At 44.3% G+C, this 144,179-nt stretch overlaps 4 protein-coding genes across 16 annotated transcripts; 2 read left to right on the forward strand and 2 right to left on the reverse strand.

The window, feature by feature from the left end:
* Positions 1 to 891: 891 nt before the first annotated feature.
* LOC124015242 (junction plakoglobin-like) lies at positions 892 to 31,994 on the reverse strand. 4 transcript variants are annotated; one of them, XM_046330319.1, is made up of 16 exons: positions 31,845 to 31,994; positions 10,103 to 10,158; positions 9,493 to 9,663; positions 9,010 to 9,263; positions 6,985 to 7,223; positions 6,611 to 6,812; positions 6,093 to 6,237; positions 5,822 to 5,925; positions 5,288 to 5,626; positions 4,434 to 4,586; positions 4,181 to 4,300; positions 3,828 to 3,978; positions 2,594 to 2,715; positions 2,211 to 2,253; positions 1,668 to 1,793; positions 892 to 1,527 (listed from the first exon to the last, which is right to left on the reverse strand). In XM_046330319.1, exons 2-15 carry the CDS (start codon positions 10,113 to 10,115, stop codon positions 1,675 to 1,677), a joined length of 2,175 nt encoding a protein of 724 aa, XP_046186275.1. In that variant the 5' UTR covers positions 10,116 to 10,158; positions 31,845 to 31,994; the 3' UTR covers positions 892 to 1,527; positions 1,668 to 1,674. The 4 variants fall into 4 exon arrangements, with proteins under 4 accessions (XP_046186275.1, XP_046186273.1, XP_046186274.1 ...); XM_046330317.1 differs by having other exon boundaries at positions 1,668 to 1,805; XM_046330318.1 differs by having other exon boundaries at positions 892 to 1,793.
* A 6,341-nt stretch (positions 31,995 to 38,335) lies between these two features.
* On the forward strand, positions 38,336 to 84,607 carry LOC124015331 (trafficking kinesin-binding protein 1-like). Of its 8 annotated transcripts, none has more exons than XR_006835133.1 (18): positions 38,336 to 38,477; positions 40,549 to 40,708; positions 51,573 to 51,920; positions 52,283 to 52,474; positions 73,712 to 73,788; positions 74,027 to 74,143; positions 74,486 to 74,577; positions 74,715 to 74,823; positions 74,917 to 74,995; positions 75,216 to 75,346; positions 75,643 to 75,717; positions 75,971 to 76,182; positions 76,534 to 76,773; positions 79,465 to 79,829; positions 80,118 to 80,324; positions 80,776 to 80,881; positions 82,498 to 84,191; positions 84,238 to 84,607. XR_006835133.1 is itself a non-coding variant. In XM_046330513.1 (18 exons), the coding sequence occupies exons 3-17, from the start codon at positions 51,860 to 51,862 to the stop codon at positions 81,722 to 81,724; spliced, it is 2,103 nt and encodes a 700-aa protein (XP_046186469.1). In that variant the 5' UTR covers positions 38,336 to 38,477; positions 40,549 to 40,708; positions 51,573 to 51,859; the 3' UTR covers positions 81,725 to 81,743; positions 82,498 to 82,594. The 8 variants fall into 8 exon arrangements, 7 of the variants coding, with proteins under 7 accessions (XP_046186469.1, XP_046186468.1, XP_046186465.1 ...); XM_046330513.1 differs by lacking the exon at positions 84,238 to 84,607 and adding an exon at positions 81,685 to 81,743 and having other exon boundaries at positions 82,498 to 82,594; XM_046330512.1 differs by lacking the exon at positions 84,238 to 84,607 and adding an exon at positions 82,128 to 82,254 and having other exon boundaries at positions 82,498 to 82,594.
* A 138-nt stretch (positions 84,608 to 84,745) lies between these two features.
* On the reverse strand, positions 84,746 to 87,851 carry LOC124015333 (cholecystokinin-like). Of its 3 annotated transcripts, XM_046330516.1 has the most exons (3): positions 85,619 to 87,021; positions 85,248 to 85,523; positions 84,746 to 84,958 (listed from the first exon to the last, which is right to left on the reverse strand). In XM_046330516.1, exons 2-3 carry the CDS (start codon positions 85,519 to 85,521, stop codon positions 84,888 to 84,890), a joined length of 345 nt encoding a protein of 114 aa, XP_046186472.1. In that variant the 5' UTR covers positions 85,522 to 85,523; positions 85,619 to 87,021; the 3' UTR covers positions 84,746 to 84,887. The 3 variants fall into 3 exon arrangements, with proteins under 3 accessions (XP_046186472.1, XP_046186474.1, XP_046186473.1); XM_046330518.1 differs by having other exon boundaries at positions 84,746 to 84,975; positions 85,248 to 87,851; XM_046330517.1 differs by having other exon boundaries at positions 85,248 to 87,023.
* A 10,625-nt stretch (positions 87,852 to 98,476) lies between these two features.
* On the forward strand, positions 98,477 to 105,350 carry LOC124016121 (keratin, type I cytoskeletal 19-like). Its single transcript, XM_046331652.1, has 9 exons — positions 98,477 to 98,901; positions 99,640 to 99,768; positions 100,948 to 101,030; positions 101,260 to 101,416; positions 101,777 to 101,938; positions 102,202 to 102,327; positions 102,635 to 102,855; positions 103,539 to 103,627; positions 103,747 to 105,350. Exons 1-9 carry the CDS (start codon positions 98,593 to 98,595, stop codon positions 103,851 to 103,853), a joined length of 1,383 nt encoding a protein of 460 aa, XP_046187608.1. The 5' UTR covers positions 98,477 to 98,592; the 3' UTR covers positions 103,854 to 105,350.
* Positions 105,351 to 144,179: the final 38,829 nt, after the last annotated feature.

Genomic DNA, 144,179 nt, shown 5'->3' on the forward strand with positions numbered 1-144,179 from the left:
ACATTTTCTGACCCTCTTTACCCAGGGTTTGGAATGACAGCGTGTGCGTGTCAGGTAGAGCAGACTCCAATTTGAAACTCAGGCCAGAATTCCATCATTGCATGTAGTTGATTTTTGCATTGCGGTTTTAGAAGTAGATTTGCGTTGCAGAAATTATACAGAAATCAGTAGTCCCGTACTACATAGTTTTAGCTGAAGCTCTGGTAGGATGTTGACGGTTACCACCCCTTCTATATTTATCTGGAGAATTCCTTTGGTCGTCTTTGCGGTAACACAATTTCAGTGACCGTAACCAATTAAATAGCATTCATTTTTTTCTGCTCTGCTTCACCTACAGCAAATACAATATTTGGTTTTGTTCAATTTAGGAGTAAAGCATCCTGAGTGAGACAATTTTAATAATGTTTATCTGAAATACAATTCTAATGTGTGCCCAGACCACAGCCTTAAATGACACCTGTAATTTAAGAAATCATTTAGGGTACATGTTGCACATTAATGTAGGCTAATTGAGTATTATAAAATCACGTGCTATAGCCAGGTCTCTGGGCTTGTTGAACTTGATGCATGGGCTCCGGGTTTCTCAGCAGACCACTAGATGGAGCCAAACCATTTTATGCAGTGAAAATTCCTCAAAACAATGTGACCGTTTTAGGCTGAGAGACTACTGAAAATGTTCTCGCTAGATAGTGATGCAAGTAACTCCTACCGTCCCATGAAGAGTGGCGGTTCTGACTTCAGCAGAACTAGCTATGTATCATCATTGGATAAAGAGTACTTTCCCTAAATTTGGGTAGGAAAGATTTGCTGTACAGAGCAACAAAAAAACAGTATGGCATTGCCCCAGATATACAGTATTTCCCAGACAGTAAAATCAATAGCCAGCCTGCCTGTACTTTAATATATTCTTTATTTTCTTAAACAAAAATTGAAGTAAAAACATTTTCTGTAGAAAGACAAATTCCCTGTCAGTAGCGTTCCACCTAAGGTTCTTGATTTAGGGCCAGTAGACTCCCCCTATTGGGTTCCCTTTTACTGTGAGAGTCAATGTAAGTATATTACACCACCGAGTCAGTATTAACTCCTTACTAGCTCATGAATTAACTCATGCAGACTTTCGAGAAACACAGTTGGAAAAACGTTAACAGCAAATAGTGTTAAAAGAAACCGTTACACAGAAAGAAAGCACGTGAGCAGTACAATACACATTGTCCAGTCACCTCTGGCAGTGTTTTCAACTAGCTTTGAAAAAGCATTTTAAAAGGAAGCTACATGATTATCGTCACAAAATAAAATCTCTTTGGCATCGATTACCCACCGAAAAGCGCACAACAACCTTGAAGCGTCCTCGACTAAAAACCGGTGCATCATCAATATTATGCTTAGAAAACAGATGGCAAGCCCTGTTAGATTCGGAGTCCCACAAGTCAGTGATAATTGCATATACTACATCGAGGTGAGCGGAGACCGATTGACATCCTTCCACTTGAAGGTTCTGTGTGATTGCTTCTTCCTCCCTTCAGTGGTCTGTAGAGAGAACAGCATCTTTATTTTTAAAAAAGTGGTGTGACTTGTTTTTAGAATAATAGGTGCATGTAACTAAAGGCTGCTCGGTCTTTCGTGTATCTGCGCGCGTGTACATTTGTCTATTGGCTGTATGCACGGACCGTTGTCCTAATAGCGCTCAGCATATCCCGGTTGCCTCATGCCGCCGTTCTGGTACTCGACATCGGACATCCCCATCTCGCCTTCCATGGGCATGTCAGCAGGGTAGTCTACATAATGGGGGTAGCCTGCATCCAGCTCTGAAACACACACACACACACACACACACACACACACACACACACACACACACACACACACACACACACACACACACACACACACACACACACACACACACACACACACACACACACACACACTTAGATCAACACTTTGCAAAACATTAAGTTATCTGGAGATGATACCCTTATTTCAATCATAAAACAGGGGGGGGGCTCACTTTTAACATGGTTGAAGTTACATAGATCAATTGCTTTCTCTCTCCTTAATACAGTATAATCATGTCAGAAATTCAAATATAGCAAAGCAATACATTTAACTTTATAGTGACCATCTGGCACATGAACCCACAGAGCCACAGCCAGCGTTCTGTTCTGCCCCATGTCAGTATGAGCACCTTTCTGCCAGAGTGAGTTACTCACCGTCGGCTGCGTAGCCTGCCTCCATGGGGACAGCGTTGTGGGCCTGGGGAGGGGGTCACGAGAGGTGAAAGGTCAAAGTCAAGTCAGCGAGTTGCCCATATATGGACGACAGAAACCGTGTCAAACTGCCAACACTGTCACCTGTTTTCTTAACCTGCATTATCTACCTTTCTCTAAATACAAAATATTACACTGCCATTTTACAGAAACTAAAATACTTCACATGTAAGAATCGCCAAAAAATGTAATACATGCATTTTTATCAATGTTAAATTACCGCTCGAAGCATTTTCTTCAGTTAAACCTCAATTTGTTATTAGATCCTGCAGTGGCTCCCTCCTCGCCACAGAGGGCGCTAGAGGCCGAGCATAGCTCCCACTCACCATTTCCCAGGCGGCGGGGTCGTGCTTGAACAGGGAGTGCGTGAGCTCCACGGACACACGCTTCTTGTAGTCGGAGTTCTTGTCCTCGGAGATGCGGAAGAGAACGGCGGCTGCGTAGGTGGCTGGGAGGGAGGAGCAAGGTTATCACACGGACATATTGATTGGCTGACACAGTAAGTCAATCTCCTCCCAAGTTCTGAGAGGATGTATCAGGGGGAATCAAATGGCTGCAGTGTGCAATGCTACTTCTCAATCCTGATGTCATTCAACAATTGAGTTAAGAGATCAGATGTGACCCAGACTCAATAATGGGTCGATTAAATGCGAGAGAGAGATGAAAACCAGCAGAGAATTACACCCGTTGAGGCTCCACTGGTTTATGGAAATGTAGCCCATTACACAGTCAGACAAAAAAAAGCATTCTCTTCCAGGTAAAAACGACCTCTCAAATGGAGCCAAACAACGACCTCTGAATCTATCCGCAAGGCCCTCCAGAGGGTGGTGATGACGGCCCAGTGCATCACTGGTACCGCGCTCCTACCCATTTTAGGACATCTACTGGAAACGGTGCCCGAGGAAGGCATGCAGTGTCATCAAGGACGCCACACATCCCATCACGAGCTGTTCTCTCCCTTTCTGTCCAGCAGACGGTATTGGATCACGAGGTCTGATGCCAACAGGCTCAGAGACAGTTTCTAACTACAAGCCATCAGCACCTTGCTACCAGACTTATTATACTGCTACATTTATACACTTGCCCCCATCCCCAAAACTTGTAAATATTGGGACTATAGATTGCGCCTTCCTGTATTTTACTTACGCTAAAATGTTTATTCTACTGAACCATTTACTTTGTTTGTGTTCGTATTGTTGTTGCATTTAAAAAATAATAATAATTTTAACCTTTTTTTTTACTAGGCAAGTCAGTTAAGAAAAAAATTCTTATTTTCAATGACGGCCTAGGAACAGTGGGTTAACTGCCTGTTCAGGGGCAGAACGACAGATTTGTGCCTTGTCAGCTCGGGGATTCGAACTTGCAACCTTTCAGTTACTAGTCCAACGCTCTAACCACTAGGCTACCCTGTCGCATTGTCGAGAAGGAACCCGCAAGTAGGCATTTCGCTGGACGATGTATGCCATTCTTGTACCGTACAACTAATAAAATTTAAAAAATGTGAAACTAGTTTATTGCAAATCCTGATTCTTGATGTGCTTTTAAGAGAAGTGGTCTCACCGATGCCCTCGTTGTTGGAGTGCAGCAGCTCCATGAGCGGCGCGGAGGCTCCCTCTGCGTCGATCATCTCCGCAGACTGCTTGTCCAGGGCCAGCTCACACAGAGCCCCCGCTGACACGCGCTTCACGTTCTCCACTGGAGAGTACAGCAGCTAGGTAGGAGGAGGGAGACGATGGTTAACACACACACACACACACACACACACACACACACACACACACACACACACACACACACACACACACACACACACACACACACACACACACACACACTACAGGAGACATAAGCGGCAACGGAGATATTGCCGTCTTAAAAGCAAGAAACGTATGAGATTTTAAAAAAAATCTTACCTGTACAAAGAGTGGGATGGTCTGCATGCTGGCGATCTCTCCCCTGTTGATGGGGTCTCTGGCCATGATGTGCAGGGCCCCTGTGCATCCCTCCACGATCTCCTCCATCCTCACACCATCCTGAGAGAGTGCGAGAAAGCAAGAGTCAGTAACAAAAAGAGAGACTAGGGAGGTTAAGAATAACCGTTGGATACATTTATTTATATACATATTTATATATTTTTTAAGTCAATAGATCTGTTTCTCCATCTACCTGGTATGTCTGCTGTGCGGCGGAGCCGTGTTTCTGGGCGTCCTGGTGGGCTTTGAGCAGCAGATTGACCAGGCGTGGGATGGCCCCGGCGTCTCTCAGAGGGGTCTGGTTGTCTGGGCACAGTGCCAGGTTACGGATCAGACCAACCACAGCCTGAGGACAAGAGAGAGGCGGGGTTAGAGATGCCATTTTGATTAGTGAGCACAAAGATAGCAAAACATTTTTTGGTTAGAGACTGTTAGTTTTACAAATATCACCCATCTCATCATCGTTTACAGTTTCTCTTGCGATGCCATTTCTCTCCCTCTCCCCGTTCTCTATGTAGCTTCTTTCTCATCCCTCATTTTCCTTCTTCCATCACAACCTTGTCTTCCTCTTTCCATCTCTCCTTAAGCCTCCTACTTCTCACCTCATAGCGAATTAAGCAGCCGGTTACGTGAATGTTTAGCCCTCTCCCTGGGCAACCATCTGTCAACTATTCATCTCTCTATCCCACAACCCCTCACTCTTTCTCCCCCGCTCACCTTGGTGACAGGCCAGTAGCAGGGCTGGTTGTCCCTCTATACACCCCTCCATCCTGCCTCTCCTATCCTCTCACCTTGATGACAGGCCAGTAGTAGGGCTGGTTGTCCCTCTATACACCCCTCCATCCTGCCTCTCACCTTGATGACAGGCCAGTAGTAGGGCTGGTTGTCCCTCTATACACCCCTCCATCCTGCCTCTCACCTTGATGACAGGCCAGTAGTAGGGCTGGTTGTCCCTCTATACACCACTCCATCCTGCCTCTCACCTTGACGACAGGCCAGTAGTAGGGCTGGTTGTCCCTCTATACACCCCTCCATCCTGCCTCTCACCTTGATGACAGGCCAGTAGTAGGGCTGGTTGAGCAGCTTGACGATCGCGGGAATGCCATAATGCATGCGCACGGCATTCTGGGCCACCTCGGCGTCGGAGTGGCGCGACGTCAGGTGACGCAGGGCGCACACGGCCGGCTCCGCCACGTCCTCCTTCTCTCCCGCCCTCAGGACGGCGTGGATGAGCGCCTCGATGCCGTTGCCCTGGGTGACCATGGCCTTGTTGCGAGCGTTGTTGCAGGTGAGGTTGGAGAGGATGCCAGTGGAGCAGGTGAGCATGTTGACGTCGTCAGAGCTCAGGAGACCAACGAGAGTCTGAAGGAGACTGTCCAGACCCTCCTAGAGAGAGACAGAGAGTTTAGTTCATCTGTAGTATATTAGTGGTTCTTAAACACATGGCTGTTGCAATAAATAAGAACATTTAGAGTAAATGCAAGTGAGGTTAAAAGGTCAAAGGTTAGGACAAATGAGAGAAGCAGACAGCAGGGTGGAAACAGTCTATATGGCTCTAGGTTGGAAGGTAGGAGTTCTCACCTGTTTCGTGGCGGCGTCAGACAGGTTCCTCAGGGTCCACAGACAGTTCTGCATCAGACGCTGACTGGAGCCTGTCAGGTGCATCCCCAGAGCCTGCATCCCGCCTGACAGAGGGAAACAGAGAGAGGGATAGATAATCTCTTTTCTAACTCCTTTAACTGCAAAATATGTACATCCTTCATAATCTCATAGCATTACAACTGAGGGGGAAAAAAATACAATTTCTATTAATTAAAACCAGTGTCGCTCGTTGCAAATCTAATACACTTACCAGCATCCACGATGGCAGGTTTGTTGCTGGGGCAGACAGAGAGAACTTTGAGCACGCGGCTGGTGGTCCACAGGAGCTTCTCATAGCTGTAGTTCCTCATGATGTGGACCAGGCCCTCCGGACCACTGTTAGCCAGGATGATCAGCTGAGAGAGGGATGATGGGGAAAAATGGAGTTTAAACCATATGAATCAAGCAATAGCATTTCTATGAGCAGCAAAGTGTGGACATTCACTTTTAGTCCAGCTCGTGACATGTTTGGACGTGCGCAATTCCTCATTTTTCCAGTAGGGGTTTAGGCATTACAAGGTTAATGGGAACATCGTCAAAAGGGTCAAAACATGCACTTACCCATTAAACCACAGGCAAGACATCCCTACCCGGCCACACCTGTCTCATATCCACACATGCTCATAAGCATGCAGTCACAGAATTACTATGGCAGCCACACCCATGCCAACACAGGGCAATCATTCAAACACACTGTCATTCACCCCCCACCCCCACACACACACACACCTTGCTCTCCTGGTTGCCGTAGGACAGCAGCTGCAGGCAGTCGGTGGTGATGGCCAGGAACTTGGGGTTGCTCTTCTTCAGCAGAGGCACCATTCGCTGCAGTCCGTCGGCCAGGCGCACCGCCATCTTGGCTCCCTCCTGGTGCAGTAGCAGGTTGTGGAGGGTGGTGATGGCATAGAACAGCACAGACTCCATGGGAGAACTGACAGAGGGAGAGAGTTACCGTAAGGATTTCCAGAGATGAACATAGTAAGACTCATAATGAACTGTCAAATGCTTTGTCAATAGAAGGCCACAAAATAAGGGAGTTGCGAGAATGAGAGGAAGAGAGGATGAGAGGATGCACTCCCACACGCAGTCCCTCAGACTCCTACCTGAGCATGCGGACCAGGGCAGGGATGCCCCCGCACTTGAAGATGGAGAGCAGGCCCTCTCTCTGGTGGGACAGGTTGTGGAGGATGCTGGCTGTAGCCCGGGCTGTCTCCATGTCCCCGGTGTTCTGCATGGCCCGCACCACCGCCGCCACCATCTGGGGCGACGCCATCAGCGCCCGGCGAGACGCCTCCTTGCGGGTCAGCTGGTTGACGATCAGGGAGGCTTTGTTGACTACCACCTGGAAGAGCGTAGAGGGGGGTTTGGTTCGTTGGAATGAAGGGAAAAATGCAGAGATATTGACTATTGGAGAAGTACAGCAATGTGAATGAATGACAGCCAGGTTGACTACCACCTGTGATTACTAGTGGTAAATAACATGAACGAATGAGTGATTGAACGAATCAATGTCTAAATGACAAGAGTGGATTGATGGCTTGATGCCGAGGGCAGATAAAAGAAACATGCATGGTTGTGCTCTTTTCAGAATTGTAAATGCCTCAAATTCCAATTCAACTGAAGTAGTAAACATGGTTCAGAATTGCAATTCAAATGAATTCAAGGAAATTGAAATTAAAAGAATGCCTCTTCTATTCTATAAATGGTGTAGTCAAATGTACAGTTGAGGTCGGAAGTTTACATACACCTTAGCCAAATACATTTAAACTCCGTTGTTCACAATTCCTGACATTTAATCCTAGTAAAAATTCCCCGTCTTAGGTCAGTTAGGATCAACACTTTATTTTAAGAATGAAATGTCAGAATAATAGTAGAGAGAATGATTTATTTCCGCTTTTATTCTTTCATCCATTCCCAGTGGGTCAGAAGGTTTCGTACACTCAATTAGTATTTGGTAGCATTGCCTTTACATTGTTGATCTTGGGTCAAATGTTTTGGGTAGCCTTCCACAAGCTTCCTACAATAAGTTGGGTGAATTTTGGCCAATTTCTCCTGACAAAGCTGGTGTAACTGAGTCAGGTTTGTCAGCCTCCTTGCTCGCACACACTTTTTCAATTCTATTCACAGATTTTCTATAGGATTGAGGTCAGGGCTTTGTGTTGGCCACCGATACCTTGACTTTGTTGTCCTTAAGCCATTTTGCCAATACTTTGTAAGTATTCTTGGGGTCATTGTCCATTTGGAAGACCCATTTGTGACCAAGCTGTAACTTCCTGACAAATGTCTTGAGTTGTTGCTTCAATATAGCCACATACCTTTCCCGCCTCATGATGCCATCTATTTGTGAAGTGCACCAGTCCCTCCTGCAGCAAAGCACCCCCACAACAGGATGCTGCCACCCCCATGCTTCACGGTGTTCTTTGGCTTGCAAGCCTCCGCCCTTTTCCTCCAAACATAACGATGGTCATTATGGCCAAACAGTTCTATTTTTGTTTCATCAGACCAGAGGACACTTCTCCAAAAAGTACAATCTTTGTCCCCATGTGCAGTTGCGAACCATAGTCTGGCTTTTTATGGAGGTTTTGGAGCAGTGGCTTCTTCCTTGCTGAGCGGCCTTTTATGTCGATATAGGACTCATTTTTACTGTGGATATAGATTCTTTTGTACCCGTTTCCTCCAGCATCTTCACAAGGTCTTTTGTTGTTGTTCTGGGATTGATTTGCACTTTTTGCACCAAAGTACTTCATCTCTAGGAGACAGAATGTGTCTCCTTCCTGAGCGGTATGACGTCCACGTGGTCCCATGGTGTTTATACTTGCTCACTATTGTTTGTACATATGAAAGTTATACCTCCAGGCTTTTGGAAATTGCTCCCAAGGTCTACAAAAATATTTCTAAGGTCTTGGCTGATTTTTGGGGATTTTCCCATGATGTCAAGCAAAGAGGCACTGAGTTTGAAGGTAGGCCTTGAAATACATCCATTGGTCCACCTCCAATTGAGTCAAATTATGTCAATTAGCCTATTAGAAGCTTCTAAGCCATGACATCATTTTCTGGAATTTTCCAAGCTGTTTAAAAGGCACAGTCAAAGACGCAAAGACAGACGTATCAAACAACCCGTACTGTACCTGGTCCTCATCGTTGAGCAGCTTGGTGAGCTCGGGGATGGCGCGCGTGGCCAGCTCGGCGTCGTCCTGGTAGTTGATGAGGTGGACGATGGCCGTCTTGAGGAGCTGCGAGGGCTCGGCCAGCCGCTGGACGTTGGTCATCTGGGACGGGTCAGTCTGGGTGGACAGGATGGTCGTGCCCTCCATCACCGTCTCTGGGAACATGGCCGCTCGGACACGCTGGGCCCGGGTCAGGGCATACTGAGACTCCACTTCTACAGGGAGGGAGGAGAATGCTGTGGTTTGTATTTTTAGATGTTGGGTTTGAATGATAGTTTAGTATTAAGCAGTAATAAGGTGTGTGTGTGAATGTTTGTGTGTGTGTGTTTTAACTCCATGGTCCTAAGTGACACAGTGCATGTTTGCAGCAGGTTGTATTTTTGAATGTTTCTTTATGTCAATTTGAGCGCGTGTATTCAAAGCACTAAACTGAGCGCGTCTCACCAGCAGGGTTCTCTGAGACGACGGTGGTGGTGACGGTGCTGTACTGCTTGGTGCTGTACTCGGTCCCGTCGTCATCGGTCCTCACTGTGGTGGCTCCTGACTGGATCCCAGAGTCCCCGGCGTAGTAGGTCTGCTGCCACTCTTTCACCTTCACCCTCCCGTCATTGCCCACTACGGAGGGAAGGAGGGCAGAGAGGTTAGACTGGAAGTGCACTTTGAAGTTATATATTATCCATGTTCAACACACTTGTTAGTTCCCTCAGGGCGCGCCCACTACAGAGGGAAAGAGGGGAGATCTATGTGGTTATTATGGACTGCACTTAGAATAATAGCTGACACTTGTTAACGCACTAGGAGGGAGAGCAAGAGGGGTTACTAGAGACAACACTGCACTTGGAAGTTACCTATTATGCATCTAACATGCTTGTTAATTGCACTAAGGGGAAGACATTGTGTTCAGTTGAACAAAGGAGAGGAAGGAATATGAGGGAGAGGAGGAATTAAGAGAAGAGGAAGGTGATAGCCAAGAAGAGGAAGAAAACAAAGGAAGAAATCTAAAAAATAAAGGTTGTGAAAGGGGGAGAACAATATAGCCAGATTTTGAACCCACTCTGCATTTCCATGGTGGCCTCCTGGGCTCAAACCAACAACAATGGAGGAGAAGACCTGAAAGACAAAAAAAAAAGAGAACATTTAGAGAATTATTTTATCTTCCACATTTTGCCGCAAATTACAATCATACCACTCAATTATTTTACAGTTTGCCGTCTTTATTCTTCTAACCTGTCTTTAAAAAAAAAGAGGTAAATATTAATTAGGCCGTTAGTTAAAATACATCTTATTTCATACTCTTTTCCCCAGGTAAGAGTACAGATAGGTGAATGAATGCCCTCCCTCTGAACAGTGCCAGAAATGACAACACCGAATCAACAGCAAAGGCTGCTGGGATAGGAGCGGAGGGGGCAGAGAGACAGCTGCAGGACAGGAATGCCAACTGCTAAGCCCCCGCGGCCTTTAACCCCGGGCTGAGCCTCCGCCTATACATACGGCTGTGGGAGCTAGACACCTGCCTGCCTGCCGGCTGCCGACTGACAGTATCAGCTCCCAGAACCCGCTAGACGGGTTTCTCATGTGTGAGAAAGTAAGTCGTCATTCATACACACCCTATTCCTCCTAAGACAACACCTTCATGGTGAACACACACACAGTTCCTCCTCAAAACGCCACACCTCCTTCACCTGTAAATACAGGTCCAACGCTTTATGGCATTTATCACTGGCTGATTTAACCATTTCAAAACACTCCCACCTCAGTTCTTTTTCAATCCTTATCAAGTCATTTTTCCCGGCAGTATATCTCTCTCTCTCTCTCTCTCTCTCTCTCTCTCTCTCTCTCTCTTTCTCTCACCTTGGCGCCGAAGAGGCGGATGCAGATTAATGCAGCCCTCCGCACCACTCGGATTCAGAGGGGTTGGGTTAAATGCGGAAGACACAACTGACTAGGTATCCCCTGTTCCCCGTTCCCACCTGAAGTATCGTCATACGGATAAAGTGCATTCCTTCTGCCGTGTTGGTTTGGACCCGACCTACTCTTCCCCACTTCACTGATCCCTCAGTTGGCCCAACATGGCTTATCATTATGAAACCATTTAAATGCCGACTCATTCTGTTGCAGCCATGCTAGCTCTCCATTAACATTACATGGGGATATTAAAACCAATGCTATCGAACTGAATGTCTAGAATTAGACCAATAATTCTAAAAGTTTCTTACAATTAAATGCATTTTTTTTGGTACTTTTTCTGTTTGGAGCCATTTTCCCAACGAGCAAAGGCCAAGTGAGAGTGAGTGTGTGTGTGTGTCTCACATTGCACACATTCCTAATTCTGATGGTCTTCAGACTCAAAATAACCTCTGGTGCAGGAGAGAGCTGGTTGGAGGATGACCCACATCCACTCCTCAATATAAAACACTCAGTTTCACTGTGAACAAATCGTCACGACTTCTACACTCAACACATGATCAATGATGGCTCGCTCATTGCAGTTAAATGCGATGGGAGCGGCACGTGATGTTAGTGGCCACTCTACAATGTCACCCGTGTGTGGTTCAGATGTTTGCGGTGATGGGAGTTACTGTGACTGAAGGGATGGGATTCTTTGCTGGGCACAGCCATTACTGACATGCTGTGTGTGTGTAAACTGGATAGGATTGTGGGAGAGTCCGTGGGACGCATGCATGATACAAGAGTCAGGCTGTTTAGAGCCATTCTCCCAAAGAGCAAAAGCCAAGTGTGTGAGAGTGTGTCAACGTGTTTCTGTTTACGCGCATCTCATTTTTCATATGCATGAATGTAGCAGCTTGAGACGTCACACAATTCCACACGAATGCGCCATTCGTCCAAGATCAGCTAAGATGAACGATGCAGAAATCTTTTTTAAGTCGATGTTGCACTGCTATTCCTTACTCGTACGAGAGTGGGTATTCATTTGACGCTTTTAAACCATTAGATTTACCTGCCCATTTCTAGACTCAGGCCGAAAATACATACAATATGAAATACTTCCTATGGGAGGTATGACAGAGTCGCCTACAGATTCACTTGATATTGCCGTCACCGGAAAAGCCTGACAAAATGTGTTTGTTTCCAAATATATGCAGCTATGGAAATGAGGTGGAGGGTTGAACTGACTACCGTACGGCAGGATGACAGGAATGAAGGAAAGCGGATCTACTTCCCACCTTGTAGTAGCTAGGAGAGAATGTGGCGAGCCGTGACAGCATGTTGTCCCCCGGGCGTGTTTGCACATGATGGGCGGATGCACTAACATTCCTGGCTACCGCTGCCTGTCCTCGTATGCAACCCAGGCGTCTCCAGGTACTGCATTTGCATACATGTGATTATGACCTAATACAGTAAACAGTCAACATGTATCTATGAGCGTTACTATGCAAAAGCATATTCGTTTCATCTCATACAGGACTTTGTTTTAAACATCTAAATTGTCATCCCTCTGGAAATCACATTTAACTCATTGTTATTTTATGCCGCTCCGAAGTATTTGTTTTTTTGTACGTGCGAGAGAGTAGCACTACTGTACCAGCGTGCATAACAATCCTGGTCTGAAATGAGCCTGGAGCTGCTCTGTGGGTCTGTCAAGCCGTGAGCCTGTTACTGATGTGAGTGGTCGTAGCACACCCTCCTGTGTTAGCCCCGGGGCTCAGAATGGGGATGTGTGTGTGTGTGTGTTTAATGTTTCAACCTCTAGAACTGGAGAGTTGTCATGTGTTTCCCACAGAGACCAGGAGTGTAGTGGAGATGCCCTGTATAATTGTGTATTTCTCACTAATGACCTTCCTGCGTTCCCCCCCCCCCCCAGGGTTCAGAGAGAAAATACATTGGTGTGTGTGTTATTCTAGACCCTCCACCCAGAGAGCCCTCATGCATACTTATCTCACTAGCATTTGGAACAACAGACTGGTGAGTCACAGAAAAGTCACCACGTTGCCATGGGAGTGTCAGTGTGTGTGTAGTATGCACAGGTCTCACTCTAGGCCCTTAAGGAGGTACGTGTGCCCATCTGAGCTCCATTGAGAACAGTCGAGTCACAGCCCAGTCAGCAAGCTACCTGACCTATGGGGGTTCACAGTGAACGGGGCGTTGGCCAATAGGCATTTCTGTCTGAGCTTGCAGCTACACGTTACAGCTACAAGCTTACTCATCATGGACACAGAACATGTCTCCCACCTCTCCTACTCCCCATTTCTCTCTTGCTCTGTGTTAAGAGGTGTGGCACGCATTTCTCCTTTTCCCAAGCTTGGGAGTGTCTTGTCCTTTCAACTGTACCAATTACCATTAGATAATAATGAATTAGATGACATTGAAAAATAATGTCAAAATAGTAGGTATGCAGTCTATCCTGGTACCACACGCTTATATATATATATATTTTTTTTTTGTGTGTGAATCTGTGGCAGTGTTCTCCTGGGCAAGGCAGTGGGTTCAGACAATGAGTTCCGATTTAATTGTTGCGCTGTTGCGACACACCCCACATCGCCTTAGTAACAAAGACTTCAGTCACTCACACACACACTATACTGTTGACTATCTAGTCTATCAACTCTTCCTGGTTGTCCAATCAATCTTATTCTCACTTGTGTTTTTTTGTAACACTGCAAACAGCCTCGGCAGTTTTGACCCTGACTGTACCAGACTGTAGATGGCTATGGTGATAAAGTTATGATATGATAGCAGAGAAGAACAGATAGGAGAGAAAGAGAGAGAGCGAGGGAGGCATGTTGAGTGTGTTTCTACAGTCTTCCGGGTGCTGGTAAAACATCAACAGACCTAGAACTTGTGGCTCCTTCACCAAATCCCCCCCATTAGGAAATGAAAAGTACAGATTCCTTGAGCTGTGTTGACCACAAGTTAAAAGTGGTAGTAGTATTGCAATATGTCGTCTGCTGACAGAACGACACTGTGTATACCTGAACACTGTTGCATCGTGGGTAGTGACCAGGAACTGCTGTTGGATTGCATGGTGTGTACATCGGGGTGGACTTTGCTCCTCGGCCCTGCATTCTAAGTAGTGTGGTTAGGTTAATGATCGATGGACTCACTCCCTCACTTCCTACTGTACCTCGATCCATTATTATTCAGCGCTGTACTAGGAGCTATTCTTTCCTTTTCCAAACCCCTGCCCTGGCCACCCCCTAACCAACTGGCAGGTGTCTTCACTGACATTTTCAACATGTCCCTGATTGAGTCTGTAATTCCAACATGTTTCAAGCAGACCACCATAGTCCCTGTGCCCAAGAAGGCAACCTGCCTAAATGACTACAGACCCGTAGCACTTTATCACCATAGCCATCTAGCCATGAAGTGCTTTGAAAGGCTGGTAAAGGCTCACATCAACACAATTAACCCAGAAACCATAGTCCCACTCCAATTTGCATACCGCCCAAACAGATCCACAGATGATGCAATCTCTATTGCACTCCACATTGCCCTTTCCCACCTGGACAAAAGGAACACTTATGTGAGAATGCTATTCATTGACTACAGCTCAGCGTTCAACACCGTAGTGCCCTCAAAGCTCATCACTAAGCTAAGTATCCTGGGACTAAACAACTCCCTCTGCAACTGGATCCTGGACTTCCTAATGGGCCGCCCCCAGGTGGTGAGGGTAGGTAGCAACATCTGCCATGCTGATCCTCAACACTGGAGTCCCCCAGGGGTACGTGCTCAGTCCCCACCTGTACTCCCTGTTCACCTACGACTGCATGGCCAGGCATAACTCCAACACCATTACGTTTGCAGACGACACAACAGTGGTAGGCCTGATCACCGACAAGGACGGGACAGCCTATAGGGAGGAGGTCAGAGACCTGGCCGGGTGGTGTCAGAATAACAACCTATCCCTCAATGTAACCAAGACTAAGGAGATGATTATAGACTACAGGAAAAGGAGGACCGAGCATGCCCCCATTCTCATCGACGGCACTGTAGTGGAGCAGGTTGAGAGCTTCAAGATCCTTGGTGTCCACATCACCAAACTAGAATGGTCAAAACACACCAAGACCGTCATGACAGTCTAATAAGATTTGGTATGGAGATCCTCAAAAAAGGTTCTACAGCTGCAACATCGAGAGCATCCTGACTAGAGGTTGGCCGATTAATTATGGCCGATTTCAAGTTAACAATCGGTAATCTGCACTTTCGGACGTCAATTACATTGCATTCCATGAGGAAACTGTGTGGCAGGCTGACCACCTGTTATGCAAGTGCAGCAAGGAGCCAAGGTAAGTTACTAGCTAGCATTAAACTTTATCTTGTAAAAAAACTAATTAACCTTCACATAAATCACTAGTTAACTACACATGGTTGATGATATTACTAGGTTAACTAGCTTGTCCTGCGTTGCATGTAATCAATGCCGTGCCGATTAATTTATCATCGAATTACAGCCTACTACCCCCGTGATTTCACAAAAGCGCAAATGTTGCACGAATGTACCTAACCATAAACATCAATGCCTTTCTTAAAATCAATACACCGAAGTATATATTTTTAAACCTGCATATTTAGTTAAAATAAATTCATGTTAGCAGGCAATATTAACCAGGGAAAGTTGTCACTTCTCGTGTTCATTGCACGCACAGTCAGGGTATATGCAACAGTTTGGGCCGCCTGGCTCGTTGCGAGCTAATTTGCAAGAATTTTACATAATTATGACATAAAATTGAAGGTTGTGCAATGTAACAGAAGTATTTAGACTTAGGTTTGCCACCCGTTCGATAAAATATGGAACAGTTCCGTATTTCACTGAAAGAATAAGAGTTTTGTTTTCGAAATGATAGTTTCCAGATTTGACCATATTGATGACCAAAGGCTCGTACTTCTGTGTTTATTATATTATAATTAAGTCTATGATTTGACAGAGCAGGCTGACTGAGCAGTGGTAGGCGGCAGCAGGCTCGTATGTATTCATTCAAACTTTACTGTGTTTGCCAGCAGCTCTTAGCAATGCTTGCTTCACAGCGCTGTTTAATGACTTCAAACCTAACAACTCCTGAGATTAGGCTGGCAATACTAAAGAGCCTATTAGAACATCCAATAGTCAAAGGTATATGAAATTACAAATGGTGTAGAGAGAAATAGTCGATGCGTCATAATTCCTATAATAACTACAAATTAAGACTTCTTAACTGGGAATATTGAACCACCGGCTTTCATGTTTTCATGTTCTGAGCAAGGAACTATAACTTTAGCTTTTATACATGGCACATATTGCACTTTTACTTTCTTCTCCAACACTGTGTTTTTGCATTATTTAAACCTAATTGAGCATGTTTCATTATTTATTTGAGACTAAATAGATTTTATTTATGTATTATATTATGTTAAAATAAATGTTAATTGAGTATTGTTGTAATTGTCATTGTTAAATTATATATACATACACCCCCACACACGGCCAAATTTTAGACAATGACAAATATGAATTTTCAAAGTTTGCTGCTTCAGTGTCTTTTAGATATTTTTTTGTCAGATGTTACTATGGAATACTGAAGTATAATTACAAGCATTTCATAAGTGTCAAAGGCTTTTATTGACAATTACATGAAGTTGATGCAAAGAGTCAATATTTGCAGTGTTGACCCTTCTTTTTCCAAGACCTCTGCAATCCGCCCTGGCATGCTGTCAATTAACTTCCGGGCCACTGATGGCAGCCCATTCTTGCATAATCAATGCTTGTCAGAATGTCAGAATTTGTGGGTTTTTGTTTGTTCACCCGCCTCTTCAGGATTGACCACAAATTCTCAATGGGAATAAGGTCTGGGGAGTTTCCTGGCCATGGACCCAAAATATCAATTTTTGTTGTTGTTCCACGAACCACTTAGTTATCACTTTTGCCTTATTGCAAGGTGCTCCATCATGCTGGAAAAGGCATTGTTCGTCACCAAAACTGTTCCTGGATGGTTGGGAGAAGTTACTCTCGGAGGATGTGTTGGTACCATTCTTTATTCATGGCTGTGTTCTTAGGCAAAATTGTGAGTGAGCCCACTCCCTTGGCTTTTTTCTAGATGCCCCAAACAATCGGACAGGGGATTCAGAGAAAAATGACTTTACCCCAGTCCTCGGCAGTCCAATCCCTGTACCTTTTGTAGAATATCAGTCTGTCCCTGATGTTTTTCCTGGAGAGATGTGGCTTCTTTGCTGCCCTTCTTGACACCAGGCCATCCTCCAAAAGTCTTCACCTCACTATGCGTGCAGATGCACTCACACCTGCCTGCTGCCATTCCTGGGCAAGCTCTGTACTGGTGGTGCCCCGAACCCGCAGCTGAATCAACTTTAGGAGACGGTCCTGGCGCTTGCTGGACTTTCTTGGGTGCCCTGAAGTGTACTTCACAACAATTGAATCGCTCTCCTTGAAGTTCTTGATGATCCGATAAATGTTTGATTTAGGTGCAAACTTACTGGCAGCAATATCCTTGCCTGTGAAGCCCTTTTTGTGCAAAGCAATAATGATGGCACGTGTTTCCTTGCAGGTAACCATGTTTGACAGAGGAAGAACAATGATTCCAAGCACCACCCTCCTTTTGAAGCTTCCAGTCTCTTATTCAAACTCAATCAGCATGACAGAGTGATCTACTTGTCAACAAGCACACCTGTGTTAACGAGAGAATCACTGACATGTCAGCTGGTCCTTTTGTGGCAGGGCTGAAATGCAGTGGAAATGTTTTTTGGGATTCAGGTCATTTGCATGACAACGAGGGACTCTGCAATTAATTGCAATTCATCTGATCACTCTTCATAACATTATGGAGTATATGCAAATTGCCATCATACAAACTGAGGCAGCAGAAAATTAATATTTGTGTCATTCTCAACTTATGGCCACAACTGTAAATATTTTTTAAATGGTCCTCCAATAATCGGTATCGACATTGAAAAATCATAATCGGTCGACCTCTAATCCTGACTGGTTGCATCACAGCCTGGTACGGCAATAGCTCGGCCTCCGACCACAAGGCACTACAGAAGGTAGTGCGTACGGCCCCGTACATCACTGGGGCTACGCTGGCTGCCACCCAGGACTTCTACACCAGGCGGTGTCAGAGGAAAGGCCCTAAAAATGATCAAAGACCCCAGCCACCCCAGTCATAGGCTGTTCTCTCTACTACCGCATGGCCAAGTCTAGGACAAAAAGGCTTCTCAACAGTTTTTACCCCCAAGCCATAAGACTCCTGAACGGGTAATCAAATGGCTACCCGGGCTATTTGCATTGTGTGCCCCCCCGACCCCTCTTTTATGCTGCTGCTACTCTCTGTTTATCATATATGCAGTCACTATAACTATACATTCATGTATATATGTACATACTACCTCAATTGGCCCGACCAACCAGTGCTCCCGCACATTGGCTAACCTGGCTATCTGCATTGTATCCCGCCAACCGCCAACCCCTCTTTACACTACAGCTACTCTCTGTTCATCATATATGCATAGTCACTTTAACCATATCTACATGTACATACTACCTCAATCAGCCTGACTAACCGGTGTCTGTGTGTAGCCTCGCTACTGTTTTTCACTGTCTTTTTACTGTTGTTTTTATTTCTTTACCTACCTATTGTTCACTGAATACCTTTTTTGCACTATTGGTTAGAGCCTGTAAGTAAGCATTTCACTGTAAGGTCTGCACCTGCTGTATTCAGCTCACGTGACAAATAAACTTTTGATTTGAACCCCACTATTGTTCTTCCTGAGCTACTGGGATAGTTTGGAGGATTCTGATCTTGGGTCAGTTTTGCATTTCCCCCACTAATGGTTAAGGTTAGGATTGGGGGAGGGGAATCTAACTCTAGAGCATTCTGGACTGATGGTCTGGCCTTCCAGGAAGCACAACACAATGAGGGCAGGAATAGACGAGAGTAAAAGAGCGAGATGAATGCGGTTTGGCGCCAATCGCTCGAATCCTGGTGTGACATTCCACACTCGCCCCATACATTTAGCCTCGTTCGACACACACTTTCCCACTGCGAACATCAACCAAAATAGTCCTGAGCTGAAAACGCTGTTTCACCCTCTCGCTCTAACCATCTCATCCTGTACGGGCAAACAAACACCATCCCCTCCTCTCAGACAAACAGGTCTTAGCTATTGTCATACATCCAAAGCATCCCTTCCTGACTAAACGGGCTCACACAGACGTTGTGTCAGTGGATGCTTAACTAGGTTCCACAGACTGTGTGAATACTGCTCATCGTCTCCACTCCACAGGCATGTCAGACTGGGGAGTGTCCTCATAACCCTGGCAAGTTGTGGCACTGTGCAGTGTGTGTGTGTGTCTTTGGCTCCTATCTGGCAAAACACACCCATGCGCTGGAGAGTATAAACCTTAGCATTGCTACATTTAAATTGTTTATTTGATCATTATTTTAACAGGTAAGTTGACTGAGAACACATTCTCATTTACAGCTCTTTACAGCCCCATCCATTTATACACCGACTTGAATCAAACCCTATCCATTCATTTTTTTTTTAATGTTATTTTTTATTTCACCTTTATTTAACCAGGTAGGCAAGTTGAGAACAAGTTCTCATTTACAATTGCGACCTGGCCAAGATAAAGCAAAGCAGTTCGACACATACAACAACAGAGTTACACATGGAGTAAAACAAACATACAGTCAATAATAGAGTATAAACAAGTCTATATACGATGTGAGCAAATGAGGTGAGATAAGGGAGGTAAAGGCAAAAAAAGGCCATGGTGGCAAAGTAAATACAATATAGCAAGTAAAACACTGGAATGGTAGATTTGCAGTGGAAGAATGTGCAAAGTAGAAATAAAAATAAATGGGGTGCAAAGGAGCAAAATAAATAAATAAAATAAATACAACAGGGAAAGAGGTAGTTGTTTGGGCTAAATTATAGATGGGCTATGTACAGTTGCAGTAATATGTGAGCTGCTCTGACAGCTGGTGCTTAAAGCTAGTGAGGGAGATAAGTGTTTCCAGTTTCAGAGTTTTTGTAGTTCGTTCCAGTCATTGGCAGCAGAGAACTGGAAGGAGAGGCGGCCAAAGAAAGAATTGGTTTTGGGGGTGACCAGAGAGATATACCTGCTGGAGCTCATGCTACAGGTGGGTGAAGCTCGCTGGTCACCATAGCAGAGATAAGAGGGGACTTTACCTAGCAGGGTCTTGTAGATGACATGGAGCCAGTGGGTTTGGCGATGAGTATGAAGTGAGGGCCAGCCAACGAGAGCGTACAGGTCGCAATGGTGGGTAGTATATGGGGCTTTGGTGACAAAACGGATTGCACGGAGATAGACTGCATCCAATTTGTTGAGTAGGGTATTGGAGGCTATTTTGTAAATGACATCGCCGAAGTCAAGGATTGGTAGGATGGTCAGTTTTACAAGGGTATGTTTGGCAGCATGAGTGAAGGATGCTTTGTTGCGAAATAGGAAGCCAATTCTAGATTTAATTTTGGATTGGAGATGTTTGATGTGGGTCTGGAAGGAGAGTTTACAGTCTAACCAGACACCTAGGTATTTGTAGTTGTCAGAGCCGTCCAGAGTAGTGATGTTGGACAGACGGGCAGGTGCAGGCAGCGATCGGTTGAAGAGCATTCATTCAGTTTTACTTGTATTTAAGCGCAATTGGAGGCCAGGGAAGGAGAGTTGTATGGCATTGAAGCTTGCCTGGAGGGTTGTTAACACAGTGTCCAAAGAAGGGCCAGAAGTATACACTGACTTGAAATAAAAAATGGCTATTAGCTTAAGCCTTGACACACTAAAAGAGATCCAGCGGACCTGGTTTACCAAGATAAGGTTGACTAAACCAGGCTAGCCTAAGCTACACCCCAAAAGGAACGAAGAGGATAAATGACAGAGTGGAAGAACCCCAGATCTAAGGAGATTATTAAAAAAAGAAGATTCTTCAATCCGTTTCAAAAGCCTGATGGGGAAACAAAACAGTGGTGGAGGTGTGGCTAGAGGCATCATAGAACCTTCACAGTCTAAAACCATTGTGGGTCTCGAAAGCCATACATCTACATCTGAGAGCAGCGATACAGCGTGCAGAATTGATTTCTGGTCTCGTAGACAGAGGTTTGTTTTCTTGATCCTGGCCACATGTGCTGCCAAACCAGAGGTAGACTTGTTCCACAGACAGCCAGAAGAGACAGAGGGATCAAGAGACAAAAGACAGCTGTGACAGAGTGTGCGTGTGTGTGTGGGGAGGGGGGGGTATACAGATCAAGCAGATTTAACTCCCATTAACCACACATCTGTAAAGCTGCGTTCACTATCTGTGCCTCCCCCACCAATGCACACACATCAACACGTACACGCTGGGGGAACTGAGTTAGCGAGATTAAGAGACTTTCCGTCCAAACCTACTTCCTGTTTCCCGGGATAAATAACTGAGAAACTGGTAAATCATTTCTAAGAACAGCATGATGTGAAACAGAACTGTCCATTGATAGTGTCATGTCTAAATCGGTCTTCTCTACAGACTTCTCTGCATGATCAATCAACACTCAGGCCGGTGACAGACGGCGCATTTTATGGAGAGCAATTCACAATGCAGGTCTTCACTCTTGCGCAATACTCACCGGCCCTCCGCTGGCCTCTCCCCTTAACTCTTGTGGAGTCCCGGGAAAAGCTAGACTAGAACGTATTATATTTGTGGACGAAGAGGGATGCAAGCGTGCTCTTGTTTGCTGAATGTTAAATGCAATGGCAATAGACTACAGCAGTTATTTATTCAGACCCATAGCCATTCAATCTCGGCGAAGAGAAGCGAAATCCGTCTGCATCTTATTCTCGTATGTCATTACAATGAAGGCCAACGAAACATTTTATTTAACTGATGTGAGCAAGGAAGACATTAAGCCACGAGAGGTAATACCCATTACTCACGTCGTACAACATTAAGGGAAATATTATGAGGTAGGCTAATGAGTCAGCCTACTAATTATGCAAATGTAAAATAGGCCATAGGGGTGAGGATGGAGATTTAAAATACTCTTAAATGAGTTAGGGTTTCAGGTGATTTCAGAAAAGATGGATGGGGACTCTGCTGTCCTAGCTTCAGGAGGGTGGCTGGTTCTGCCATTGGGGTGCCAGGACAGAGACGAGCTTGGTCCTGCGGAGTCATAGCTGTTTGGAGTTGCTGAGAAATGCCGGGTTACCCAAGAGAAAAGTGATTTATTCTCGGGATGGAACATTTGTAAAAGACCCCCCCCCCCAAAACCTCCACATCCCTGCCAATTCTCTAAATAGATTTGCAGCTCCGCTGCTAAGAGGCCATGGTCAGTAAGTGCTCCCTAGACACAGTTCACACACAGCTGTGTGACCCCTGTGTGCGTCTGGTAGGTGGTTTTGGTCCAGCTAGCCTGCTGAGAGAAAGCTTAAACCCCGCCAGGACCCGCTCACCACCACCTCCCCCTCTTATTCACACTCTCCCACTCACCCGTCACTTTGTCCACTGTGGGACTACTGGAAGAAATAGGGGTTAATTGGCCAACTGTGGAGTATAAAAACCGACACGGGAGGATGTGCAGCGGTGTGGAGCGTGATGCTAATCGATCGACTGTGTGCGCTACAGGAAGTTGTGGTTATTCCACGGTCAGACCAGGCTATGACTCAGCAGCACCGGGGGTCTGGATTGTGGTTTCCCCAGTCAGAGGGATAGGCTCAACGACATTTGCTACACAGAGATAATTGTTTCCCGTGTAGATACAACCACATCAAAAACTAGGATGGGACAATATCTAGTTACAGTTATCAGTCAAACCTGAAGGTGCAGGAATCTGTGAATGTTCACTTAGAAGGTGAATGCTTCCCACTTGAGCGTGGGCGACACTCCATTTAAACTAACTTCAGTGGCCCTCAACCTAGATCAAGACAACCTCTCCCTCAACTTGAGCAGGACAAAGGAGATGATCATGGGTTAGAGAAAAAGGAGGGCCGAACACACCCCCATTCACATTGATCAAGTTCCATCGTGTCCACATCACCAACAAACTATCATGGTCCAAACACACTAAGACAGCCATGAAGAGGACACAACACCGTTTCCCTCTCAGGAGACTGAAAAGATTTGGCATGGGGTCCCCACATCCTCAAAACGTTACACAGCTGCACCATTGAGAGCATCCTGTCCGGTTGCATCAGTGCCTGGTATAGCAGCTGTTTGGCATCCGACCATAAAGTGCTACAGAGGGTAGTACGTATGGCCCAGTACATCACTGGAGCCAAGTTTCCTGCCATCCAGGACCCATATACAAGGCAGTGTCAGAGGAAGGCCCAAAAAATTGTCAAAGACTCCAGTCACCCATGTCATAGACTGTTCTCTCTGCTACAGCACGGCAAGCGGTACCAGAGCACCAAGTCTAGTTCCAAAAGGCTCCTTAACAGATTCTACCCCCAAGCCATTAGACAAGATAAGAACAATCAAACTATACTAAACCCAAAGTATTTGCATTGACACCACCCTCCCCCTTTTTGTTTTTACACTGCTGCTACTCGCTGATTATTATCTACAGTCACTTTACCCCTACCTACAGGAAGCGGCGCAGGTCCTAATCCAGGCACTTGTCATCTCCCGTCTGGATTACTGCAACTCGCTGTTGGCTGTGCTCCCTGCCTGTGCCATTAAACCCCTTCAACTCATCCAGAACGCCGCAGCCCGTCTGGTGTTCAACCTTCCCAAGTTCTCTCACGTCACCCCGCTCCTCCGTTCTCTCCACTGGCTTCCAGTTGAAGCTCGCATCCGCTACAAGACCATGGTGCTTGCCTACGGAGCTGTGAGGGGAACGGCACCTCAGTACATCCAGGCTCTGATCAGGCCCTACACCCAAACAAGGGCACTGCGTTCATCCACCTCTGGCCTGCTCGCCTCCCTACCACTGAGGAAGTATAGTTCCCGCTCAGCCCAGTCAAAACTGTTCGCTGCTCTGGCCCCCCCAATGGTGGAACAAACTCCCTCACGACGCCAGGACAGCGGAGTCAATCACCACCTTCCGGAGACACCTGAAACCCCACCTCTTTAAGGAATACCTAGGATAGGATAAGTATTCCCCCCCCTTTAAGATTTAGATGCACTATTGTAAAGTGACTGTTCCACTGGATGTCATAAGGTGAATGCACCAATTTGTAAGTCGCTCTGGATAAGAGCGTCTGCTAAATGACTTAAATGTAAATGTACCTACATGTACAAATTACCTCGACTAACCTGTACCTCCGCACATTACTTGGTACCGGTACCCCCTGTATACAGCCTCATTAGTTATTTTATCAAGTCAAAGCCTCATTGTTCTTTAGTGTATTTAGTAAATATTTTCTTAACCAATAGCACAGTTAAGAAAATGGAGTTAAGGGGCTTGTAAGGAAGAATTTCACGGTAAGGTCAACATCTGCCGTATTTAAAGCATATGACAAATAAAATTTGACTTGAGGTTAGTGCCCAGGTTGTGAGTTCGATCCCTGGCCGAGTGTGACCAAAGACTGCAAAAATGGGACCTGATGACTGTCTGATTTGCACTCAGCACTAAGGAGATAGATTAGCATCCTGTCCAGAGGGTTCACTCATCTACGATAACCGATAATTTCAATAAGCATTTTTCTACGTCTGGCCACGCTTTCCACCTGGCTACCCTTATCCCGGCCAACAGCTCTGCACCCCCTGCAGCAACTTGCCCAAAATCTGGATCCCTACAATCAGCTGGGCTAGACAATGGACCCGCTCTAAATTTAACCGCCAAAATTGTTGCAACCCCTATTACTAGCCTGCTCAACCTCTCGTTTCGTCTGAGATCCCCAAAGATTGGAAATCTGCCGCAGTCACCCCCCTCTTCAAAGGGGGAGACACTAGACCCAACCTGTTATAGACCTATATCCATCCTGCCCTGCCTTTCTAAAATCTTTGAAAGCCAAGTTAACAATCAGATCACCCACCATTTCAAATCCCACCGTACCTTCTCCACTATGCAATCTAGTTTCCGAGCTGGTCATGGGTGCACCTCAGCCACGCTCACGGTCCTAAACGATATCATAACCGCCATCGATAAAAGACAGTACTGTGCAGCCATCTTCATCGACATGGCCAAGGCTTGACTCTGTCAAATAACCGCATTCTTACCGGCAGACTCAATAGCCTTGGTTTCTCAAATGACTGCCTCACCTGGTTCACCAACTACTTGTCAGATAGAGTTCAGTTAGTCAAATCGGAGAGCCTGTTGTCCGGACCTCTGGCAGTCTCTATGGCAGTCTCAGGGTTAATTTCTCGGCCGACTCTTTTGTCTGTATATATCCATGATGTCGCTCTTGCTGCTGGTGAATCTCTGATCCACATCTACGCAGATGACACCATGCTGTATACATCTGGCCCTCCTTTGGACAAACCTCCAAACAAGCTTCAATGCCATACAACACTCCTTTAGTGGCCTCCAACTGCTTTTAAATGAAAGTAAAACTAAATGCTTGCTCTTCAACCGATTTCTGCCCACACCCGCCCGCCCGACTAGCATCACTACTCTGGACGGTTCTGACTTAGAATATGTGGACAACTACAAATACCTAGGTGTCTGGATAGACTGTAAACTCTCCTTCCAGACTCACATTAACCATCTCCAATCCAAAATTAAATCTAGAACCGGCTTCCTATTTCACAACAAAGCCTCCTTCACTCATGCTGCCAAACATACCCTCGTAAAACTGACTATCCTACCGATCCTTGACTTTGGCGATGTAATTTACCAAAAATCCTCCAACACTCTACTCAGCAAACTGGATGTAGTCTATCACAGTGCCATCTGTTCTGTCACCAAAGCCCCACATACTACCCACCACTGCAAACTGTATGCTCTCGTTGGCTGGCCCTCGCTACATATTCGTCACCAAACCACTGGATCCAGGTCATCTATAAGTCTTTGCACCGCCTTATCTCAGCTCACTGATCATCCCCAAAGCCAACACCCCCTTTGGTCGCCATTCCTTCCAGTTCCCTGCTGCCAATGCCTGGAACGAATTGCATTTCTTAAAAAAATAAAATAAAATATTAAAGGCACAGAAGCTGGAGACAAATGTCCCTCTCTAAGCATCAGCTGTCAGAGCAGCGTACCGATCATTGTACACAGCCAATCTGTAAATAGCGCTCTATTGTCTTTACCTCCCTAATCTTCTACATTTGCACATGTAACAGTATAATTTTAAACCGTCCCCTCGCCCATACCCGGGCGCGAACCAGGGACCTTCTGCACACATCAACAACAGTCACCCTCGAAGCGTCGTTACCCATCACTCCACAAAAGCCGCGGCCCTTGCAGAGCAAGGGGAACTACTACTTCAAGGTCTCAGAGCAAGTGACGTAACCGATTGAAACGCTATTTAGCGCACACCGCTAACTAAGCTAGCCGTTTCACATCCGTTACACACACACACACTGTACATAGATTTTTCTATTGTGTTATTGACTGAACGTTTGTTTGTAACTGTGTTGTTTTTGTCGCACTGCTTTGCTTTATCTTGGCCAGGCCGCAGTTGTAAATGAGAACTTGTTCTCAACTGGCCAACCTGGTTAATTAAATAAAAGGTGAAATACATTTTCAAAAATCAACTCATAGGCTCCTGTCCTACGAGCTGTTCCAGCTACTTTCTTACAGTCCATTTATCAGTCCACCGATAACAGCCAGTTGATGGAACTCCCCTCTCGGCTCCACTAGCATGCCAAACCCCCACTACAGTCAGGCACATTGAAAGGCTTAAGTACACAAAGCAGGGCCCTGCTGGCAGGATCGCATGTGAAACAGAGCGCAAGCACACATTCTCCAACTTGAAAAGAGGGGATGATATCAGATTCTATGAACATCCACGTCTAAGAGAACCCGCGTGTCAAAGACATTTTACGTCTGTTTATAATATGCTTTCAAGAGTCAAAGCATGAAGCCTCTCGGACTTTCAAATTGAGGATTAGGGCCTAGTCTTGAGTTTTAGAGTTTGGCTTACTGGACTTGACGAAATGATTCATTACCACCCTAGCTAAATACAGTGACAGCAGTAGAAAACAGTGGACAGTTCCAAGACGGTAACAGCATGGTTTTACATTACAGCAGCTACATGGTGTCATTAGCAGTGATTCATCGGGAGAAACGCAAAGCCTTAGCTAATGTTATTGTGTTAATTGACATAGCCTGGAAAACAGCCTGGAAAACAGCTAGCAGTCAACTGGCAAATAAAAAGAAACGATGACTTGCAAGTCATTCAACAAGTCAATGTAGGTTCTATTTGACCGTGTAACACAATAATGTCTAACCAGTAACTGATTAAATAACCATTAGATGTGTCGAAAGTGTATCACACCAGACCAGAGGGCATACAGTTGCCGCAGACTGGAACGAGCTAATTGGGTAATTCATGTTTACGCTCCTCGCACTAGGAATTATAGGAGGTCAGTGTTGTCTCTGAGGTGTGGAAGTGCAGAGTTGGATCAGATTACACAGAGAAGGGAAGCAGGGAAGGAAGAAAGTGTGTAGCGGTAGAACTAGGCCTTCGTGTCTGCGTGGCTTCTCTGATGTAACAACGACAGTGTGTTTCCCCCGTCTCCATTGTTATAGAGCCCTCAAACTCAACTCTGGACCCGAAGCCAGTTCCACCCCCCCCTCCATTGTTCCCCTCTAACCAAGGACCGATTTAGACCTGGGACACCAGGTGTGCGCAATTAATTATCAGGTAGAACGGAGAACCAGCAGGCTCCGGCTCTTGTAGGGAGTAACGGGAGGCTGTGTTGTCACTGCAAGGAAGGACGATGCTGCAGGAACTCTGATGTAACATGCTGGGCTGCTGTCCACAATTACTCTGTATGAAGGAAGAATGGACAAGGAGGCTTGTGTCACAATATCTAGGGTGAATGGGAGGACGGCAATGGGAGTGAATGGAAATAAGTATTTTTATAGTGAACTCAGTTTCTCAGTGCTTGAGGGGACTATACAAGAGTTTTGCACAGAGCAACTAGAATGGATGTTGTCTGTCATGGTCTGGACAGCGAGGTTCGCTTGGTCTAAAGCCGTCCTTTAGGGTTAGTGGGGAGGCTTCGCCTGCTGCAGCGTGGATACTGGATATATGCATGGCTGTACTGGTGAGCATTGAGGCGATACGACAGATGATGAATATTTCAGAAAGATCAGAGGCGCGAGGGGAGGCTAGGGAGAGCGGGGAGGATTCCATGAGGGGACGCGAAAGAATAACCCCCCCAGAAGAAGTTAGTCTGACTAAGCCTGTACCAGACATCTTTGGAGGGGAAGCTGGAGTATTTGCATTTACCTGCAGTGTTTAGGCTTCCACTTTAAAAAAAAAGTTCTTCGTGTAAACCGTGACCAACACAAAAGACGACAGGGGACTGAAGCACGGAGGGAAGAATTTACAAATAACCTTTTTCTTTCCTTCCTTGGTGTGGTGAGGTTATTGTGAGGCGTTGCTTCCATAAAGGCCACCTACACGCCACACGTCAATCCTCGCAACAGACACTTCATATCTGTGTGTGAATTATAGTCACTCCTCTAGAGGAGGCTGATGATTCTCTTCTCTGATACGGCGTCTCGACGGGGAAGAATTCCCAGAGTCGCTAGCGTTGCTTTTCCACCGCACCCGCACTTCCTCCCTTCTCCTCTCCCTGCTCATTGGAGTGCAATTAAACAGATGACTAGGAAGTGGGAGATGAGAGAGCAGGGTGAAGAGGGACACCACGGCAATGACGAGGAGTAATCATCCAAGTCGACTTACTGAGAAGCACTGCCGAGTGTAGGCTAAACGAACCTGCCCAACTGTAAAACCTGTGTTTAAGTCACCCATGGATTCAGGAATCTAGTCCACTCCAGTCCCTCCCTGCTTGTGAAACTGTGTCAGTAATGAAAAAAAAAAGATCAAAAGGTAATATATTCATAAAAGAAACAGACAGTAATGGATGCAGCTATTTCCAGCATGCCGTCAGCAGATGTGGCCTGGTGGTTTATGAAGAGCTGTCTGATAGGAGCAGACTTGAAAATAATACAGTTGGCAGAGTAGTACCAGACTTCCAGAGCACCGAGTGATGGGGAGAAACGGTTGTTAGGCCTCCCCGGAAAAAAAAAATGTATTGAGTGAATAACTCATATTCATGATGGTAATAAGAGCACAGCTGTGTTGGTCGCCCGGGCGATGCCAGCTTGGATGGAGTCTTTCATATCGTGCCACCTCTGCCACTCCATTGATGACTGGCTTCCAAGACGCTTTGGGCCCCTTTTGCGTGCTTCAATCATAGCATTCTCCAAGTTAGAGGCTCAGGCGTCAGACCTACCTGCTGTTTTGCAGGTAGGTCTTCATATCTTCTGTTCTGCCCTTGTGTAAATGTCCTTGACATTTGCAACAGCCGTCCAATACGGAAGTCGCCTTAGTCTGGGGATAACATATCAAAAGATAGTGATTTTTATCTTTGTTCTATGCCTATCTTTTGTTTAAATAGTGGCAAAGGGGAGGGTAGAAGTCAGAGTAAATCTGCTTTGGGTTGATAACAGCATTGTCTGAGAAGAGATCTTAAGCCCCTGTCCGGTTGATTGAACCCTTCGGAGATTAGACCGCTATCGCCCCACCTCCTCTTTAACCCCAGATAGAAGACGAGTCCACATCATGGCTGACCAGAAAAATAATCCCAATCTTCCACACCCACATGTAGCCTACACATGCACGCAAACACGCTCAACCTGGATACACACATTGGCACCGAGGCCTGGTCCCACGCGTGGTCCGATTAGGTTCTGCGGCATAACGGAGCTCTCTGTGGTGCTCAGGCGCCACCGGGGAGGGAGGGCATGGGGTGAGGAGAGAGACTGAAGTCAAGAAGAGGGAGGAGAATTAGGCAGGGAAGGGTCACATTTGAGAAGTGGCAAATGTGGGACCAAGTTAGAGACGCATGGAACAAGACAGCATGATGGGGGGAATAAGATAGGAAGGAAAAGAAAGACGAGGACAATATTGTTGGACAATATCAAGGAATTAAGCAAGGGGGAGGATTAGCGCCAGTATGACCCCAGCTGCAGCTGAAAATCTCAGCCTTCACCCCCCCTCCCCTCCCAGATTCAGGACGCTGTTGAATGCCAAAAAAACTTGGTTGTTTTGATGCCATTGTTCTTGGTTGTTTCTGGTCGTTGGAATGGCATGATCATGACTGGTGTGAGAGGAGGGAGCTCTCCATTTTGACAGACATCTGTCCAGCTCTAATGCCAGGCTGTGCCATGTCAAATATGACTTGGGACAATTTTAAAAGTTGGTCTTGGGAGTCTTTGAAAAGACTAAACCGCGTAAGATGAGCGAACGAGATAATGTTATTTCGGGTTGCATGTTGAAAGTGGATTTACTTGTGAAATAAAATGAGAGGATCTGTGCTCTGTTATCGCAGTGGCATAGAGTGGGGTAGTAAAGCTCCTGTAACTAATGGCATATGGTTCCCTTTGGTCAAGGATGAAGTATGAGGCAACAGAGGTTCACTGGTATGGATAATGTCTTCAGCCTGAACACCTGGTTTGTGTCCAATGGGCCTTGATCAAAAGTAGTAGTGCACTATATAGGGAATAGGGTGCCAATTGGGACAAAGACCTGGACATTACTGGCACTGGTTCCCTTCTGGATCTGAACTGCCCTAAAAGAGAATGTATTGTAGGTGTGAAGGTCCTGTAAGGACATTTTGGTATCAATGCCTCATTGTTGATCAGTATTATTCATCCTAACCGATGATGCATGTATGAACCATGCAGGCACTCATCATGTCATGCCCCACCCCCAACTCACTGGGTTGTCAAAGCCCCCAGCAGAACCCTTGAATAGAGATTATACTAGGAGCTCCCGAGTGGCACAGTGGTCTAAGTGCAAGAGGTGCCACTACAGTCCCTGGTTCAAATCCAAGCCGTATCACACCCGGCCGTGATTGGAAGTCCAATAGGGCGGCGCACAATTGGCCCAGTGTCATCCGGGTTTGGGCGTCATTGTAAATAAGAATGTGTTCTTAACCGACTTGCCTAGTTAAAAATAAAAAATAAATGAAATGCTGTATAGCCTTCTGTATGACAAGAGCTTTGGCCCCGACTAGGGGGGCAGTGGATTTGACAATGGATGAGGGGTAAGAAACTTTGATCATCTCTCACTCTGTGCTGTGTACTGTCACACCACGAATGACTTTCAGCTCTATTCTACTGAAGGATAAAGGAAACCGCACATTGCTCTTGTTAGTATCACTGATCTTGAATAAACTTTATTCTATTGGAATTTGCATGATGTTAAGTTGATCAATAATAGTTTGCCCCAAGAAAATGTTGGCACATCTATTTGGCAGGAACAGAGTTGGACAAAACCTTGTAGCGGCAAACTAAAAACATTTTCTCTTTAATCAGGCAGGAAGGAGTAAACAGTTTGTTGCATAACGTTTTGTAACAGAGGAAACGTTTTGCAACGGTATCTGTGTAATGAATACACCCACGATAACTAAATGTCCGACTTTAACGACGTTTGGGTGGCGACTAGACACTTGACAATAGGAAAGGAACATTACGCTATTCTGCCATCAAGTTCAGAGACAAATACAAAAATTGACGGGAGACAGAATGTCAGAGACAGGCTACATTGTATCCAGACCGGGAAGAACATTTATGGAACGCTGGAGAATCGTGTTTCCAGTTTAGAGACAAGCGCAACACAGGAATGGAGAAACTGTGACTATCCTATCTCACTCGACTCACTTGACACGAATTTACTCTCTCTCCGAAGACTGTCAATACACGGGAATGTGACAATAAATACAGATCTTTCTTACCTGTCAAAATACAATAAATTGTTTCGAATATTCCAAAGTCTACGCAGGTCCACAAACAGACTTTAACAACGATATACTTTGTCCTCTCTGCCTCACCTCAACTGCGGTAGGATGATACTCAGAACAATGAGTAAAAAGCCTAACACCAGCGACTCCGCCTCTCTTACCATAGTGTTGTCGACCCGACCCGACCCCACCCTTCACTTCTCCACAATTTGGAACGTAAACGCAATTGGCCAGAACAAAACAAATGTGGCGTTACTTGGGTCTATACAGTAATATGAATATTAATGTTGTTTCCCAAACGTATTTTTGGTCAACTACGTTACTAAAACATTGTTGTTTGTTTTCGAATTTACAACGAAGAATAAAATGTTAGTGGGTAGCATGGCCTGCTCACACACAGGGCATTAGTCTACCTGTGTGAGAAAGTAGCCCACAGAACGGCCACACCTTGGGCTACGTCATGAAACTTGCCAAGACAGAAAGGTGAGTCACATGGGTAGACTAGCTTTTATGTCGCGAAGTGGTGGCATAAAATCGTATCACATTTTTATAGAGAAGACAGCCCACAGCGGTAGAAAAAGTAAAGACACCTTAATAGAAACATACTAAAGTAAAAAGTGAAAGACAGCCAGTTAAATCACTACTTGAGTAAAGTCTAAAGTTTAGATATACTTAAGAATTCAAAGTAAAACTATAAATAATGTAAAATTCCTTATATTAAGCAAACCAGACGCCACCATTTTTTTGTTTTTAAAAATGGATTTACTGATAGCCTGGGCACACTCCAACAAACAAAGCATGCGTGTGTCGTGAGACCATCAGATCAGAGGCAGTAGGGATGACAAGGGAGGTTACCTTGATAAGTGCATGAATTTGACAATTTCCCTGTCCTGCTATATATTTAAAAATGTAACTGGTTCTTTTGGGTTTCAGGGAAAATGTATGGAGTAAAAAGTACATTATTTTCTTTAAGAATGTAATGAAGTCATAGTAAAAGTTGTCAGAAATATAAATAGTGAAGTAAAGTACAAATGCCCCAAAAAGCTACTTAAGTAGTACTTTAAAGTATTTTACTTAAGTACTTTACACCACTGCGCACAAATACACTTCACAAACGTCTGTGACTTTCACCATGGAGACAGCCCACACAAATACACTCATACAAACCACAAACATCTGTGACATTCACCATGGATTTAATGTAACCAGGCACTTTTGCGTCGTTTTTATTGTCAGCTTTTTCTGATTTTTTCCCCCCGAGGAAAATCACACAGACTTCATCCAAGACCGTAAGGATGGGGTGTTGTTGCCACTAGACACCCATCTAAGGTCATGAGACAGGGAGAAGGAGAAAGTGCATCCATAATTTTAACTCACATTCGCGCTCTCTTTCGTCTTTTTGAAGAAAAACAACTTTCTCAGTGGGCACGGAGATAGTTTTAGTAAGTTGTGGATAACAATTCAAAGTGACATCCTGCATGGTGTTAGGAGTCTCGAAAGGATATAGTATTCGGTTACGTGAGGAAAGTGACAGAGAGAAGGTGAACATGTGGAAAGTGTTTCTCTCTCCAATGCTGTATGACAGACTGAAATAGGTCAGTCCATATCCTGCCTCGGGGTGTATTGTTTTCAGGCTAGCAGCTAGCTGTCCATTGTGACAGCCATATTCTATACCCCTAGCCTGGATGAGACAGGGGCCAGGGCCGGTGGCACGGCATATTGGGTCAGTGCTGCTGATTTTATAGGCCATGCGTCTGGGTGTAAAAGCATGTGTGTGGTTGACAGACGAATGTCTGAAAGCATTAGGGCTAATTGGCACTTCTCGTCACAAGCTTATTTACTTTGTGTCTGTGTTGCCTAGCCTACTCTTAGTAAATTGCCGTTGTGAGTGAACCTATTAGAACCTAACATGTAAACCTATTAGGAAGAATGTATCGACAACTTTCTGGTCAGGGAACCTGCAATTTCTCCCAAAGTTGAGATCTGGCTTGACCGGTCCATTCGTGAATCAAAACTTAGACTTTGGCTCAAGAGTTCACATGATTGTTCATATCACAAGAACTCACTTTGAATTCATTCTGATGCTGTGTAACACGATTACAATTGTGTATTACAATAATAAAATGCCCTTCATTTGTTTCAAATCAGTTCGATATCATTAACTCTGCTAAGCTTTCTTTACAGATGACTGGATATTGTGGATAAGTGGCCGTAGGATTTTCAGTGAGATGAATGGTCCTATTGTTTAAACACTGCATGCCTTGTCCTGGAATATTAGCCAGGAGGAATTAAAGTGTGGGGTTCATGTGGGTTTCTGACTCTGTCTTGCCACCTGTTTTGGGGCCTTCAAAGACAGGTATTGACTCTTTGTTAAAATGCGACCATTGAGGTAGAGTTTCAAAAGATTTTCTCCAGAATCAAAAACAGAACATCCATTTGGTTTTCTTGTATGGGCAAGCATAACACACCCTGTTCCTCTGTCCTTTTTCTCTCTCTCTCTCTTGCGTTCACACACACACACACACACACACACACACACACACACACACACACACACACACACACACACACACACACACACACACACACACACACACACACACACACACACACACACACACACACACACACACACACACACACACACACACACACACACACACACACACACACCACAATGCCTCCTTCTACGCAATATCACAGATGTATTCATTGGCTTGTAGTAGGGCTTGTAACTGCTCTGAACTTTCTACACAGGGGGTCATCTGAACATTCTGATGACTGCATTTGGGTGCCAGTGACCAATCAGCCCCCACCTCAAAGCAAATGGACCAATGAATCTCAGTGTATATGACTGAGTCAGTCTTTCACTCCAAGGTCATGGCTGGCTGATATGATGTCCTGCCTCACAATACTCCACTGTCTCTGCTTTTACACCCGACAGGAAATGGCCCCATTGTCCTTGGGAGAGGATGAGGCCGCCAGTCCAGGACCGGACCAGCCCCATCGGCTCACTGGCTGGATTGATGGAGAGTGTTGTAAATGATTAATGGCTGTTTCCCCAATGTGAGACACTGTAGTCTTGTGTTTAATGTGGAAGAATGGACAGTGGGAAGCAATATAGGATCTCACCCCACAAGACAGAATTAGACTACTCTGCTACATTAAAACATGTTCAAGTGATTATAGTGTAGAGAGGTTCAAGTACCAATGATTTCTTGGGTGGATTAATATGGATAATAATATTGTCTATAAATCGGATTGTTTAACATGCAACAGCTATGACAGAGTACGTGTGATAAATCTATAATGTCCTTTGTAACTCCGTTGGTAGAGCACGTTGCTGGTAAAGCCAGGGCAGTGGGGTTGATCCCAGTGCCAACCATATGTAAAATGTATGCATTCATGACTGTTGCTTTGGATAAAAGCATCTGCTAAATGGCATATTATACACTTCTCAAAATAAAGGGAACACTAAAATAACTCATCCTAGATCTGAATGAATGAAATCTTTTTATTAAATACTTTTTTCTTTACATAGTTGAATGTGCTGACAACAAAATCACACAAAAATTATCAATGGAAATCAAATTGATCAACCCATGGAGGTCTGGATTTGGAGTCACACAAAATTAATGTCGAAAACCACACTACAGGATGATCCAACTTTGATGTAATGTCCTTAAAACAAGTCAAAATGAGGCTCAGTAGTGTGTGTGGCCTCCACGTGCCTGTATGACCTCCCTGCAACGCCTGGGCATGCTCCTGATGAGGTGGCAGATGGTCTCCTGAGGGATCTCCTCCCAGACCTGGACTAAAGCATTCGCCAACTCCTGGACAGTCTGTGGTGGATGGAGTGAGACATGATGTCCCAGATGTGCTCAATTGGATTCAGGTCTGGGGAACGGGCGGGCCAGTCCATAGTATCAATGCCTACCTCTTGCAGGAACTGCTGACACACTCCAGCCACATGAGGTCTAGCATTGTCTTGCATTAGGAGGAACCAAGGGCCAACCCCACCAGCATATGGTCTCACAAGGGGTCTGAGGATCTCATCTCGGTACCAAATGGCAGTCAGGCTACCTCTGGCGAGCACATGGAGGGCTGTGCGGCCCCCCAAAGAAATGCCACCCCACACCATGACTGACCCACCGCCAAACCGGTCATGCTGGAGGATGTTGCAGGCAGCAGAACGTTCTCCACGGCGTCTCCAGGCTGTCACGTCTGTCACATGTGCTCAGTGTGAACCTGCTTTCATCTGTGAAGAGCACAGGGCGCCAGTGGCGAATTTGCCAATCTTGGTGTTCTCTGGCAAATGCCAAACGTCCTGCACGGTGTTGGGCTGTAAGCACAACCCCCACCTGTGGACGTCAGGCGTCATACCACCCTCATGGAGTCTGTTTCTGACCGTTTAAGCAGACACATGCACATTTGTGGCCTGCTGGAGGTCATTTTGCAGGGCTCTGGCAGTGCTCCTCCTGCTCCTCCTTGCACAAAGGCGGAGGTAGCAGTCCTGCTGCTGGGTTGTTGCCCTCCTACGGCCTCCTCCACATCTCCTGATGTACTGGCCTGTCTCCTGGTAGGGCCTCCATGCTCTGGACACTACGCTGACAGACACAGCAAACCTTCTTGCCACAGCTCGCATTGATGTTCCATCCTGGATGAGCTGCACTACCTGAGCCACTTGTGTGGGTTGTAGACTCCATCTCATGCTACCACTAGAGTGAAATCACCGCCAGCATTCAAAAGTGACCAAAACATCAGCCAGGAAGCATAGGAACTGAGAAGTGGTCTGTCGTCACCACCTGCAGAACCACTCCTTTATTGGGGGTGTCTTGCTAATTGCCTATAATTTCCACCTGTTGTCTATTCCATTTGCACAACAGCATGTGAAATGTATTGTCAATCAGTGTTGCTTCCTAAGTGGACAGTTTGATTTCACAGAAGTGTGATTGACTTGGAGTTACATTGTGTTGTTTAAGTGTTCCCTTTATTTAGTTGAGCAGTGTATATGTACAAAACATTAAGGACACCAGCTCTTTCCCTAACAAAGACTATCCAGGTGAAAGCTGTGATCACTTATTGATGTCACTGGTCAAATCAACTTCAATCAGTGTAGAATGAAGGGGAGGAGACAGGTTAAAGAAGTATTTTTAAGCCTTGAGACAATTGAGATATGGATTATGTATGTTTGCCATTCAGAGGGTAAATGGGCAAGACAAAAAAAAATCTAAGTGCCTTTAAACGGGGTATAGTAGTAGGTGCCAGGTGCACTGGTTTGTGTCAAGAACGGCAATGCTGCTGGGTTTTTCACTGTAGCTAATGGTAAGTTTCCCGTGTGTATCAAGAATAGTCAATGCATTTCTTTGTGTTTTTACTGTACATTTCTGTACATGACTTTAGCCACTAGAGGTAGACAGTAGCCTACGCATCAAAACACTGCACATTCAAATACTGCTTTACTCCATATATCAGCGCCACCGTGTGTGTGTCAGTGGAGGCTGCTGAGAGGAGGACGACTCATAATAATGGCTGGAATGGAGTCGATGGAATGGTATCAAAGACAACAAACACGTGGTTTCCATGTGGTTCATACCAATCCATTGACTCCATTCCAGCCATTATAAGGCGTCCTCCCCTCTGGTGTGTGTGTGTGTGTTGTTTAGGGTCAGATGGATTAAAATAGTCTATCATTTGTTGCTCCAACTCAGTGTAGGCATCTTAAGGAGTGTGGGAGAATCTAGATATAGAGTAGGAGAGCGATGAAGCCCATCTTTAGAATGGGAGAAACATCAAGCCCATAAGTGTTCCTGCTGTTTTGGGAGGAGTAGTACAATTGCACAGCAAATGGGTCTTTTACACATTTCTCACAATATATATCTGTACCCATTTGTACCCTTGAATATGATTAAATCCTTCCAATCTTATCTTTCAAAAATAAGTATGAATATAACCATAACTAATATCTAAGAAAGTCAATAAACAGCATCAACATGTCATATAGGAAGGTCAAGCTTATTCATAATTCCCATGCTTGTAATCTGCAGCATTCAGGTTAACTGTCTCCTTTAACCACTAGAAGAATGCCTGATATGTCAGATATAGTATCACCAAAATGATCCATGGAGCAGCAGGACATGACTAAAATACTTTTCATGTGACTGCTGGTTTGGACTGCCTCTAATTTGAACATGGCTGGGCTGCAAACTTTTTAGGTGTTGTGACACTGTCCTCAACTGGGTTGCTTTTCTATTATATTTTTTTGTCTGTTGAAATCAAACAACAGTGGTCTGTGTGTACATCATATATTTACATTTGGGACACATTCTGAACACATTGACATTTGTAATACATACAATTTCACAAAATATTTGTCAGATTTGCGCATGAATGCGGAATTGTTGTGGTGTTCATCATGTCTGTTACTGTTCCTGGGGGCCACTGGTTCAAAGTATTCTAGCTAAGCAAGGAGGTTGCACGTGAAACTACATGTGCCATAATGCTTCGCTTCCAAGATGACCAAATACAGACGGACCCAGCGCTTTGACAGATCGAAGTCCGGAGGAAAAGTTCCTGTCAAGTTTAGCCGACAAAACGACCTTGAAGAACTTGGGTAAAAGCAAATGCGTAAGTCTCTATAAACTTGTTAACTTGTTTATCTCATCTCTGTTGATAGTTGTATTTTGGTATTTATCTTCTTCTAAACAAAGGAAAGGGTGACCAACTTGATGAAGCGATGTTTCCATAGGCTCACACAGGGTGGGATCAAATGGTAGGATCCCTGTCCCTTTTGTTGTCCGTGGAAATGCAAAACGCCTGTGCTCTTTGCCAATGTTCTCAAAATAAACACTTTATTTGCCTCAATGAAGAAGGGAAAATGAACACATTGTACACGACTGTCACCATTTTTCAGTTGCAGCATAGTGAAGGAATTATCAGCAGAAAAGACGAAGTGAGATGTAACGTTCGTTAGCTGGTCAACTGGAAAATTGGCTGAGGCAGATCAGATCGTATCACGACAACAGTATCTCATCTTTGTTAGGCCTAATTGACAAATGAATCGCACCCATCCGGTTGCCGACAATTCAAGTCGATAATTAACGTTTCCTTTTTTACCCCAAACATGAATTATTTTTTTTAGTTCACATGTAATTGATTCATAGTGGACGAATAAATCACAACGGGATATAGGCAGAGGGCAGATAAATATTGACTAGGATAGTCTATAAACAGGACTGGTCATGTTTCTGTTTGCCACATTGTTACTGCTTGCGACACCATTTTTGCAACAATATTTCAAACAAACATTAACGTTGGTCTTTGAAAATCCCCTGCCGGTGTAACTATAGTGGGCTACAATTTGATGGGTACAGTCCATGTGTCCTGTAGCGGTGCTTCCCTATCAGTAAATGTGTTCATGTGGCCATGTTTTGAAGAAAAAAAAACGTGTTTATCAAAATAGGTGTATATGACCCTGTTCTATCATCGACTGCATTTTGATCTTGTTAAACAACTGATGTTGGTCCTTGGAACCATCCAACACCACCCTTGACACTGATGATACCAACCCTACATATTGATGGGTGTTTGGAATATACTATAGCACCTCGATACAGATACAATCAAGAAAGTCACTGAATGTCAGATCCAGTCAACTCACTCTTTGAACGTCATTGTCACTGTAGCCTATGCTGGCTGCATCCTGTTGTAATTAGCTCGGGGACACAACAGGAGGTGGTGCTCTCACCACAATGTTTGATGACTGAATAGAAATGCCCTTATATGGCAGCCCTTATTACTCAGAGCTGTAATTTAGAACATACCTTTTCTAAATTGTGATACTTTTCCATAAATAGCCTGACAGTTCATGACCAGACAACTGGTTTAGAGTCTGTGCCAAATAATGACGCCTCTGTGTTCACAGATCTATGATGTATCCATGCATTTCATATTCAGTGCCTTCCTTTTATTGAGCATAGTCTGATGTTGGCCTACCATATGCCATCAGCATGTAGCCGAAGTGTCCTAGTTTTCCGGTTAGTTTAATTGTCAAACTACAATGGATAATTGTTTCTAAAAGCTATAAGCCGGATTTAGAGAGCATGTTGGGACCAAACGACAGGAGCTAAGTTTATCTGCTGACTGTTGGTTGCACGTCACCGGTTTGATTATGACCCGATTTGAGCATTATTAATTGTTAATCAGTTATCTTCTAGTTTTTAGAAAAACACATCCATTATAATAGCTGTAGGTATGTTGAACTGTGGCGTAATCAACGAGTGCCTGAGTAAGGCATTTGATTTGGCTAGTGCACGGCTGTGTGTAAAGCAGAAAGTGAGATGTCTGATTTGACTGACGCAAATGAATGGCTCTGACCAGAGCACCAGACTGAGCCAGATAGTATGACCGAGAGAGAGGGGAGAGGGAATTCCTTGCCTGCAGCTGCAATACAACAGCGCGTGTACAAGTGCTGACTCACAGACTGTCTTCCACTCTCATTCTCTCTCTCTCTCTCACACACACACAATCTCTTTGTCTGTCACACACACCCTCTCTCGCTGTCCCTCCCCCACCTCTCTCTCCATTATAACCCCACCTCCTCCTGCCTTCCCTCCCTCTCTCTCTCTCTCTCTCTCTCTCTCTCTCTCTCTCTCTCTCTCTCTCTCTCTCTCTCTCTCTCTCTCTCTCTCCCTCTCAGCCAGGACACCACACTGGATGAGTGCTAAAGGTAGCTGACAGGAGAAGCAGCAGCTGTAGAGGCCGTTGGTTTTTGACTCGGGCTCACTCACTCTCAAGGAGAGACTGTCCTAGCAACTGCACCTGCGTCCAATCAATGCAAGGATACTCCTAGCAGCACGGTAAGTAACTGTCATTTACAACAGTAAGTGTTATACTCAGTTAGTCAGTAAAGCTAATAACCTAATGTCATCAGCGTTATCAGCATGCCGTCTCTGTGTCTATTGCTGCTGTAGTTAGCCTCTGACTCGGTTTGCGTTCATGATCCCTGAGAGAGCCGGCACGGAGGACTTCTGTGTTCGTTCTTCTCCCCTCCCTGCAACTTTGTAATGTCAATACATTCGGGGCAGACTAAACAAATTGACTGCAAACTACAGAAGTGTGTGTGTGTGTTTCAGAGTGCTTTCAGTCGAATGAAAACATTGCAAACATTGACCAGAAGCACAGTAAAGAGGTCTGTTATTTTGAAGATCATAGAGGTTCACTTCATAGCTGATGTATTGTGTCATCGTTTGTGTATTGTTGGTCTTAGCTAGGCTCTGTAAGAGCCTGTCAAAAGGCCTGTAGGCCTGTTGAACCACAGTACTTGCAAGATGGGGCTAACCTATACTAAGGTGAAATATTTCACTAACTGATGCTGTGGTTGTACTTTATCAACTGTTTAGATGTTATTATGATGGTATGGTTTATCTATCCTAATGTTGTGACTATGTTATTATAACAGCATGAGTTAGCTAATGTTGTGACTATGTTATTATAACGGCATGAGTTAGCTAATGTTGTGACTATGTTATTATAATGGCATGAGTTAGCTAATGTTGTGACTATGTTATTATAACAGCATGAGTTAGCTAATGTTGTGACTATGTTATTATAACGACATGAGTTAGCTAATGTTGTGACTATGTTATTATAACAACATGAGTTAGCTAATGTTGTGACTATGTTATTATAACGACATGAGTTAGCTAATGTTGTGACTATGTTATTATAACAACATGAGTTAGCTAATGTTGTGACTATGTTATTATAGTGACATGAGTTAGCTAATGTTGTGACTATGTTATTATAACGACATGAGTTAGCTAATGTTGTGACTATGTTGTTAGCTAATGTTGTGACTATGTTATTATAACGACATGAGTTAGCTAATGTTGTGACTATGTTATTATAGTGACATGAGTTAGCTAATGTTGTGACTATGTTATTATAGTGACATGAGTTAGCTAATGTTGTGACTATGTTATTATAGTGACATGAGTTAGCTAATGTTGTGACTATGTTATTATAGTGACATGAGTTAGCTAATGTTGTGACTATGTTATTATAACGACATGAGTTAGCTAATGTTGTGACTATGTTATTATAGTGACATGAATTAGCTAATGTTGTGACTGTACAGGTGCATGTCACCTGTTCTCTTTCCTTGGAAGGCCTATATAGAAAATATTCAATATATAGAAGTGTAGGGAAATATGTGTCTGGTGTGTGAGAGGGCAAATGTCTGAAAGGATTTATAGCTTACCTGGCGTGGTATGACTGACAAACAACTGAAGGAGCTTTTGGCCAGACAGAGCAGATGTGGATGGCAGCCATTGCAGAACATGAGGTGCTGTGTGTGTGCAACACATGCATTTGCATTTGTGTGTGGCCACTTCGGGTTGATTTATTGACCTCTGATAACTGTCTTGTGAGCTGGCAGAGTGGTTTCAATCAGTAATACCGTCTTCCTGCTTAAAAAAAAGGGCGAGAGAATGTAACACGGTGCAGTCGTCCAAGGTATTTGTGAGGAGGCAAGTTGACCTGAGTTGAATTGCATGTTGTGTGAAAGTCTCTTTTAGCCATGTCGCAACCGCAGCAATTCACACCACCGCAGACCAAATGTGTGCATGATAAAGGATACAGCGTGTGCACGCTAAAGGATATTGTGTGTGCATGATAAAGGATACAGTGTGCATGATAAAGGATACAGTGTGTGCATGACAAAGGATACAGTGTGCACGCTAAAGGATACAGCGTGTGCACGCTAAAGGATATAGTGTGTGCATGATAAAGGATACAGTGTGCATGATAAAGGATACAGTGTGTGCATGACATAGGATACAGTGTGCATGACAAAGGATACAGTGTGTGCATGATAAAGGATACAGTGTGCATGATAAAGGATACAGTGTGTGCATGACAAAGGATACAGTGTGCATGATAAAGGATACAGTGTGTGCATGATAAAGGATACAGTGTGCATGATAAAGGATACAGTGTGTGCATGACAAAGGATACAGTGTGTGCATGATAAAGGATACAGTGTGCATGATAAAGGATACAGTGTGTGCATGCCAAAGGATACAGTGTGCATGATAAAGGATACAGTGTGTGCATGATAAAGGATACAGTGTGCATGATAAAGGATACAGTGTGTGCATGACAAAGGATACAGTGTGTGCATGATAAATGATACAGTGTGTGCATGATAAAGGATACAGTGTGCATGATAAAGGATACAGTGTGTGCATGACAAAGGATACAGTGTGTGCATGATAAAGGATACAGTGTGTGCATGATAAAGGATACAGTGTGTGCATGATAAAGGATACAGTGTGTGCATTGGCGATTCCCAACTACCCAAACCATCCGTGTACTCTCTTCAAATACAACCATATGGATACAATAGCAACTCTCTGTCTGTTAGCATATTAGAGATAGAATGCCACTCTGTTTGGCTTGAACGGTCCTTACTTGTCTTCTTAATGGCGAGTTGTGAATGACATTACGTTTGATGAGAATTACCACTTGACAGACATAATGATGACAGTGTTCGACTCTCAATCCTTCAACCTCTCCTCACTTGTAGCTTTTGCTCACAGACTCTTGTGTCTATCTTACAGGGTGTGCAGGCTTTTGCTGCAGCCCAACATTTAAGTCAACTAATTCAACCGATCAAGGTCTTTGTGAGTAGTAGATTGGTCCGGTCACAACAGCGGGTATGTTAAGATCTGGGCTGGAACAAAAAAACCTGAACACCGTTTAGCACATTTGCTCTGTAGGAGCAGGGCTAGTAACCTCTGGTCTGCACAGAGAATCAGCTGAGACCGCGAGTGTGTTGGTATTTAGGTTTAGGTATTTAAGGCCACTTTCTATTCATACTGTAGTTGGAGTCCAGATATAGCTGCTCCAGTTGTCTGGGTGACTAGTGGGTTGTAAAAATAACCGGTCTCTGTCCAAGTAAAGGTTCTCCTGATACAGTGCTGTTCTGTCTGTCTGTCTGTCTGTCTGTCTGTCTGTCTGTCTGTCTGTCTGTCTGTCTGTCTGTCTGTCTGTCTGTCTGTCTGTCTGTCTGTCTGTCTGTCTGTCTCTGTCTGTCTGTCTCTGTCTGTCTGTCTGTCTGTCTGTCTGTCTGTCTGTCTGTCTGTCTGTCTGTCTGTCTGTCTGTCTGTCTGTCTGTCTGTCTGTCTGTCTGTCTGTCTGTCTGTCTGTCTGTCTGTCTGTCTGTCTGTCTGTGTCTCTTTTTGTGGCTCTGTATCCTCTCACTCTGTCTCTCTCTCCCCCCCCCCTCTTTCTTTATCCACTTTCCCATGCCCCTATACCTGCCTCTGTATGTATCATAGCTGTATTCATTAGCTTGTAACAAAACTTCTGGGCAGAGGTCATTTTAAAGATAGATGCTGGTGGCTGTGTAGTATCTCTCTCTAGCTTTCTTACGATTTCTCTCTCTCTCTCTTTCTCTCTCTCATTCTCTCTCCTGTTTTTTTCTTTCTCTCATACTATACCAAGTGTTTCCATTTGCTTTGTGGAGAGTTATCTCTCAGCTCATATCCTGCCTTTTGTCATGACTCATGACAGGCTTGGGGATTTGCATTTTGCCTTGGTTTGTACCTGATCGAGGCCCGATCAGGTACAATAGTACCCGTGGCTTCATCTCTGTAGATCCAGAGGCTTCAACGTTTTTATCCAGACTTTGGTTTCGTCTGTACCATCCAAATGATCTGAAGGAGCCAAACTGCCATAACAACAGATGACAAAAAGACATCACACAAGTCGTTCTCAAAGCATCCAAATAGTGTGTATTGTTAGATAGGCAAGAGCCACGAGAATAACTGAAATGTCACATTGGAAATGGACAAACGTTGATCTTCGAAATACTTTGTCGTACTCCTTTCCCGTGCCAGAGTTGAAACAATATACATTTAAGAGACGCCACACCTTTATCAGTGAGGTGGTTGATAGACTGGGTCTTTATGGGAAATAGTACAATGAGGAAGTTAATGGTTAACCAACCAGTGCTCCCAGTTTGAGTTAATGGTGACCGCAGGTTGCTTCATAGGAATGAGAGTGAAGTGTCTGTTAGAGGACCTATGTGGAGACAGGGTGTAATAGATGCGGTGTCTGTTGGGATGGTACCTGTCAACGGGTCTTCAAAGGGCCAAGGACGTTCATTTATTTATGTTTGTTATTTAGCAGACGCACTCATCCAGCGCGACTTACAGTTGTGAGCTCATACATTTTCATGCGGGTCCCCAGTCGGAATCGAACCCACAACCCTGGCGTTGCAAGTGCCACGGACTATATCTCACGGCAGTCTGTTTCCAGGGTCGATGGCTTTGTCAGCGGTTTTGATCCGGTTCGCAATAGCAGGGGGAAGCTTCTTGCAGCCACGGCGGCTGCCGACTGGGGAAAATATTAGGCTTTGTGGGGATTGGGAGGAATTTGGAACATATGTCACTTTCCTCGTCCTCTGAGAAGCTTGAATTAGTTTTATTGTGGACTCAGGAAACTCCGCTTACTTTAAAGGTAGACTCAGCGATATGACTGACGTGCATGCAGAAAGTAAACAGCATAGTGGGCCAATTTCCGCAAAAAACTGAGAGCGTTGAAGTACGAGGCTCAACTTCTCCGCTGTTTCGGTGCCCTGTCCACCACGCTTTAACAGCGCGAAGCGAACCCGTGTGCACATGCTCAGACGGTGCGTGTGACTGTGTGAGAGCGAAGTCTTGCGTCTCACTTATCTCAACATCTGCGGCGCTACTCGGCGGCGACGTCATTTCGCTGAGTCTGCCTTTTTTAAGTTGAGATATCATTTAGTTGTAATTGCCTTGTGACTTGATGAATCAGGTTTGTAGTGAAGGCAGTTCAGCCATGGTGTGTGCAGAAAGTCTCGTAGGCATTATTTATTGTTTGGGGAGTGAACACTGTGTCTAGATACTCAACTGATACAACACAGCAAGCTTATCTCTGACCATGAGACAGTGGCTAAGGTCATCGCATTAGCTCAGCTGTTTGAAATGAGACTGTAGTAGCTACATGTCTCTGCATACTCCTCACCGACTTCAACCCATGTTGTCTGGCTGCTTGGCTCCGGAGATTGCGTATTGTATTTACATACTTACTCAGGCCTTTTACTCCGCCTGGATCATAGGCCATCAACTATTTTAATAGTTCATTTCCTGCTTTTTATTAGTATAGCGTGTTGACTAATTATTGTCTTTTCTCAGAGGTTTGGTGGGTTTTCAGTATCTTTCCGCAATTGAGTTTGAAGGCCTACCTAGTAGGAACTAATGTTACCTGTTCTATTTTGGGGGACCCCTCTCTATGGTCGTGTCTACACTTGACACTTTACATGCAACTTCTGCTATCAGAATACGAAGATCGTATTGAAAAGACGGGTCTAGATGCATTGTGGTCTGATAACTTAAGGAGGTGGTCAGGGATGCATTGTGTGTGTGTATGTGTGTGGGTTTCGCCTCAGTCCGGATTCAGTCAGGCTACCAAAAGCGCACACAGTGGGTGACGTCATCAGCACTCCGCTATGAGTCTCCAGAGAATGTATGTTTTGGGACTGAGAGGCACATTTTCATAATCAAATCAAATCAAATCAAATGCATTTATATAGCCCTTCGTACATCAGCTGATATCTCAAAGTGCTGTACAGAAACCCAGCCTAAAACCCCAAACAGCAAGCAATGCAGGTGTAGAAGCACGGTGGCTAGGAAAAACTCCCTAGAAAGGCCAAAACCTAGGAAGAAACCTAGAGAGGAACCAGGCTAATGTGGGGTGGCCAGTCCTCTTCTGGCTGTGCCGGGTGGAGATTATAACAGAACATGGCCAAGATGTTAAAATGTTTATTTATTATAACGTCGGAGAAAAGACATTCCTAGCGTGTGCGGAACATATTTTCTGGCCTCATAAATGCTATCCAGCCAGTTCATATTTAGAACAATTATTTTGTGTTTGGCTAGAGTTATGCTAACCCATTTGCAATCCCTTTCATTTTGCTTGCTGGCTTGCTACAGAGGTTAGCCGGCTAGTTAGCTACAGTAGTTAGGTACTGCCATCAGTTGTTGTTGTGTTATTATCATATTTAGCCTATTCTATCGTATGCAGAATGCATACTGTCATTTTTATATAGTGCGGGAAAAGGGAATCCGGACACAATGTGCACATGGTGGACACATTTTAAATGTAGGTGTAGACGCGTAATGTGTCCGGAATTCCATGATCAGAATACAAAAACAACATTAACTGTCAAGTTTAGACACAGCCATATGGGAGCAACACTCCTATATGAGGCCACTATAATTAGCTTGATCCGCAATCATTAGAAAGGCTCTAATCACGTCACCCATAACTAAATCTAGTGTGGCTGCCGGCCTGGTCAGCTCCTTGATTTAAGCCTATCAGGAGAGACCATATAAGCTGCTATCTCATGGTAGTGTTAAATAATGAAATGGAAGGTATCATTCAAGCACTAGTTTATCTATCTGATCTCATTATCCCATAGTGCCCTCGCTGCCCCTCCCTGGCCACCATAGTAATGGACAGTGTGGCACCACTTGAAGTAAACGAGGCCAGTTATGGGGTCAGTTACACCCTCAGTGAAAGAACGCTGAAGCTGTTGGATGGAAGCCCTGTCTGGGTTCAGAAAACAAGTTCCATCACTGATGCATTGTATATTAGCTTGTGTGGGGGTGATCCGGCTTAGATTTACTAAAGCGATCTTAGAGGTCTACTTTCCTCTTTCTTGTTGTTATGTGGATGTCTTATATTGTTTGACTTTGATTGTCCTAGCTTTTCCTGTTCCCTCTGGGAGGGGGGGGCAGATTTCGCTCTAGTGCAAAGGGTCTTGTAAATCTTGCCCAATTTTAGTACAGAGCTTTTCTCTGGTTTGTGGATAAAGTACAAGCTTCTACCTTGAAGTTGAATAATTATGTAAGAGTCACATGACCAAACTGTTGCCCTGGCGACCATGCGTCCAGAGTCCTTGGCCCTCAGCCAATTAGAGCCGAGATTTTCATTTGACAAGCTTCTCCCTCTCAGCCGGTTTGCAAATTCTGATTTGTTATTCAGTCTGGTGGTGACAGGCTAAATTGAGTGTGACCCATTCATCTCTTTCTTCCCTCTTTTCCTAAGTACTCTTCTCTCAAGGGCCCCTTTCCTCCCTCCTGTGCCCTCTCTCTCCAACTCAGTTTGCCCACCCTTTCCTGCCCCCTCCCTTCCCACTTTCCTAAGTACTGTACCCTGCAAGTGTCCCTCCTCACTGTCTGTTTTCTACCCCTCCCGCCCTCCCTCGCTTCTTTCTGTAGCACCCTCGTCTGCCCCACCTTCCTCTCTCGTTCCTGTGTGACTCCACACACGTGCACACCCCTTCTGAACGGCCAAAGAGCACCTAAGACGGGCTCTTCCAAGCCGGCTTTGACGAGTTCAACGTTGAGTCCTCTGGAAGGTCAGTCAGCCTCAGAATGACATCCATTAGAGTTAGAGAGTTACACTTATACCTGACTTATTATTCCTTTACTTTTGGCACTGCTCATCTTGGATGAACGTGCCCTTTGCAACTATAACACATTAAGGTAACGTTTTAACTTCTCATTTACATTAGGAAAGTAGTTTGCGATCCTTGAAATTCAGATTGAAGTAACTTTCCTTGTTTGAGTTAAACCACGTAGCATACTGCTGTGCATTCCCACATTTCTCAAGAGCAACTTGTGTAGGCTACACAGATAATAGCCTGCGTGTTTGATTATATCCTTATGGAAGTACTGTACAGAACACATCCTCAGATATATGTTTTTGGCTTTGTCTTTAGTGGCCCAGCCTTCCGCACCCCACTGTGTGTTTGTCTAGGGAACCGGACAATTGTTTTCTCACAGCTCCTGTGGATTCTCTGGACTGTTAATTTGCTGGCTGATCTGGCGAACGAGGGCCTGGTGGAGCCCAGGGTTGTACAGTGGGGCACACTGGGCAGCGTAACAGGGTCTTTCCCTTGGCATTCTGCCTGGCCCAACGACAACCACACAGAGAATGAGACAGGGGGAGATGGCCAATAACCATGCCCACTGGTGACCCCCTTTAAATGGGATTACAAGACAAGATTACAAGACTTGGCTGGGTAGATAATAGACCCATAATGTGACGACAATACAATGCCTGCCAACTTGGCCTCGGCAGCATGTAAATATGACAGATAAAGAGATGATGTGTCTGTGTGTGTGTGTGTGTGTGTGTGTGTGTGTGTGTGTGTGTGTGTGTGTGTGTGTGTGTGTGTGTGTGTGTGTGTGTGTGTGTGTGTGTGTGTGTGTGTGTGTGTGTGTGTGTGTGTGTGTGTGTGTGTGTGTGTGTGTGTGTGCGCATGGGCACGCTCCATTTGTTTTGTGTGTGAGACTGTGTGCTGCAGGTTAGTTTGTGTGCCAGTACCAAATGCCAATTGATTCCCCTCAATATCTTTTTATTTGTCCTTTAAGGCGTGGTAGTAAGACATTTATAATTGTATAATAACATGATATTTTGGACTGCATCCACGCACCCTCATTTAGCATCCTAGTGAAAACACAAGTACTACTTATCATTCTTGTCAATAGACACGACATGCTACAGGACTACCAGACATTATGCATCATGGTGGTGGGGGGTGGATACAGTAAAAGCCAGACCTAGAGTATGTATACGACCCTGCTGCTCCCTCTGACAGCTGTAAGTGGCGAGAGTGGACGGATGGATGTGGCAGGAGTGGCCAGAGCAATACACTCAGTTAATTAAGAGGGTTGGAGAGGGGGAGGAAGGAGGAGGAGAGATTGTCATTCTCATCTGTCTCATCTGTCTCTCTCGTGTGTGTGTGTGTGTGTGCGCGCGTGTCACATGTTTTGTCTACCCACATGCACGGTCAGTGCTTTGTTAACCCAATAGTCCTCATATAATATGTCCTTGACTCAGACTGCAATGCATAGCTAATGTATTGTATGATATCCACTGTCCTTTACTTACTGGCCTTGATACTGCGGAGGTCTGATGTATCCAAACACTAACAACCACAATATGACAAAACTGGATGTGACAATTGTTTAGAGTTCCATCAATAAACTAAGGCTACTTTGCTGCCCATTGTTAGAATGTCCTGAACCCCCCCCCCCCCCCTCCCACCTAATTTTCTCTTTGGATTACGTCACTAGCCAGGCTATCGATGGCCCGCAAGCATTTCCTGGCGGACATGCAGGTGAAAGTGATATGCCTTATGAAGAGGGACATCAATTCTGTAACTGAATAGCCTGGCTAGTGACGTAATTCAAAGAGGAAATGAGGTGAGGCATAATTAAAAGTACTGTACATTCCAACTAGGACCGTGTGCTAAGGCTAGCTGTTTCTCTTTGCTTTCGTAAACAGAAAGAATGAGCATTTACTCTTCATACAGGTTGCAGCTAGCCTTAGCACACGGTCCTAGTTGGAATGTACAGTACTTTTACTATGCCTCGTAAAGCTTTGTTTAGTAACTGTGTTGGTTTAAATGTCATGAAGTGGTGTGTTGTGCTCCGGGTTGTAACGTGATCTGTGTGTAGCTAGGGTAACCAGCTTTCTGAGCCTAAAATCTCTGGGGAAAGGCCAGGCCTAGTGAGACAATTGGAGCATGCATGACACACTTTACATGGCTTTAAAAATATGAAGATGCGTGTAAAGTTGTGGTTCAAGTGTCTAAAGTACAAAAATAATGATCTTAAACTTGACCTATATCTGTATGTCTTTTCACCATACTGTTATAGAAAACGAGAGCATCATTTCAGTGTCTCACCTGGAAAAACTGGTGAAATACATTTCAGTAAAGGGACGAGAGTTTTCTTGATACGTTCATATTTGATGGTAATTCCCATGTTCAAAACGTAACATTTAATGTTATGCCATTCCGTACTAAAACGTAAAATACTATGATGATGATGAATTAAAGATCGGTTTGAATGAATCTTTCTAACCGGGTTTCCGTCCAACCTTTTTTATGCGAGTAAAGTACATGTCGGATAAAAAAACAAACAATGTAATGACAAGACTGATGGAAACAGAAAATGTTTCAGTAAACTTTCCAAAAATAAACTAGACAAGGTGGGACTTTTTGTGTCTGCAAAATTAATTATGCGAGAAATGTCGTTTGAAGCGCTTTTATGCAAATATTGATATAATAACCACAATGTCAAAGTAAATTTGGAGTCACGCATGGAGTTTATTAGGCTACAGATTAAACAAGGTATAATGAACTTCACAGGGTGGTGAAAGTGAAAAGCAATGAGCTTTCCAATAAATATCAAGGGTCTCATTCTGGTGACATGATCATCAATGCTTGACTGCCGTTTGACAAATAAAAATAATCTTACCCTTTTGTCGTAGTATCTGTGCGGTGTTGGTAGAGTGCACGTGCCAATACCAGAGTTGCCATATTCGCTATTTAACGCAATTTTGTTTAGTGATAAACCCATCAATAGAGTTGAAAATGCGATGGAAACTCATTTAACTTGTATTTTTTATTCAGTACATGGGAACTTAACTGCAAAATGTATTTTGATGTGCTTTACGTCATCACACACCTATCATCTGCAACAAGTCAATTTGATGGAAACACATCTTTGCTGGGAACATGTTTTCATGCGGATTTTAGAATATTCGCATGAAAATCTCACAAATTGGATGGAAACCTAGCAACACTCAGACTTTTTTTCTCTCTCCCTCTCTCAGACCAGCCCTGGTACCAGATGTGCGATCAGCCTGCTGTTTCTCCCTGATCCACCAGGGGGCCTCAGTCCCTCACAGGGACCAGCCCTGAGTCCTCCACCCTCACCCTGAACACCCCGGCCTCAGTCAAGCTGTCCCACTCTCATCCCTCTCCCTCTCCTCCTCATCTCTTCTTCTGGCCCCCACATTCCCCACTGGACCCCCTGTCGACCCTCTCCCTTTATGGGGGGCAGGGGGAGGCGTCTGGGGGCCTCGATGCAGAGACCCTGCCCCCATATGAGGGCCTTAAAATGGAGTGCGACCTCCTGGAAAGAGTGGATAGGGGAAGCCATGATGTGTCCACCCTCACAGGTAGGTCACAGTTAATGAATGTAGTAGACGGTTTATGAGGGATTGGATAATGGATTCACTTTCATATTGGACAGCACTTGTTAGAAGCTAGTGGGGAGATGGGTCTCTTAGAAGCATTGCAGGGGACATTAGATTGGACTACCATCCTGCATCCAGGAACAGTGTTCAATTACATGTGTTTAATGTAATGCATTATAATGTGGTGAGTGGGAACTGTGTCATCCAGTCAGTGCCTCAGGGGGGCAGCAGAGACTTGTATATTTCAGAGCGCTCAATCCAATGGGATGAATGCTGTCTTTTTGTTCTCCCATATCTCCCCTGCCACACCCTCATACACCTCCCCCCTCCCTTTCCACGGTCAGAACTTTGTTCAGGTGGCGACAGTGAGGTGGAGATAGTGAGCCTGCTGTCTGAGGGACTGCCTAACTACACTCTGCGGGCGGACTGCATGTTTGGCTACGACCACGACGACTGGCTCCACACCCCTCTGCTGCCCCCGGAGGTCGCCCTGGGACTCACGCACGATCAGATAGAAGAGACGCTCAAGTACTTCTGTAAGTCCACCACTCTGTCCACGCTAGGCATCGAACACAGGAGAAGACTCTGGTACTGGTGTGCCAAATGTACTGCACCTGTTTTACTAGTTAATCACCTCACCAACTTAGATTGGTGGGAATCAACTTCTTAAATACAATGATGAGTTGACTCATGTGGTGCAGCCGCTGGCTTGAGTTTTAGGCGGTCCGGTAGGGTGTCCCAGCAAAATAAATAGTGTGAGTACTTCTTACCGGTAGAACATGAGCCTATTCAAATAAAATGTCAAGAAAACTGTAGGCTATATTTCACCATTATTTATCGTTACCACATGTCAGAGACATGAAATATTTGCTGATGGACTTGAAAATGTCTGGAATAGCCTACGCTCCAAATTGCGATGTGATTTGACGAAAACACAGACATTTTTCCAAGGCAGTCATGAGTGGCTGACACCGAGACGCACGTGGACAGCAGTGGACGCTTAAATTCAGGCTAATGACAAACGCCAAATGTTATTATACTTTTTTGGTGTTTCTTGTAACAGATGTTTCTTCCAATTCACCACTGTTTGGAGCTGGAAATATGTTACCAGTGGATAAATGTTCACAGGTAGCCTAGAAAAACAGTCCTTTGAAGCAGGGCTGGATTAATGCAGGGGCTTACCAGGGCGGAAGCCCCAGGGCCCAGGACCATGGTTGGCCCAAGAGGCAAAACAAGAAATGTATTTCAAAAATTAAAATATATACAGTGCATTCGGAAAGTATTCAGACCACATCCCCTTTCCACATTTTGTAACATTACAGCCTTATTAAAAAAACATCTCATCAATCTACACACAATATCTCATAATGACAAAGCGTAAAAAGGTTGTTTGAAATTTTTGCAAATTTATAAAAAACAAAAAACATTTACCTTATATACATAAGTATTCTTCAGACACTTTGCGACGAGACTCGAAATAGAGCTCAGGTGCATCCTGTTTCCATTTATCATCCTTGAGATGATTCTTCAACTTGATTGGAGTCCACCTGTGGTAAATTCAATTGATTGGCCATGATTTGGAAAGGCACAATGTCTTGACAGTGCATGTCAGAGCAAAAATGAAGCCATGAGGTCAAAGGAATTGTCCGTAGAGCTCAGAGACAGGATTGTGTCGAGGCACAGATCTGGGGAAGGGTACCAAAAAATGTCTGCAGCAAACACAGTGACCTCCATCATTCTTAAATGGAAGAAGTTTGGAACCACCAGTACTCTAAATAGAGCTGGCCGCCCGGCAAAACTGAGCAATCAGGGGAGAAGGGCCCTGGTCAGGCAGGTGACCAAGAACCCGATGGTCACGCTAACAGAGCTCCAGTGTTCCTCTGTGGAGTTGGGAGAACCTTCCACAAGGACAACCATCTCTGCAGCACTCCACCAACCAGGCCTTTATGGTAGAGTGGCCAGACAGAAGTCACTCCTTAGTCAAAGGCACATGACAGCCTTCTTGGAGTTTGACATAAGGCACCTAGGACTCTCAGACCATGAGAAACACGATTCTCTGGTCTGATGAACGGCAAACGTCACTTCTGGAGGAAACCTGGCACATCTCTACGGTGAAGCATGGGGGTGGCAGCATCATGCTGTGGGGGTGTTTTTCAGCAGCAGGGACTCGAAGACTAGTCAGAACCGAGGGAAAGATGAACGGAGCAAAGTACAGAGAGATCCTTGATGAAAACCTACTCCAGAGTGCTGAGGACCTCAGACTGGGGCGAAGGTTCACCTTCACCTTGTAGCGTCATTCCCAAGACTCTGTAATCGCTGCCAAAGGTGCTTCAACAAAGTACTGAGTAAAGGGTCTGAATACTATGTAAATGTGATATATACACTACCGGTCAAAAGTTTTAGAACACTGTCACGCCTTGGTCATTGTATCTTGTGGTTTTGTTATATGTTTGGGTAGGCCAGGGTGTGACATGGGTTTAAATGTTGTATTTCGTATTAGGGTTTGTATTAATTGGGAGTGTGTTTATTAGGGGTGTGTCTAGTTAGGCTTGGCTGCCTGAGGCGATTCCTAATTGGAGTCAGCTGATTCTAGTTGTCTCGGATTGGGAACCGTATTTAGGTAGCCTGAGTGCGCGTTGTATTTCGTGGGTGATTGTACCTGTCTTAGTGTTAGTCACCAGATAGGCTGTATTAGTTTCATTCGTTTGTTGTTTTCTTCTTCCGTTATTTCATGTACCGTATTAGCTTCATTAAAAGTCATGAGTAACCTACACGCTGCATTTCGGTCTGACTTTCTACAAACAACAGACGAGGATCAGTACAGAATCACCCACCACGATTCACAGACCGAGCAGCGTGTGAACTGGCAGGATCTGAAGGAGGACGATATGGATTATACTACGTGGGAAGAAATCGACAGGTGGGCGGCCGACCCAGTGCGAGTGCAGGAGCCCGCCTGGGTTTCCCTACAGCAATGCGAAGAGGGCTATACACGGATGGAATCGAAAAGGAGAGCACGGCTATACAGAGCGAAAACTGTAGGTAACGGGGGAAAGCGCAGAGAGAGAGTGGCAGAGTCAGGAGTCAGACCTGAGCCTACTCTCCCTGTTAATTGTGAGGAGCAGCAATATGAGGACTTCTGGTCTTGGGAGATGATATTAGACGGAAAAGGACCCTGGGCGCAGCCGGAAGAATATCGCCGTCCCAAGGAGGAAATAGAAGTAGCTAAAGCGGAGAGGCGTGAGTATGAGGAGGCAGCACTGCGACGCGGTTGGAAACCGGAAAGTCACCCCAAAAAATTTATTGGGGGGGCTAAAAGGGAGAATAGTTATGCCAGGTAGGAAACCTGTGCATACTCCCTGTGCTCACCGTTGGGCTAGAGAGACCGGGCAGGCACCGTGTTATGCTATGGAGCACACGGTGTTTCCAGTGCGGGTGCAGAGCCAGCTGCGACTTATACCAGCCCTTCCTATTGGCCGGGCTAGAGTGGGCATCGAGCCAGATACGCTTGGGCAGGCTCGGTGCTCAAGAGCTCCAGTGCGCCTGCACGGTCCGGTCTATCCAGAGCCACCTATACACACCAGTCTTCCGGTAGCAGCTCCCCGCACCAGGCTTCCTGTGCGTGTCCTCGCGCCAGTACCACCAGTTCCAGCACCACGCACCAGGCCTCCAGTGCGCCTCGCCTGTTCAGCGCAGCCAGTGCTTTTCTCCCCTCCTGCACTGCCGGAGTCTCCCGCTTGTTTAGCGCAACCAGAGCTGTTCTCTTCTCCTGCGCTATCGGAGTCTCCCGCCTGTTTAGCGCAGCCAGAGCCTTTCTCCTCTCCTGCGCTGCCGGAGTCTCCTGTCTGTCCAGCGCCACCAGTGCTCCCAGTCGGCCCAGCGCGTCCAGTGCGCCTCGCCTGTTCAGCGCAGCCAGAGCCTTTCTCCTCTCCTGCGCTGCCGGAGTCTCCTGTCTGCCCAGCGCCGCCAGTCGGCCCAGCGTCACCAGTCTGCCAGGATCCGCCAGAAGTGCCAGTCTACCAAGATCTTCTAGATCGGCCAGACAACCTTAATCATCCAGGTCCACCAGCCAGCCAGGATTTACCGGAGCCTACTACCTGCCTGAGTTTCCTCTCAGTACTGAGCTTCCTCTCAGTACTAGGCTCCCTCTCTGTACTAGGCTCCCTCTCTGTTCTGGGCTCCCTCTCAGTACCGAGCTCCCTCTCAGTACCGAGCTTCCTCTCAGTACCGAGCTTCCTCTCAGTACCGGGCTTCCCCTCAGTACCGGGCTTCCCCTCAGTACCGGGCTTCCCCTCAGTACCGGGCTGCTTCGGTTCCGGGCTGCCCCTCTGTCCCGGGCTGCCCCTCTATCCTGAGCTGCCCCTCTATCCTGAGTTGCCCCTCTATCCTGAGTTGCCCCTCTGTCCCGAGCTGCCCCTCTGTCCCGAGCTGCCCCTCGGTCCCGAGCTGCCCCTCGGTCCCGAGCTGCCCCTCAGTTATGTGGGGATCAGGGTGAGGACTATTAGGCCATGGTCGACGGAGAAGGTGGATTATCCTAGGACGCGTAGGGGAGGAACTAGGACATTTATGGAGTGGGGTCCACGTCCCGAGCCAGAACCGCCACCATGGACAGACGCCCACCCGGACCCTCCCTATGCTCTTGAGGTGCGTCCCGGAGTTCGCACCTTAGGGGGGGGTTCTGTCACGCCTTGGTCATTGTATCTTGTGGTTTTGTTATATGTTTGGGTAGGCCAGGGTGTGACATGGGTTTATATGTTGTATTTCGTATTAGGGTTTGTATTAATTGGGAGTGTGTTTATTAGGGGTGTGTCTAGTTAGGCTTGGCTGCCTGAGGCGATTCCTAATTGGAGTCAGCTGATTCTAGTTGTCTCGGATTGGGAACCGTATTTAGGTAGCCTGAGTGCGCGTTGTATTTCGTGGGTGATTGTACCTGTCTTAGTGTTAGTCACCAGATAGGCTGTAATTAGTTTCATTTGTTTGTTGTTTTCTTCTTCCGTTATTTCATGTACCGTATTAGCTTCATTAAAAGTCATGAGTAACCTACACGCTGCATTTCGGTCTGACTTTCTACAAACAACAGACGAGGATCATTACAAACACCTTCTCATTCAAGGGTTTTTCTTTATTTTTACTATTTTATACATTCTAGAATAATAACCAAAAACAAATATTTGAGATTCTTCAAAGTAGCCACCCTTTGCCTTGATGACAGCTTTATACACTCTTGGCATTCTCTCATCCAGCTTCACCTGGAATGCTTTTCCAACAGTCTTGAAGGAGTTCCCACATATGCTGAGCACTTGTTGGCTGCTTTTCTTTCATTCTGAGGTCCAACTCATCCCAAACCATCTCAATTTGTTTGAGGTCGGGGGATTGTGGAGGCCAAGTCATCTGATGCAGCACTCCATCACTCTCCTTCTTGGTAAAATAGCCCTTACACAGCCTGGAGGCGTGTTGGGTCATTGTCCTGTTGAAAAACAAATGAGAGTCCCACTAAGCCCAAACCAAATGGGATGGTGTATCGCTGCAGAATGCTGTGGTAGCCATGCTGGTTAAGTGTGCCTTGAATACTAAGTAAATCATAGACAGTGACACCAACAAAGCACCCCCACACCATAATACCACCTCCTTCATGCTTTACGATGGGAAATACACATGCAGAGATCATGCATTCACCCACACTGCGTCTCACAAAGACACGGTGGTTGGAACAAAAAATCTCCAATTTGGACAATAGACCAAAGGACAAATTTCCACCGGTCTAATGTCCATTGCTCTTGTTTCTTGGCCCAAGCAAGTCTCTTCTTCTTATTGGTGTCCTTTAGTAGTGGTTTCTTTGCAGCAGTTCGACCAGGAAGGCCTGATTCTCAGTCTCAGTCTCCTCTGAACAGTTGATGTTGAGATGTGTCTGTTACTTGAACTCCGTGAAGCATTTATTTGGGCTGCAGTTTCTGAGGCTGGTAACTCTAATGAACTTATCCTCTGCAGCAGAGGTGACTTAGGGTCTTTCGTTGCTGTGGCGGTCCTCATGAGAGCCAGTTTCATCATAGTGCTTGATGGTTATTGCGACTGCACTTGAAGAAACTTTCGAAGTTCTTGAAATGTTCTATATTGACTGACCTTCATGTCTTAAAGTAATGATACACTGTCGTTTCTCTTTGCTTATTTGAGCTGTTCTTGCCATAATATGGACAGGCCACCTCTGGCCTGCTCGCCTCCCTACCACTGAGGAAGTACAGTTCCCGCTCAGCCCAGTCAAAACTGTTCGCTGCTCTGGCCCCCCAATGGTGGAACAAACTCCCTCACGACGCCAGGACAGCGGAGTCAATCACCACCTTCTGGAGACACCTGAAAGCCCACCTCTTTAAGGAATACCTAGGATAGGATAAGTAATCCTTCTCACCCCCCCCCCTTTAAGATTTAGATGCACTATTGTAAAGTGACTGTTCTACTGGATGTCATAAGGTGAATGCACCAATTTGTAAGTCGCTCTGGATAAGAGCGTCTGCTAAATGACTTAAATGTAAATGTAAATGTGGTATTTTACCAAATAGGGCTATCTTGTATACCACCCCTACCTTGTCACAACACGACTGATTGGCTCAAACACATTAAGGAGGAAAGAAATTCCACAAATGAACTTTAAGGTGACACCTCTGTTAATTGAAATGCATTCCAGATGACTACCTCATGAAGCTGGTTGAGAGAATGCCAAGACTGTGTAAAGCTGTCATCAAGGCAAAGGGTGGCTATTTGAAGAATCTGAAATATGAAATAGATTTAGATTTGTTTAACAGTTTTTATGGTTACTATATGATTCCATATGTGCTATTTCATAGTTTTGATGTCTTCACTATTATTCTACAATGTATAAAATAGGGAAAAATGATTGGGTATTGTGTGTTGATTGATAAGTGGATTTTTAAAAAATAAATCATTTTAGAATAAGGCTGTAACGTAACAAAATGTGGAAAAAGTCAAGGGGTCTGAATACTTTCCGAATGCACTGTATATCTTTTTGTTTTTACTGCAACCGCCAACCACAGGAGGACTCAGGAGCCCGCTGTCAATGAGTGTAGACTGCCTGCTGCTGCTCTGCTAATCATCAGATGTGGGGAGGAGAAGGAGGTAGGGGGCCCATGTGGGTAACAGGGGGGCTCTGTCTTGATTGGTTAACTTCTTAATCAACTTTTTTTTAAAACTGCATAATAAATCAATATTACTGGACAATTGTGTGAGTCAGGTGCTGGGCCAAACCCCGTTGGAAGCCCAAGAGGCAAACCATTTTTTTACAATGTGCCTTGGCATAGATTTTTACAAGTGGACCTAAACCATGTCAGAAAAATGCACCCGACACCATAACATACTGTTTAGTTTTTATGCCTCGTAAAAAATACAAAATAGTCCCGTGGCTTTATGATTTCTTCCTCCAGCCCAGCTTTGAAGTCATTGTTTGACAATCAGATCAAAACATCATGACTGGTTGTGTTTATGCCACAATAAAAGGTCGTACATTTTTCAAGTTAAATTACAAATCTTTATGACTCGGCCCACAAAGATCATTTTAAATTGATTGGGATTCTATATTTAATTCTATGTTTAGGCCCATACATTTTTGGGGGACACGTGCAAATGCATGCACATATAGGAGGTCCCATACCGGGAAGAAATTAGTTCTACTTTCAGCCCTTACGGCAACTGATGCTTAAAAATACTCAACTTGATGTACTGTACCTGCGCCATTCAGCACCAAGGCTACCTACTCCCAAAGCTATTGCATGTACCTCTTTGGAGGCGTGTCTTATATTTCAGGGTTGAGAACATGCTGTCCTCTTATCTAAATCAAATCAAATGTATTTATATAGCCCTTCGTACATCAGCTGATATCTCAAAGTGCTGTACAGAAACCCAGCCTAAAACCCCAAACAGCAAGCAATGCAGGTGTAGAAGCACGGTGGCTAGGAAAAACTCCCTAGAAAGGCCAAAACCTAGGAAGAAACCTGGAGAGGAACCAGGCTATGTGGGTTGGCCAGTCCTCTTCTGGCTGTGCCGGGTGGAGATTATAACAGAACATGACCAAGATGTTAAAATGTTCATAAATGACCAGCATGGTTGAATAATAATAAGGCAGAACAGTTGAAACTGGAGCAGCAGCACGGCCAGGTGGACTGGGGACAGCAAGGAGTCATCATGTCAGGTAGGCCTGGGGCATGGTCCTAGGGCTCAGGTCCTCCGAGAGAGAGAAAGAAAGAGAGAAGGAGAGAATTAGAGAGCACACACTTAGATTCACACAGGACACCGAATAGGACAGGAGAAGTACTCCAGATATAACAAACTGACCCTAGCCCCCCGACACATAAACTACTGCAGCATAAATACTGGAGGCTGAGACAGGAGGGGTCAGGAGACACTGTGGCCACATCCGAGGACACCCCCGGACAGGGCCAAACAGGAAGGATATAACCCCACCCACTTTGCCAAAGCACAGCCCCCACACCACTAGAGGGATATCTTCAACCATCAACTTACCATCCTGAGACAAGACTGAGTATAGCCCACAAAGATCTCCGCCATGGCACAACCCAAGGGGGGGCGCCAACCCAGACAGGATGACCACATCAGTGAATCAACCCACTCAGGTTACGCACCCCTTCCAGGGATGGCATGAGAGAGCCCCAGTAAGCCAGTGACTCAGCCCCTGTAATAGGATTAGAGGCAGAGAATCCCAGTGGAAAGAGGGGAACCGGCCAGGCAGAGACAGCAAGGGCGGTTTGTTGCTCCAGAGCCTTTCCGTTCACCTTCCCACTCCTGGGCCAGACTACACTCAATCATATGACCCACTGAAGAGATGAGTCTTCAGTAAAGACTTAAAGGTTGAGACCGAGTTTGCGTCTCTGACATGGGTAGGCAGACCGTTCCATAAAAATGGAGCTCTATAGGAGAAAGCCCTGCCTCCAGATGTTTGCTTAGAAATTCTAGGAACAATCAGGAGGCCTGCGTTTTGTGACCGTAGCGTACGTGTATGTATGTACGGCAGGGCCAAATCAGAGAGATAGGTAGGAGCAACCCCATGTAATGCTTTGTAGGTTAGCAGTAAAACCTTGAAATCAGCTCTCGCTTTGACAGGAAGCCAGTGTAGAGAGGCTAGCACTGGAGTAATATGATCAAATGTTTTGGTTCTAGTCAGGATTCTGGCAGCCGTATTTAGCACCAACTGAAGTTTATTTAGTGCTTTATCCGGGTAGCCGGAAAGTAGAGCATTGCAGTAGTCTAACCTAGAAGTGACAAAAGCATGGATAAATTTTTCTGCATCATTTTTGGACAGAAAGTTTCTGATTTTTGCAATGTTACGTAGATGGAAAAAAGCTGTCCTTGAAATGGTCTTGATATGTTCTTCAAAAGAGAGATCAGGGTCCAGAGTAACGCCGAGGTCCTTCACAGTTTTATTTGAGATGACTGTACAACCATTCAGATTAATTGTCAGATTCAACAGAAGATCTCTTTGTTTCTTGGGACCTAGAACAAGCATCTCTGTTTTGACCGAGTTTAAAAGTAGAACGTTTGCAGCCATCCACTTCCTTATGTTTGAAACACATGCTTCTAGCAAGGGCAATTTTGGGGCTTCACCATGTTTAATTGAAATGTACAGCTGTGTGTCATCCGCATAGCAGTGAAAGTTAACATTATGTTTTCGAATAACATCCCCAAGAGGTAAAATATATAGTGAAAACAATAGTGGTCCTAAAACGGAACCTTGAGGAACACCGAAATTTACAGTTGATTTGTCAGAGGACAAACCATTCACAGAGACAAACTGATATCTTCCCGACAGATAAAATCTAAACCAGGCCAGAACTTGTCCGTGTAGACCAATTTGGGTTTCCAATCTCTCCAAAAGAATGTGGTGATCGATGGTATCAAAAGCAGTACTAAGGTCTAGGAGCACGAGGACAGATGCAGAGCCTCGGTCCGATGCCATTAAAATGTCATTTACCACCTTCACAAGTGCCGTCTCAGTGCTATGATGGGGTCTAAAGCATTTCGTATACATTGTTTGTCTTCAGGAAGGCAGTAAGTTGCTGCGCAACAGCCTTTTATAACATTTTTGAGAGGAATGGAAGATTCGATATAGGCCGATAGTTTTTTATATTTTCTGGGTCAAGGTTTGGCTTTTTCAAGAGAGGCTTTATTACTACCACTTTTAGTGAGTTTGGTACACATCCGGTGGATAGAGAGCCGTTTATTATGTTCAACATAGGAGGGGCAAGCACAGGAAGCAGCTCGTTCAGTAGTTTAGTTGGAATAGGGTCCAGTATGTAGCTTGAAGGTTTAGAGGCCGTGATTATTTTCCTCATTGTGTCAAGAGATATAGTACTAAAACACTTGAGCGTCTCTCTTGATCCTAGGTCCTGGGAGAGTTGTGCAGACTCAGGACAACTGAGCTTTGAAGGAATACGCAGATTTAAAGAGGAGTCCGTAATTTGCTTTCTAATAATCATAATCTTTTCCTCAAATAATTTATCACTGCTAAAGTGAAAGTCATCCTCTCTTGGGGAATGCTGCTTTTTAGTTAGCTTTGCGACAGTATCAAAAAGGAATTTCGGATTGTTCTTATTTTCCTCAATTAAGTTAGAAAAATAGGATGATCGAGCAGCAGTAAGGGCTCTTCGGTACTGCACGGTACTGTCTTTCCAAGCTAGTCGGAAGTAACCTGGTGTCCTAACCTGGTAAAATGAAGTCAATACACACCTCAGTTGAATATGCACTGAATGCCGCAGGGCTATTCCTGTAGGGTCGAAAACACTTCTGTTTTGCGCCCACTCTTTCTAATTAGGGACTAATTGAGACCTGGGACACCAGGTGAGTGCAATTAACTACCAAGTTCAAAAAAAAAAAAACATGTTTCGGCCCTCCAGGACCGGAATTGAACAGCCCACTAGTGTTTTATCGTCAATGTTTTAGCATACAGCAATTCCATCTTAAAGTCCTACTGTGAATTGACCCCTCACATATGCTTTGGAATTGGTCAATGGAAACTTGTACACAGATTACACATATCCTTTAATCACTAGGCTTTATAGTACAACAATGATGGGATAATCTCTCTCTCTTTTGCCATTATCAGGTCATCCATATGGTGTGGATCTGAAGAGCTTGTGGTCTGACTCCTTGCCTGTGAGACAAACACAATTGGAAGAAATAAGACATCTCAACACAGAGAACTGCATTAGTAGTGTCCACAAGTCAAGACATTGATTGTGAATGTAGCAATATGTCCCGCAATAGTATATCTGATATTGTACCAATTTATCCTGGTGTGTTTAAGTCACACTTGAAAAGCACACTCATAATAGAACCACACAGGAGCGGTGACTAAATGATTGGAGTTGGATGGGGTGGAATGGGTCCAAAGGGCTTGGTTGGTGGCACGTTGCCAACAGGAAGTACCATATATAACAACCATGGTAAACTCCTGCTAGTTTATCAAGAAACTCTAAATCTGAGGTGAACGTTCTTCCAATCGGTCTGACGCAGAATCCCGAGTTAAGGTCTGTCTGAAGATGATATCTGTTTCAATTGTCCTTTCAACAAAGTGTTTTCGCTTGACTCCCCTACGTAGATGTGGACAAACAAATCTAATGAGATTTGTGAATGTTTTTGCAATAATATTGTGATTGTTTTAATGGGGTAATGTTATAAAAGGTAAATGCTCAAATATGAGCTGGAGACAGATATGGGTGAAATTGATCATAGTCACAAGATCGTCTGATTCTATGGAGAAACAATTGGTTCGATACAAAAGCCTGCATACTGTATCCCTCAATCTAACGTAACAAACACTGAGTTTACCCAAATCCAACACTGAACATGATCATGCTGCCGACTGTTACAATGCTACTCCACTTGTCATAATCACCTTAACGGGACACTGATAATATCCGAATCTCCATTTATCAGTACAGTACAATAGTACACATATGTATGTATGGTCTGTTTAGTAGAGGAGCTAACAGAAGCTCCTCGCCCTCCTCCCTCTGGTGACTTTAGGGGAGGTGTCATATCCTCTAGCCACATCCCTTCCCTTGATGCTTGGGGCCACAGATGCCAAATGCCAATAAACCGATTAGCCTCTTAGCTGTAATCAGTTTCCTTCTGCACCTCCAGTTCTGAACTGACTTTAACAGTAGCCTTTCACAAAGGGCTTGGCCCCGAGCACTGACTGCTCATCAGACGTCGCGGGGAGACTGACCGTACTCTCGTCACTGTGTAGGACTTGGTCGTCTTAGCCACCCACCAGTAGGGCACATTTGAAAGATGTCTTTGTGAGCATAGTCGAGAGCAGAGAGGTGTAAGAAAGGTGACAGGTTGAACGCGCAGAGATTGGGTTTGCTGTGTGTATTTGTGGCCTTTGGTGTAATCTTTAGAGAGACACCCCGAAGAGGTTATTAATTAGTGTGAAAGTCGGAGGTCTCAAATAGAGACGGGCGTTTAAGATTGGTTGAACATTTTGGCCAGGTTTTACCTCAATGGGACAGCCTGGTGACATAAAGGTTGAATAGATACAAATATACGTTGCCATGCATTTGCAAAACAAAACAAGTGGGCGCCGGCTAAACAGGCGATATGCCAGTCTTGTCTGACATTATGATATCATCAAAGATGGCATTTTCTTGTCTCTGATGCGGACTATGTTATTAGGAGAGGCGTACAGAGCTTGAGTTGGGCACAGCGACCGGATTTCACGTGTTGACATTCGTTTCACATTGGCATAGAAGTCTGAATTGGTGTTAACCTTTAGTGTTAGTTAAACATTTTCAACTTCTGACCTCATCAGTGCAGTACTAGAGTTGCCAGGTTTCCATAGGATTGCATGGCTAACTCCCCCATTAGGCAGGATAGGCTATACCGTCCTTTCACTAAAGTAGAGATGGGGCGATACCAGTATTGCAATATTTAAAAACCTGCTGTATGTAAAATATTGTGCTATAGCTTGGAAAATAAATACTTGTGACTCTGGATGACACCATAATGATGTTTGTTTCCAACATTAGGACTGTTTTCCTAAATAAGTTAAATCCGCTCTGTGTTTTGTTTCCTTGCCAAGATACTAGATACTAACGAGTATCGTGAGACAGGTTTTGTCCCGACCATACGCTCAAGCCTACGCTCAAGCCGATCGTGACCAGGGGTACGTTGCCATGTAGGTTCCCATAAGATTGAATGTAAGACAGGATAGACTGTACTCTCCTTCACTCAAGCCAATCGTAACTGGGGGTACACTGCCAGGGATACTAGGGTTGCCAGATTCCAATAAGATAGTGAGAATAATCCCCCATAAAGCAGGATAGACTACTCTCCTTTCATTCAAGGTGATCGTAACTGGGGGTACAGTGCCAGGGATACTAGGGTTGCCAGATTCCAATAAGATAGTGAGAATAATCCCCCAAAAGGCAGGATAGTGCTGTACTCTCCTTTCATTCAAGCTGCTTTTGTACAGTCAGTGCCAGAGTCGCGATGTCCCCATAGGATTGAATGGCTTACTCCTTCATAAGGCAGGATAGGCTGTACCCTCCTTTCACTCAGTCTTCTTTGCAGAGCACAGGTCAGACTGGTACACAGCCAGTCGGCCGACACACAGCTGTGCCTTAAAGCTGGTCCCGTGTTGACATTAGCTTCTTAGCCCGCGGCACGTGCCCTAAACCTCTGTACATCTCTTATTTGGTTGTCCTTCTTCTGGCAATCTACCTTGGTGCACACCTGTTCTGATCTAAATCTGTTCCCTCCCTCCTGCTTTTGCTCCCTGTGCCATCTGTGGGTTGACCCATTCACTGCGTCTCTCACTTTCTACCCTCCTCTAGCTAGTCTCCTTTTATAGCAATTCAGTGTGTTTCTCTTACTCCCCTTTCTCTGTTATTTCCTGCTCTTTCATGCACCTTCTGTCTCCTGACTTGTTTTTTTCCCGCCTCTCTCTCTCCATCTCTGTCATCCTTTTTTAAACGATTCAACTTCATTCCAGTTACAGACATATTAGTAAGTAGTCCTTTGTGTCTGGCTCTGTTGCGTAGAAATACCGGTTCAGCTTACAGTCTTAACATAACTGGCATGGATATGGGTGGGTGCCCATGGAAGTAAAGGAAGCTAACCCCTATGACAAACAACCCAGTCTCTGGATGCGTCTGAAATGGCATCCTATTCCCTGTGTAGTGCACTCCTTTTGACCCGGGCTCTGTTCAAAAGTAGGGCACTAGACAGGGGGGGGGGGGGGGATTTCGGATGCAACCTTTGTGTTTTGCCGTTGCGCTGGACGGCTGACCACTTCAAAGAGCAGAACGGGACTGATTCCACTCTTCATGTGTCGTTGTTGATCAATGCGTATCTAGCTATGTGATCACTTTGTAGTGTGCTTTCCACTGGCTCAATCACTCTTTATCTGATCAGTGATACCGAGCTTAAGGTGTTGTTTTGCTCTGACTGTGATTCCACGTAAACCATAGGCGCCCATAAAACTGTTTGGCCATTGACCTCTAAGGGGTGTGTTCTTTCCATTGGTTGATTGCAAAGGAAGTGATATCAGTGCAAAGTGGTTTCTTGTGTCAATATTGATTAGGAACTTATGTTTTTGTCCATATCTGCGGAGGCAGAACGGATTTGTCCTTGAATTAGTATAGGAGCTCTTGGTAACACTTTTCTTGATCCTTCCACTGTTATTAGCATGATATTACATAAGTGACATAATTTTATGTCAATATAAGATTGCCAGATTGCTTGCAGTGCTGTTTTTATGCACAATAACAATGGCTAGGCTGGGGTGGAGTGTGTGGGGGGTCTCGGATGGTTGAGGGGCATCACTTGGGGAACTGTGTGTGTGTGTGGGGGGAGGGGGGGGGGGTGGCTGACGGATCGCTGGTTCAGGTCCCCGTTTTTGATCTTGTGGGGGATCTGTCGACGTGCCCTTGAGCAGGGCGTTGACCCTGGTTGCTTCTGTGTGTCGCTCTGGATGGGAGTCTGTTAATTGACTAATGTGATGTAGTTGTTGAGCGGCTTCACTGCGAGTATATTGGATGTTTTAAATATTGGATGAAAAAACAAAACAATGGCTAGGTTGGCATAGTCATGACTGTGTCAAATTAGTCAGCTAATTATGACTGCTTAGTGCTTATATGGTATCTGTTATGTCATGCCTTTGCAAAAACGTCAGGTTTGAGATAGATGTTGTGAGGGAAATGAGAGGATGAGAGGAAGGAAAAGAGAAGGGGGAGACGGTGAAAGTTGTGTCCCAGCCGCCCCTTGCCTGCCGCACTCGACCAGAAGGAAGCTGTCTGCGGGTGAAACATTTATGAAGGGGAGGTTAATATTTGATTTGGAGAGGCCACTTGCGTGCCATGGTAGCAACAGGGAGGGGGCACTGGGTGGATGAAGTGATGATGATGGTGGTGATGAAGGCTAGACTTCAGGGGTGTGTTTTTCTCTATACTAAGTTGTTATATGTCAATAAAGCATACCTGGCATACATCTGATATATTGTTTTGACACGTATCAGTTGATGTGAAATAAGCAGTCTGTACTTTGGGATAACTTTATTTGAACTCCGTCAATACAGTCCATTAATTGGAAAACATGAAAACAATGGGCATCTCTCCAGTTTGTACGTTCGCAGTTCATGTGTAAACATTCATCAAGTGTATTTGCATTGAGAATTGAGGAACTATTGTGTTTGCATTATTTTACTGTGCATGTGAGGATTGTGCAGTGCTAATACACTAAAGAGTAAATCGAGAGGCCCTGCTGAAAACCCAGCTTGACATCAATTCATATATCACTTTCCCTCTCAGACACCTCCCCTCTCTCCACACAAACAGCAACAGTCCACACAAACATCAACAGTCGTTTTACAATCTCAGTCTGTGTGTACAGTGTCAGTGTTGCATTCCTCTCCCTCTAGAAGGGGGTGTGGCTCAGGCTGCACCAATATTATGTGTGCAGGGAGACAACAGTCATGGCCTTAGCTTGGAACGTACCATCTTACTCTTCTTCACGGGGGTGCAGGGACTAAGTGCATTCTCTTGCTAAACCAGATTATAATTGGACTTGAGTTTTATATTAAAGCCTTGCATTTCTATATGTATAGTTCTTAGGCAAAGTTAGGTATGATCTATTTGAGCTTTTATGCGTTGTTTTGGTCTCAAGCTACCTCCGACACCCCTCCTCCTCTTTCTGTGCTCCCACAGTCCAGTGTGGCCAGGTTGATATAAACAGGAGGGTAACGGCAGATGGACCTCCCAGTCAGAGGGATTACGTATTAACACTAAGGACAGCTCAGTCTCCTCTCACACACACGTAACACACGCACACACAGTCACAGGGACACACAGAGGAGGATACTGTTTTGGACACGCAACAGAGCATCGGTTTATTGGGACGGGTGTAGAGCTGAAGCAGGGAACAGAAGAACAAGAATAAATTGAGAAATATAACAGAAGGAGGGATGGAAGAGGGCTTCTGTCCGGTCACCATGGAGGTGTGGAGCTCCTCTGCTTCCGAGGAGGAGGAAGAGAAGGAGAGTGGCCACGGGAGCCAGGAGGAGGAGGAGGAAGAAGAGGAGGTGGAGGAGGGAGGAAAGCCACACAGCAAAGAGAGTCTGTGCAGGGAACTGATGCAAGGTGAGGGAGTAAAGGGAGGATGAGAGACGGACAGAGAGAAGAGAGGGACTGAGAGAGGAGCAATGGAGGAGGTTGAGAGAGAGGGGGGGGAGAAGGGAGTTGCAGGCGATCAGGGTGATTCTGCAGCCATACATCTGTCTTGTTGGCAGCGTTGCTGCGCTGTAAACGTACTGACGAGTCTGTGCAGTCAAGCTAAGTGAGTGATGGTATGGCTGGGAAGGTGCTTATGCATGGATTCGTTGTTGAATGAATGGTTCGTTCTGCTGTGATTTCATTCACGTACAGTAACACGTGGTTAGGTTATTGACTGGCTGCACACGTGTGTGTATATGAATATCCGAAAGCCTGATCTGTGTCTCTACTTTTGAGTCATTGAAGTCACACATGCCAAGTGTATAACTTACCTCCCGTGAACACGGGCTGCCAGGTATACTGAGCTTGCAGTTCTCCCCATTGAGTGTGAATGTCACTGTGCCACAGTGTGTGTTCTTATAGCAGCAGTTTGTGTTGTTTTCCGTCAGCAGCTGCGGTGTTTTCTGTGGTGTATTGTCTCTGTGCCTTTTGAGTGTCATTGACTTTGGGCTGCAGTAGACAGACTTGCCGGAAAAGGTGTGTGTGGACTTTTAGGACTCAATATGAAGGTCAAAAACATGGAGATACTGGCTACCCACTGGGCACAGATGTCAGTTCAACATCTAGTTTTGATTTGCCTTTGGTTGAGTTGTTAACTCACGTGAATTCAACGTGAAATGAGAATGACATTTCACGTTATTGGATTTATGTTAAAGGTTGGGTGTCTATATGCCCTTTACGCTGATGACTTTTTGCAAATCCAATTCATTTTCCACGTTGATTCAATGTCATCACATAGATTTGTTTGCGGTTGGAATTGCGGGGGAAAACGTTGACTCAACCAGTTTTTGCCCAGTGGGGATGTTCTCGTACTGTCCATTTGCCCTGATGAGAATGATGTTTCGTAAAGGTGGGATCTATCATATCATCTTAACTACATTGAATTAAGAAATTGAACCAACCCCTCATGTTTGAATTGGGTAATTGTCCATAATTGTTTCAGTGGGCATTTAATCGAATTTTCAATTCAAACCCTAAATTGGTGAAATGATAAGCTGTTCCCAACCATGCTGTTTTGTTATGGTCCTTCAATGTGGCAGGTATCATGATGATGCCCTAGATTCACATCCTAGTTAATTGTCTTCACTCAGTACCTCTAGCAATACTCCATATGCTGGGTTACAATATAATATACACCCAGTGAGTGGCCCGTTTATTAGGTACACCCCCCCATTCACGAAAATGGTTCTCTCCTACAGAGAGTGAGTCACGTGGCCGTGGCTTGCTATATAAAGCAGGCATCGAGACATTCAGTTACTGTTTGATTGAATGTTAGAATGGGCAAAACGAGTGACCTAAGCCACTTTGAGCGTGGTATGATCGTCGGTGCCAGGCGCGCCGGTTCCAGTATCTTGGAACACACAACTCGTCGGTCCTTGTCGGGGATGGGCTATTGCAGCAGACGACCACATCGGGTTCCATTCCGTTCAGGTAAAAACAAGAATACCTCATCCTGCCTGGTGTCAACGGTACAGGCTGGTGGTGTAATGGTGTGGGGAAGGTTTTCCTGGTGCACGTTAGGTCCGTTGATACCAATTGAGCAACATGTCCATGCCCCAAATAATTCAGGCTGTTCTGGAGGCAAAGGGGGTCCGACTCAGTACTAGATGAGTGTACCAAATAATCGGGCCACCGAGTGTATAATAGTGATACTACTATAGTATAATACTGAGTATATGAAATAAGAATACGGCAGATTATTCATTCTACCTCAGAATATTCAAGATTGATTCTTTGCAATGTAAATTAGAAATGATTGTACCCTATCAAGGGTTTAACTTGCAGATTAAAGTGGCACACTGCTTTGACACACAGATATATAGTTGCTAAGAAGCGACCTATTTCAGCTAGAGAATGTCTTTCTTTTCAGCCTCCATTTGGCCCTTTGTCTGAACGGGCTGCGTGCTGGCTGGCTGGCACCTTTTCTGTCAGTGTACTGCGACACTGGCATAGATGCTGGCACAGACCCAGAAAACGAACAGACTTTTCTAGTAAATCTCTGGCTATAGATGACTCTTACACGATGGCTAAATAAAATTGGATGAATTATAATATTTCATTACACAAATACAGTACAGCTGTAATCTGTAGGCACTGCTACTCAAGGGACATGACGCAAAGGATTTGATGATTTGACGATGATGTTATCTGGGCTGCCGACACCACAGACAGGCAGAAACTTGAACCTGGGTGCAGTTTATGCCACAAATGCTGATTTATTATCTCCCTTGTCATCATTTAGTATTACATGGAATTAACTAGGCTAATGCTGTAATCATAAATTATGTAGCGCTTGAGGCTGGATATATTTGTCTCGGACTAATATTTCATACCAAATAGTCAATTGGGTTTTATTGTTTATAGACCCAAGTTCAATCTTGAGATTCACTGGCTCTTTACTGCCATTCTGCCTTAAAGCACGTAGTAGGCCTCAATGACCATCTAGGCAGGACATTGGTGTACTGGCTGTCTCTTTCTCCCTGACCCCTGCACCACACAGCTAAATGGATCAGGGCAGGAAGACGGAGGTATTGTGATGTCACGTGCAGGTACAATGGCCTGCCTTGTATTAGTAGCCTAATACCTCAGAATGGGCGTTCCAAGAAGATCGGTAGAAAGGCTTATGATAATGTCTGTAGGGATGCGAGAATCAGATTGACAGAGGACAGAGTTGAGCTTGTGGGTTTGATCCCTATGGATCCCTGTTAATTCCGTCGGCTCCTATATACTGTACAGGATCTACTCTCAGCCCTCTTGGTTAGGGTACAGTCAGCTAGGAAATCCCTCAGTCAAAGAGCCCCATGAGACCATCTGTAGCGGGGTCTTAGACGGCAATATAGTAAGCCTTTTTTATGTGTTGCACACAAAGTCAACTGTACTGGACTGTGGCATAGCTTTTGAAGGGATAGTCCTCTCAGATGTCATCATTCTAGAAACATTTTCTTTCCAAAGAAATCGATCAAGCTTTGCACTGTGAAAATAAATGTTGAAAATAAGTTGACAGTTTGATACAAATTCAGCATTAGTTCTTCTCGATAGTCCACGGCAATATTCTGTCTGCAGTGTGTCTGTATTTAAATACCTTTTTCTTGTCTGGAAAGTAGTCCAGTCTATAATGTTTTATTTTTAGCCTGATTTACAAAAAGGATAACTTGAGCTTGTAATTGATTGAGAAGCTATTGGGGAAGCTAAATGGGGATTTAGCATTAGCATAGGTATGTACTCCCAGTAAATTACCATGCAACCATCGGATTTGAAGGACGTTAGCCAGTTAGCTTGTTAGAGTCACCCATAGAACAAAAGCTATTTTGATAATAGTACAATTAGAAATTGTTACATGGATAGAGCCATTTCAATTTGATTTTATAATCAGTCTTTGTTCTAGGAAGCTACATTAATTGAAGTAGGCCTAGCCATATTAGACAATGTGCCTTTTTGTTCTATGGAGGAAGCTATTTTAATTGTAATTCCAGATGTGAACATTAGCAGTTAGCCCATCCCAGTTAGTTATTGAAAACTGGACACTCTTGCTCTGCTCTACCATTGATACTTTTACTGCAATGTATTGGCACTTCTTTTGGTGCATAAGTAGCAGATCTGTCTGTCTGCAGGGATTAAGTTGGCACTGTAGCTGCAGTCTGCTAGTGCCCGTGCCCAGTGCTGCGGGAAGCCGTTGGATCCAACTCAACCACCACCCGCTTCTGTGGACCGGTCTCAGTATCCTAGAACAAGATGTTATTTCTCTTTCTCTCTCACTCTTTCTTTCCCCCTTTCTCCTTTTTATTTCATTCTCTGATTCTCTCCTTCTCTATTTCTCTCCCCAAATCTATTTTTTTCCACGCTGCAGACCCCCCACCCCCCCATCACCTCTGAACAAGGACACACACTATTTTCTTAAAGGGTTCAAAGGATTAATGACTGTAGGCATACAGTAGATCCGCCCCAGGACCATTTCATTCCATTAGATAATTGGCTCACGGATACTGTTACACAGTCACCCCGTTTTCAGCCAAATGCTGCCCCTCACTTTAATGATTTGAATCTACTGTACAATCTCCTTGGCGCCAGCCAGGTTTTTGATCAAAGGGAGGTCTGAGTGGCTGATTTGAACATAAGGGGTATGTTACTGCATGGACCTGAGACTACGTCTGCAGGATGTATGCTGATGAAAATAGTCCCGGCTGGTCGGGATAGAAACATAATGTTTGGATTATATGGAGATGAGGCCTTGCACAGAAACCATGGGGTCCCACTTCTTTAGGTCACCGGAATGGTTACTATGATGAACAAAACATCAACTGTAACTCCATGATGGCTCGGCTTCCAAACAGGTTGAACACTATTCACCCACCCATCAGTTCTGAACAGGGTCGCAGTGTCTGTTCACCAACCAGTAATCTAACTGACCTGTTTAGAACCAGACCGCTCTAGAATCACTGCCATAGACATCCAGCCTAACTTCCTTACCGGGGGTCAACTGTCCTCATTACAGTGTCCTACAGCAGCTTGTGCTGAGGTGTATTTATATCAGAGGGGAAGAGCGAGATGGGTCTTATCCCTGTAATGAGGATCGGGCTAAGAGGATAAGCTCTGACTGACTTGGCTATGTGGTAATGTTGTGGTCAGCGCCCCGGGTCTGTTGCCTTTCAACTGCTGTTGACCGTGAGTCATTCACAGGAAGAGAGGGGATAAGAGAGGACATGGTTGCGGGACAATGATGACCTGGTCCCCCGGGCAGTTGGCTTTTACCTGTCCAAAGTTTTATTTCCCGATCTCGTGGTCAAATGAACTGAATGGTGTAGTCCGTGTACGCCAGGAATGATCTTAACTCCCGTGACCAATTAAGTCTCTAACCAGAAAGTTACTGTCTATACTGTCCGAATAATTCACTGTCCAATGGCCCTCCCCTACTTTCCAGTGAACTATATATTAACCAGGTATTTTTCTTTTCTCCCCCCAATCCCCATCTCCCCCCTACAGTGCTGTGTTCAGAGAGAGTGGGCCAGGTCACTAAGACGTACCATGACATCGAGGCTGTCACCCACCTACTGGAAGAGGTAAGTAAATATAACGGGATTGTTTTCAAACGTAAACCCTTAATCGCCCTCCCCAGGGATGAATGAAGTTGTATTGAATAATGTGCAACTGGGTATATTATCCATTTTGTTTGAGCAAGTCACGATAGTCATCAGCCATAAGCATGTTGCTAGAATGGTAAACAAGTCTTCTGCTAGAAACTAGACTGTAACTAGATTCACAGAATGAAGAACATCAAACCGTTTTGTCGTCTGGCAGAAGGAGCGGGACCTCGAGTTGGCGGCCCGGATCGGCCAATCACTGCTCAAGCAGAATCGGGATCTAACGGCACGGAATGAGTTAATGGACGAACAGCTGGAGATCGCTACGGAAGAGGTATGAGACCATCACTGTAGCCCTACTTTGATATATCTCACCTATTACAGACAGAATACAGTAGTACTGGAGCATATAGCATTTAGCGAGAGAAAATACACACTTATTTTGGGTTCTGGAATATGACATTTACAGTGTATGTAGTCTTTTGTTCCAGCCCGGCATTAACACAGCTGGTATCAAACCTTGTATCACTTGAATCATTGCATTAAGGCTAGGCAGGATCAAAAGCCTGCGCACCCGGTAACTCTCGCCCAGACCAGGAATGGCGACCAATGTACATGATAGATACTAGTTCAGTACACTGATCCTGGTTCCTACTTCCTGGTTCCCGTTCACCAGATAGCCCAGCTGCGACATGAGCTCTCCATGAGAGACGACCTGCTCCACTTGTACGCCAGCACAGAGGAGATCGAGAACGACTCACACACACTGTGAGTACACGCGCACACACATACACTGCAGGGTACACATACACATCGTACATCCCCTCAGGCATATCAACGCAACTTTGGCAGGTAAACGTAAGACTTCAATTCTGACCGCCTTCTCCCTCTCTCCTGGTTTTCAGAATGAAGAGGAACGAGTCGTCTAACTCCCTCAGTAACTTTGTAAATTATGACTTCATACAGCAGAAACTCAAAGGTCTGGAGAAGGAGAACCTCAAACTGCGCTGTGAGGTGTGGAACACTGACTACTTCCAAATACCTGAAGTCATTGAAGTGGATTGGAAACTTGTTCAGGCTAATGCCATCGATGTTGTCACTCCACAGGCCAATGAACTGACGTCAGAGACCGCTAACTATGAGGAACAAGAGCAGGAGCTGATGATGGTGTGTGTGGAGGAACTCAGTGAGTATACTACAGTGTAATACTATACATATTTGTTCATGTATACGGTATTACTGTGTTCCTGAGGGGAGAGGTAATTGGTGAGTGGGTGAATACAGCGAAAACAGTATGTGTTCGTACTGTGTACTCATACTATCCCTTTCCATCTCGCTCCCTCCTCTTTTTCCTCTCTCTCTCGTCTTCTCTCCCTCAATCTTTTTGTTCTACCTCCCTCCCCCAGCGTCTGTGAATAAGCAGGTGGTGGACCTGTCTGATGAGTTGGCCCGTAAGGTGGAGGACACTCTCAGGCAGCAGGAGGAGATCAGCTCCCTGCTCGCGCAAATAGTCGACCTGCAGGCACGCTGCAAAGCGGTGAGGGATCACAGACACAACGAGGCAAACGCATACACACACCTAAATACATACCCACACACACACACACAAGCATGCAGTGCACGGACACAAAAACACATGGAGTTGACATGGCACTCTCATGCCTTGAGGTTCCACAAGGACAAAGAGACTCAAGACTCACCCACACCGAATGCTTCTATAATGGAGTACATTAAATATTTACACGTGCACTTAAGTTGGTATCTACAGTATTAAGTTGTTATACAGTATCACTGACGCGATCATGGTATTAACTCTCCACTCTGTTCTTCTAGCTCACCACTGACAATGAAGAGCTGGCCCAGCACCTGAGTGCCTCGCGGGAGAGCCAATCACAGCTCAAATCAGAGGCAAGACACGCCCTCAACACTCTCCCCACAATCCACAACTTCCAATTACCCTCCACTTACCCTCCAATGAGCTATCTATAACTAGTAGGATAAAGTTGCTCTTTAACACGGATCTAAGGTCGGTGTTGTTAATTGTTAATGCATTGATTTGGGGGAGACTAAGCTGATCCTAGATCTGTCCCTCAAGGCAAGCTTGTACATAACCGCAATAGCAGTGTGTATGTAACTGACCTCTGGCACTCCCCGGCTGCAGCTAAACTACCTGCAGGACAAGTACTCGGAGTGTGAGGACATGCTACGGGAGGCCAGAGAGGACATTAAGAACCTGCGCAACAAGAGCCTGCCCAACAGCACGGTGCAGCGCTACAGCGCCCTATCAGCCGTGTTCCCCATGGACTCCCTGGCAGCGGAGATTGAGGGCACCTTCCGCAAGGGCCTGGACGTCCCCGCCCCTACCGAGTACAAGTGAGTGAGGATGTCACTGTGAAAACTTAAAACACCGGTGACAGTGTGCTTTTTCCAACCTGTTAAGCTCAGTTGAATGACAATACCGGTATGTATGTCTGTTATGTGCCAGAGGTGAAGTTGTTACCAAGTGTGTTTGATTGAACAAAGACAGCGTGACATAACAAAGCACATCTGTTAATGAAAAATATAGAGTAAGTCAAATACAACGTTTAAAATGTTTCCAGAATTACACTACAGAAGATCGAATATTCAAGCAGAAATACACTGACGTAAACATAAATGTTAGACTTGCTACCGGGCACTTTGTCACCATCCCTAATCTATATGGTTTATCTATGGTTGCCAAAGGAACCACCCGTGGCGCGTGTTTGAGACTGTGAAGGTGGCGAAACAAGCATCGAGGCTGCGTTCGCGGTGCCACTCCCCCGGCCAGGTGCCCGGCTCCAGCCCTGTGTCGCTGCACTCCAGCTGCGCCTCCACCCCTCGTACCAGCTACTACGGCTCAGACAGCGCCAGCCTCACCTTGGAGCACAAACCACCTAGTGCCGTGTCAAGACTGGCAGAGGTGGCACACACTGAGGACAACAGGTGAGACTGGCAACAGTGTGTAAATATACACTACCCGTCAAGGGTTTTAGAACACCTACTGATTCAAGGGTTTTTCTTTTACGATTTTCAACATCGTAGAATAATAGTGAAGACATCAAAACTATTCAGTAACACATATGGAATCATGTAGTAACCAAAAAATGTGTTAAACAAGTCAAATATATATTTTCTATTTTAAATTCTTCAAATAGCCACCCTTTGCCTTGATGACAGCTTTGCACACTCTTGGTGTTCTCTTAACCAGTTTCATGAGGTAGTCACCTGGAATGCATTTCAAATAGGTGTGCCTTCTTAAACGTTAATTTGTGGAATTTCGATCCTTCTTAATGTGTTTGAGCCAATCAGTTGTGTTGTGACAAGTTAGGTGTAATATACATAAGATAGCGCTGTTTGGTAAAAGACCAAGTCCATATTATGGCAAGAACAGCTCAAATAAGTAAAGAGAAACGACAGTCCATCATTACTTTAAGACATGAAGGTCAGTCAATCCGGAAAATGTCAAGAACTTTGAAAGTTAATTCAAGTCCAGTCTCAAAAACCATCAAGCGCTATGATGAAACTGGCATTCATGCGGACCGGCACAGGAATGGAAGACCCAGAGTTACCTCTGCTGCAGAGGATAGGTTCAGTAGAGTTACCAGCCTCAAAAATTGCAGCCCAAATAAATGCTTCAAATTTCAAGTAACAGACACCTCTCAACATCAACTGTTTAGAGGAGGCTGTGTGAATCAGGCCTTCATGGTCGAATTGATGCAAAGAAACCACTACTAAAGGACACCAATAAGAAGAAGAGACTTGCTTGGGCCAAGAAACATGAGCAATGGACATTAGACCGGTGGAAATCTGTCCTTTGGTCTGTTGTCCAAATTGGAGATTTTTTGTTCCAACCGCCGTGTCTTTCTGAGACGCAGTGTGGGTGTACAGATGATCTCTTTATGTGTATTTCTCACCGTAAAGCATGGAGGAGGAGGTGTTATGGTGTGGGGGTGTCACTCCCTGACCATAGAGTTTTATTCTCTATGTTAGTTAGGTCGGGGTGTGACTAGGGTGGGTTATCTAGGTGATTTATACATCTATGTTGGCCTAGTATGGTTCCCAATCAGAGGCAGCTGTTTATCATCGTCTCTGATTGGATATCATATTTAGGCAGCCATTTCCCGTTTGTGCTTTGTGGGATCTTGACTATGGATAGTTGCCTGTTAGCACTTTTGTTAGCTTCATATTTCGTTTGAGATGTATTGTTTTGCTGTGAGTTTCACTTAGTAATAAAAAGGTGTGGAACCCAGATCACTTTGGTCCACTTATTATAACGAACTCCCTTGACAGGGGGTTCTTTCAAGTCACACTTAACCAGCATGGCTACCACTATCACGTTTCAGGTATGACCCAGATGCAGACGGTTTCGAAAGAAAACAAAAGTTTATTTCTGAAACAGGGGCAGGCAAATGACAGGTCTAAGAAAGGCAGGGGTCAAAAATCCAGAGAGGGTGCAAAGGTCCAGAATGGCAAGGGTCAATAATCCAGTAAGGTACAGAACAGCAGACAGGCTCAGGGTCAAGGCAGGCAGAATGGTCAAAACCGGGAAGGACTAGAAAACAGGAGCAAGAAACAGACAAGAGCAGGGGAAGAAACGCTGGTAGGTTTCGCAAACAAAATGATCTGGCAACAGACACAGAGAACACAGGTGTAAATACACAGGGGATAATGGGGAAGATGGGCGACACCTGGAGGGGGGGTGGAGACAAGCACAAAGACAGGTGAAACAGATCAGGGTGTGACAACCACTGCATTCTTCAGCGATACGCCATCCCATCTGGTTTGGGCTTAGTGGGACTATCAACAGCACAATGACCCAACACACCTCCAGGCCGTTTAAGGGCCATTTTACCAAGAAGGAGAGTGATGGAGTGCTGAATCAGATGACCTAGCCTCCACAATCCCCTGACCTGAACCAAATTGAGATGCTTTAGGATGAGTCTGACCGCAGAGTGAAGGAAAAGCAGTCAACAAGTGCTCAGCATATGTGGGAACTCCTTCGAGATGTGGGAACTCCTTATCTCAACCAGGTGAAACTAGTTGAGACAATGCCAAGAGTGTGCAAAGCTGTCATCAAGGCAAAGGGTGGCTAGTTTGAAGAATCTAAAATCTAAAATATATTTTGATTTGTTTAACACTTTTTTTGTTTACTACATAATTCCATGTGTGTTATTTCATAGTTTTGATGTCTTCACTATTATTCTACAATGTAGAAAATAGTAATAAAACATTTTTTTAAAACCTTGCATGAGTACCGTAGGTGTTCTAAAACGTTTGACCGGTGGTGTACATGGTTATTCCTGGGTATATGTGTGAATTACATGAACTCTCATACAGAGTCTACAGACATCAGACACACAGAGTATTTACTTTTCAAATCAAATTAATTTGTATATGTAAAATGCTTCGCAGACAACAGGCGTAGACTAACAGTGAAATGCTTTTCCATGGTATATTAATGGACTGTCCTTCATACATGTTCAAACATACAGCTTCCATTTCTCTGGTCTATTTGTACTAATAACAGCAGTGCATTTGTATTCAAAACCTATTCTACCTCCTCTACTCTGAGTGTTAGTGCATCAACAGTGTACAGTATATCATTAACCTGCCTTTATTTCTGTCTGATCTCAGTGTGAGTGGCCGTAAGCGTCTGGGTATGCCGGGCATGCCTGGAGGCCAGGACCTTGCGGCCGCCCTCCGCTGTTTATCTGACCGCCAGCAGAGCCATGCCTCAGAGCGCCCCTTCTTTGAGGTGGAGCGTGAACGCAAACTCCGCACCCTGGCCACCGCCTGTCAGGGGTGCAGCGAGGAGGGTGAGGAGGTGGGCGAGCTGGGCTCCAGTGGTTTCCTTACGCCCAACGACAGCGTGGTGTCCAGCTCGGTGGCGTCGACAAGCACCAACTACTCCAATGGCAGCTCGCTGCACTCCTCGGCCGGATCGGGGGGCTCACGCTCCTACCTACCCGACCGCCTGCAGATTGTCAAGCCCCTGGAAGGTGAGGAGGGACGGGGAGACCCTGTGTGTGTTCTTAGCTGAGATATTAGGTGTGTGGTAACTCGACTGTTAGTTTTACGGTAACTTGCCTAAGGTTTCTAGACTCAATTACAAGTGAAACTATGAATGTAGACTCTAAAAGCTGAAAATAGACACTCTTTACAATTGTTTCCTTCTTTCAATATGAAAAATATGCATGATTAGAGAAATACAGGTGATTACATAAATAAATAAATAAATAAATAAATGTGTTATTCCCAACATATATCGCCCTTCCTCTCCACCCCAGGCTCAGTAACCCTGCACCACTGGCAGCAGCTGGCCAAGCCCAACCTGGGTGGTATCCTGCACCCTCGCCCGGGGGTCCTCACCAAAGACTTCCGGGAGCTGGAGATCGACCTCCAACACGTCTACAGCCTCAATGACCTTGAGGAGGATGACCCTGACCTATCACAGCTCTCCCACGGCCTGGCTGCCGGAGCCCACAGCACCATGGGTAAGAAAAGAGGCCACAGAGTAGTGTTTAGTTGAGTTCAGTAGATACGGTTGATAGGGTCTCAATTGTGAGTGAAAACATTCACCCACAGTGCACACTCATTCCTCTGGTCCCTCTAGTCTGGTGTGAAAATCTGATCGTTTTCCCTTCTCTCTCCGACGGAACTCTTTAGGTCCGTCAGATTGGGTAAGGGAGAACGATCAGGCATTGACATTGGAACCATCTATTTGGATAACATGTCTACTGTGGTCCTTATCCCCCTAAGTTCCCCTGTGTGGTAGGTGTGATGTTACTAAACAGTTTGTGTCATTCCAACTCATGCTGTCGTTGTGTACCGTACATTCTCCCATCCGTGGTGGGTGGCTCTGGGATTTTCCTCATCCATTGTGAGTAGTTATGTAATGTTGTTGTGTTTGTGTGTAGTTGTGTAAAGTGTGTCCATCACCCACAGTCACTCCATCCTCCGGCCCCAACCTCCCCCAGACCCCTCCCACCCACACCGTCACCACCTGTCGGCGCCACCACCCCTCCCTCCTGCTCCCCTCCTTCTCCACCAGGTAAGATCTGCGAGTCCCTCACACACACCTATTCAATGGTTACACTTTATTTTACAGTCCGGTTTCACATTTTATTTTAGGTATGATTTATTTAACCTGGAAGGCCGTTGAGATATTTGTTTAGAAGGAGACATGGCCAAGAAAGCAGTGTTCAGTCAAGTGCAGAAAGTGACATGTTTTTTGTCTGGTATTTACTAAGATCGTATTTATGGTGAATACTTCCTGGAAGGTTCGTCGAAATAATAGGAAACCTGGTACTAAATGGTATGGTACTAAATGGTTTGGTACTAAATGGTGTTTGAAATGAATCCAAAGGAACATAAGTAATTACCAGGTAGTGGACTGTTCAAGGCAGACTGAACTAAATATACTATTAAATACAATTTGCATCTGAATGGAAGTGTGAAGAGACTTTTCCCTGTTTCTTCATTTTTGGAATTTGCTTCCAGCACCATCACTAATCAGTTTTGTGTGTGCGATAGATTCTGCCTGTTATCCCCAGGTAGTGGACTGTAAAATAAAGTGAAGTCCATTTATTTTGAATTAATTTGCCTTTTGGTATTCATTCATTCAATAAATCATTAATTAATTAATTAAACCAAATCCCAATATTAGTAATGACGTGAAAAGGTATTTACGATATGACTACACAAGACTACACCACTCTCAAAACAACAGCAGCTTTGCTGTGCTGCCCCATTTTTCTCCTCAAAAGTACCTTGCTACTTTGTGTGTGTGTATAGCAGTCCTCCTCTCCTCCCTTACTCAATCCGTCTCCCCTTACCCCATGTCTCTCCCCTCAGTGGTAGGAAACGCTGGTTCAAGCACTTTCTCCAGCTCTAAAGTGGGCTTCCTAGGCAAAGTAAGAGCCAACAGGCATGGACAGAGTGGGAATGATGCTGGAAAATCCCATATTTATCCCCTAACTTTTCTAAAACATGCCCCTTCTAACTCTGACCCCACCCAACCCCTAAGTAAAACTATCGATCATACCCCACACTAGAGCCTTAAACAAACACCACTAAAAAAGCAATGCAAATGCATGCACTCGCAGCTACGACAATGCTTCAACTTTCCATGCATAAAACAAATGGATGTTCTTGTGTCTATTTAAATGACTCTGAGGTTTAGTATTAGTTTAATTGGGGCCAAATCCTAATCTAAGATAACACACACACACATAACTCAAACTTTAATACACACAGGTCTCTCATTCCAACATCTTAATGCCTGCTTCTCTATTAAGGATTTGGTCCATTACCTCGAATCTACTTCGTAAACAACATGTCACACACTTGCTTGGCTTGCTAACTTGGACACCATGGCCCATGTGCTCATCTTAACAGTTCCTGATCCCTTCCAGATTCTTCCAGGTAAACTGTATGAACAAACAGAAATCCTATTTTCAGTTCTCAGGCTGACTAACTAACGGACTAACACATTCTCTAACCCACCCTTACAGGCATAATCCATCACTGGGAGCAACTACACTAACTAACCACTCTTAACTAATGGTGCACTGTTACTAATGCTGCTAAGCTTCTAGCTATGTATTTATTACATATAACAGAACTCCTGTGTCTGATTGGTATTTTTCTCTTTCCCTGTATTTACAGCCTTTGCTCTCGCAGCCTGTCCGCTTGTGGGAGCTGTGAGCATCTGAGCACCACGTCGCCCTCCTCCTCCAATCAGCAGCACTGTGTGCCGACCTTTAACCCTAGCCAGGGTGGCGGCCACCACTCCACCTCCACCACAGCACCTCCTCTATCACTGGGACTCCTGAGGCTGCTGGAGGAGCAGGGCATCTCTGCCTCCACCCTCCCCTACCCTTACCACCAACTGACCCCACACACACCCCACACACGCCCCACAACGGCAGAGGAAGTGCGGGGTGGAGGAACTTGCACTATGGAGGAAGAAGGGAGAAGGAACATTTTCAGCTTCAACCTGGTAGAGAAGCTGAGGCGTCTGGGACTTCACAAGGTGGCAGACCGAGGCGTGGTGGACTGAAGAGAGAATAGAGAAGAGAAAGAAGCAATCAGGCATCACAGACATCCGCCTAGAGTCTGAGAAAGACTGGGAAAACTCCTTCTCCCCTTCCTCCTTTATCGTCATGGACTTCAATCCATATACTGACTATGCACCGTACCGCCATTTTGTGTTTTGGGCCCACAGCAATACATCGTAAAATGGAACCTCAGGAGAACCATAGAGCCATACGTTGAGTTTCTGTTATGTGTATAGTCACTCTTTTGTTTGTAATGGACTCATGTATTGTAGATACTAGGTCTCCACGACAATGTGTGACATCATGATCATTCTCAGGAGAGTCACCTGATCACTGGTCCGGCTGGCTTGAACACGCGCAAGGTTGACTTTTTTTTCAATATAAAATTAAAAGATGAGGAACATCAAAGAAAAACATGCGTTTCATTTTTATACCTGTGTTTCGTGGGTGTCGGATGGTTTTACACGGTATGAAAGAAAGAGAAGGCTTCTCGTGGTGTTTATTTTACATTTTTATTTTTCAAAGACCCCCACCACTATGCTTTTATAATATATATATTTTTTACCATTAAATACAATCACATGACCTTTTCATTACTTTGGGAAAGGTTCAAGGTATGGTTATTTAAGAACCACCAAGCTGACCACAGTTTGTCACACTCAAGATGCACTGGAATTCAGTATGTCCTTTTGCATATTAGCTGCTATTAGAAAATGAAGCATTTGTGGGAATGAACCACATTCACTTTACTGTGGTAAAACTACACTTCAATCACTCCCCATTACAGAATGGTAGAGAGATTGATACACTGACTGAACTTCCTGAAAGTTTGGGACATTATTGACATTCGCTGAGGTATACTAATCTGCTCTTTACCCAAACGTCCTCATTTAGCACTCGTGGTACTGTGCGATTGCATGGCATCACACGTCACCCGCTGCAAGTCACTGTAAAATGCTTTACTTCGAAATGCTGTCAATTATGTCAGTCATTGTAAACTTGTGTATTTAGTCGTACCTCACCAAAACCATTCAGGTAGTCTACCATGCTGTATCAAAGACACCTGAAAGTGACTGTAAAAGGTCTCGGCACTAGTCTATTGTGCCGGATCTGTGGTAACAGACCTTAAACTAAAGTGTTGTTGGGACAAATGTAATTCATGTCATCAGGAATAATGAAAGTGAGCTGTACGAAATTGTTTAGATCAATTGATCATGGACTGCATGCTTTTTTGTGGATACACCTTCGGGTGTCGGGACAATCAACTGTAGATAAAAGGTGTAGGATACTGCAGATCAAAAGGTGTAGGATACTGTAGATAAAAGGTGTAGGATACTGTAGATAAAAGGTGTAGGATACTGCAGATCAAAAGGTGTAGGATACTGTAGATAAAAGGTGTAGGATACTGTAGATAAAAGGTGTAGGATACTGCAGATCAAAAGGTGTAGGATACTGCAGATCAAAAGGTGTAGGATACTGTAGATCAAAAGGTGTAGGATACTGCAGATCAAAAGGTGTAGGATACTGCAGATCAAAAGGGGAAACGATAGCAATTATGACCATTTGAATTCAGAAGAAAATGAACCAAACGGCACGACATATATTTCCGATGTTCAAATGGACTACTCTTTGCGGTATTTGATGTTATGATCACTGAGATGCATGTCTGTATAAATTGTACCGCCTGTACATTAAAACGTACATTTGTATTTCCATCAGCCACACATGCATGTGTGTTCTTTTTCTACTGAAAGGGCCGGTTTCCCGGGACACAGTAAGCCATTAAGAACACTTAATGTAGATTCTACAACCGGCCCGTGTCCTAAATGAAGTCAAGAATTGTCCGTAGACATAGATACTGCAAACATGTTTATTTTGACACTTGGATAAAAATCAATATAAGCAAATTAAAATATATACAATCTATTTCAAATAGGGATGTATTCCTGAGTAACGCCAGTGCAGGCAGACATTCCTCAGTTGGCCTTTGGTACGTCTCTACTCTGCACTCCGCCGTCCAAAGTCGACCCATCCTTGGTAGTCCCGGCCCGGACACTCGTTCATCAACTCTGCGAACAATACAAACCTACATGAACCAAACAGAAAAGTTCAATGTGCATTTAAAGAGAACGACGATACACTTCACATTTTATTGTACAGTAGATGTTGGCATCTCTCTCTCTCTCTCTCTCTCTCTCTCTCTCTCTCTCTCTCTCTCTCTCTCTCTCTCTCTCTCTCTCTCTCTCTCTCTCTCTCTCTCTCTCTCTCTCTCTCTCTCTCTCTCTCTCTCTCTCTCTCTCTCTCTCTCTCTCTCTCTCTCGCACACACACAAGCACTTGACCTGACACCACCACATACCTGAGATGGCCTGCTTGATTTGCTTGGACATGAACTCGCGCTGGTCCTCAGACAGGTGCGCCGTCCTCGCCATCCGTGCAATGCTCATTTGAGCGTCTTGCTCCCGCTTAGCGACGTTCTCCGCAGCATTCCACACTGCCTCCCTCCTGGCCAGTAGCTGTGGCAGTATCCCACCCTGTTCGGTGTTGCCATCCGACTTGGATACGGGTGATGTCAAACCAACACCCACTAGCGCTGCCATGAGGACGCACACCAACAATCCACCCATTGCCATGCCTGGACGCAGAAGAAGAGTTTTCTTACAATATAGCTTTAGATTATTAAAAGTAGGGAATACAAAAAAATGTTGCGGAAGTGACAGTGGAAATTACCTTAAAATAGAGGTGACCGTATGTCTGTACAAAACGAAGTCCGCAAGTGCGAATGATATTGCCAGTTGTCTGTGTCAGGTCTTTTATACACCAAGGTCTATCTAACCAATATGGTCAAAGAGCAATGTCTGATAACAATGTCCAAGATAGATCCCTTGATTGATTAAAAGAGACGATGGAAACGCCGTGCGTAATGGATACTCTGTGCCAGAATGGGGCGCATCAATATTCTAATCGTTCACCTGGAAATGTGAGACAATAAAGTATAACTCAGACGTTCAATAGTGGTTGTGGTGACAGAAGTCTACAACCCTGTCATAAGACCTGTATCCAAGGCCAAGGACCACCAACTCTCACTTCCACTTGCATTGACATGCAAGAAAAACCATGAATCGATCATTAAAAATGCCATGGGGAAAAATGGCAAGGTGTCTATCACTGAGAAACACATTTGAAACACAAAGGCACCATATCATTACAGATGTTCTTAACTATAGACCTAGTTGTAAAAGGATTATGACAGCGATATCATTATGGCGTAACCTAAACAACGGACGAGGAAGGGTTTTAAGTAATGACGTACGTCCTCCACTCCACTTATCTGGACTAAAGAGAGCATCATTGACTGGAACCAACATTAGAGTTGTGTACCTATATATTTTATAAATGGTTAAGGAACTATCTTGTGTAAATATTATAGTTTTTAAAAGCTGTTAAAAAATATATATGATATCCATTTAGAATGTTGTAAATGAAGCTTGTTGATATATATTTTTTTAAACACTGGAATTGTGGTCAGGATACCACAGCCAAAGTGACATGCTGTTATGGAAATAGGAAACAAGAGATAATCGTTTAACACTGACCTGATGTCTCTTTTCATTGTGCACTTCACAGTAATGTAAAGTATCAACTCATTTATATAGGAAAACTGGAAGCCAGTCTGTCAGTTTCTGGCAAGGATGATGAGAATGGATGGCAGGGCTCTTTCCTAGGAAGATTGGAGGTGTGTGTGTGGTAACTGGGGTAATTGGGTTGTGTGTGAGATGTTGTTCATTCAGTTCTGAGATGTGGGTGTGGAAGGGGGTGTATTGTAGAAACGGATTGTGAAAGGGAAATGAAAATGATAATTGAAAGCAAAAAAGCATGTAAGATTGTTGATGTCCTAGATTAGAAATAAACCCATTTCGTTAGGGTCCTTCCACTTCCAGCCCTCTAAATTGTGCTGGCCCAGTCAGTGCTGTGTCCATCTTCTTTACTCGGTGCATGTAACTTCCTGTAAAGGAGGTATACCACTCCCTTCCATACTTGCTTTATCATAATAGCCTAGACACACAGGCATTCCAGCTGACATTTGGAAGCAATCGCACATAGGCCAAAGACATATAGGCCTCACCCTTTCGCTTTTGTTATTGTCTTACCTAATCGAGGCAGAACATCTCTACTTGTGACAATACAACCAACGAAAACAGTAGAAATAATAGAATGCCTGCCAAGTGATTAGGCACGCAATGGTGTCTTGGTTTCCCAGACATTCCTCGGACATACCTCTTGTCACACGGTGCCAAAGAATAGTCAAGTCAAACACTTCCTTTTAACATTTAGTGTCACCAGAGACTACATAGATGCCATCAAGTGTGTGAATGATTTGTACTTTGGGAGGTAAAAAAAAAAGAATTGTCTGCTTACAGGGCCTTAAGAAAGTATTCACACCCCTTGGCTTTCTACACATTTTGAGTTACAGACGGAATTGAAAATTGATACAATTAACATTTTGTGTCACTGGCCTACACCAAATAAACCCATAATGTGAAAGTGGAATTATGTTTGTATTTTATAATAAAATGTGAAACGCTGAAACGTCTTGAGTCAATAAGTATTCAACCCTTTGTTATGGCCTGAATAAGTTCAGGAGTAAAACTAGCTTAAAAAGTCACCTAATAAGTTACATGGACTCACCCTGTGTACAATAATAGTGTTCAATATCATTTTTGAATGACGACCTCATCTCTCTACCAGACACATACAGTTATCTGTAAGGTTCCTCTGTCAAGCAGTGAATTTCATACACAGATTCAGCCACAGAGACCAGGGAGGTTTCCAATGCCTCACATAGAAGGGCACCTATTGGTAGATGGGTAGAAATTTAGAAAAGCTGAGCACGGTGAAGTTATTAATTACACTTTGGATGGTGTATCAATATACCTGTTATGCTGGTGAATGAGGACCCAAAAGCGACATAACAGAAACAGAGTCTTTATTCCAGTCTTAAACAAAAACGATAATCCTGGATATATCTTAGGTAAATACAAAACAGGAAAACTGAAATCCTCTCGTCAGTAGAGAGGAACGACTGGAGACGCGACCACAGACTGCAGGTCGCTTCGGGAAGGCACAGGCCGTAGCTGACATAGACACCTGCTCACACGCAGCATCTGAAGAAGGCAAAAACACGACAGGGCGGAACAAGGACACAGAACAGCAAACATCAAACAAGGATCCGACAAGGACAGAAGCGGAAAACAGAGGGAGAAATAGGGACTCTAATCAGAGGGCAAAATAGGGGACAGGTGTGAAAGAGTAAATGAGGTAGTTAGGAGAATGAGGAACAGCTGGGAGCAGGAACGGAACGATAGAGAGAGAGAGCGAGAGAGGGAGAGAGGGAGGGGGAGAGAGAGGGATAGAAAGAGGGAAAGAACCTAATAAGACCAGCAGAGGGAAACGAATAGAAGGGAAGCACAGGGACAAGACATGATAATCAATGACAAAACATGACAATACCCAGACACTACAAAGATACAGGCATCCTTTCTAACTCAGTTGCCGGAGAGGAAGGAATCTGCGCAGGGATTTCATGAGGCCAATGGCGACTTTAAAACAGTTACAGTTTAATGGTAGTAATAGGAGAAAAGTGAGGATGGATCATTGTAGTTACTCCACAACACTAACCTAAATGACAGAGTGAAAAGAAGGAAGCCTGTACATAAAAAAATAATTCCAAAACATGCATCCTGCTTGCAATAAGGCACTAAAATAAAACTGCAAAAAATGTGTCAAAGAAATTAACTTTATGTCCTGAATACAAAGCATTATGTTTGTGGCAAATCCAACACAACACATCACTGACTACCGCACTTCATATTTTCAAGCATGGTGGTGGCTGCATCATGTTATTGGTATGCTTGTCATCGGCAAGGACTAGGGATTTTTTTTAGTATTAAAAAAAACTGAATAGAGTTAAGCACAGGCAAAATCCTAGAGTAAAACCTGGTTCAGTCTGATTTCCAAAAATATACTGGAGTTGCTTACCAAGACAAAATGGAATGTTCCAGAGTGGCCTTGTCATGTTTTGTCTTATATTGTCTTGTCATTATGCTTTCCCTTCTGTTCGTTTCCCCCTGCTGGTCTTATTAGGTTCGTTCCCTTTTTCTATCCCTCCCTCTCCCCCTCCCTCTCTCTCCTCTCTCTATCGTTCCGTTCCTGCTCCCAGCTGTTCCTATTCTCCTACTCACTCATTTAGTCTTTCCACACCTGTTCCCTATCTTGTCCTCTGATTAGAGTCCCTATTTCTCCCCTTGTCTTCCGTTTCTGTCCTGTCGGATCCTTGTATATTGTTCGCCGTGCTGTGTCTTGTTTCCCTCAGATGCTGCGTGTGAGCAGGTGTCTGAGTCTGCTACGGTCGGTGCCTTCCCGAGGCAACCTACAGTTTATGGTCGAGTCTCCAGTCTGTCCTCGTCACTACGAGTGGAATTAGTTTTTTATGCTTTGTTTTCTGCTCCGATTTGTCTAGGAGTATTGCCTATTTCCTTTACTGGAATAAAGACTCTGTTTTCGCCAAGTCGCTTTAGGGTCCTCATTCACCTGCATAACAGGCCTAGTTAGTTTTTTTGTGCTTATTTTGGCTTGAAAATCTATGGCAAGACTTGAAAATGGCTGTCTAGCGATGATCAACAACCAACTCGACAGGGCTTGAAGATTTAAAAAAAGAATATGTGCAAATATTTTACAATCCATGTGTGTACAGCTCTTAGAGACTCTTAGAGCCAGAATGACTCATAGCTGCAATCGCTGCCAAAGGTGATTCTAACATGTATTGACTCAGAGGTGTGAATACTTATGTAAATGAGATATTTCTGTCTGTCATTTTCAATAAATGTGCAAACATTTAATTCATTTTGTCATTATGGGGTATTGCGTGTATATCAAATCAAATCAAATGTATTTATATAGCCCTTCGTATATCAGCTGATATCTCAAAGTGCTGTACAGAAACCCAGCCTAAAACCCCAAACAGCAAGCAATGCAGGTGTAGAAGCACGGTGGCTAGGAAAAACTCCCTAGAAAGGCCAAAACCTAGGAAGAAACCTAGAGAGGAACCAGGCTATGTGGGGTGGCCAGTCCTCTTCTGGCTGTGCCGGGTGTGGAGATTATAACAGAACATGGCCAAGATGTTCAAATGTTCATAAATGACCAGCATGGTCGAATAATAATAAGGCAGAACAGTTGAAACTGGAGCAGCAGCACAGTCAGGTGGACTGGGGACAGCAAGGAGTCATCATGTCAGGTAGTCCTGGGGCACGGTCCTAGGGCTCAGGTCCTCTGAGAGAGAGAAAGAAAGAGAGAATTAGAGAGAGCATATGTGGGGTGGCCAGTCCTCTTCTGGCTGTGCCGGGTGGAGATTATAACAGAACATGGCCAAGATGTTCAAATGTTCATAAATGACCAGCATGGTCGAATAATAGTAAGGCAGAACAATTGAAACTGGAGCAGCAGCATGGCCAGGTGGACTGGGGACAGCAAGGAGTCATCATGTCAGGTAGTCCTGGGGCATGGTCCTAGGGCTCAGGTCAGTTGAAACTGGAGCAGCAGCATGGCCAGGTGGACTGGGGACAGCAAGGAGTCATCATGTCATGTAGTCCTGGGGCATGGTCCTAGGGCTCAGGTCCTCCGAGAGAGAGAAAGAAAGAAGGAGAGCATTAGAGAACGCACACTTAGATTCACACAGGACACCAAATAGAACAGGAGAAGTACTCCAGATATAACAAACTGACCATAGCCCCCCGACACAAACTACTGCAGCATAAATACTGGAGGCTGAGACAGGAGGGGTCAGGAGACACTGTGGCCCCATCCGAGGACACCCCCGGACAGGGCCAAACAGGAAGGATATAACCCCACCCACTTTGCCAAAGCACAGCCCCCACACCACTAGAGGGATATCTTCAACCCTCAACTTACCATCCTGAGACAAGGCTGTGTATATGTGTGATATGTATTTTTTTAAATTCCATTTTGAAATCAGGCTGTGACACAAACATGTGGAATAAGTCAAGGGGTGTGAATACTTTCTGAAGGCACTGTATCTGTGTGCTATTCATCAGTGATGATATTTGTTCAGGTGAAATGGCCCTGTCTGTTCATGCTCTGAAAAGGTCAAACTCATTTATCATCATTACATGAAAAGAGGCAGGGCTCAATTCAGTCTAACCTGCCTTGCAGTGCTTACACAGCAGCTCATTTCCCCCATGATCAAATAAAATCCTAGAATGGTTTTCACTACAAAATCCAACTACAGACTCCTCTAACAGGTTGATGCTTGATGGTTTCAAATAAAATCAAATCCAAATGTATTTGTCACTTGTGCCGAATACAACAGGTGGAACCTTACAGTGAAATGCTAACTTAAGGCTCTAACCAATAGTGCAAGAAAGGTGTTAGGTGAACAATAGGTAAGTAAAGAAATAAAGCAACAGTAAAAAGACAGGCTACATAGAGTAGCGAGGCTATAAAAGTAGCGAGGATACATACAGACACCGGTTAGTCAGGCTGATTGAGGTAGTATGTACATGTAGATATGGTTAAAGTGACTATGCATATATGATGAACAGAGAGTAGCAGTAGCGTAAAAGAGGGGTTAACGGGTGGTGGGACACAATGCAGATAGCCTGGTTATCCAATGTGCAGGAGCACTGGTTGGTCGGCCCAATTGAGGTAGTATGCACACGAATGTATAGTTAAAGTGGCTATCCATATGTGATAAACAGAGAGTAGCAGGAGCGTAAAAAGAGGGGCACACAATGCAAATTGTCCGAGTAGCCATTTGATTACCTGTTCAGGAGTCTTATGGCTTGGGGGTAAAAACTGTTGCTAAGCCTTTTTGTCCTAGACTTGGCACTCTGGTACCGCTTAGGTCATAGGCCCAAAAAGTTTGGGAAGCCCTGTTTTATGAGAAGGTTGTATGCTAAATAGGCATAGGGCAACCACACTCTCACCAAACTCTAAGAAACATGTGGTTCTCAGAACGTTATGTGCTAGCTGGGATGTGGTTGTCTCAGCTACCTAGTTTGAAATGAATGCACTTTCTGTAAATCGCTCCGGATTAGACTGCTAATGACTAAAATGTCAAATGTAAACATTCACATAGATGTCATATTACTATATTGAATAACTTTTTTGTACATTTTTTAAAATATTGATGTCACAAATGTATCATTTTACATTTTTTATTTGTTACATTTGACTGTGTGAAACCGAACAGTAGTAACAAATACATGTCTGTCATTGAACAACCTCATTAGATAGTGAAAAAACACTGATCTCTTTTTGCTCGCGTTGAGGACAATACAGTGCCACTGACACGGCCCGCTCCCTCACTGCAGCCCGCTCCCTCACTGCAGCCTACTTGAGTAAAACATTTAAACGTGTTAACCCTCGCAAGGCTGCAGGCCCAGACGGCATCCCCAGCCGCGTCCTCAGAGCATGCGCAGACCAGCTGGTTGGTGTGTTTACGGACATATTCAATCAATCCTTATCCCAGTCTACTGTTCCCATATGCTTCAAGTGGGCCACCATTGTTCCTGTTCCCAAGAATACTAACTGAGCTAAACGACTACCGCCCCCGTAGCACTCACTTCCGTCATCATGAAGTGCTTTGAGAGACTAGTCAAGGACAGATATCACCTCCACCCTACCTGACACCCTAGACCCACTCCAATTTCCTTACCGCCCCAATAACATTTACATTACATTACATTTAAGTCATTTAGCAGACGCTCTTATCCAGAGCGACTTACAAATTGGTGCATTCACCTTATGACATCCAGTGGAACAGCCACTTTACAATAGTGCATCTAAATCTTTTAAGGGGGGGGGGGTGAGAAGGATTACTTTATCCTATCCTAGGTATTCCTTAAAGAGGTGGGGTTTCAGGTGTCTCCGGAAGGTGGTGATTGACTCCGCTGTCCTGGCGTCGTGAGGGAGTTTGTTCCACCATTGGGGGGGCCAGAGCAGCGAACAGTTTTGACTGGGCTGAGCGGGAACTATACTTCCTCAGTGGTAGGGAGGCGAGCAGGCCAGAAGTGGATGAACGCAGTGCCCTTGTTTGGGTGTAGGGCCTGATCAGAGCCTGGATGTACTGAGGTGCCGTTCCCCTCACAGCTCCGTAGGCAAGCACCATGGTCTTGTAGCGGATGCGAGCTTCAACTGGAAGCCAGTGGAGAGAGCGGAGGAGCGGGGTGACGTGAGAGAACTTGGGAAGGTTGAACACCAGACGGGCTGCGGCGTTCTGGATGAGTTGTAGGGGTTTAATGGCACAGGCAGGGAGCCCAGCCAACAGCAAGTTGCAGTAATCCAGACGGGAGATGACAAGTGCCTGGATTAGGACCTGTGCCGCTTCCTGTGTGAGGCAGGGTCATACTCTGCGGATGTTGTAGAGCATGAACCTACAGGAACGGGCCACCGCCTTGATGTTAGTTGAGAACGACAGGGTGTTGTCCAGGATCACGCCAAGGTTCTTAGCGCTCTGGGAGGACACAATGGAGTTGTCAACCGTGATGGCGAGATCATGGAACGGGCAGTCCTTCCCCGGGAGGAAGAGCAGCTCCGTCTTGCCGAGGTTCAGCTTGAGGTGGTGATCCGTCATCCACACTGATATGTCTGCCAGACATGCAGAGATGCGATTCGCCACCTGGTCATGAGAAGGGGGAAAGGAGAAGATTAATTGTGTGTCGTCTGCATAGCAATGATAGGAGAGACCATGTGAGGTTATGACAGAGCCAAGTGACTTGGTGTATAGCGAGAATAGGAGAGGGCCTAGAACAGAGCCCTGGGGGACACCAGTGGTGAGAGCGCATGGTGAGGAGACAGATTCTCGCCACGCCACCTGGTAGGAGCGATCTGTCAGGTAGGACGCAATCCAAGCGTGGGCCGCGCCGGAGATGCCCAACTCGGAGAGGGTGGAGAGGAGGATCTGATGGTTCACAGTATCGAAGGCAGCCGATAGGTCTAGAAGGATGAGAGCAGAGGAGAGAGAGTTAGCTTTAGCAGTGCGGAGCGCCTCCGTGATACAGAGAAGAGCAGTCTCAGTTGAATGACTAGTCTTGAAACCTGACTGATTTGGATCAAGAAGGTCATTCTGAGAGAGATAGCGGGAGAGCTGGCCAAGGACGGCACGTTCAAGAGTTTTGGAGAGAAAAGAAAGAAGGGATACTGGTCTGTAGTTGTTGACATCGGAGGGATCGAGTGTAGGTTTTTTCAGAAGTGGTGCAACTCTCGCTCTCTTGAAGACGGAAGGGACGTAGGCAGCGGTCAGGGATGAGTTGATGAGCGAGGTGAGGTAAGGGAGAAGGTCTCCGGAAATGGTCTGGAGAAGAGAGGAGGGGATAGGGTCAAGCGGGCAGGTTGTTGGGCGGCCGGCCGTCACAAGACGCGAGATTTCATCTGGAGAGAGAGGGGAGAAAGAGGTCAGAGCACAGGGTAGGGCAGTGTGAGCAGAACCAGCGGTGTCGTTTGACTTAGCAAATAAGGATCGGATGTCGTCGACCTTCTTTTCAAAATGGTTGACGAAGTCATCTGCAGAGAGGGAGGAGGGGGGAGGAGGATTCAGGAGGGAGGAGAAGGTGGCAAAGAGCTTCCTAGGGTTAGAGGCAGATGCTTGGAATTTAGAGTGGTAGAAAGTGGCTTTAGCAGCAGAGACAGAAGAGGAAAATGTAGAGAGGAGGGAGTGAAAGGATGCCAGGTCCGCAGGGAGGCGAGCTTTCCTCCATTTCCGCTCGGCTGCCCGGAGCCCTGTTCTGTGAGCTCGCAATGAGTCGTCGAGCCACGGAGCGGGAGGGGAGGACCGAGCCGGCCTGGAGGATAGGGGGCATAGAGAGTCAAAGGATGCAGAAAGGGAGGAGAGGAGGGTTGAGGAGGCAGAATCAGGAGATAGGTTGGAGAAGGTTTGAGCAGAGGGAAGAGATGATAGGATGGAAGAGGAGAGAGTAGCGGGGGAGAGAGAGCGAAGGTTGGGACGGCGCGATACCATCCGAGTAGGGGCAGTGTGGGAAGTGTTGGATGAGAGCGAGAGGGAAAAGGATACAAGGTAGTGGTCGGAGACTTGGAGGGGAGTTGCAATGAGGTTAGTGGAAGAACAGCATCTAGTAAAGATGAGGTCGAGCGTATTGCCTGCCTTGTGAGTAGGGGGGGAAGGTGAGAGGGTGAGGTCAAAAGAGGAGAGGAGTGGAAAGAAGGAGGCAGAGAGGAATGAGTCAAAGGTAGACGTGGGGAGGTTAAAGTCGCCCAGAACTGTGAGACGTGAGCCGTCCTCAGGAAAGGAGCTTATCAAGGCATCAAGCTCATTGATGAACTCTCCGAGGGAACCTGGAGGGCGATAAATGATAAGGATGTTAAGCTTGAAAGGGCTGGTAACTGTGACAGCATGGAATTCAAAGGAGGCGATAGACAGATGGGTAAGGGGAGAAAGAGAGAATGACCACTTGGGAGAGATGAGGATCCCGGTGCCACCACCCCGCTGACCAGAAGCTCTCGGGGTGTGCAAGAACACGTGGGCGGACGAAGAGAGAGCAGTAGGAGTAGCAGTGTTATCTGTGGTGATCCATGTTTCCGTCAGTGCCAAGAAGTCGAGGGACTGGAGGGAGGCATAGGCTGAGATGAACTCTGCCTTGTTGGCCGCAGATCGGCAGTTCCAGAGGCTACCGGAGACCTGGAACTCCACGTGGGTCGTGCGCGCTGGGACCACCAGATTAGGGTGGTCGCGGCCACGCGGTGTGGAGCGTTTGTATGGTCTGTTCAGAGAGGAGAGAACAGGGATAGACAGACACATAGTTGACAGGCTACAGAAGAGGCTACGCTAATGCAAAGGAGATTGGAATGACAAGTGGACTACACGTCTCGAATGTTCAGAAAGTTAAGCTTACGTAGCAAGAATCTTATTGACTAAAATGATTAAAATGATACAGTACTGCTGAAGTAGGCTAGCTGGCAGTGGCTGCGTTGTTGACTGTGTAGGCTAGCTGGCAGTGGCTGCGTTGTTGACACTACACTAATCAAGTCGTTCCGTTGAGTGTAATAGTTTCTACAGTGCTGCTATTCGGGGGCTAGCTGGCTAGCTAGCAGTGTTGATTACGTTACATTGCGTTAAAAGAACGACATCTGGAATAACCCATCTGGACAAGAGGAATACCTATGTGAGAATGGTGTTCATCGACTACAGCTCAGCATTTAACACCATAGTACCCTCCAAACTCGTCATCAAGCTCGAGACCCTGGGTCTCGACCCCGCCCTGTGCAACTAGGTCCTGGACTTCCTGACGGGCCGCCCCCAGGTGGTGAGGGTAGGTAACAACATCTCCACCCCGCTGATCCTCAACACTAGGGCCCCACAAGGGTGTGTTCTGAGCCTTCTCCTGTACTCTCTGTTCACCCACGACTGCGTGGCCATGCACGCCTCCAACTCAATCATCAAGTTTGAGGACGACACTACAGTGGTAGGCTTGATTACCAACAACAACGAGACAGCCTACAGGGAGGAGGTGAGGGCCCTCGGAGTGTGGTGTCAGGAAAATAACCTCACACTCAACGTCAACAAAACAAAGGAGATGATTGTGGACTTCAGGAAACAGCGAAGGGAGCACCCCCCTATCCACATCGACGTGACAGTAGTGGAGAGGGTAGTACGTTTTAAGTTCCTCGGCATACACATCACAGACAAACTGAATTGGTCCACCCACACAGACAGCGTTGTGAAGAAGGCGCAGCAGCGCCTCTTCAACCTCAGGAGGCTGAAGAAATTTGTTTTGTCACCAAAAGCACTCACAAACTTCTGCAGATGCACAATCGAGAGCATCCTGTCGGGCTGTATCACCGCCTGGTACGGCAACTGCTCCGCCCACAACCGTAAGGCTCTCCAGAGGGTAGTGAGGTCTGCACAACGCATCACCGGGGGCAAACTACCTGCCCTCCAGGACACCTACACCACCCGATGTCACAGGAAGGCCATAAAGATCATCAAGGACAATAACCACCCGAGCCACTGCCTGTTCACCCCGCTATCATCCAGAAGGCGAGGTCAGTACAGGTGCATCAAAGCAGGGACCGAGAGACTGAAAAACAGCTTCTCTCTCAAGGCCAACAGACTGTTAAACAGCCACCACTAACATTGAGTGGCTGCTGCCAACATAATGACTCAACTCCAGCCACTTTAAATTAATAATGGAAATTGATGTAAAAAAATGTATCACTAGTCACTTTAAACAATGCCACTTTATATAATGTTTACATACCCTACATTACTCATCTCATATGTAAATGTATATACTGTACTCTATATCTACTGCATCTTTATGTAATACATGTATCACTAGCCACTTTAAACTATGCCACTTTGTTTACATACCCTACATTACTCATCTCATATGTACATTCTGTACTCGATACCATCTACTGCATCTCGCCATGCCGTTCTGTACTATCACTCATTCATATATCTTTATGTACATATTCTTTATCCCCTTACACTTGTGTGTATAAGGTAGTAGTTGTGGAATTGTTAGGTTAGATTTACTCGTCGGTTATTACTGCATTGTCGGGAACTAGAAGCACAAGCATTTCGCCACACTCGCATTAACCTCTGCTAATCATGTGTATGTGACAAATACATTTGGATTTGATTTGATTTGATTTGAAAAACACCAATCTCATAATTTCTGGAAACAATAAAAGATAATTGACCAGCATTTCGGAAAATGTATATAGAGCGTTTTGGAATGAAACTGTTCAATTTATTCAGGCTGTTGTGTGGCTGTTTTGCATATACACATGTCCCTTGAGTAAAACACACTATCCAAACCAACATCTGAGAGAAAGTACTGAGTAGGCTAAATGTGAGGAATGTGAGGAATTATGAGGTTTATTCATATTTCAAATAAGGGTATAGTTACTGAACAGGACATCTGTGAATTCAGAATCAAAGAATGAGAATATCATCAGAGTGACTGAGGGCAAAATAGTAAGAAAATCTAATACACATCTTTGACAATGATTGAACACACTATTCAAACCAACTCATCTGAGAGCAAGTAGACGGAGTAGACAAAGTAACAACATTGAATGTGTTGAATTTATGAACAGTTTATAGTGGTTCTACATCTACACTTCAAAAAGACGACTGTTAATGACCATCTTTTCAAATGGATAGAATGATGGAAAATCATCAAATGTAAGTGACGGAGTGACTTGGTGCAACATTTTAGTTTGGCAAAAATAATAACAGCCTACAAATCCTTGAAAATAATATAGTTTTAAAATATATAAAAAAACATTGCCAATTTCAGTAAACAAACCAAAATGTAATTGAAAATGGATGTCTGCAACCATGGAATGCCAGCTTTTACAAAACACATTTAGTAAAGCTGTCTGACTTGCCAGTCTCTACCTGTCAAACACACTGCCTTTCAGAAGTCACAACATTTACTGAACCATTCATTTCCTTAGTTGTTGTAAGCCCTGTATCCACCCACTGAACAAAACAATTAGATATACCTTCATTCCAAGGAATAATGGTGACGCAGTCAATCATTCTTAACCCAACTGTATAAAACGCTCGAGGACACAAAAGGGGTTATTTTTACCTGATTCCTCAACTACGAAGAACGCACTTTAACCTCCCAGGACGCATCGCCAGACTATCTCTCGCCATGTCCATTGTAGCCAGTCGCAGTAGTAGCCTTAGATACAGCTCAGGTAGCGGTGTCGTTTCGAGTGGCCTCAGTTTGTCCGGTGGGATGCCGTTTTCCAGCGGTTTGGGATACGGTAGGTCCGGTATGAGCGTGTCCTCTGTTGGGAGCAGTCGCTCGCCGAGTGTATATGGAGGTGCCGGGGGATACGGCACCCGTATCTCTCAATCTTCTTTCTCTACGGACGGGCCAGGTCAGATCACTATCGGTGCCAACGAGAAGCATACCATGCAGAATCTGAACGATCGTTTGGCCCGCTACCTGGAAAAGGTAAGGAAGAATGATGGAGTTGTGGATAGAGAATAGGCGCGCGAGGTCAAATATACTTTAGTATCAAAATTAAAAGTGGAAATCCTTTCACATTCCTTATATTAAGCAACCCAGACGACACAAATATTTATTTACATTCTTTGTACTGATTGTTAGGGGCACACTCCAACGCTCTGACATAATTTACAACCAAAGAATGTGTTAGTGAGTCCACCAGTTCAGAGGCAGTAGGGATGACCAGGGATGTTCTCTTGATAAGAATGTGAATTTGACCATCTTCCTTTCCTGCTTAGCATTCAAGGTGTAATGACTACTTTTGGGTGTCAGGGACAATCTATGGAGTAAAAAATACACTATTTTCTTTATGAATGTAGTGGAGTAAAAGCAACAGTTGTAAAAAATATAAATAGTAAATTAAAGTAAAGAAACCCAAAATACCTACTTAGGTAGTACTTTAAAGTATTTTTACTTAAGCACTTTACACCACTGATAAGTATAATGACATAGCAGGATTTGATCATTTATATTATATTCCATTATGTTGGGGATTATCTAATGGGAGTGCACAGATTCACATACCGTGATGGGATGCGCCACAAATGGCATCCTATTCCCCATGTAGTGCATAACAGGGCCCATAGGGCTCTGGACAAAAGTCATTCTCTATATAGGGAATAGGGTGCCATTTCGGATAGACCCATGAATTTAACTGATTCCTTCCACTCTCTGTGTACACAGGTGCGCTCTCTAGAGGCAGCCAATAGCAAGTTGGAGTTGCAGATCAAAGAGTTCTACGAGATGAGATCACCGACTCACAAGAAGGACCTCAGTGGGTTCTATGCCACCATCACAGACATCCGCAACAAGGTACTTCTGGGAAATGGGGCGGCAGGGTAGCCTAGTGGTTAGAGTGTTGGACTAGTAACCGGAAGGTTGCAAGTTCAAACCCCCAAGCTGACAAAGGTACAAATCTGTCGTTCTGCCCCTAAACAGGCAGTTAACCCACCGTTCCTAAGCCATCACTGAAAATAAGAATGTGTTCTTAACTGACTTGCCTAGTTAAATAAAGGTAAAAATTGAGTCTTAATGTAGCAACACAAACAATCAATATTGTTTCAATGTAATTATGTTGAATAGACATTTAATTGACATCTGTGCCAGTGGGAAGGGAGGTGGGGATATGATTTAGAGGATGCCAACAGAATGAATTACAGTGCATTCGGAAAGTATTCAGACCCTTTGACTATTTCCACATTTTGTTACGTTACAGCCTTATTCTAGAATTGATTAAATCGTTTTTCCCCCTGTCATCAATATACACACAGTACCCCATAATGACAAAGCAAAAACAGGTTTGTAGATATTTTTGCAAATGTATAAAAAATAGAAAACTGAAATATTATATTTATATATGTATTCAGACTCTTTACTCAGTACTTTGTTCAAGCATCTTTGGTAGTGATTACAGCCTTGAGTCTTCTTGGGTATGACGCTACAAGCTTGGTACACCTGTATTTGGGGAGTTTCTCCCATTCCTCGCTGCAGATCCTCTCAAGCTATGTCAGGTTGGATGGGTAGCTTTGCTGAACAGCTATTTTCAGGTCTCTCCGGAGATGTTCGATCGGGTTCAAGTCTGGGCTCTGGCTGGGCCACTCAAAGACATTAAGAGACTTGTCCCGAAGCCACTCCTGCATTGTCTTGGCTGTGTGCTTAGAGTCGTTGTCCTGGTGGAAGGTAAACCTTCGACCAGTCTGAGATCCTGAGCGCCCTGGAGATGGTTTTCATCAAGGATCTCTCTGTTCTTTGCTCTGTTCATCTTTACTTCGATCCTGACTAATCTCCCAGTCCTTGCCGGTGAAAAACATACCAAAGCATGATGCTGCCACCACCATGCTTCACTGTAGGGATGCGATTTACAACCAAAATTGTTGTATATGAATGAACAGTAGACATGAACCTGATCTGCTGATCTAAACACATGATATCCCATACATAGTTGACTCTGATATTACATTCCATTGACTGTGGCTGTCCTCCTGTTCCTAGATCCATGCCAGGTCTGTGGAGAACTCTCAGATGATCCTGCGGGTGGATAATGCCAGAGTTGCAGCTGATGACTTCAAGATGAAGTAGGTGCACTTCCTGTTTGTACTGTACACAGCCTCTGTGAGTGTACCGTTTCTATTTGTAGCTTTGGCCTATAGGTTTGAGATTGAGTAGATCCAATCCTCCCAGATCTACAGAAATGCTTATGGTGGTATGCAGGAGCTATGGATCAGTTCATGGTTGGGCAAGTTGTATCTTCGTTTGTTGTGAGAAGGAACTAATCAAGCCTTCTGCTTTCCTCAACCCCTGTAGGTTCGAGATGGAGGTTAACATGCGTATGATCTTGGAAGGGGATGTTGCTCGTCTGAGAGGAGTGCTGGACAGCTTTACGCTCGCCAGAGGAGACCTGGACATGCAGATTGAGGGGCTGAAGGAGGAGCTGGTCTACCTCAGGAAGAACCATGAGGAGGTAACCTCCTCATTTCTCCTCACACACTCAAGTCTTAACGCTTGTGCTGTTGGCTGAAGTGCCAATATGCCAGGACAGCCACATGTGATTTTTCATTTGGACACAATGACTTCCCCTGTAGTTTTTGTAATATTTTTGCACTTGAATTTATTTATTAATTGTCAGCGAGTTTAAACATTTCCATGTTTGGCCCCAAGGGGCAAAACCCACACACAACAAATCTAGGGCAACTTCTCTGTTATTTGTCCTCAAATTTACAGTATCTGATTGTTTTCGGATGCTTTTGCCCTTCCCTGTGTATACGTGAACTAGACATCCCAGGTATTATAGCTCAATTTGTCCCCCTTTGCCTGTTGTTAGGAGATGCATTTGATACGGACACAGCAGTGTGGTGCTGTGAATGTGGAGATGGACTGTGCTTCCTCAGTGGACATGAGCAAAGTGCTGGAGGAGATGAGGACCCAGTATGAGGGCATGGTGACGAAGAACCAGAGAGATGCTGCCAAGTGGTTCGAGAGCAAGGTGAGACAACCTCTGAAAATAGGACAGGGGCCTCGAAGGGTGTGGGCCTGGCTCCCTAAATGTGTTTTGTGGGAGGCACAATTGACATCTATTTTGTGAAGTGGTACTATACTTTTGACTAATAGGTTGTGTGTGTGTGTGTGTGTGTGTGTGTGTGTGTGTGTGTGTGTGTGTGTGTGTGTGTGTGTGTGTGTGTGTGTGTGTGTGTGTGTGTGTGTGTGTGTGTGTGTGTGTGTGTGTGTGTGTGTGTGTGTGTGTGTCAGGTGGAGGTGCTTCAGAGCCAGATCACCACCAGCACCACAGAGGTGAAGACCTCTCAGTCTCAGGTGACCGACCTGAAGAGGACCTTCCAGAGCCTGGAGATTGAACTGCATGGCCTGCTCACTCAGGTATGATGTCTAACCATCTTAGTGAATCAGCATCCCTAAATATATAGCATTTCTCTTTACCCTATGTCTGTTCCTAAAGTGTGGAATTCCATTAGGTTTTTAAAGGAACATTACACTCCAAAATCAAAGTTTGTTAGATGTTTTCAGACCTCCACAGTGGTTTAATGTCAAGGTGTTCTAACACCTTCATGCACACCAGTCTAACTATCTCTGCCCTTCATCTCCCTCTTTATACATTTCTACTACCCTCTCCTTCCTTCCGTCTCCATTTTCTTCATCCCTTACAAACATAAACACATTCCTGTAGAAGGGGTACCTGGAGCAGAGCGTCGCTGATATAAACGGCCGCCACGGCTCCCAGCTGAGCCAGCTGCAGGTTTGTATCAACAGCATGGAGGAGGAGCTGCAGCAGCTCAACGTCAGCATCCAGCAGCAGGCCTCCGAGTACCAGATCCTCCTGGACATCAAGATGAGGCTGGAGATGGAGATCGCTGAGTACAGGAGGCTGCTGGATGGAGAGGGATTCACGTAAGAGGGGATAATGGATGGGCAGGAAAGAGAGGGAGGTGTAAGGGATGGGGGGAAGACAGCTGTTTATTGGCAACTCACTGCAAACAGTGGTGGAAAAATTACCCAACTGTCATACTTGAGTAAAAGTAAAGATACCTTAATAGAAAATGACTCAAATAAAAGTAAAAGGCACCCAGTAAATTTCTACTTGAGTAAAAGTCTAAAAGTATTTGGTTTAAAATATGCTTAAGTATAAAAAGTAAAAGTGTAAATCATTTCAAATTCCTTATTTTAAGCAAACCAGATGGCACCATTTTCTTGTTTTTTTTAAATGCCGGGGCACGCTGCAACACTCAGACATAATTTACAACCAAAACATGTGTTTAGTGAGTCCGCCAAATCAGAGGCAGTAGGGATGACCAGGAATGTTTGTTTGATAAGTCTGTGAATGGTACTATTTTCCTGTCCTGCTAAGCATTCAAAATGTAACAAGCACTTTTAGGTGTCAAAGAAAAGTTCAATATTTTTATATAAGCAATGTAGTGAAGTAAAGGTAAAAGTAGTCAAAAATGTAAATCCTTCAGTACAGATACCCCCCCCCCCAAACTTCTTAAGTTACACCACTGATTGCAAACTAGTAGATAAAGATGTGTGTTGGTGAGTTTAGCTGACCGTAAGTGTTCTTCCCGTGTGTCTTCCAGTAAGCATGTGGAGACCAGACAGGAGGTCAGGAAAGTGATTGTGGTCGAGAAGGTCCAGGAAGTACAACAAGTCCAGGAAGTGGTTGAAGGTGAGCAAGCAGAGAATAATTAATCAAATGAATGAATCAATGAATGAATCAAGTGTTGTTCCCCATAATACACACAATGAAGGAATGAATGAATTCCTGTTTTGTGGCCCTTTCCACAGAGTATAACCCCCACATGCAGAAGCGGGTGAGGGTGATCGTGGAAGAGATAGTGGATGGGAAGGTGGTGTCCACCTCAGTTGATGAGAAGGTCCAGGATTTGAACTAACTGAGAAGGTCAGATAGTTCTGGAATCTGGTGAAGCGGTAACGGACCACACATACCCCTGGACCACACATATCCCTGGTGACGGGTGTTCAATCCCATCTATATATAAATATAAATAATGTCATGGTTGCATACTGTAATATTTCCCTTCTGACAGGATTGCATCAGCTGAATGATAACTGATGTAATTGACTTGTGTTACCTTATAACTCTTATATGTCTCTATCATGTGGCAAATTGAATATTATTTCTTGTGTGCTTTTGTTCCATTTGTGGCCACCAGGTGACATCTCTCATTTTAACATCTTTGGCCAGTGCAATTAAAAGTGAAAACAGATTATTCCAGTTACATAAGTGACATCAGGGAAAATATGACTCACGTCATCAGCCATTATAAAGCTATTTTAGCTCCATTATATCCTCCCAGGACCACAAGCCGTGTATGTTCTCTGGACTCTATGACAAGGTTAAAGTTCATGTTCTGTAGGCCTACGACACTGACACCACATGTTACATTTGGCTGTTGATTAAATATAGATGTCAATGCATTTCAGGGCGCTGATATCATAATTGAGGGTGCGTTGTTGTCCTCTAAAAAGCTGAGAAGAAACACCTTTACAGCAGTAGCGGCCGGTGCCGTTTAAGATGAGGGAGGACGACAATTGTTTTTATAAGCTTGGCCTTATTTCTATTGCACCATATTGGATGACTGTCATTCATATTCCATTCACCCAGTTCAATGTAACAATGACAGGTTTAGGCTTCCTCATGATTCTCACATTTTCCCTATAAACGTCATGAGGTAGCTACAAGATTGTCTATGAATGAAAGTTTACAACGTAGGTGCACGAGAGAAAACATTTGAGGGTACAGATAGTGACACATTTAACTTGCACACTCTTGCCTGCATCAAGCGTTTCTACTGGCCAAATTCAGGTATGTTTATCCCCGTTATGTTCGCTTCTGCTTAAGAAAGGTTTTTCAACAGTATCGGCAGAATGATTCCCGAGTGGCGCAGCGGTCTAAGGAACAGCATCACAATGCTAGCTGTGCCACTAGAGATTCCTTACCTGATGGGTTTGAGTCCAGGTTCTGTCGCAGCCGGCTACGAACTTAAGACCCATGTGGCGGCGTACAATTGGCCAAGCGTCATCCGGGTTAGGGGAGGGTTTGGCCGGCAGGGATGTCCTTATCCCATCGCGCACTAGCGACTCCTGTGGCGGGCTGGGCGTAGTGCACGCTGACACAGTCGCCAGGTGTACAGTGTTTCCTCTGACACATTGGTGTGGCTGGCTTCTGGGTTAAGTGGGCATTGTGTCAAGCAACAGTGCTGTTTTGTTGGGTTGTGTTTCGGAGGACTCTCGACATTTGTCTCTCTTGAGTCCGTACGGCAGTTGCAGCAATGAGACAAGACTGTATGTAACAATTGGATATCATGAAATTGGGGCGAAAACAGGGTAAAAAAAATGTTGTAATAAAAAGAAATTGGTGGAATGAATACACTCCTGATCATGTGAAAACACAGCTCAATTTCATAGCAGCCACATTGCATTCCTTCTCACATCTATGTGCTTTCCTCCTCTCACCTTTTCCCTTTGCTTGTGGACTTCAATGCACAACACATCAGCTGTCTGGGACCAGGAAGAAAAAAAACAGCCTACATCGTAGTCCCCATATTAGGTGAAGTAACATCATAGTCAACATAGCTAATAGAAGTAATGCGTTAGTAAACCCGCAAAAAAAAAAGCAATTGGTCTTCCCCTTCCTCCTCTGAGGAGCCTCCACTGATTGAAACAAAGCATGTGCAGATAATCAGTCGGTAAAGTTTCAGCAGAGAAAGTTTTAGTTACATATATATCAGTTTAAACAGCTAAGAGTATGACATGCAGTAGCTCTGGTCCAGGGTGTTTCATGCAGCTTGAGCCATCAAGGCTCAAACCACATATAAGGCCTTGGACCAGAGCTAGACAACGTAAAGGCAGGTTTGTCATGCAGAGATATGTTGGGCTTTAGAATTTCCCCACAGTGGTAGTAATTGAATCCATAACTGCAAGGCTTGATTACTTATTCAATTTCCAGTGTTTCAACAATCTTTCCTCTCGGTCAACAGGTGATACATAAGCACAATGACATTTTCAGCTAACATCTGTATGTACCTGGTCCATTACTTCAAGCTTAAGTTAATTTAACAGAATGGTCCCTGGTCAAAAGTAGTGTACTATATAAAATAGGCTTTTGGTCCTAGCTAGATCTTCCTCATCTGAGCCATCAGCTCCTCTAGACTCTGTTCCGTCTCCCCTAAGAGGAAAATGTTTTGTGGTCCAATACCCATTCTAGCATTCTAAATAGTAGGCATTTTGAGTATGCAAAAATAGAACGTTATATAAAATCAGCAAAAAAGAGAACGTCCCCTTTTCAGGACCCTGTCTTTCAAAGATAATTCGTAAAAATCAAATTAACTTCACAGATCTTCACTGTAAATTGTTTAAACACTGTTTCCCATGCTTGTTCAATGACCCATAATGAACATGCACCTGTGGAACGGTCGTTAAGATGCTAACAGCTTACAGATGGTAGGCAATTAAGGTCACAGTTATGAAAACTTAGGACACTAAAAAGGCCTTTCTACTGACTCTGAAAAACACCAAAAGAAAGAAGCCCAGGGTCCCTGCTCATCTGCATGAATGTGTCTTAGGCATGCTGCAAGGAGGCATGAGGCCTGAAAATGTGGCCAGGGCAATAAATTGCAACGTCTGTACTTTGAGACGCCTAAGACAGCGCTACAGGGAGACAGGACGGACAGCTGATCGTCCTCGCAGTGGCAGACCATGTGTAACACCACCTGCACAGGATCAATACATCCGAACATCACACCTGCAGGACAGGTACAGGATGGCAACAACAACTGCCTGAGTTACACCAGCAACGCACAATCCCTCCCTCAGTGCTCAGACTGTCCGCAATAGGCTGAGAGAGGCTTATAGGCCTATTGTATGGCAGGTCCTCTCCAGACATCACCAGCAACAATGTCGACTATGGACACAAACCTACCGTCGCTGGACCAGACAGGACTGGCAAAAAGTGTTCTTCACTGACGAGTTGTGGTTTTGGCTCACCAGGGGTGATGGTCGGATTTGCGTTTATCGTCGAAGGAATGAGTGTTACACTGAGACCTGTACTCTGGAGCGGGATCGATTTGGAGGTGGAGGGTCCGTCATAATCTGGGGCGGTGTGTCACAGCATCATCGGACTGAGCTTGTTGTCATTGCAGGCAATCTCAAAGCTGTGCGCTACAGGGAAGACATACTCCTCCCTCATGTGGTACCCTTCCTCCAGGCTCATCGTGACATGACCCTCCAGCAAGACAATGCCACCAGCCATACTGCTCGTTCTGTGCGTGTTTTCCTGCAAGACAATGTTCTGAAATGGCCAGCGAAGAGCCTGGATCTCAATCCCATTGAGCATGTCTGGGACCTGTTGGATCGGAGGGTGAGGGCTAGGGCCATTCCCCCCAGAAATGTCCGGGAACTTGCAGGGGCCTTGGTGGAAGAGTGGGGTAACATCTCACAGCAAGAACTGGCAAATCTGGTGCAGTCCATGAGGAGGAGATGCACTGCAGTACTTAATGCAGTTGGTGGCCACACCAGATACCGATTGTTACTTTTGATTTTGACTCCCCCCCTTTGTTCAGAAACACATTATTCCATTTCTGTTAGTCACATGTCTGTGGAACTTGTTCAGTTTATCTCTCATACAAATATTTACATATGTTAAGTTTGCTAAAAATAAACACAGTTGACAGCGAGACGACGTTTCATTTTTAGTATGTTACATTTCAGAAATGTTGTATGCTTTAAATTCCAGGATGTACTGATTTTGTTTTTTCATCTAGTAGAATTTACTGCACACTACACAAAAAATAAACGTACTTTGAAACCTACATATTTTTGACAACAGCTGATAATCATAATGGCGGGACTCAACTTAATTGATCATTAGATACGCCTTTGCAGGATGGATGAGAACAGTATGTTGATATTTGTTGTGTACTTCATTTGTTTTTAGTAAGCAGTGCATTCTAAATAATATGCAGTTTAATTAAGCACCCAGCTACTGTGCACAGTGGATCTGGGACAATTCCGGCTGAGAGTTGGGGCACTCAGCTGAGAGTCAAACTCGGTGAGGTCATGTGGCCCGAGACTGGACCGCCTTTGGCAGTATTACTTATGGCTAAGACGCGGGGATTGAGCTCGGGACGATTCTGGTGTGAGTTATCTGGCCTAAATGTATTACTTGGGGCAGGGCCGATTGTGGCTCCTCTCTGGCAGATGATTACACAGGCTGCTTCATATAATTAACATTTTATTATTTATTTATTTTTCCATATATATTGTCATTGTTTCTGTGACCAAATAATAAAATTAACATTTATATTAAATTCTTTAAGAGTCTTAAGTAGTATTTTAGTATTTTGATACTTTGTGCAAATTGATAAGCATTAAAAACTTTGTGGGTGGGGCCTCCTGAGTGGCGTAGCGGTCTAAGACACTGCATCGCAGTGAAAACTGCGTTGCTACAGAAGCTGGTTCGATACCCGTGCCGGCTGCAACCTGAAGACCCACGAGGCGACGCACAATTGGCCCAGTGTCGTCCGAGTTAGAGGAGGGTTTGGCCTGCATGTCCTTGTTCCATCGCGCTGTAGCGACAGCTGTGGTGGGCCGGGTGCATGCACGCTGACAAGGTCACTATGTGTACGGTGTTTCCCCCGACACATTGGTGCTGCCGGTTTCCGGGTTAAGCGTGCATTGTGTCAAGAAGCAGTGAGGCTTGGTGGGGTTGTGTTTCGGAGGACGCACGGCTCTCGAACTTCGCCTCTCCCGAGGCCATACAGGAATTGCAGCAATGGGACAAGACAACTGAGTATGACGAAAAGGGGTTAAAATAATAATAATAATTTTAAAAAAAATTGTGGATGGGTATAATTTGTATGTATAAAATGTATAATAGTAATATTTAAAATGACTAAATTGGGTAATTTTGTATGCATTTATTTAAAATTGCATCGCCGCTTCTGGGGGGGATTCTGGTAAGATGTCGGCTGAATTCTGGTTGATGGAAACGGGCCGATTCTGGGCAGTCATTCATGTTGATTTGGAGCCGAGTCAGACACCCGAATTCTGGGCCGATTCAATCGGTTTCTGGCCCCCCGGCAGAGGGAAGCTTCTGGGCCGATTCCTCATTGCTAGCTGGGAATTGGCATATCTCAAGCAGGTTCAATTAACAACAGCCTTACCTGAAATCTGGCTTTTCTACTACTGGGACAAGTCTCTGAATGTCCTTGAGTGGCCCGGACTTGAACCCGATCGAACATCTCTGGAGAGACCTGAAAAAAGCTGTGCAGCAACTGACAGAGCTTGAGTGGATCTGCAGAGAAGAATGGGAGAACCATGGAAAAAGTCAAGGGGTTTGAACACTTTCCGAATGCACAGTGCCATTTTCCGCATTTTGTTACGGTACAGCCTTATTGTAAATTTAATTTAATTGTTAACCCCCCCTCATCAATCTACACACAATACCCCATAATGACAAAGCAAAAACAGGTTTTTAGAAATATTTGCAAATTTTTTAAAAGTAAAAACTTAAATATTACATTAACATAAGCGTAGTGGCTAAATTGTCCAATATAATTGTCTCGATGCAAATAGCTTTCTAATTCTTTAGCCACAATGGAGAGTGGTGAAATGTTAGTCTTGACATACAAATCCAATGTCCAGAGTTTGATTCAAGTTGAAAAATAATAATACATTTGGTGTTCTTCTGGATACAAAAATGTATATCAATCTACCAAAACTAATTCTGATCATCTGGGGTCTGTTGTTCCAGGACGGAATGGAGCACCTGGCGAATCACCGGAAGAGCCTTTCCTAGACTCCTCCGTGGTGGGACGCCCCAGGGTGATTAAAACTCTGTTGTATTCCTTCCTGAAGTAGAGCATCCTGGATCTTGCCTTGGTTTAAAACATATAGAGCTTCTCTGTGTTCTCTGTCAGTACCAACAAAGTTAGTTCCATTATCAGATCGTACGTGTTGTGCTTGTCTTCTTCTGCACAGAATTATTCTTATGGTGTTGATACACGAGTCCGTGTCAAGAGAGTAAGCAATTACAATGTGTATTGCTCTACTGGACTTGTAAAGATCACTACATATCTTTTAACATTTCCTCTTCCTCTTTTGATTTCTATACGACTAAAGCAATCCACAGGTATATTGGTAAATGGCGGGATGTCTGGCATGATCCTTTCAAGTAACTAATCTGCCATCTTCTGCTCACTAATCTGGCCTCTTTGACTTCTGCACACAACACACTCTGAGATTATCTTCCTTGCTGCAGAGTTTGAATTGGTGATCCAATACCTTTGATGGAGAAGTGAGAGCATGCGATTCCTTCCACCATGTCCTGTTTTGTTGATGTATGTGGCGGAGGATAAGTGTAGATATGTCAAGGGTTAGGGTTAGGGTTAGGGTGTAGATATGTCAACGTCACCCCGCTCCTCCGTTCTCTCCACTGGCTTCCAGTTGAAGCTCGCATCCGCTACAAGACCATGGTGCTTGCCTACGGAGCTGTGAGGGGAACGGCACCTCAGTACCTCCAGGCTCTGATCAGGCCCTACACCCAAACAAGGGCACTGCGTTCATCCACTTCTGGCCTGCTCGCCTCCCTACCACTGAGGAAGTACAGCTCCCGCGCAGCCCAGTCAAAACTGTTCGCTGCTCTGGCCCCCCAATGGTGGAACAAACTCCCTCACGACGCCAGGACAGCGGAGTCAATCACCACCTTCCGGAGACACCTGAAACCCCACCTCTTTAAGGAATACCTAGGATAGGATAAGTAATCCCTCTCACCCCCCCCCTTTAAGATTTAGATGCACTATTGTAAAGTGACTGTTCCACTGGATGTCATAAGGTGAATGCACCAATTTGTAAGTCGCTCTGGATAAGAGCGTCTGCTAAATGACTTAAATGTAAATGTCTTTGGAAAGAACGACAGGGTGCTTAACTTTGTCAGGCATCGCTGCCTTACACAGCCGGCCTCCGACTCGGAGAACTCCATCCACCAGCACTGGACCCAACTCACAAGTGATACTTCCTTTGTTGACTGTAGATGGCGTCATTGTCAAAGTCAAGAGCTCCTCTGGGAATCTTTGTCTTTGGGTGAAGCGAATGATCGCCTCCTCTGCTTTCAACGGTTCGTCCAAACTTACAGTTTGACCACTGAATGTTGTCCTGTGGGCTCGACTCTTGTCTTTCACCATCTGGTTCCGTGAGCGTGTGTGTATGCTGGTGAGATTGAGATTTAACTGGATGTATTTTCTTTCCCGTACAAGTGTCTAACACTTTTTTCACTTACAGGAACAAAGCAACTGCAATCTTCAACTACATCCAAGTGGAGAAATAAGATAGCAGCTTGTTGGTGGGATTTTCAATCTCATTGACAGTAGCACTGCACACAACAATAGCATTTTTGATCTCAGGGTCAGCAAATGTGAGGGAAACTGAGTTCATGTGTTCCAGGTGCCACTGCACTTCTGGTTTCCAAAGAAACGTTGGGCCATGGATCCACCTTTTGCACTCCAGAAACTTGATTCCACTCAGTCCTCTAGATGCATCATCAGCAGGATTTTGCCTAGTATCCACATACCTCGACTGTGATACAGATGTGCTCTCTCTGATAACAGAGAATCTTGTGGCCACAAATGTTTGCAACCTTGGACGCTCATTGGCTATGCACTTGAGCATTGACTGGATATCTGTCCAGAGCACAGAGTCGTCCAGCGTCAGCTGTAGCTCTGTACGCAGCATCTTGCCCACCTTTGCACTCAGCCAGCTCCATGCGTGGGATGGTTATCTCCTTCAGAGGTGCAACTCTGGCCTTCCCCATGACAAGAGATACATGAACATCACCCCATTGATTTGTCAGTCTCACATAGCTTACTGTTCCATAACCTAGCTCACTGGCATCTGAGAAATGGTGCAGTTGAGCTTGAGTGGGTGGGCCAAAGTTATTTGGCTTAACACACCTTTCAATCTTAAAGTCTACAATTTTTCCCAGATCCCGAGTCCATTTCATCCACTTTTCAGAGAAACACCTGGGGATATTCTTATCCCAGCCACAGCTTCTTCTACACAGCTCCTGTAACACAGCTTCTTCTACACAGCTCCTGTAACACAGCTTCTTCTACACAGCTCCTGTAACACAGCTTCTTCTACACAGCTCCTGTAACACAGCTTCTTCTACACAGCTCCTGTAACACAGCTTCTTCTACACAGCTCCTGTAAGGGGAGTGTGGCTAAGTCAGGTAGGAGACCTGAGCCAACTCCCCGTGGCACCGTATTATGCTGTGAGGCGCACGCACGGTGTCCCCGGTGCGCAGCATTGCCAGGTGCGTTACATCGCAGCGCCTCGTATCGGCCGGGCTAGAGTACTTTTACTTTTACTTCACTACATTCCTAAAGAAAAAAATGTGCTTTCTACTCCATACATTTTCCTTGACACCCAAAAGTACTCGTTACATGAAGAGAACGGGTGGTCTTCCCTACGGCTTCTGATCTGGCATACTCACTAAATTCAAATGCATTGTTTGTAAATGATGTCTGAGTGTTGGAGTGTACCCCTGGCTATCCACACATTAAAAACAGACTGGTGCAATCTGCTTTTCTTAATATAAGGAATTTGAAATTATTTATACTTTTGCTTTTGATACTTAAGTATATTTAGAACCAAATACTTTTAGACTTTTACTCAAGTAGAATTTTACTGTGTGACTTTTATTTGAGTAACTTTCTATTAATGTATCTTTACTTCTACGCAAGTATGACATGTGGGTACTTTTTCCACCGTCTCCAACTACACAGAAGTCACCTTTACTTCCCCCAGTCCTCTCCTGTGTGCTGCCCTTCTGGCAGCTTTGTGGGGCTTGTACACCTGGTGAGCAATCACGAGTCTCCCCCTGGTGGCTGACCTGCTGTACGCCACTAAATATATATATATATATATATACACACACCATACGGTCAACTTTTACTTAACTTGTAACTTTTTAAAAGCGATTTATTCCATCATTGCTATTGAGAAGAAACAGCAACCTTTTGTTTGCCTGTACATCTCCAAGGAAAGACTCATTATTATTATTATTATTATTATTATTACTAAAAGACACACCTGTATTACTATTATAAACGCACGTTCCTAAATACATAATGAGGACCAGTGGTGTAAAAACGACCCATAAAGATACCTTAATAGAAAATGACTTAAGTAAAAGTGGAAGTCACATAAAATACTACTTCAGTAAAAGTCCAATAGTCTTTGATTTTAAATATACTTAAGTATCAAAATAACATGTAATTGCTCAATTATACTTAAGTATCAAAAGTAAAAGTGTAAATAATTTTACATTCCTTATATTAAGCAACCCAGACGGCACAAATATTTATTTACATTTTTTGTACTGATTGTCTGGGGCACACTCCAACGCTCTGACATCATTTATAACCAAAGCATGTGTTAGTGAGTCCACCAGTTCAGAGGCAGTAGGGATGACCAGGGATGTTCTCTTGATAAGAATGTAAATTGGACCATTTTCCTGTCCTGCTAAGCATTCAAAGTGCAATGAGTACTTTTGGGTGCCAGGGAAATCTAAGGAGTAAAAGGTACACTATTTTCTTTAGGAATGTGGTGGAGTAAAAGTAACAATTGTCAAAAATATAAATAGTGAAGTAAAGTACAGATACCCCAAAAAACCTAATTAGGTAGTACTTTAAAGTATTTTTACTTAAGTACTTTACACCACTGATGACTACAATGACATAGCTGGATTTGATAATATATTTAAAATTCCATTATGTTGGGGATTATTTAAATGAGGGTGCGCCCCAAATGGCATCCTATTCCCTATGTAGTGCATAACAGGGCCCATAGGGTGGGGTTATATCCTGCCTGTTTGGCCCTGTCCGGGGGTATCGTCGTATGGGGCCACAGTGTCTCCCGGCCCCTCCTGTCTCAGCCTCCAGTATTTATGCTGCAGTAGTTTGTGTCGGAGTATTTCCCCTGTTTTATCCGGTGTCCTGTGTGAATTTAAGTATACTCTCTCTCGCTCTCTTGCTCTCAGGACCTGAGCCCTAGGACCATGCCTCAAGACTACCTGGCCTGATGACTCCTTGCTGTCCCCAGTCCACCTGGCCGTGCTGCTGCTCCAGTTTCAACTGTTCTACCTGCGGCTATGGAACACTGAACTGTTCACCGGACGTGCTACCTGTCCAAGACCTGATGTTTTCAACTCTCTAGAGACAGCAGGAGCGGTGGAGATACTCTGAATGATCGGCTATCAAAAGCCAACTGACATTTACTCCTGAGGTGCTGATTTGTTGCACCCTCGACAACCACTGTGATTATTATTATTTGACCCTGCTGGTCATCTATGAACATTTGAACATCTTGGCCATGTTCTGTTATAATCTCCACCCGGCACAGCCAGAATAGGACTGGCCACCCCTCATAGCCTGGTTCCTCTCTAGGTTTCTTCCTAGGTTCTGGCCTTTCTATGGAGTTTTTCCTAGCCACCGTGCTTCTACACCTGGATTGCTTGCTGTTTGGGGTTTTAGTCTGGGTTTCTGTACAGCACTTTGAGATATCAGCTGATGTAAGAAGGGCTTTGTAAATACATTTGATTGATTGATTGATAGGGCTCTGGTCAAAAGTAGTGCTCTATATAGGGAATAGGGTGCCATTTTGGATAGACCCATGAACTGAACGGATTCCTTCCACTCTGTGTACACAGGTGCACTCTCTAGAGGGAGCCAATAGCAAGTTGGAGTTGCAGATCAAAGAGTTCTACGAGATGAGATCACCGACTCACAAGAAGGACCTCAGTGGTTGAATCAACATTGCTTCCATGTAATTTCAACGTAATTATGATGAACCAAAGTGGAATAAATGTTGAATTGACGTCTGTGCACAGTGGGAAGGGAGGTGGGGATAGGATTGAGAAGATGCCAACAGGGTTGTGAAAGAAGAGAGCCACTAGAATGAAATAGATAAGCGCTAGATTAGAGGTGTAATTCATATAGTCTTTCAGTATTTATCTTGTTGACTGTTGAAAAACGGTGTCCTGTTGTATATGAATGAACAGTAGACATGAACCTGATCTGCTGATCTAAACACATGATATCCCATACATAGTTGACTCTGATATTACATTCCATTGACTGTGGCTGTCCTCCTGTTCCTAGATCCATGCCAGGTCTGTGGAGAACTCTCAGATGATCCTGCGGGTGGATAATGCCAGAGTTGCAGCTGATGACTTCAAGATGAAGTAGGTGCGCTTCCTGTTTGTACTGTACACAGCCTCTGTGAGTGTACTGTTTCTATTTGTAGCTTTGGCCTATAGGTTTGAGATTGAGTAGATCCAATCCTCCCAGATCTACAGAAATGCTTATGGTGGTATGCAGGGACTATGGATCAGTTCATGATTGGGCAAGTTGTATCCAGTCTTTCCTGAACCCCTGTAGGTTAGCGACGGAGGCTAACGTGAGTATGAAGATGGAAGGGGATGTGGCTCGTCTGAGAGGAGTCCTGGACAGCTTTACGCTCACCAGATCTGACCTGGACAGCTTTACGCTCACCAGAGGAGACCTGGACAGCTTTACGCTCACCAGATCTGACCTGGAGATGCAGATTGAGGGGCTGAAGTAGGAGCTGGTCTACCTCAGGAAGAACCATGAGGAGGTAACCTCCTCATTTCTCCTCACACACTCAAGTCTTAATGCTTGTGCTGTTGTCTGAAGTGTGCTGTGCCTTTTTTTCTCCACACACAGTGTTGTGTGTTCCTTCCAAACAACTCAACTGTAGTTTCATCTGTCCACTGAATATTTTTCCAGTTGCGCTGTGCAACATCCATGTGCACTTTTGCAAACTTCAGACGTGCAGCATGTTTTTTTTGGACAGCAGTGGCTTCTTCCATGGTATCCTCCCATGTACCTCATTCTTGTTTAGTGTTTTACATATCATAGACTCGTCAACAGAGATGTTAGCATGTTACAGAGATTTCTGTAAGTATTTAGCTGACACTCTAGGAGTCTTCTTAACCTCATTGAGTATTCTGCGCTGTGCTCTTGCAGTCATCTTTGCAGGACGGCCACTCCTAGGGAGAGTATCAACAGTGCTGAACTTTCTCCATTTATAGACAATTTGTCTTATTCTGGACTGATGAACATCAATGTTTTTTAGAAATATTTTGTAACCCTTTCCAGCTTTATGCAAGTCAACAATTCTTAATCCCTGGTTTTCTGATATCTCTTTTGTTCGAGGCTGTCACGCCCTGGCTATAGAGAGGCTTTTATTCTCTATGTTGGTTGGACCAGGTGTGACTAGGGTCAGCATTCTATGCTAATTTTCTATGTTTTGTCTTTCTTTGGTGTTTGGCCGGGTGTGGTTCTCAATCAGAGGCAGCTGTCTATCGTTGTCTCTGAATTGAGAACCATACTTAGGTAGCCTTTTCCCACCTGTGTGGTGTGGGTAGGTATTTTCTGTTTAGTGTGTTTTGCACCTGACGGAGCTGTTTCGGTTGTCCTTTTGTTGCTTGTTTAGTGTTCAGCTTTACCATTAAAATGACGAACACGTGCTGCGCTTTGGTCCTCACCTTCTTCCACCAACGGACGTTACAGAGGCGTGGTTCACATCAGGCAATGCTTCTTGTGAATAGCAAACTCATAGGTTTTTTTTTGTTATAGGGCAAGGCAGCTCTCCAATCGCGTCTCATTGCTTGTACTCCAGGTTAGCTGACTCCAATTAGCTTTTGGAGAAGTCATTAGTGTTATTAGTTTAAACACACCATGTTTGTCTATTGTTGTGACTTAGATGAAGATCAGATCAAATTGATTTGATGACCCAATTTATGTAGTAATCCAGGCAATTCCAAAAGGGTTCACATACTTTTTCTTGCCACTGTAAGTAGTACTATAAAGTATTTTTATTAAGTACTTTACACCGCTGATTGCAAACTAGTAGATAAAGATGTGTGTTGGTGAGTTTAGCTGACCGTAAGTGTTCTTCCCGTGTGTCTTCCAGTAAGCATGTGGAGACCAGACAGGAGGTCAGGAAAGTGATTGTGGTCGAGAAGGTCCAGGAAGTACAACAAGTCCAGGAAGTGGTGGAAGGTGAGCAAGCAGAGTATAATTAATCAAATGAATTAATCAATGAATGAATCAAGTGTTGTTCCCCATAATACACACAATTAGTGAATGAATGAATTCCTGTTTTGTGGCCCTTTCCACAGAGTACAACCCCCACATGCAGAATCAAATCAAATTTATTTATATAGCCCTTTGTACATCAGCTGATATCTCAAAGTGCTGTACAGAAACCCAGCCTAAAACTCCAAACAGCAAGCAATGCAGGTGTAGAAGCACGGTGGCTAGGAAAAACTCCCTAGAAAGGCCAAAACCTAGGAAGAAACCTAGAGAGGAACCAGGCTATGTGGGGTGGCCAGTCCTCTTCTGGCTATGCCGGGTGGAGATTATAACAGAACATGGCCAAGATGTTAAAATGTTCATAAATGACCAGCATGGTCGAATAATAATAAAGCAGAACAGTTGAAACTGGAGCAGCAGCACAGTCAGGTGGAAGTTGAAACTGGAGCAGCAGCACAGCCAGGTGGACTGGGGACAGCAAGGAGTCATCATGTCAGGTAGTCCTGGGGCATGGGGCGGCAGCGTAGCCTAGTGGTTAGAGCGTTGGACTAGTAACCGGAAGGTTGCGAGTTCAAACCCCTGAGCTGACGAGGTACAAATCTGTCGTTCTGCCCCTGAACAGGCAGTTAATCCACTGTTCCCAGGCCGTCATTGAAAATAAGAATTTGTTCTTAACTGACTTGCCTGGTTAAATAAAGGTAAAATAAAAAATAAAAAAAATGGTCCTAGGGCTCAGGTCCTCAGAGAGAGAAATAGAGGAGAGAATTAGAGAACGCACACTTAGATTCACACAGGACACCGAATAGGACAGGAGAAGTACTCCAGATATAACAAACTGACCCTAGCCCCCCGACACATAAACTACTGCAGCATAAATACTGGAGGCTGAAACAGGAGGGGTCAGGAGACACTGTGGCCCCATCTGAGGACACCCCCGGACAGGGCCAAAACAGGAAGGATATAACCCCACCCACTTTGCCAAAGCACAGCCCCCACACCACTAGAGGGATATCTTCAACCACCAACTTACCATCCTGAGACAAGCCTGAGTATAGCCCACAAAGATCTCTGGGCCAGAATGTGGAAAGATGCCCCAACCCAAGGGGGGGCACCAACCCAGACAGGATGACCACATCAGTGAATCAACCCACTCAGGTGATGCACCCCTTCCAGGGACGGCATGAGAGAGCCCCAGTAAGCCAGTGACTCAGCCCCTGTAATAGGGTTAGAGGCAGAGAATCCCAGTGGAAAGAGGGGAACCGGCCAGGCAGAGACAGCAAGGGCGGTTCGTTGCTCCAGAGCCTTTCCGTTCACCTTCCCACTCCTGGGCCAGACTACACTCAATCATATGACCCACTGAAGAGATGAGTCTTCAGTGAAGACTTAAAGGTTGATACCGAGTTTGCGTCTCTGACATGGGTAGGCAGACCGTTCCATAAAAATGGAGCTCTATAGGAAGAGGATGATCGTGGAGGAGATGGTGGATGGGAAGGTGGTGTCCACCTCAGTTGATGAGAAGATCCAGGATATGAACTAACTGAGAAGGTCAGATAGTTCTGGAATCTGGTGAAGCGGTAACGGACCACACTACCCCTGGACCCCTGATGATGGGGGTTCAAACCCTCTCTCTCTATATATGTGTGTATATATATGTGTGTGTGTCTATATGTGTGTCATGGTCACATACTGTAATATTTCCCTTCTGACAGGATTGCATCAGCTGAATGATAACTGATGTAATTTACTCGTGTTACCTTATAACTCTTATATGGCTCGATCATATGGCGAATTGAATGTTATTTCTAGAATATGTATTTCCTGTTGTTCCATTCATTGCCACCAGGTGGCAGGTCTCATTTAAACATCTTTGGCCAGCCCAATTAAAAGTGAGTAAAGTGGAAACATAATATTACAGTTACATAACTGACATCAGAGAAAGTATTACTTGTGTCATCAGCCATTTATAAAAGCCATTTTACTCCCTGGACCACAAGCCATGTATGTTCTCTGGACTCTAACCTTGTCATAGAGTTCATGTTGGAGCGGCAGGTAGCCTAGTGGTTAGAGCGTTGGACTAGTAACTGAAAGGTTGCAAGATTAAATCCCTGAGCTGACAAGGTACAAATCTGTCGTTCTGCCCCTGAACAACGCAGTTAACCCGCTGTTTCTAGGCTGTCATTAAAAATAAGAATTTGTTCTTAACTGACTTGCCTAGTTAAATAAAGGAAACAAATGTTCTGTAGGCCTATGCCATGATACATGTTCTGTAGGCCTAATACATTTGGCTGTTGATTAAATATAGATGTCAATGCATTCCAGCACACTGATATCCCAGTGGATAGTTGAGGGTCTGTTGCTGTCCTCTAAAAAGCTGAAAAGAAACACCTTTGCAGAGTGGATGAGGCCAACACACATACTGTGCCCTACATTATATGAGCATAACACTCATGGGAATTTCACTTCCTCCAACATGTTCTCAGAGCAGAACGGATTATGATTGGTTGCATCAGACAACCAATGGAGGAGGTGGGAGGAGATGCAGTATCCCATCATTCAGGTCATGTGGGGCAGACCTGTTTTGTGACCCACATGTTTTGCTTGCTAGTAAACAATTTTGCTGCTCTAAGGGAAGTTTGAGTCTTCTGCTGGGTCTGGGTCTTCTGCTGCTCTAACAGCAGAACTGTCAGTACTGGCCATCAACACAGTCAGTACTCCACATTCCTCTTCCCCCGTTTTCCTACATTATTTTATTCCCTATTTATGATGTTGTGAAATCCACTTCAAATAAAACTCTTAAAATAAACATGAGTACTGACATGTCATTATTTCCTGACTGTAAAACATTCATTATTGAGTTGGTGACGATCAGATGATGTACGTTGGGTCATCTTTTTTTCTACCCAGGCATGCAACGAGCTGGGTCAGATCTGGATGTAGTCAGGTGTGAGTGAGCACGCCGTGTTTGAATACATCCAGCTCATCATGCAGAGGTTTTGTGTAGATATGGTGTAGTTGTGATCGGTAGTAATTCAGCAGCACTCTTTCATTAGGGAGACCGCCTGCTTCGACTGTATGTCACAACACACACGAACTCTATGAGCAATTCTTTTCTATTTCATCTGACAGATTTTCAGAGGATCTGCAGAGAACAATGGCAGTAGGATTCAATCTTAATCCTTTATTGACGTGTTGCCTGTTTGATGGTTCGTCTGAGGCCGTAACAGGATTTCTTATAAGCGTCCGGATTAGTGTCTCGCTCCTTGAAAGTGGCAGCTCGAGCCTTTAACTCGACGCGGGTGCTGCCTCTAATCCATAGCTTCTGGTTGGGATATGTACGTACTGTACGTCACTGTGGGGACGTTGTCATCAACGCACTTATTGATGTGGCCGACGACTGAGCTGGTATACTCCTCAATGCCATTGGATGAATCCCGGAACATATTCCAGTCTGTGGTAGCAAAGCCGTCCTGTAGCGTAGCATCCGCGTCATCTGACCACTTCGGTATTGAGCGAGTCACTGGTACTTCCTGCTTTAGTTTTTGCTTGTAAGCAGGAATCAGGAGGATATAATTATGGTCAGATTTGCCAAATGGAGGAAGAGGGAGAGATTTGTATGCATCTCTGTACGTGGAGTAAAGGTGGTCTAGAGTTTTTTCCCCCTCTGGTTGCACATGTGACATGCCGGTAGAAATGAGTTAAAACGGATTTAAGTTTGCCTGCAATAATGTCCCTGGCCACTAGGTGCACCGCTTCTGGATGAGCATTTTCTTGTTTGCTTATGACCTTATACAGCTCGTTTAGTGTGGTCTTAGTGCCAGCATCGGTTTGTGGCGGTAAATAGACGGCTACGAATAATATATATCTTGGTAGATAGTATGGTCTACAGCTTGTCATTATCTACTCTACCTCAGGCGAGCAATACCTCTAGACTTTTTAAAATATTACACATTGCACACAAGCTGTTATTGACAAATGGACACACACCCCTGCCCCTCGTCTTACCAGACGTAGCTTCGTTGTCTTGCCGATGCATGGAAAATCCCGCCAGCTCTATATTATCCGTGTCGTCGTTCAGCCACGACTCTGTGAAACATAAGATATGACAGTTTTTAATGTCCCGTTGGTAGGATAATCTTGCACGTTGGCCAATAGAACAGATGGTAGCGGAGGTTTACTCACTCGCCTATGATTTCTCAGAAGGCAGCCCGACCTCTGCCCACTTTTTCACGCAAATGACGGAGATTTGGGGTCATTCCCGAGAAAGCAGTATATCCTTTGCGTCGGACTCGTTAAAGAACAAATCTTCGCCCAGTTCGAAGTGAGTAATCGCTGCCCAGAATTAATTTTTGTTCATAAAAGATGGTAGCAGCAACATTATCTACAAAATAAGTTTTAAAAATTGTGTCAAGAAGCAGTGCGGCTTGGTTGGGTTGTGTTTTGGAGGACGCATGGCTCTCGATCTTCGCCTCTCCCGAGTCCGTATGGGAGTTGCAGCGATGAGATAAGACTGTAACTACCAATTGGATACCACAAAATTGGGGAGAAAAAGAGGTACATTTATTTAAAAAATAATAATTACTGAGAGTTTTGCCGTTTCGCAAAGGAAGTATTTGGGGGATTTCGGAGCCTTTGTTTATGTTTATCCGAAGCCCCCATACTGCAGAGCGAGCAATGGGGAAGTGTGTCGCGGGTGGGGTACCAAGTGAAATCATAAAAAAGTGTCTGGACCCTTCTATAACATATCCTTTACATCACAAATAGAGATTTGGTTCAGAATACATGAACCACTCCTTTTAATATTGTTAATGATTTTACAGACCCAACAAACAAAGTGAACACCACACAATGCTCCATGCCATGATCAATTAAACACAAAACATGTAAAGACAATGGAATAAATACTTTGGTCAAGTCCTCCTCTAAAGAGAGTATACGTTAAAATTGCTTTTAGTCCACTCCAGATGTTGGCTTAATCTGAGTCTGCGCAACCGTCCAATGTCTGGAAGTGTTATGGGTATTACTGTTTGGCAGTTAGCCTAGAGACCTTGAGTTCTATTAGCTTGTAGCGTGTGCTATCCTGATTTGTGAAGGTGACAGAGGAGATGTGTTGTCCAGGGGGAAACTGGAGAAGTCTGTTCCTTTGCATGAGCTGGCTTTGGACCCAAACACTCCAGTATGGTCACAGCATTGGTCAACCTGGCTGGCATTTGCTGTCAAGTGCTGAGAGGACCAGCAATGCTTCAGTTCAGTTCACTGCATACCAGACACGGGTTCAAATCCTTTCAAATTCTTGAGTTTTCTTGAGTTTGACTGGAGTGCCGGGCAAACTCAAACAGGGTTTTCAGGTTTGAAACTTGTTTTGGTTTATTAAGCCAGGCAAGCTCAAACAGGCACAGATAAGGAGTTTGAAATGATTTTTTTCACATTAAACCCAGGTCTGCTGCATGCATATTAGGGAAAGATGGGAACTGCTGGAAAGCATACAGCATGTGTATGCTTTGATTTGATTTCCCAGCTTAATTGGACTTCAAATGGAAATTCTGACCGTTTCTCACAGATTCCGTCTGTACATTGGTCTGACTGTGTGTTATTGTGTGTCTGACAGAAGAAGCAGAGTGAGGCGCTGCCCCTGTATAAACAGGCTATGAGAGTGTATGAGGATAGTCTGGGATGCTCACAGGTCGGAGAGAATCTGAAGAACCTAGCTGTACTCTATTGAGTACACACACACCATCTTATTGTTAATATACATACAGTACTATAAGCTGAACGAGTAGTTTAATCATCAGTTTAATCATCATTATCATCAACCCATTTTTTTGTGGAATACAATTGGTAGTTACAGTCTTGTCCCCTCATTGAAACTCCCATGCAGACTCGGGAGAAGAGAAGGTCGAGAGCCGTGCGTCCTCCAAAACACAACCCAGCCAAGCCGAGCTTCTTGACACAATGCCTGCTTAACCCGGAATCCCGCCGCACCAATATGCCGGAGGAAACACCGTACACCTGCCGCCCGTGTCAGCGTGCATGCGCCCGGCCCGCCACAGGAGTCACCGTTGCACGATGGGACAAGGACATTCTGGCTGGCCAAACCCTCCCCTAACTCGGACGACACTGGGCCAATTGTGCGTCACCCCATGGATCTCCTGGTCGCGGCCAGCTGTGACACAGCCTGGAATCGAACCAGCATCTCTAGTGGCACAGCTAGCACTGCAATGCAGTGCCTTCTACTGTGTCTACTGTGCACTCGGGAGGCCCATATCTCTTTCTAAACCTTGTTTTCTCTCTTCTCTGTCCATCTTCCTCTCCTCCCTCTCTTTCCCCCAGCTGTGCGGAGGGGGTCTTTGAGAAAGGAGCGGAGCTTTACCAGCGATCCATGGAGATCAAAGAGTCGGAACAGTCTCTGGTTTGTGGAAGGCGACCGTGTCGACACTAGTCCTGTAGGGACATGTTTAGCCTGTGAGGGTCCACACCTCTCCCACATGCCCCCAGGTGACCCCTCCCTCTACCGCCCCTTCCAAGAACACAGGTGGTGGATCTCATTTTGTCTTTCATTGATCCTGTGTGTCGATTTTCTTGTGTTCTTCTTGAAATGCATTGGTGGAGGAGGTCAGAGGGAAAATAATTACTGAGAGTTTTGCCGTTTCGCAAAGGAAGTATTTGGGGGATTTCGGAGCCTTTGTTTATGTTTATCCGAAGCCCCCATACTGCAGAGCGAGCAATGGGGAAGTGTGTCGCGGGTGGGGTACCAAGTGAAATCATAAAAAAGTGTCTGGACCCTTCTACAACATATCGTTTACATAAAAAATAGAGATTTGGTTCAGAATACATGAACCACTCCTTTTAATATTGTTAATGATTTTACAGACCCAACAAACAAAGTGAACACCACACAATGCTCCATGCCATGATCAATTAAACACAAAACATGTAAAGACAATGGAATAAATACTTTGGTCAAGTCCTCATCTGAAGAGAGTATACATTAAAATGGTTTTTAGTCCACTCCAGATGTTGGCTTAATCTGAGTCTGTGCAACCGTCCAATGTCTGGAAGTGTTATGGGTATTACTGTTTGGCAGTTAGCCTAGAGACCTTGAGTTCTATTAGCTTGTAGCGTGTGCTATCCTGATTTGTGAAGGTGACAGAGGAGATGTGTTGTCCAGGGGGAAACTGGAGAAGTCTGTTCCTTTGCATGAGCTGGCTTTGGACCCAAACACCCCACTATGGTCACAGCATTGGTCAACCTGGCTGGCATCTGCTGCCAAGTGCTGAGAGGACCAGCAATGCTTCAGTTCAGTTCACTGCATACCAGACACGGGTTCAAATCCTTTCAAATTCTTGAGTTTTCTTGAGTTTGCCTGGAGTGCAGGGCAAACTCAAACAGGGTTTTCAGGTTTGGAACTTGTTTTGGTTTATTAAGCCAGGCAAGCTCAAACAGGCACAGATAAGGAGTTTGAAATGATTTTTTCACATTAAACCCAGGTCTGCTGCATGCATATTAGGGAAAGATGGGAACTGCTGGAAAGCATACAGCATGTGTATGCTTTGATTTGATTTCCCAGCTTAATTGGACTTCAAATAGAAATTCAGACCGTTTCTCACAGATTCCGTCTGTACATTGGTCTGACTGTGTGTTATTGTGTGTCTGACAGAAGAAGCAGAGTGAGGCGCTGCCCCTGTATAAACAGGCTATGAGAGTGTATGAGGACAGTCTGGGATGCTCACGGGTCGGAGAGAATCTGAAGAGCCTAGCTGTACTCTATTGAGTACACACACACCATCTTATTGTTAATATACATACAGTACTATAAGCTGAACGATTAGTTTAATCATCAGTTTAATCATCATTATCATCAACCCATTTTTTTGTGGAATACAATTGGTAGTTACAGTCTTGTCCCCTCATTGAAACTCCCATGCAGACTCGGGAGAAGAGAAGGTCGAGAGCCGTGCGTCCTCCAAAACACAACCCAGCCAAGCCGAGCTTCTTGACACAATGCCTGCTTAACCCGGAATCCCGCCGCACCAATATGCCGGAGGAAACACCGTACACCTGCCGCCCGTGTCAGCGTGCATGCGCCCGGCCCGCCACAGGAGTCACCGTTGCACGATGGGACAAGGACATTCTGGCTGGCCAAACCCTCCCCTAACTCGGACGACACTGGGCCAATTGTGCGTCACCCCATGGATCTCCTGGTCGCGGCCAGCTGTGACACAGCCTGGAATCGAACCAGCATCTCTAGTGGCACAGCTAGCACTGCAATGCAGTGCCTTAGTCTACTGTGCCACTCGGGAGGCCCATATCTCTTTCTAAACCTTGTTTTCTCTCTTCTCTGTCCATCTTCCTCTCCTCCCTCTCTTTCCCCCAGCTGTGCGGAGGGGGTCTTTGAGAAAGGAGCGGAGCTTTACCAGCGATCCATGGAGATCAAAGAGTCGGAACAGTCTCTGGTTTGTGGAAGGCGACCGTGTCGACACTAGTCCTGTAGGGACATGTTTAGCCTGTGAGGGTCCACACCTCTCCCACATGCCCCCAGGTGACCCCTCCCTCTACCGCCCCTTCCAAGAACACAGGTGGTGGATCTCATTTTGTCTCTCATTGATCCTGTGTGTTGATTTTCTTGTGTTCTTCTTGAAATGCATTGGTGGAGAAGGTCAGAGGGAAAATAATTACTGAGAGTTTTGCCGTTTCGCAAAGGAAGTATTTGGGGGATTTTGGAGCATTTGTTTATGTTTATCCGAAGCCCCCATACTGCAGAGCGAGCAATGGGGAAGTGTGTCACGGGTGGGGTACCAAGTGAAATCATAAAAAAGTGTCTGGACCCTTCTACAACATATCGTTTACATAAAAAATAGAGATTTGGTTCAGAATACATGAACCACTCCTTTTAATATTGTTAATGATTTTACAGACCCAACAAACAAAGTGAACACCACACAATGCTCCATGCCATGATCAATTAAACACAAAACATGTAAAGACAATGGAATAAATACTTTGGTCAAGTCCTCCTCTAAAGAGAGTATACATTAAAATTGCTTTTAGTCCACTCCAGATGTTGGCTTAATCTGAGTCTGTGCAACCGTCCAATGTCTGGAAGTGTTATGGGTATTACTGTTTGGCAGTTAGCCTAGAGACCTTGAGTTCTATTAGCTTGTAGCGTGTGCTATCCTGATTTGTGAAGGTGACAGAGGAGATGTGTTGTCCAGGGGGAAACTGGAGAAGTCTGTTCCTTTGCATGAGCTGGCTTTGGACCAAAGCACCCCACTATGGTCACAGCATTGGTCAACCTGGCTGGCATCTGCTGCCAAGTGCTGAGAGGACCAGCAATGCTTCAGTTCAGTTCACTGCATACCAGACACGGGTTCAAATCCTTTCAAATTCTTGAGTTTTCTTGAGTTTGCCTGGAGTGCAGGGCAAACTCAAACAGGGTTTTCAGGTTTGGAACTTGTTTTGGTTTATTAAGCCAGGCAAGCTCAAACAGGCACAGATAAGGAGTTTGAAATGATTTTTTTCACATTAAACCCAGGTCTGCTGCATGCATATTAGGAAAAGATGGGAACTGCTGGAAAGCATACAGCATGTGTATGCTTTGATTTGATTTCCCAGCTTAATTGGACTTCAAATGGAAATTCAGACCGTTTCTCACAGATTCCGTCTGTACATTGGTCTGACTGTGTGTTATTGTGTGTCTGACAGAAGAAGCAGAGTGAGGCGCTGCCCCTGTATAAACAGGCTATGAGAGTGTATGAGGACAGTCTGGGATGCTCACGGGTCGGAGAGAATCTGAAGAACCTAGCTGTACTCTATTGAGTACACACACACCATCTTATTGTTAATATACATACAGTACTATAAGCTGAACGATTAGTTTAATCATCAGTTTAATCATCATTATCATCAACCCATTTTTTTTGTGATATACAATTGGTAGTTACAGTCTTGTCCCCTCATTGAAACTCCCATGCAGACTCGGGAGAAGAGAAGGTCGAGAGCCGTGCGTCCTCCAAAACAAAACAACCCAGCCAAGCCGAGCTTCTTGACACAATGCCTGCTTAACCCGGAAGCCCGCCGCACCAATATGCCGGAGGAAACACCGTACACCTGCCGCCCGTGTCAGCATGCATGCGCCCGGCCCGCCTCAGGAGTCACCGTTGCACGATGGGACAAGGACATTCTGGCTGGCCAAACCCTCCCCTAACTCGGACGACACTGGGCCAATTGTGCGTCACCCCATGGATCTCCTGGTCGCGGCCAGCTGTGACACAGCCTGGAATCGAACCAGCATCTCTAGTGGCACAGCTAGCACTGCAATGCAGTGCCTTAGTCTACTGTGCCACTCGTGAGGCCCATATCTCTTTCTAAACCTTGTTTTCTCTCTTCTCTGTCCATCTTCCTCTCCTCTCTCTCTTTCCCCCAGCTGTGCGGAGGGGGTCTTTGAGAAAGGAGCGGAGCTTTACCAGCGATCCATGGAGATCAAAGAGTCGGAACAGTCTCTGGTTTGTGGAAGGCCCCGTGTCGACACTAGTCCTGTAGGGACATGTTTAGCCTGTGAGGGTCCACACCTCTCCCACATGCCCCCGGGTGACCCCTCCCTCTACCGCCCCTTCCAAGAACACAGGTGGTGGATCTCATTTTGTCTTTCATTGATCCTGTGTGTCGATTTTCTTGTGTTCTTCTAGAAATGCATTGGTGGAGAAGGTCAGAGGGAGGGACCTTGCACAGCTTATATCTCAAGGCCATTAGACTGTTAAACAGCCATCACTAACATTGAGTGGCTTCTGCCAACATACAGACTCAATCTCTAGTCACTTCAATAATTAATAATTGGATGTAATAAAGGTATCACTAGTCATTTAAACAATGCCACTTTATATAATGTTTACATACCCTACATTACTCATCTCATATGTATATACTGTACTCTATACCATCTACTGCATCTTGCCTATGCCGTTTTGCCACTGCTCATCCATATATTCATATGTACATATTCTTAATCATTCCTTTACAGTTTTGTGTTTAAGGTATTTGATGTGAAATTGTTAAGATTACTTGTTAGATATTACTGCACGGTCGGAACTAGAAGCACAAGCATTTCGCTACACTCGCATTAGCATCTGCTAACCATGTGTATGCGACCGATATGTTTTTGATTTGATTTGATCTCCTCAAATGCATTTTGAGAAGGAGAAAGTGGAGAGGACATGAAGAATCAAGGAAGTACAATTGAAGGCCATCCAGGGTTCGCAGCCTGCATTCCTGAGAAGAACAACGTCCATCACACTCTAAATAGTTTGTTATGCTGCTTTGGGATGGAACAGTGTAGTGGTGTCACCTGTCAAGAGTACTGTAGCTATCTTTTGAAATATGCTTTATTTCATGTCTGTTCAATGGCTGTATTGTAAGTATTGTAAGTGAAAAAAAAATGTAAGTGAAAAAATAAATATATATTATTAATGTAATCATGAAATAATATATATAATATATGCCATTTAGCAGACGCTTTTATCCAAAGCAACTTACAGTCATGTGTGCATACATTCTACGTATGGGTGGTCCCGGGGATCGAACCCACTACCCTGGCGTTACAACCGCCATGCTCTACCAACTGAGCTACAGAAGGACCACAAGTTTATGGACCACAAATGGACCACAAATGATGTCATCACCAGTTTATGAAGGTTTTTATTGCATATTCAAATGTTTCCAAATTACCACTGCTCTGTTGCTGTCTATGGAAGCATATATCTGTCAAAATTCAATTTCAATTGTATCATGATAATCTGATAATGATAAATCAATATCACCAATATCACAATCGACTGCAAGTCGCTCTGGCTAAGAGTATCTGCTAAATTACCAAAATGTCAATGTAAGTTGCTTTTTAAATATATTTGCCGCCGACAGTGAGCTCCAAAAGTATTGGGACAGTGACACTTTTTTTTTTTTTTGGCTCTGTACTCCATTAATTGGGACAAATTCAATTATATGTGTATAAAGGGGTCAAAAGTTGAATATTTGGTTACCATGATTACGGATAACCCTGAATGAATGGTGAATAATGATGAGTGAGAAAGTTAGATGCACACATATACTATCCGTAATCATGGTAGCATCCACACGAATGTAGAATTGTATAGAATCATATTCTATTCTTATGGATATTAAAGGGATTCCAAAATGACACAATACATTTATTTACCCTAAATTTCTACTGGGCACAAAATAATCTGAAACACAACCAAAACAAACAGCAAACAAGTTTGTAGAGTTACAGTAAAACCGTGATTTAATCATGGGGTACTAGGAAGGCGGGACCAAATACTAAATGTTTGACTTTAATACACACTTGAATTTGTCCCAGTACTTTTGGTCCCCTAAAATGGGGGGACTATGTACAAAAGTGCTCTAACTTCTAAATGGTTCACCCTATAGGGATGAAAATACCCTCCAATTATTTTCATTGCTGGAGTACGGAGCCAAAACAACAAAATATGTGTCACTGTCCCAATACTTTGTCACTGTATATGCTTCCATAACTATTGGATGCATGCTGATATAATACAATGAATCAGAGCTGTATTGATAGAGAATACTGAGGTACTGTGTTAATAATATAATCAGTGCCAAGTCTCCATGCAGTACAGGAATAGATATGAATGCATACTGTATTTCAGTCATGTAAACTATGACATACACCTGTTTCGAGATGGAACCTCAGTCTCATATGCATATAAAAATGTGTAAATCATTGAGCAGTGTTTCAAATCTATTTACATCACCAGGTAATATATCGGGGTTCAAACCCATTCCATAAGTTTTCCACCAGAACTGAAACTGTTGGATCACTCACAACATGATTTCACTGTTTATCACCGTTTCATTCCGTTTGCTTATGTTTAAGAAATGTTTTTCAACAGAATACACCCCCGATCACACGCAAATACCTTTCACTTTCATAGCAGCCACATACAAACAGCATAATCCCTTTGATCGTTGTATAATTCCTTCTCGCATCTACACACTTTCCGCCACTCACCCTTTCCCTTTGCATGTGGACTTCAGTGCACAATATATCAGCTGTCTGTGACCAGGTGAAAAAACCTTTCCAAGCCAAACCTTCATATCATAACCTCTAACCGCTACACACAGTCTACATTGTTGTCACCATATTATCTAAAGCCATAATCAACACAGCTACTCGAACTAACACTCAAGTAAACCCGCTACAATCATGCAGTACAGCAAGCAGTTTAGCAGTTACACCTGCGGGCCCCACTGGTAATAAATTAATCAAACCAAAAGCTTACCTTCACTTGGAAGAGTTCCAGTGTTGGATAGCCATAGCCAGCTAACTAACATTGCATCCCTCTCTGTTTGAACCAGGTGCTTGAGTAGGCTAAACTAGCTAGTTGTATTCGCTAGCTAAGTAAGTGAAAAATAAAGTACTATGAAATATAGCTACCTAGCTCTTTCGCTCTTGCTTCTTCATTTTTGAAGAAATTAACATGTTAAACTCTTCAACTATAGTCTTTCTCTCTGTTTGTGTAAACTACTCACATTTTATGCACTGCAGTGCTAGCTAGCTGTAGCTTATGCTTACAGTACTAGATTCATTATCTGATCCTTTGATTGGCTGGACAACACGTCAGTTTGTGCTGTAAGAGCTCTGATAGGTTGGAGGAGGTCCTCTGGAAGTTGTCACAATTACTGTGTAAGTCTATGGAAGGGGGTGAGAACAACGAGTCTCCTAGGTTCTGTATTGAAGTCAATGTACCCAGAGGAGGGAAACTAGCTGTCCTCCAGCTACATCATGGTGCTACCCTGTAGACCATCCTTGCAAAACAGTGAATTTTAATCAGTTATTTTGTGATGTGAATATATTTGGTATAGTTTTATCTCAAAAATATTTCCAAAATTATGTTTAACCATTTTGTTTCCTGAAATTCACTGAGGAGGATGTTCCTCCCCTTCCTCCTCTGAGGAGCCTACACTGATTGAAACAAAGTGTGTACAGAGAATCCGTCAGTCGTTTCAGCAGAGAACGTTTCAGTTACATACAGTATGTCAGTAGTGGTACTTAGACAGGATTACATACTATGTACAGCACATTGAGACAATATCAAAGCTGTAGCTCACCCCAATTGTACTCCTTGTGAACCACCTCCTCCTACACCACCTTCTACAACACTTTCTTCTGTGAGCCGCAAAGCACACAACACAATCAATTAAAACTGTACTTGATCATATACATCCCCTCACACAGAGAGAGAGATAAAGAGATAAAGAGACACTGTTTACTACAGTGGAGGTCATCACAGCTGGGGTTGGCCTTCATGGCCATAGCGGGGAAGAAGTCCTGCATAGTGTGGTCGCCCAGATCCAAACGAATGCCATTCAGATCTTACTTGATCCCTGAGCTGATGCCGACTCTAGTAGACTAGGCCATACATGTGTGCCAGGCTCAGTGGCACTAACCACACAAGCCACCAAATATTGTGTCGTGAGTGAGTTTACAGACATTTATTTAGAATAAACAGAAAACAACTGCTTAAAGAGTAAGTGTGTGTTGTCACATGTTGCAAAGCAGGCGGTCGGTCTCCCTCATGGCAAAGTACTACTGATCACTACTACACAATATCTAATCAAAACCTATTACCTACTACTTGACTGCTATTGAGATGTGTAGTAAACCAGTAGGGATTTATGCAGTGATTTAAGTAGTAATGTGTGATAAATTGGGACGTTTCACTACTGGTGAACACTAGAAACTGTCTTTCCTACTCAAATGAGTGTTTGGTTATCTACTACGTAAAACCTCCACATTCCTGCACAATTCCTCCATGTTCATCAAAAAATAAATAAGCGTATACAAACATAAATGCATTTTTATTTTTTTTACATGAATTACATTCATTAATTAAACCTTTAATCCAGTTGAGGCCTTGTCCTCATTCAGCGTTGACTTAAATATCTTCATATCCTCTTTTGTTGTTGCAGACCCATTTCTCCACCACGTAACCTTGAAGAAAATAAAGACAAGCACAAGAGACAACCAATTATAACTTCAGCCATTACCAATCATCTGCAAACAGAGTTACAGAAGACAAGGTAGAAAAATATTTGATAAACAACGTTTATCTTACTGACAATGGTCTCCAGTCTTATGTTGAGGGCGGTTTTGAAGCCATGGGATGGGACATTTTCTTTTGCAACGTGACCCAAATGAACTCCCTTCCAGGGCATGCCTTATAATATTGGCTGAAATAGTACTCACACATGACTATTTAATATTTCTAAACAATATCTTTATCCAAATCAAATCAAATCAAATTGTATTTGTCACATACACATGGTTAGCAGATGTTAATGCGAGTGTAGCGAAATGCTTGTGCTTCTAGTTCCGACAATGCAGTAATAACCAACAAGTAATCTAACTAACAATTCCAAAACTACTGTCTTATACACACAAGTGTAAGGGGATAAAGAATATGTACATAAAGATATATGAATGAGTGATGGTACAGAGCGGCATACTCAAGATACAGTAGATGGTATCGAGTACAGTATATACATATGAGATGAGTATGTAAACAAAGTGGCATAGTTAAAGTGGATAGTGATACATGTATTACATAAAGATGCAGTAGATGATATAGAGTACAGTATATACGTATACATATGAGATTAATAATGTAGGGTATGTAAACATTATATCAGGTAGCATTGTTTAAAGTGGCTAGTGATATATTTTACATAATTTCCCATCAATTCCCATTATTAAAGTGGCTGGAGTTGAGTCAGTGTGTTGGCAGCAGCCACTCAATGTTAGTGGTGGCTGTTTAACAGTCTGATGGCCTTGCGATAGAAGCTGTTTTTCAGTCTCTCGGTCCCTGCTTTGATGCACCTGTACTGACCTCGCCTTCTGGATGATAGCGGGGTGAACAGGCAGTGGCTCGGGTGGTTTTTGTACTTGATGATCTTTATGGCCTTCCTGTAACATCGGGTGGTGTAGGTGTCCTGGAGGGCAGGTAGTTTGCCCCCGGTGATGCGTTGTGCAGACCTCACTACCCTCTGGAGAGCCTTGCGGTTGTGGGCGGAGCAGTTGCCGTACCAGGCGGTGATACAGCCCGACAGGATGCTCTCGATTGTGCATCTGTAGAAGTTTGTGAGTGCTTTTGGTGACAAGCCAAATTTCTTCAGCCTCCTGAGGTTGAAGAGGCGCTGCTGCGCCTTCTTCACAATGCTGTCTGTGTGGGTGGACCAATTCAGTTTGTCTGTGATGTGTATGCCGAGGCACTTAAAACTTGCTAACCTCTCCACTACTGTTCCATCGATGTGGATAGGGGGGGTGTTCCCTCTGCTGTTTCCTGAAGTCCACAATCATCTCCTTAGTTTTGTTGATGTTGAGTGTGAGGTATTATCCAGACAAAGTGTACTGCTATGGGATCCCTCTATGGCTCCTAACTATGCTCATTTGTATGTGGGTTACATGGAGAAACAGTAAATTCTCAATCCTCTCAAAAAATTTTTTTTTACCTAACATTATTATTTGCAAATGGTATATTGATGATATTTTTGTTTTAATGGAGGGGTGATGCAAACCAGCTCCAGGCGTTCCGTGCTTTCACTAACTCTTGTTCTGAGCACCTGAGGTTTACTATGTAATCTGACACACATCAAATCAGTTTCCTTGATCTTCTGATTTTGTGTGAGGATAATGTTCTATACACTGATCTTTACAGGAAACCTACTGATCCTAACAGTTTGTTGAAGGCTGATAGCTGTCACCTGCTTCCCTTGAAAAACTGTTTGTCCCACCTCCAATTCTGTCGAATCAAAAGAATCTGCAAAAAACAGATTTCGACAGAAATATTGGTGAGGTGCAAAGAAAGTTCAAGGAGAAGGGGTACAAAAATGGTCAGACTGATACTGCCATTGAGAAAATCCCAGACAAATTGAGACATGATCTAGCAAAAATAAGCATTCTTGCTCTTTCACGACGCTCTATTCAAAGTGCTCTGAACAAATGAATCGTCCACAAACATTGGCACATTCTAAGATCTGATAGCAGTATCGGCAATGTGTTTTTGGACCCTCCCTTGGTCGTATTCTTGCGGGGCAGAGATCTCAGCTACCAAAATACCCCTGCACAACTTCTATTGGAACCTCTACCGGATGGAAACTACAAGTGTGGTGGCTGTGCTCAACATAATGGCACTTACAAATGTGAATCCTTCAAACACCCTCAAACATGGAAACAGATCCCAATCAAAGCTGTCATCACGTGCTCCACTAAGGCAGTTATTAATCTTATAACTTGTCCTTGTAGTAAAAATGATGTGGATAGAATTAAGCGCAAATTAAAAGTAAGAATCTCTGAGCAATGTACAGTAGCACCATTAGGTGCAAAAACTCGACGTAACCTAATTGCGGGCCGGACACACTTTTTGGAAGCTAACCACTCTATTTCGTCCCTTCGCTACATCGGCATCGAACACGTCACCCTCCCCACCCTCCCTAAGGGGGTGACCTTGAGAAATGATTGTTAAATAATTGTTCATTTAAAGACCCTTGCTCCCTTCGGTCTCAACGTTTCATTTCGTTGAACTCCCTGACAAAGGCCATGCAGCCAAAATGCGTCTGAATTGTAAAACTTTGTTTCCATTGAACATGCCATACAAATAAACACATCTGAATGAATTATATGAAGAATGCCTTGGTCCTCCTTCCTTTCTGAGGTCTCAACGTGGACTTCGATCGGAAGCCATTCATATCATTGTTGTGTCTGTTGGCCCATTTAGCTCAACTGTATCTATGACCGGATGTTATTCCTTCATGCTTTTTATATGTTTCACTTACATTTGTAAATCAACCAATGAAATCAAGCCAAACCTGGACGTGATTACAGACACGTGTGTGTCCTTTGACACTATATAAACGAGTGACCCGCAGTGTTTGTCCTTAAACCCTGAGGAAGTCTGTTGAAACGTTGGTTATAAAATGATTGGATCTGAGCTCCTAGAGTGTGAGGCTCTCCTTTTCTTTTTCAGAGTCTCCTTGGCAACAGGTCAAAAGAGGTAAGAAGAATGGGTAAGTATACCAATATGAAAATACTGTACGTTTGCATAAAAACACATACTTTTTAGCGAGCATGATGAAAACAGAGGCTACATAAGTTACATCAACATTTCAATGACTTGAAATGACATAAAACGTAAAGCAAAGTTAAACTTCCAGATGGTGCCAGTATGTATAAGGGCTGTGAAAGACCGGATGATGAAGGGTGGAAGATGATTACATTCAGGATGGTCAAACAGTAGTTAACTAACAACAACCAACTACTTCCTCTTTTGTCTTTCTTCTGTGGTCACAAGCACAGGAAGTGCAGCCACAAGCTGCAAAACTCTACTGATCACTACTAAAGAGCCGGGCTGCATTCCAAAACACTTAAAAGACACACCCTCTCCCCTCAGCCCTCAAATTAAGTGGACACTTCTGACACTTGCAGGGCAAGGGGTGGGAGAAGAATGAATTCATTTTAATTGGACTGCTCTCGCATCATTACTTTTATGATGCATGTTTGAGTCGTCATGTGCATTAGTAGAACCATTTCTAACTTATTTACATTCATTTTTACTTACACTTATATGTTGACTTCTCCATATTAATGTTAGTTTTAAGTTTTGTCCGACTTTTCTTAGCGGATGTACAATCATCGCAAATTGAATTATGGGGCGTTTCAGGCCTGGAGTGAACATAATTGTACACTCGCAAACTCTATCAAAAACAAGGGCTGAGGTGCTTATGTTGCCAACTTCCCTTGCTTGGCTAATCATTTGGACCAACGGCAGAGATAGACGCGGGGATTCCCACAAGGGCATAAGGAGAGAGGGTAAGTGGAGGAGGGTGTGTCTTTTATGAGTTTGAAACGCAGCCCTGGTGTAGTCTGCATGTACTTTTTTAACAACTTATTCACTATACATACAAGTAGTAAAAACTCTACCTGATTTCTACTGATAAGTCTGTATAGTAAAGCTGAAATGTTTTGACTACTTATTTACTACCAACATCAAGTAGTACAAAATCCCTACCTGATTACTCTTAGGAAAATGGGTTCAGAAAGACTGTTCCCTTAGGAGAACCCTTTTTGGGTCCAGGTAAAACCCCTTTTGGTTCCATGTAGAATCCCTCTGTGGAAAGGAACCAAAAAGGGTTCCTAAAAGGGTTCTCCTTTGGGGACAGCCGAATAACACTTTTAGGTTCTACATGGCACCTTTTTTTCCCCAAGCGTGTACTGTAAACACTACTGTTTTCCTACTGAAAACTACAAAACTCTACTTGTCTATCTTTAGTAGTGCATAAACTACACATTCACTACATCATTTCTACAGCTCTCTACATAGTCACTATTGCACAAATAGGTTTTGTGTAGTAATTCAGTTGTACTTTTTCATGAGGGTTTCCCCCGATATGATGAGCTGGATGTGTCCAGACATGGCGTCCTCACTGACACCTGACTCCATCCAGATATGTCCCAGCTCGTAACACATCTAGGAGCAAAAATACGACCCAACATACGTCCTCTGATCTTCACTAACTCAATAATGTATGTTTTAATGTCAGGAAATAATGAAATGTTAGTAGTAAAGTCAGGAAATAATGTTAGCAGTCAAGTCAATGTACTTATTTTAAGTACATTTCACATTGGTCACGAGTACACACTTTACATCATTAAAAGGGAATAATGTAGGAAAAGGGGGGAAGAGTAATGTGGAGTACTGACTGTGTTGATGGCCAGTACTGACAGTTCTGCTGTTAGAGCAGAATGGTCTAAGAGGGAAGAAGAATGGGTAAGTATACTAATATGAAAATACTGTACGTTTGCATAAAAACACATACTTTTTAGCTAGCATGTTGAAAACAGAGGCTACATAAGCTACATCAACGGCTAAACAATGACTTGAAACGTAAAGCAAAGTTAAACTTCCAGATAGTGCCAGTATGTATAAGGGCTGTGAAACACCAGATGATGAAGGATGGACGATGATTATATTCAGGATGGTCAAACAGTAGTTAACTAACAACAACCAACTACTTCCTCTTTTGTCTTTCTTCTGTGGTCACAAGCACAGGAAGTGCAGCCACAAGCTGCAAAACTCTACTGATCACTACGGAAGAGCCGGGCTGCATTCCATGTTATGCAGGTGAATGAGGACCCAAAAGCGACTTGGCGAAAACAGAGTCTTTAATCCAGTAAAGTAAAAAATACAATCATAAAGCACAATTCCACTCGTAATGACGAGAACAGACTGGAGACTCGATCTTGAACTGCAGGTTGCCTCGGGAAGGCACTTGAACGTAGCAGACTCAGACACCTGCTCACCACGCAGCATCTGAGGGAAACACGACACGACAGGGCGATACACAGACACAGCACGGTGAACAATAGACAAGGATCCGACAGGGCAGAAACGGAAAACAAGGGGAGAAATAGGGACTCTAATCAGGGGAAAAGATAGGGAACAGGTGTGGGAAGACTAAATGATTGATTAGGGGAATAGGAACAGCTGGGAGCAGGAACGGAACGATAGAGAGAAGAGAGAGAGGAAGGGAGAGAGAAAAAGGGGAACGAACCTAAAAAGACCAGCAGGGGGAAAACGAACAGAAGGAAAAGCAAAATGACAAGACAATATAAGACAAAACATGACATTCCAAACACTTAAAAGACACACCCTTTCCCCTCAGCCCTCAAATTAAGTGGACACCTCTGACACTTGCAGGGCAAGGGGTGGGAGAAGAATGAATTCATTTTAAATGGACTGCTCTTGCCTGGATTGTTGTCACTCGTTCATCCCACGGTTGTGTTATCAGTCCTCATGGAACTGTTGCGTGTGCCTTATATGCCCTACAGTCAATTATGATTCCATTTCATATCTTGGCTAGAAGACAACACATTCACAGACGTTGAATGTTAGCCATCCTACTATATCAGGTAAATCAAAAATTACAATGTATAAGTGTGCTGTCAGGGAACGTTACGTGCACAAGTTAGCGTTTCCAAAAGCCAACCAAACAAAAACATCATTACTTTTATGATACGTGTTTGAGTCGTCATGTGCATTAGTAGAACCATTTCTAACTTATTTACATTCATTTTTACTTACACTTATATGTTGACTTCTCCATATTAATGTTAGTTTTAAGTTTTGTCGGACTTTTCTTAGCGGATGTACAATCATCGCAAATTGAATTATGGGGCGTTTCAGGCCCGGAGTGAACATAATTGTACACTCGCAAACTCGATCAAAAACAAGGGCTGAGGTGCTTATGTTGCCAACTTCCCTTGCTTGGCTAACCATTTGGACCAACGGCAGAGATGGCCGCGGGGCTTCCCCCAAGGGCATAAGGCGAGAGGGTAAGTGGAGGAGGGTGTGTCTTTTATGAGTTTGAAACGCAGCCCTGGTGTAGTCTGCATGTACTTTTTTAACAACTTATTCACTATATAAACAAGTAGTAAAAATTCTACCTGATTTCTACTGATAAGTCTGTATAGTAAAGCTGAAATGTTTTGACTACTTATTTACTACCAACATCAAGTCCACAAAATCTCTACCTGATTACTCTTAGGAAAATGGGTTCAGAAAGACTGTTCCCATAGAAGAACCCTTTTTGGTTCCAGGTAGAACCCTTTTTGGTTCGATGTGGAAAGGAACCCAAATGGGTTATACCTGGACCCAAAAAGGGTTCCTAAATAGGGTTCTCCTATGGGGACAGCCGAAGAATCCTTTTAGGTTCTACATGGCACCTTTATTCCCGAGCGTGTACTGTAAACACTACTGTTTTCCTAGTGAAAACTACAAAACTCTACTTGTCTATCTTTAGTAGTGCATAAACTACACATTCACTACATCATTTCTACAGCTCTCTACATAGTCACTACTGCACAAATAGGTTTTGTGTAGTAATTCAGTTGTACTTTTTCATGAGGGTTTCCCCCGATATGATGAGCTGGATGTGTCCAGACATGGCGTCCTCACTGACACCTGACTCCATCCAGATATGCCCCAGCTCGTAACACATCAAGGAGCAAAAATACGACCCAACATACGTCCTCTGATCTTCACCAACTCAATAATGTATGTTTTAAAGTCAGGAAATAATGTCAGCAGTCAAGTCAGAGTTTATTTTAAGTACATTTCACATTGGTCACGAGTACACACTTTACATCATTAAAAGGGAGTAATGTAGGAAAATGGGGGAAGAGGAATGTGGAGTACTGACTGTGTTGATGGCCAGTACTGACAGTTCTGCTGTTAGAGCAGGATGGTCTAAGAGGGAAGAAGAATGGGTAAGTATACTAATGAAAATACTGTACGTTTGCATAAAAACACATACTTTTTAGCTAGCATGATAAAAACAGGAATGTGGAATACTGACTGTGTTGATGGCCAGTACTGACAGTTCTGCTGTTAGAGCATCAGAAGACCCAGGTGACTCCAACTGCTCTAGGATTGCACAACCTTTTTTTCCCAATTTTCGCCCTAAAATGACATACCCAAATGTTTGTAGCTCAGGACCTGAAGCAAGGATATGCATATTCTTGATACCATTTGAACGGAGACACTTTGAAGTTTGTGGAAATGTACAATTAATGTAGGAGGATATAACACATTCGATCTGATAAAAGATAATACAAAGATCAAAAATGTGTTTTCTTATTTACATTTTTTTCATATTTGAAATGCAAGAGAAAGGATATAGGACTCTAGGCACAATTTAGCAGTGTATGTGCAAAGTTTTAGACTCATACGATGAACCATTGCATTACTGTTCAAAATGTTGTATCAAGTCTGCCTAAATGTGCCTAATTGGCCAATTAATACATTTTGAAGTACATAACTGTCCACTCTCCCCAAACAATAGCTGGTATTCGTTCACTGTAAAAGCTACTGTAAAGTGGACAGTGTAGCTAGATTAACAAGAATTTAAGCTTTCTGCCCATATAAGATATGTCTATGTCCTGGGAAATTTTCTTGTTACTTACAACGTCATGCTAATCACATTAGCACACGTTAGCTCAACCGTCCCAGCAGTATCTAGTTGACAAAGTTCTGTTCGAAGAGCAGCAGCGCTGATAGCTTAACTGAGCTGCTTCTAGAACAGCAACATCAGGACAGCACCGTACAGTTCTGCTCTTGGAGCAACAAAATATAGGTATAGTTGAGCAGCAGTGCTGCTAGTTTACCTGAGCTGCTCCTAAAGCAACAACATTAGTTAACACAGTACAGATCTGTTCTTAGAGCAGCGCTCCCTGTTAATTTATGCTGCTACTAGAACAGCAACATACAGTGCATTTGGAAAGTATTCAGACCCCTTTACTTTTTCCACATTATGTTACATTACAGCCTTATTCAAAAATTGATTAAATAATCCCCCCCCATTAATCTACACACAAAACCCCATAATTACAAAGCGAAAACAAGTTTTTAATTTTGTGTTGCAAATGTATATAAAAAAAAACATATTTACATATTCAGACCTTTTGCTATGAGACATTGAGCTCGGGCGCATCCTGTTTCAATTGATCATCCTTGAGATGTTTCTACAACTTGATTGGAGTCCACCCTGTGATAAGTTGAGAAAGGGAAGGGCACCAAATAGCACTTATTTGGGAAGGGTACCAAAAAATGTCTGCACCATAGAAGGTCCCCAAGAACACAGTGGCCTCAATCATTCTTAAATGGAAGGGGTTTGGAACCACCAAGACTTTTCCTAGAGCTTAAACTCGATTGCCAAACTGAGCAATCGAGGGAGAAGGGCCTTGGTGAGGGTGGTGACTAAGAACCTGATGGTCACTCTGCCAGAGCCTCAGAGTTCCTCTATGGAGATGGGAGAAGCTTCCAGAAGGACAGATATTCAGAGCCCGGACTTGAACCCGATCGAAAATCTCTGGAGAAACCTGAAAATAGCTGTAGCATCATACCTAAGAAGACTCGATGCTGTAATCGCTGATAAAGGTGCTTCAACAAAGTACTGAGTAAAGGGAATGAATACTTATGTAAATGTGATATATTTTATTTTTAATACATTTCCCAACATTAAAAAAATAACTATTTTTGCTTTGTCATTATGGGATATTGTGTGTAGATTGATAAGGGGGAAAAACTATTTAATCCATTTTAGAATAAGGCTTTAACGTAACAAAATGTGGAAAAAGTCAAGGGGTTTGAACACATTCTGAATGCACTGTATTTAGCTGGCTAGTTAGCTGGCTGTAGGCTTAAATTGTTTACGAGCAAGCTAGTTTAGTAAACTAAGGCTAAAACTGTTGAGCTAGCTAACATCACTTAGAAAAGAAGATTTTAACTAACTAACTTTAGCTTTCTTGCTGCTTGCTCCTGCAGAATGTTCTTCTTCCTCTTCTTCCCTCCTCTTTTTCCCCTGAAATGTTTTCGAATCCCATCATGTGACAAGTCTATTCCAGTCTGCTCTCAGTTTGGTATTCCCGCCTCCTCTCCCTTTTCATTGGTTGCCTGACGCAACCAATCATAATCCTTTCTGCTCCGAGAATATGTTTGAGTAAATTCAACTCCCATGAGTTTACGTAATAGGCTAGGTCTATTGTATCAGCCAATGTTAGTAAAATGCGTTGTGTTAAGAATTCATTGAGGAATTAGATTTACTCTGCTGTGCAAAGAGTTGCCTCTTTTGATTCTGGAGTTCATACAACAATATGTAGGACAGTCAAATAGACCTGCAAAAAGGAGATGCTTCACCTCATCAAATATGATCAGGATGCTATTATACCACAACAAAGTGCTTAGACCATAACAAAAACAGACCTTTACTTAATTGTTCCAGTGACGGTCAGTGCCGTTTAAGATTATGGAGGCCGTTTTTTTAAAATGAGCATGGCCTTATTTCTATTACAGCATCTTGGATGACTGTCATTCATCTTCCATTCACATAGCTCAATGTAACATGGATAGGTTTAGGCTACTACATGATACTGTCACGCCCTGACCATAGAGAGCCCTTGGATTCTGTATAGTGGTTTAGGTCAGAGAGTGACTAGGGAGGTGTTCTAGAATGTGTATTTCTATGTTGTTGGTTTTGTATGGCTCCCAACTCCAGGCAGCTGGTAATCGTTGCCTCTAATTGGGGATCATATTTAGGAAGCCCTATCGCCCACCTGCTTTGTGGGATATTGTTTGTTAGTTTGGGCACTATGTATTTACGTTCTTTTAAGTTTTGTTTCTAGTTTTACTTTGTATTAAAAAGATGTTGAACTCAATGCACGCTGCGCCTTTGGTCCGTTCATTTTGAAGAACGTGACAGATACAAACATTTTTCCTAGCTGCTCGAGGGTGTAATCGTTTATCAAACAGTTGCAAACAAGATTTTCTATTGGACAAATTCTGGTAGGTTTATCCCGGTTTCGTTCCATTTGCTTCTGTTTAAGAAACGTTTCCAACAGACTCGGTGGAAAGAATTCACCCCTGGTCACCCGCACACAGTTTTCTTTAATAGCAGCCACATACAAACATCATCACTTTGCTTGTTGTATAATTCCTTCTCACATCTACAAACTCTCCTACTCTCACCTTTTCTCTTCAATGGTGGACTTTAGTGTTTGTGACCAAGCCACACCTACCATAACCACTTACCATGGCCGCAGAAAGATGTTTTGGGGTGGTGGTGCTGAATTTCTCCCTGTTATACTATTTTGCTCTGCTCCACTCATACAGGAATCGTAAAGGCCTAGTGCATTATATATTTCACAGTTGAAGTCGGAAGTTTTACATACACCTTTGCCAAATACATTTAAATTCAGTTTTTCACAATTCCTGAAATGTAATCCTAGTAAAAATGTCTCTTCGTAGGTCAGTTAGGATCACCACTTTATTTTTTGAAATGTCAGAATAATAGAGTGATTTATTTCAGCTTTTATATCTTTCATCACATTCCCAGTGGATCAGAAGTTTACATACACTCAATTAGTAATTGGTAGCATTGCCTTTAAATTGTTTAACTTGGGTCAAACATTTCGGGTAGCCTTCCACAAGCTTCCCACAATAAGTTGGGTGAATGATGGCCCATTCCTCTTGACAGAGCAGGTGTAACTGAGTCAGGTTTGTAGGCCTCCTTGCTCGCACATGCTTTTTCAGTTCTGACCACAAATCGTCTATGGGATTGAGGTCAGGGCTTTGTGATGGCCACTCCAATACCTTGACCTTGTTGTCCTTAAGCCATTTTGCCACAACTTTGGAAGTATGCTTGGGGTCATTGTCCATTTGGAAGACACATTTGTGACCAAGCTTTAAATTCCTGACTGATGTCTTGAGATGTTGCTTCAATATATCCACATAATGTTCCTCCCTCATGTTTCCATCTAGTTTGTGAAGTGCACCAGTCCCTCCTGCAGCAAAGCACCCCCACAACATGATGCTAGCACCCACGTGCTACACGGTTGGGATGGTGTTCTTTGGCTTGCAAGCCCCCCTTTTTCCTCCAAACATAACAATGGTCATTATGGCCAAACAGTTCTATTTTTGTTTCATCAGACCAGAGGACATTTCTCCAAAAAGTACGATCTTTGTCCCCATGTGCAGTTGCAAACCGTAGTCTGGCTTTTTTTATGGCGTTTTTGGAGCAGTGGCTTCTTCCTTGCTGAGTGGCCTTTCAGGTTATGTCGATTTTATAGATACAAACATAAATAGTATTCCTCTCTGTTTTAGTAGGCTAAGTAAGTAAAAAAAAATACTATAAATACTATAAATAACTAAATATATAAATAAAATAAAATCAAATTTGATTTGTCACATACACATGGTTAGCAGATGTTAATGCGAGTGTAGTGAAATGCTTGTGCTTCTAGTTCCGACAATGCAGTAATAACCAACAAGTAATGTAACTAACAATTCCAAAACTACTGTCTTATACACAGTGTAAGGGGATAAAGAATATGTACATAAGGATATATGAATGAGTGATGGTACAGGGCAGCATAGGCAAGATACAGTAGATGGTATCGAGTACAGTATGATACATATGATATATCTCTCTCCTGCTTC

The sequence above is a fragment of the Oncorhynchus gorbuscha genome, linkage group LG26, assembly GCF_021184085.1.
Source record: "Oncorhynchus gorbuscha isolate QuinsamMale2020 ecotype Even-year linkage group LG26, OgorEven_v1.0, whole genome shotgun sequence".
Classification (NCBI taxonomy): Eukaryota; Metazoa; Chordata; class Actinopteri; order Salmoniformes; family Salmonidae; genus Oncorhynchus; species Oncorhynchus gorbuscha.

Bases quoted from the DNA above. Each gene is read 5' to 3' on its own strand.
- LOC124015331 (XM_046330509.1), top strand. From the start codon at position 51,860: ATGGAGTGCGACCTCCTGGAAAGAGTGGATAGGGGAAGCCATGATGTG. The intron at 74,996-75,215 runs GTGAGTATACTA...TCCCTCCCCCAG, and splicing joins GGTGTGTGTGGAGGAACTCA to CGTCTGTGAATAAGCAGGTG. The intron at 76,774-79,464 runs GTGAGACTGGCA...GTCTGATCTCAG, and splicing joins GCACACACTGAGGACAACAG to TGTGAGTGGCCGTAAGCGTC.
- LOC124015333 (XM_046330517.1), bottom strand. From the start codon at position 85,521: ATGGCAATGGGTGGATTGTTGGTGTGCGTCCTCATGGCAGCGCTAGTG. The intron at 84,959-85,247 runs GTATGTGGTGGT...TATTGTTCGCAG, and splicing joins AATCAAGCAGGCCATCTCAG to AGTTGATGAACGAGTGTCCG.
- LOC124015242 (XM_046330317.1), bottom strand. The intron at 5,926-6,092 runs GTAAGTGTATTA...TCCCTCTGTCAG, and splicing joins ACCTGCCATCGTGGATGCTG to GCGGGATGCAGGCTCTGGGG. The intron at 2,716-3,827 runs GTGAGACCACTT...CCTCCCTCCCAG, and splicing joins CTCCAACAACGAGGGCATCG to CCACCTACGCAGCCGCCGTT.
- LOC124016121 (XM_046331652.1), top strand. From the start codon at position 98,593: ATGTCCATTGTAGCCAGTCGCAGTAGTAGCCTTAGATACAGCTCAGGT. The intron at 101,939-102,201 runs GTGAGACAACCT...TGTGTGTGTCAG, and splicing joins CCAAGTGGTTCGAGAGCAAG to GTGGAGGTGCTTCAGAGCCA. The intron at 102,328-102,634 runs GTATGATGTCTA...ACATTCCTGTAG, and splicing joins TGCATGGCCTGCTCACTCAG to AAGGGGTACCTGGAGCAGAG.